Below are 144179 nucleotides of genomic sequence, written 5' to 3'. Positions count from 1 at the left end.
ATATGGTAGCAAAAATGCCAACACAAGGGTCACACTATGATGACTTGGTAGAAGTTTTCAATCAACTCCGAGCATATAACATAAGGCTCAATCCGGACAAATGTGCTTTTGGGGTCCAAGGAGGGAAATTTCTTGGCTTCATGTTAACTCACGAGGTATAGAAGCCAACCCAGAAAAATGTAATGCAGTGCTGACCATGGCAAGCCCAAAAACGATAAAAGAAGTCCAGCAACTAGCATGCAGAATAGCCGCCCTATCACGTTTCCTACCCGCAGTGGCCAACCGAGCTTATCATTTCTTCTAAACATTCTCTAAGGACAAGAAATTCACATAGACAGACGAATGTGAAAATTCCTTCACAAAACTCAAACAGCTCTTAACATCACCTCCAATACTCTAGAGACCCTCGGTCCTAGTGATGGAAACAGGAAAAAAGCAAAACCCTGTATACTTTATCAGCAAGGTATTACAGCCAGCAGAAACAAGGTATCCGAAGATAGAGCAGCTAGCAATGGCACTAGTCACCACGGCAAGAAGGCTACGATATTACTTTCAAAGCCATACAGTCATAGTACGAACAGACCAACCACTAAGGCAGATACTAACCAGACCCGAGCTTGCCGGACAATTAATAAAGTGGTCAATCGAACTATCTGATTTCGACATTCAATACGAGTCGAGAAAGGCTCTGAAGTCACAAATACTCGCTGACTTCGTATCATAGATGACTAATGAGACACAACACACAGTAGCACATTGGAGTATACATGTAGATGGAGCATCAAACAGAGAAGGCAGCGGAGCTGGAGTACTACTAAAAGAGGGTGACAAAGTGATAGCCGAACAATCACTACAATTCCGCTTCAACGCAAGTAACAACCAAGCGGAATATGAAGCTCTGATAGCAGGATTAAAGCTCGCCCAGCAACTCAAAATACCTCAAATAACAGTCTACTGCGACTCATCACTCGTAGTACATCAAATCAAGGGCGAATTTCAGGTAAAAGATCCTTTGTTAGAGAAATATTGGCTCATAACAAAGGATCTCATCTCAAAGCTCAGTAAAGTTGATATTATTCGTGTAAACCGAGAACAAAATACCAAAGCCGATGTGTTATCCAAGTTAGCCACCGCAAGGCAGGCGAAAAACATGCCGGCCCTGTCACAACTAACACTCAACAAGCCGAGCTTTGAGCAGGACAAAATCTTAAGCATCATGCAGGTACCAGATTGGAGAACACCTTTTCTCAATTATATCAACACAGGTGTCGTGCCAAATGAGGAGCCAAACTTGTCGCTCTTCCGAAGGAGAGCTAGCTTCTACACAGTACTCGGAAATACCCTGTACAGATGAGGACACTCCCAACCACTACTCAAATGCATCAGCAAGGAGGAAGCCGAGGATGTCATGGCGGAAACTCACGAAGGGGTTTGTGGTAACCACATAGGCGGCCGAGCATTGGCTGCAAAGATATTGCGAACAGGATACTATTGGCCGACGATAAAAAGAGACTGTATCTCAAAAGTCAAGGCATGTGATAATTGTCAAAAGCACGCCACCCTCTCAGAGATCCCGACCGAAGAACTCCATACAATAGAGGTGAGCTGGTCTTTCGATAGGTGGGGATTGGATATCCTCGGACCTTTTCCGAAAGCGTCAGGCCAGGTAAAATTCCTTTTAGTTTCCATAGACTATTTCTCTAAGTGGATAAAAGCACAACCACTAGCACATATAATGGCAGAAAAAGTGCGATCTTTCTTATGGAAAAACATTATATGTAGATACGATATCCCAAGAGAGATAATCTCAGCTAACGGGAGACAATTTACAGACCATAAGCTCGCTGCCTTTCTAACAAACTTCAACATCAAACATCATTTCAGCTCAGTCGAGCATCCGCAAACCAATGGGCAAGTTGAATCAGCTAACAAAATTATCTTGCAGGGATTAAAGAAAAAGCTCGGCGAGGCTAAAGGAGAGTGGGCCGACCTCATTCCAGAAATCTTATGGAGCTACAATACCAGCATTCAATCTACTACAGGAGAAACTCCTTTCAAGCTGGTATATGGTGCAGAAGCACTCATTCCAGTAGAGGTCAGCGTCCCGACATTAAGGACCGAGTACTACGATCTATCAAACAACTCACAAGCTCGAACAGCCGAGCTGGATCTTGTGGAAGAAGAAAGAGACATCTCGGCCATAAAGCAGCGAGCCAGAAAACAGTACATAGAGCGAAGACACAACAAAAGAGTAGTTCATAGGTCCTTCAACAAAGGAGACCTCGTCCTCAGACGAACAGAAGAAGCTCGGAAACCTCCCGCACATGGCAAGTTAGCAGCAAATTGGGAGGGACCTTTCCGAATCCTCCTCAATCTCGGAAAGGGGGGCTTACAAATTAGAAACCCTTAAAGGAGATCGACTTCCAGGAACATGGAATGTCTCCTCACTAAGGGAATACCAATCATGACACATGCTGTAAATCCGCGAATAATGGTACTCTTTTTTCCCTTCGAATGTTTTTTTTTTCCAAAACACATGGGTTTTAATCGGAGCGGGATTTAATGAGGCCGGACGCCAAAAATCATCATACTAATGTAACTTATATTACAAGTAAAACATTTTTTATCATGGCAGTTAGCAACATTCAAACCTATCCGAGCTTCATACTCGGAACCAAAGATACACACGCCGAGCATAGCTCTCGGAAACATTCAAACTACAAAGGCAAGTCAAAGATTTTTCATAAAGGCTAGAACTGCCATATCACTTATAACAGGGCTCTCGCCCTCATTTTCGATAAACATCATAATTCACAAATCGGCCGTCGACGACCAATATCATTACATAACCATCATTGCTATTGTAAAACCTTACTGCTATCGTAACTTCGTCAAAAAATACTTTATAATCAAAAGGACTAAACAGTCACAATGAAGCCGAGCTTCATACTCGTAATTGTCCAAAAGAACCAAAACCAGTCAAATACAAATCTAGAAAACAAAACATCATATACAAAGCTTACGAAATAGAAACATAAACTAAAGGCCTAATCTGCCTTATCGCCAATGCTGGATCCCTCGCTGTCACTCCCAGCAGCAACCTCGTCGTCCACAAGCTCACCATTCACGACCACCTTCATAACATCAAGCTTCGAAGGATCAGCTTCAGGGAATAACACCTTGACCTGAGAAACAGCCCGGTCGAAACCCTAATCGAAAGCCTCATAGATCCCACCTTCCAATTCTTTGATCCAAGCAGAAAGCTGATCATTCTCGGACCCCATAACCTTCAGTTTCTCAGACAACGTCTTCTGCAGCTCCCTTTCATCAGCCAATTCCAGCTCTTTCTTCTCCATGGAAGCAGAAAGCTCGGCAATCTTTCGGTCCTTCTCCTGGATGATTCTAGACAGCTCCTCTACATGAGAAACCTTTTTCTTTTCCCGCTCCAAGGCATGCTCCTGTGCCCGACCAATGGCCACGATCCGAGCACCAACCACCTACGGAAGAGAAAACAAGTAAATAGGCGACATTAATAAAAAATATTTACAACACTACAGCAAAACATGTACCTGAAGAAATCGGCTAACACCAGCTCGGCCAACTTCATCAATCATTTTCATGTCATCCGGGAAACAGCAAAGTTCATCACCCATGGTGCCAAAAGGGTACAACTTCGCCCACAAAGACCTAGCATGCTCATTCTCACCATAACCATGGAGCCTCTTCTGAGACTCATATGCTGACTCAACCATCTGCAGTATCATGGACGACTCCCATTTACCCTCTAAGACCTCGACAAGGCTGTCCTGAGCTTGCCCCCTTTTCCTCTTATGCTTCTGCCCAGGACCATACTGAACTAAGGCAGCATGACCTTTCCCAACATTCGAAGAGACCTCTTTCTCACCTTTCTTACGTTGATTGAAGTAAGATTTCAAGCCTGCAGTAGTGATTGCAGGAGCTTTCTCGGCTGAAAACCACAAGCAACCAAATCAGAGTCAGTATATCAAAGTAGAAAAGGAAACAAACATAGTAAATTAATTTACCTATGTGATCATACACAGCTTGTCTATCGGTATCCCATTTCAACATTTCAGCAACCGACAATAAACCTTTCGGACCCAAAGACTCAAACAAAAAATCCATTACAATATCATCATCAACAAGCCTATCATCTACATCCAGTGCTTGATACAGCTCGGCACACCAGAACAAGGGGAACTTTTCCACTAAATGTTCGTTCAAATAAAAGAGGAAATCCTCGGGTACACTCCTAACCTTCACAAATATGGATTTGAAGTCCTTAAACGATGACTTATACAGGCGAAATATCACACGACGGGTATAGCTACTAAGGTTTACCCACAAGCCCCTATTTACCCCCTTCGCCTGAAATAAGGAGAAAAACAACTTAAGAGACGGCGGACGATCTAACAACTCCATCAATATTTCAAACGCCCAAACAAAGCCCCAGGAATTAGGGTGAAGCTGAGTTGGGGCACAGTTCAACCAATACAAAACCCCACACTCGAATTCAGTAAAGGAAAGTCTCACACCCAACTCAGTAAATAGACAGCTATACATATAGAAAAAGGACCAATCCTCTAATCGGTCACAGACCCGGTCATTCCTCCCACAAGGCAACAATTCTATCCTAAAATTACTACCATCTCTAAGCCAAATATTCGACCCCAGCAACCTCACCGACTCCTCATCATCAAACTGAGACATGCGCTCCTTTACCCTAGCATCAACCCAGTCATAAGGGTCTACCACATCACAGTTTTCCATCAAGAACAAGAAAAGAAAAAGCATAAGAAAACAAGGAAGAAACGAAGAGAGAATCACAACTGACCTTGCTTACTCATCTTTCAAACAGGGAGAGAAAATAACCTTTATCCCAAAACTCAGCAATTTGAAAAGAAAAAAGAAGTGTAAGCAAAACATAACTTCTATAAAACAAACAGTTACCAAAGCTATGCATTTGCTCAAGATTGACAAAAAATAGGGAAGCATTAAAACCACCACTAAATCCAACGGACAGGGGTACCTAGAGAAGCAGGACAGTTTCACATCAATCATGTCACGATGGTGCACAGAACGAATCCACCATTACAAAAAACGTTTCAATTCTAGACAAGATCAAGCCGAACTTGGGGACTGTAAGGAACATACACGACGACAACTCAGCGACCGAGGATTTCGGTACTCCTGATTCGAAAGCTCGCCTTAGTCCTGTCCAAACCAAGGCAAGCTTAGGGACTATGATACCTCACCCTTATCCTCGGTCGCCCAAAAAGCTCGGCACGTGAGCAGATAAGATCGTCCTCACATCAGCTGGCCGATAAGCTCGGCACGAAAACAGACAGGAACGGCCTTACCCATTTGAAAATTAGACACGTGTTCAGCAAACCTAATCACCAAAACAGAATATCATACCTAACCTACAAACTAGGACCTATCCACAGTAAACGGTCAAACAACTCCTATAAAGCTAAGCTAATATCCTCGGCTAAGTCTCAGGTTCTATTCTCAGTTTTCATATTCATTTAACTACTCTCACTCACTATCACTAACTTGAGCATCGGAGTATCTTTTGCATGTATTTCCGCCGCGGTGTTTGGTCCTAGCCGACGTACAGCTCTTCCACTCTGCTGTTAGCTTGCTCGGAAGTGCTCAAACTCAGCCACCCCAGTAATCGGATGAATCAATACTAATCACTAATTTTAGTGATTATAATTATTATTGAAGTGTCTTTTATAGATATATAAAGGACGACACTTCAATAATTGTAGAGGTATATATACACCTTTATTTATTATCGGTTCGATTTCTACTACAATTATTGAAAGAAACTCTCTAAAACTGCGTTTACTGAGAACAAGACAGGACAAGACACTGAGGCTGTATTTGTTTCTGAGAACACGACAAGACAAAACACTGAGAACAAGATAGGACAAGACACTGATGGACAGAGACACAAAATTTTGTGTTCTTGTATTCTGTTTGGTGATAAACTAGAACAAATTATGAAAATATAATTTATTCTCATTTTTTTATTTAAAAAATTTGAGATGAAAAATATAATAATAAAAAATATAATTATGAAAAATTAACAAAAATAATAAAAAAAGAATGAAAAATAAGTTGTGTCTCTTGTTAGTGTCCCTGTGTCCTTCCTGTTAAGATGGACACAAAATACACTAATTTAGTGTATCTGGACACACTGTCTCTGTCCATGTCTCCTCTGCCAAACATGATTTTGTGTCTCTGTAAACAAACGCAGTCGATAAACAGAGACACAAAATTTTATGTTCTTATATTCTGTTTGGTGATAAACTAGAACAAAATATGAAAATTCAATTTATTCTCATTTTTTAATTAAAAAAATTTGAGATAAAAAATATAACAAAAAAATATAATTATAAAAAATTAACGAGAATAATGAAAGAAAAAATAAAAAATAAGTTGTGTCTTTTGTTAGTGTTTCCGTGTCTTTCCTGTCAGGATGGACACAAAATACACTAATTCAGTATCTCTGAATATATTGTCTCTGTCCATATCTCTTCTACCAAATACGATTTTATATCTCAGTATTTCTATTTTAGTGTCCTGTCTCTATAAACAACCGCAGCCTAAATGTATTATAATTCGAAATCAACACTTTACTTTTACTTACATGCTCAAAATGAATTATATGTCAAAGAAATATTATTGATGCCGGAAAAAAATATTTAGTGTTCATTGAAGTGATTACAACACGGATCAATATCAAATTTTTTGTCAATATTAATCATATTTCTCGAATGAAAAAGGATTTTTATTTTTTTTTCCCACTCCGCGTTGATCTACCTCCCAAATGAAGAGGGGGTTGGAAGTTGGAACTCGTCTAAACATTGGAAACGTGGAAGCACATTCCACCTCACATATTTCACATAATAATATATGAGCTTAATTAATATTGATCATCTCATATTGTAACACGTCTAACACGCATCTTCTATACGTTATTCAAATATATTCTTTTTTATTATTATCATTTCAGTTATTTTTACTCAATTTGCAATACTTGTATACTCATCATGGGAAATTTTTTTATTTTGTATAATTAAATTAATAATTATATTAGGTATATTTTAAAATCAGATATTAATATAAAATACATATTAAAAATAAATTAAATAACATATATATTTATACATAAATATATTGTTACCAATTTTATTATTCAAATAATATTTTTGTTAAACTAAATAGAAAAGGCCTAATATGATTTTAGATGGATTAACGAATTTTGATTGCGTGCATGCATCTCAGTTGGTCATAATTAATAGTGGCGAAGAAGGGAACCGCCAACAAAGTAGGTATAAGAAGATAACACAAACCCAACTGTTTTTCTGTGTGGGATTTATTCCCCATCACCAGTCCACAAAAAGGGGATTTATAATTAGAACCTCCTTATATATATATATAAGAAGCATTAAGAAGATTAATGAAGACCGACGACAGAAGACTGAATAGAAGATAATATTATTATGATGATGATGGGTCCATCTACTGTAAAGATGTAAATCTGTACAGATTTATAGATTTTTGTTTTATTAATTTAAAAGCGTATCACTAAAAAGTGTTGCTTAAAAAAAAAGTGTTATTCTTAATCGTTAACTTGGCTCTGATACCAATTTTTTAACTTCGATTTTTTTTTAATTTCTTTTTCGAAATTTCTATTAACTCTTCATATTTTACTTTGAATAAGTTTATAATTTGTATAGGTGCTTTATTTAAAGGATTTTGATAAAAAGTATTGACCATTTCTACTATTTCTCTTGCATTTATTACTAGTTTTTGATGTATATTTATAATTTTGATTTATAACTTTTCAATCTTGTTTTAGTTTATAATATTCTTTTTTGTATGGATTATTGTATATAAAATCTTTTATCTATTTGTCTTTTTCTTTAATATAATTCTCAAATCCTCAATAACTTCTTTTATTTCTACACTTTCTCCTGTTTCTAAATATCTGTTTAATTTTTCAATTTCATTCTCCATTTTTTCTTTCAACAGCTTAATTCTTTTAAGTCATAATGTGGTTTTCCAGGCATTTAAAAATTTTTTAAGTTTAATTCCAACTTGTTTATATTTATTCTTATTTCTATCCTTTTTATTATAAGATCATCAATTTCAATCTGAAGATTATTTAATTCCCTTTTATACTCCTTTATTTTACCTTTTAATTTTCTCGTCCTATTTCTTTTTATTTTATTTTCTGATTTTTCAATCTTTTTATGCTTTATTATTTATTTTAAAATTTCTGCAAATTCTATCATTGATTCATCACTATTTTTTAGAGATTCTATTAATTTCTCTAACTCTTCAACTTCTCTTTTCAACTTGTCATAGATTATTTTTAGGGCTTCAAATGCTCTTTGATTTATTTCAGAAAACTGTAAATAATTCAAACGATTTTCTCTTTCAAAAAGCTCTTGTTTCTTGTCTTGATAAGTTACATATATTTCTTCTTTATTTATTGTCATAATTTAGTGTTTAGGGTTTCATTTAATTTTTCGACCTTTTTTGTTAGTTCTTTTATTTCAGAATTTTCTTCTTTAATTTTCAACTTAGATAAACTTAAAGGGCTATTAATTTTAGATTCTCTTATTTGAAAATTCGATGAAACTAATTTTCCTGATGGTTCTTTTAATAATAGAACTGAGTTTTCAATAGCTTTATATTTTGGTATTTATGTTTTTACAATTTTCTAAAATAATTCATCAACGTAAATTCTTTTTCTGTTTTTAAATATTATACTATGATGGCTATTTGTTAAAGCATAATTTATTGCATATGTAATTGAAAATGGTTCATCATCTTGTTCCATTAGATTCTTTCTGTGAAATTTATAAGCTAAACTTATAGATCTTCCAAGATTTTCAGTTGATAAAGGTATAGCGTATCCAAGATGGGCATTGAATTTAACATTTACATTTGCCAAATTTCCATGAACAATTCTAATTATTTGATTTATTGGGTCATCAGTAATTCTTTTATCACAGATTGCTAAGCTTATTGGTAAATTAATTCCTTTCATATATGTAGATTTGATTAAGACTTGTATAGTACTAATATGAATCCATCCAATTTTAGATCTTTTTTGTTGATCCTTAATTTTCTCAATCTGTTTACTCAATTCTTCATCATTTATCAAAGCTATTTCAAGTTCTCCATTGGCGGATTTTATCTTTATAGGGGCTTCAAGTTGAATTTTTCCATAGTATATTATATTTGTTCTATTAAAAACTTCTTTTAAAAGATTTTGTTTATTAAAATTTTCATTTGATTTGAGATTTAATTCTGTTTTTAGAACAGCCTGTTTTTCATTATCTAATAAGGCAGATAATCTATAATAATCAGATTCTTCTGTTAATTCTAAGCTTTCTAAATAATTCATAACTAAGAGAGTAGGATAAAGGCGTACCTTTTTGGAGAAAAACTTCCTTTATTTAGTATATTTTACATAAGATGTTTTTATCTCCAGAGGGGAGATGATAGATATTAACTCCAGAGGGGAGTTTAAAACTATTTTTCCTAAGGGAATTCTTTTGTCAGACTACAGAATCGCCTCGGCAGCTTCCTCCTTGCTCTCCTAGCATATGAGTACTCTTAGCCTCCTGCTTTTTGTTTTCTGATGATTCTACAATTGCCTAAGCAATCTATTTATAATGGTTGTGTCTGATGGACAATTCCCATCCTTACCCTTCTTATGACGTCATTGCTTACGTCATTGTTTATTATCTTGCACCAGCTACATTGTTGGTGCTCTATGACCTAAGCGCTTACGTCATTATGCAATAATGTCGAGGGATACTTCAGATGCGCTGTCCTCTTCTTTTATATGGGTGGATGCGCTGTCTTCTTCTTTTATCATGTGGGTGGATCCCATTTCATTATTGCTTTCTTCAGATATTTCTGAGACACACAGCTGACACTTGTGGTCTTCTCTGTTTTTTATCAAATAGCAGATATTCCTTTTTATCCCTTCAGGGAGCTTTTCTAAGAGTCTGGATAGATTGTAGAATGCAGATTCAAACTCTACCAAGAGTCTCATCTCTCTTTCTTCAATTTCATTTCTTTTACTGGACACAAGCAGAGTATTTCTGCTTTTATAATTGATTCTTGTGTGAGATTTCCTTGTTATCTTTTGAGTTCTTTCGAAGACCCTTGCTAGTGTGCTGGCTAGTCTACCTTCATGACTGTAGATTGTTAAATCTTGAACTTGATCAATTGGTTGAAAATTTCCTGGGAAGACGGACATGAATATTACTTGATGTGCTGGAATCAAGCATTCTTCTTCTTCATTAAAAATAGGTTGACTATTCGTAAATTTTAGGGATATATCCCTTGGATTTACATTGTCAATCATATTTTTAAATCTCTTTACTGCATCAACGAATCCTGCAGGAAACTCACTAATAATTTTTAGATCATTAAAAATTAAAATTGTATCAATTAATCCATACTGGAAAAACTGATATGTGTCCGATGGGGAAGCATCTGAAAATATAACCAGCTTTGTTAGCTGTTCTTTGGCAATAGGATAATATCCCAAAATTGCCTTTTTTTCTTCAGTTCAATTTAGGACTATGTTAAGGGTTTCTCTGAGATTTGATCTACAGACCCTTTTCTTTTCCTTGATTTCAGCTCTTGTAGGAATATTTCTCATTATTCCCGTTCTCTGGGCTTGAATCGGAGTTTTATCTGCTCTTTTTAGAGTTTGTTCTGGATGAAGAGCTTCATATTCCCTGAAAGATTCCTTTGCCTCTTCTAGTGTTGAAAATCCTCCTTTATGAACTATTTTTGATTAATGCGTGAATGGTGCTGCTTTTTCCCAGACATCATATACTCCTTTCATGTGGCCATTATAAATTACATAATATTTTTTTTGTCTTGTGTGGATTTTTTAATAATTTCAGCAATTGTTTTATTTTCTGAAATTTTTTCTTCACCTGGTTTGTCCACCATGCTTAGCTGGCTGAACTCTGATGGTTTTGCTTGTTGGGTTGATTTCATTGTTTCAATGGCCTTCTTGAGAGATTGGATATGTGTCCTTATTTGCTGACAATGTTTGCATTCTTCGAGTTCCTGCTGATATTTTTGAATTTCTTGATTTAATGCGTTGTACACGAACTCCATTCTCTTGTCAATGTATCTGCAATAACATTTTTGTCACCCTTAATATATTTAATTTTTATTGGATATTGTAACAAAAATAATTGCCATCTTACCAATCGTCCATGATTATAATCAACTTTTAAATTATATCGTATGAAACCTGTTAGGTAACTTAAATCTGTCCTTAATGTAAATTCTCTGGGTAGTAAATCAATTTTTTATTTCTTAAGAGATTTAATTGCTGCTAGAGTTTTCTTTTCATGAGTGGTATATCTCTGTTCTGTTGGAGTAAAAGTCCTTGAAATATACCTGCAAAGTAATTCCTTTGGGGAATATTTAGAATCTAGTGATTCTTTTTCTTGTTCCAAACTTTTTATAGCTTTCTTAGCTTTTAGACAACCTGACCAGGTTATGTCTAAAGCATCTGTTTCTACTATTAAATAGTCATTTTCTTCTGGAATATAAAGTTCTGGAAGTTTTTCGCATAATTCTTTAATTTTTTGAATTTGCATACTATCTTTTTCATCCCATTTCCATTCTTTTTTAGTACTTATTTTTGGAAATAAGCTTTTAGTGTATTCTGTTATATTCTTTAAAAATCCTTGATCAGAAATATAATTTATACATCCCAAAAATCTTTGTAATTGTTTTCTATCTTCTATTTTATTAGGAAAAAATTTTACCTTTTCTAGAACATTTGGTTGAAGTTTTAGCTTTCCTTGGGTGGATAGAATTAATCCAAGAAACTCTATTTTTTGTTTTGCTATTCTTGCTTTCTTTTTGCTAAGAACTAATCCTTTTTCTTTACATCTTTCTAAAATTATTAATAATTTTTTAAGATGATCTTATTTATCCTGTTTTGTAAAAACTAGTATATTATCAATGTACACTAAAACAAATTCATTTAACTCTTTTAGATTTTCTTCCATAAATCTTTGATAAATACCTGGGGCTTGTTTTAATCCGAATGGTAATACATTCCATTCATAGAGCAACACACTTGTTGATTCTTTTGTTGGGCAAGTAAAAGCAGTTAATTTCTTTGGTTCTTCGTCTAAACGAAGTTGCCAATATCCTGATTTTGCATCAAGAGATGAAAACCAAGTTGCTCTTTTGATTTTTTCTAAAATAGAATCTTTTCTTGGAAGTTTATGAGCATCACCAATAGTTGCTTCATTCATCTTCTTATAGTTAATAACCATTCTTCGTTTTTCCCTTTTAATTTCATTATTGTTTTCGACATAAAAGGCTGGAGCCGCATGAGGACTTTTACTTAATCTTATAATTCCTTTTTCCAAAAGATCTCTACATTCTAATGAGAACTCTTCTCTATCTCTTGTGGAATAAGGAATTTTATTTGGAACATTTATTTCTTTTGTAGGGTCTTTTAATTTAATGCTTACTAATTCGTTATTTGTATTTTTAATATCTAAAGGATTTTCAGCACAAATTTCATCCAGAAGTTCTTCTATCTTTGTTTCAAGATTATTTTTTGGAATTTTTATCTGAAAGTATAAATTTAAATAACATGTCTCTAATATAGAAAATATTTTAAGTTTTAGAATCTTATCTATAGTAATGGTTGGTATTTTTATTCGTTTCGATTTTTGATTTATTGAAGAATCGTGTGGAGCTTTTAAAACTATATATGTTAATTCTTGAATGAATGGATGATATAGCTTTAAAAAGTTATTTCCTATGATAAAATCCATTCCAGAATCTAACATATATATAGATGGAACAATGAACCTATAATTTTGAATAAAAATTTCAACCATCTCTGCTTTTTGGTCAATTTTATGTATTAATTTGTCAGCTATTCTAACTCTTAATGGTTTCTTTAATTTTTTCCAATCAAGTTTTATATTTGAACTAGCAAAGCATTGTGTTGCTCCAGAATCTATGAAAGCATTTATAAACTTTTCTGTTATTTTTATAGTAATAAATGTGGCATTATTACTCAATCTCTGAGTCTGTTTCTGAGACATATTCAAAAATATAGTCTAAGTTATCATCAGATTTCTCTAATGGTTCCATGAAATAAGACTTAGCAATTTCTATTTGTTTAGTAAGATCCTTTTTATCCTTCTTTTTTGGACAGTCATTTGCATAGTGTCCTTTTTCTTGGCAATACCAACACTTACAATTTTCTTTTTTATTTGGGCAATAGTTATTTTTTTATCTTTTGTTTTTATTATTATTTTCCTTCCTAAAATTCCTCTTTTTTCTCCAGTTTGGATAGTATTTTCTTTTTCTAAATTGATATTTTCTTTTTCTTTGAAGGTTTTTATTAAGACCATATTTTTGAGATATCTCTTCATTATCCTGACAGCAAATTCTAATTATATTTGCAAATTTTTTTTGAGTCGCTTCTTACATACAACGTTCTTTTATTTCCTCTCTTATTACAGAGGTTGCTCCACCAAAATTATTTTCAATTGTCCCTCTATTTATTTCTCTTATAAATCTTCCCATTATAAATTCATTAGCAGGATATGGAAGTTTTGTTATATACATACTAAGATAATGATTTTTATCTTTTTCTTTTAATTTGTAATAATGTATTCTATATTAACATATATAAGACTCCACATTACATAAATCATATATCTGAATATTAGCTAAATGATTTTTTGCTTCTTGATATTCTTTATTATAGACTTCTTGTCTATGATCTATAATATTTTTTCCAAAAAATTCTTTATATAGAATCATCATTATATATAATATCTTATCATAAGCTGTTGTTTTTGCTGCTAATTCTTCTATTATTTGGTTTTCTATTGATGTCATATAATCTCTTATAGTTCCTTTAGTATGAAACCCTATGTAATTCCAAATGTCTCTTTCAGATAATTCACTAAGTTTTGGATTGGTAAAGGCTTCTAATAAGAAGGAATTTAACTAGTTTTCGAAAATTTCTTTTCATTCTTTTTACAATCTAGATCGAGCATTCTATCTCCTTCCATTTCCTGGATTTTAGGAACATATTTTGATGGTATTTTTGTATATTTTGAATCTTTATTTATAAACCCTTTTTTAAAAGCATAATTATCAAAACCTGTTTCCCATTTAAATTGAGATTGATTATCCTTAGATGTTTCAGCTTCATTTTTTACTTGTATTGGAATTGCTGGTTCTTCGTCACTAGAATAATCTAGGATGTGTTCTTCATTTTCTATATTTTCAGAATTTACTAATTCTTCTTCTATTTGAAATCCCTGTTCCATAATATTATTTTCTTGAGCCATTTTTAATTGTTTAAAAAGCATTGTAACTTCTTCTAATTTTTCTTCAATATTCATAATTTTAGTGGTGGTTTTACTTTTAAATCTGTTATGTTGATTATATTTTACAATTTTTCTTCTTTGGGATTCTCTTTTTCCTTATTTCTTTGAAATTTTATGGATACTAATATTTCTTCAAGCATGTCTACTATAGAATTTAATTGTGGGTTAAAGGTATGATAAAGATGTGGTGAATCATCTCCATGGTAACATTTTTTAGAAATTTCGTGTGAAAAATAAGTTTTTTCGGGTTTTTGAAGTCCTTCAATAAAACTTATAGTAAAATAAAGATTTTGAGAAAAATCATTTTGTATTGATTTTAAGAATTCGGTGTCATTACAGTTAACATTAGTTAAAATCATTAATTTTTGATCTATTAATTTTGATAACTTAATTATTTCTTCTCTTAAATCTTCTAATTTACTTTTTTCCATTAGGTGACGCTTTTCTTTATGAAGAGTTACAGTTTTGAGTGAAAAGTGTGGCTTTAGAATGTGTGGTTTGAATTTTGCCATGTAAGCACATCTTTAAAATTGGCTCTGTACCCTATATTTCTCTTATTATGATTTGGGGTTTGAAATTGGATTGGTCAAACGTAAATTTCATTCAGTTTGATTATTCTTATATTTCTCAATTATAAGTATTTTTATTTTTTTAAACTTATTAGAAGTCAATGTAGTTTATATCAATTTTTTCATAAACTTAAAATATCTTAATTTTTAACAAAAACAAAAATAAAAAAAAGATACTTAAAGAAAACGAATTTTTTAATTTTTTTTTAAATTAAAAAAATAAAATGTGATCTTTATTTTTTTAAATATTTTTTTATGTTTTTTATTTTATTAAAAAAACTAATAGTCAAAAATCACACACGAACAAAAAAATTAAGAGGATTCAAATATTGAAGTGCAGTTAAATGGTCAGCTTAATTAATTTCTGCAGGTGCCACCTTTGCCACCATTTCTTGACCTTTTAGTCCTTATTCTGAGTTGATTATTATTACTATGTCTGTTGGAGGAAGATGTCAATACTCAACGACACTCAATTGGAAAGTCCAGGTGCTGATGCATTTTGTGTGGTCAGCAACATTGACCCTTGTAATTTGTATGTTCATATCTAGGTACTAATATATGTTATTCATACTCGGTCATTAGCCCACAGATTATACATTAAAAAATAAATAGAGCCCACAGAATTTGTAAGACTTGAAAACTATGTAGTAACTAGGATTATATTTGTTAGTAAATTTTTACAAGAATACATGTTTTTTACCTTTGAAATACATTGTGAGTAGTTAATAAATAATAGTTCAAATGGCATAATCTTTTCATATTTAATTAAGAGGTTGAGGGTTCGAGTCTCTTATTTTTAGTAAAAAAAATATATAATAAGTTGTAAGTATAATGGTTTCATAAAGTTATTTAACAGGAGTATTTTCTCTTGTCCGAAGAAAATATAAAGAAAAACGAGTCTTACCAATTTCTTTCGGGTTGAATAAGCTTTTTCTTTAAGAAAAAGTCAAAATCTATGACAAAACCTACATTAATAATAAAATAAACAATATGACGTAATAATGAAAGAGCTAATACTATTCGATCTTACTGGAAGGCGTCATTGACATTTAACTAACAATAATCACCAAAATACTCTCTTTAATTTGGCTGCGGTCTAGTCTCAAGATTTAATTTTCTTCTTAAGAAATTAATTACTAAAAGAAATTTTCTCATATTCAATATTCTTTTTCCAACCATATCATAAGCTTCTAGTAACTAAGAAGAGGATAGTAAAAGGGACACGTGTCCCTTTAATTTTATTTTATCGTATTTTTGGTTTTTGACTTGGTTTTAACTTTTAACCATATATTCTTTAAAATTATACTACAGATGTAGAATCATATGAAACTCAATTTCTTAATATCACCACACCAATTTTAAGAAGCGGGAAAAAAGAAGAAAAAAAGGTTACATTATATTTTGGACGAGTTAATTTTTTAGGCTGATTAATTTGGTTATGGAAGTGGTGGGTGTGTTTTCTTGGGTTATGGGAGGAGGAGCTATACCATTATATGGGATAGCTTTTTTTGTTGGAGTTGTTGATAAGAAATTGGATCCAACGATTTTTTTTTTGGCTTTCATTGAGCAAATCGAAGGATCTGTTTTACATGGAAAGGAGGGACGAAATTAACATGAAGGAAATCGGTCCCTGCGACTTATACATGTAGAAAGTTTATTTTTATATTCCTTGAAGGTAATCGCAGGATCCTTTTTCTTTGTTAACGAAAACTTGGAGTTGGAGTGAGCAACTCATTGGGTCCGAGTTATGGAGGAAATTTTTTTTTTATTTTCACCTAATGAAATCGGATGGTCCGTTTTTTTTATTATATAGTTTATTTGAATTAGGGTTGAGAAGTCCCTTGGTCCGATATGTGTGTGTATATATACACTTGCGAAGGTTTGCAAATCTTAGTCCGCCGACCAGTTCTCACATTATTCATCTTCTTCGACTTCTCTTCTTCTTTCTCATGGTTTGTCGCTGAGCTGGTTGGGTTGGAGAGAAAAAAAATTGATAGTGAAGTATTTGTGTTTATTTAATTGAGTGAGAAGAATGGATGATAGAGTCCTTTTGAAAGTGTATTATTTTGGTAAGATTTTGTTGCATACGCCTGAAGAAGTAAAATTTGTTTGTGAAGATCCGTTGAATGTTGTTATTCCATTCACAATTTCATTTGAAGAACTTAAAGGTGTGATTTGTGAGAAAATTGATTTGGAGATGTCAAGAAAAATATCATGTATTTTATACAGATATCCTGTACCGGTGTTTGGTGGATTCGTTCAATTTCAGACAAAATATATAACGGACGAAGCGAGCATGCATGAGATGTTTTCAATGTATATTGAAAGTCATGCTCAAATCTCATTCATCGAGTTGTACATTGAATTCGAACAATCTGAGGCTGACCGAAATATTTTACGGGAAGACTACAATAGTGACAGTGAAGAAGAGTTCGAAAGCAATTACGAATTTGTTGGTCCAGACGAAGTTGAAGATTAAGATGACGGCAGTGTGACTCCAAATGTGACAGACGTTGCAAATGCACTCACAAACAAAGTGCCATTTGAGGAGCCATCTTTCATGCGAGTTTTGGATTTGGAAGCCATGAATACTCCGGAGTTTCCGGACTATATGAGTGCAGGTATTCGTTTAGCATGTGTAAAATAGTTTATTTAGTCCAGTTTAAGCTAAAATAGTTAATTAGGGTTTATTTATGAATGAGTAATTATTATAGTATTTATGAGGTTATTTAGGCGATTAGTTATTTCGTGATTTAGCTAATTAGGGTTTATTATTGAGCATTTGTTATAGTATTTACTTTTAGTTGTTTAGGTGATTACTATTTATTTTTAGTTAGTTAGTTAATTTGTATTTATTTGATTATTTAGTTAATTAGTTTTATTATAGTATTTATAAAGTTATTTGGAAGATTAGTAGTTTTTTTAGATATTTAGTTAATTTGTATTAATTAATAGTATCTAGTAATGTGTTTGTATTTTTGTTTAACTGAGACTGAGATAATAACGTAATGTATAGCTTACTTATATCAATGTTGATGTTGTGAGTACTGATTTAATATTTTATTTTGGTCATTAAACAGTCGTGTGTTAAAATACTTATGGTATGGCTACCGTCCTGGCAGAAGTTCTTTTTGTCGCAGATGGTGAATTCGACGTGGGGATGGAATTCAGTTCTAGGGAAGCTGTTATAAATGCGATGAAGGAGTATACCCTCCGAAGATCTGTAGACTATCGTGTGTATGAGTTGGAGCCGTTGACATTTTATGCGAAGTGTACACAGTACGGGTCAGGATGTGATTGGCTTATAAGAGTCAGCATGATCAGCAGAAAGTACTGTTGGGTTATTAGGAGGTACAACGACAGTCACACTTGTACCAGAGCAACCATCTCCCAGGATCATTCAAAGCTGGATTCAAATACAATTGCAGAAGCCATTAAGCCGTTGGTTGAGGCCGACCCATCTTTAAAGGTGAAATCAGTTATTGCAGAAGTGCAGTCGAAGTTTAACTACACTGTCAGTTATCGGAAAGCATGGTTGGCTAAGCAGAAGTCAGTTGAGAAAATATTTGGAGGTTGGGAGGCATCCTATGAAGCATTGCCCATATGGTTCAAGGCCATGTGTCATAAGGAACCATCAGCAGTCGTGCATTTTGAGATTATGCCAGCATATCAAGGGGATGACCTGGTAAGTGATATCCGGGTATTACATCGAGTCTTTTGGAGCTATTACCCCTGCATTAGAGAATTCAGACATTGTAAGCCAGTTGTCCAGGTGGACGGGACTCACTTGTACAGAAAGTATAAGGGTTGCTTGTTAGTGGCCGTTTCGCAGGATGGTAACAACAATATCGTCCCGATTGCATTTGCTATTATCGAGGGAGAGACTTCTAATGCGTGGCACTTTTTTCTTAGTAACCTGCGTCAACATGTTGTGACTCGGGATGGTGTGGGGCTTATATAAGACCGATATGAGTCGATAAATGCAGCTGTCGAGCGCAGTCACGGAGCTTGGTCACCTGCTAGAGCTTTCCACATGTTTTGCATCAGGCACATAGAGTCGAACTTTTTGAGGAAATTCAAGGCACCGTACCTGCAAAAGCTTGTCGTCAATATAGTTAACACTGATTACTTCAACGTTTGTTACTAATGAAACTGTGATTACTCTAAACATTGTGAATCACACTCATTTTGAATGGTATATGATATTGTGCAGGATATTCGAGGACGGTTCAGGAGTATGAATTGCGTTACCAGCATTTACGAGAGCGGGGTGAGGCGTACACAAACTGGTTAAACCGTATTTCCCGTGAACAGTATGCGTTGGCATTCAATGGTGGTTACCGATGGGGTCACATGACGACTAATCTAGTGGAATGCATAAACTCAATCTTGAAGGGTGCACGCAATCTCCCCATCACTGCACTTGTGAAGGCAATATTCTACAGACTTAATGAGTTGTTCACACGTAAAAGAGCCGAGAAGGAGGCTCGGATTAATGCTGGCCTTGTTTTTTCTGAACATGTGACCTCTAAACTTCATGCAAATCAACTTGCATCAGGAAACATTCAGGTTAATTGTTTCGACAGGAAGAATGAGGTCTTTGAAGTGCGTGAGATGTCAAGTGGAGTGGAGTATGCTGTTGACCTCCATAATCAAAGATGTGACTGTGGTGAGTTCCAGGTGGACTGGATTCCTTACCGGCATGTGTTTGCTTGTTGTACAAATCAACGACTAGATTGGCAGGTGTATGTGCATGATGTTTATAAGATGGACTAAGTTAGACGTGTTTATCGGACTAGGTTTAGGCCACTCGGGAATCCAACTACGTGGCCTTCTTACATTGGTCTTCGCTTTGTACCGAACCCGTACATGAGATGCGTTGCCAAAGGTCAGCCCAAGATGACCCGCTTCTTGAATAAGATTGACACACGAATGTTACGGCGTCCAAGGCAATGTAGGCAATGTGGGGCTTAGGAACATAGTCATAGTAGATGCCGTCAGGGCGGAGGTCCTAGTACTGCCCCTAACACACAGTAGATTTATATGATATTTGAAACAATGTAACTTACGTCAATGTACTTTCTCATAATAGACTCATTGTAACCTATTTCAATGCACTTTATGATAATAGAATCATTGTAACCTATGTCAATGCACTTTATGATAATCGAATCAACCGTTACCTACCTCAATGTACTTTATGATAATAAAATCATTGTTAACTATGTCCAAATAAAGCATCACATGGAAAGTCATCATACATATAATAGTCAATGAAATTCAGGAACATCAACTGAAACATACAATACTTAGTTGGTATTTAGGAAACTTCAGTCATACATAAATATTACATTGTGTAACATACAATACTTAGTTGGTATTTAAGATAACTGATACATACATAAATCTAACTACACCACAACTTCTTCCTCGCTTTCCACTTTCCAAAGGTGACTATGTTCTTGCATTTCTTTGCGGCCTTTTTGAACACGGACGGAGTAAATCGACTCGCGCTACGACGCGGTGGATCAATCCTAAGGTTGTAGCCCTTTCCTGTCTCATCTGGAGTACGGGTGCCACTTGCGTTAAAAATAATCAAACCAAGGAAGTATATAGTATGATCAACCGTAACCAACAGGCCATACATAAACATAAAACAATCAAAGAAAGGAAGTATATTGTATGATCAACCGGACCCACCAGGCCATACATGAACATAAAACAATAAAAAACAAGGAAGTATATAGTATGATCAACCGTACCCATCAAGCCATACATGAACATAAAACAATCAAACCAAAGAAGTACATAGTATAATCAACCGTAACCAACATAGTATACAAGAAAGTAAAGCACTGTTGTACCTGCATCATTATGGGATTCTTCATCTTGGTCCATGTCGTCATCTTCTTCCTCATCCTCCTCGTCTTCCTCGTCATCTGGCTCATCCACTAAGTAATCATCAATCTCATGCTCAAAAGTGTTAGCATTTTCATCAATCAGAGTCATCGAAACACGCTCCGAATTTTGACTATTTAAGATTCCTCGACCGCCCTCACTCCTACTAGAATCACCAGATACAAGCCCACTAGAAGCACCCAAGTAGGTATAAAATGGATACCTCTGGTGGACGAAATTGTGATCACTGTTCTTTGATTTGCATTTATTGTAGAATTGTGGAACTTAGGATTTTTTGCACGAGTGGACACAACTCCGTTCAACTAACCAGCAAGTGTACTGGGTCGTCCAAGTAATAAACCTTACGTGAGTAAGGGTCGATCCCACAGAGATTGTTGGTATGAAGCAAGCTATGGTCACCTTGTAAATCTCAGTTAGGAAGATTAAAGGGTAATTGTGATTATTGGAATAAATAATAAATAAAAAGGAATAATAAAAGGGATAGAACACTTATGCAGATTCATTGGTGGGAATTTCAGATAAGCGGATGGAGATGATGTAGAGCTCAAGGACGCCTGCTCTCCAACTGCTTCTACTCAATCCTTCTTACTCCTTTCCATGGCAAGCTGTATGTAGGGCATCACCGTTGTCAGTGGCTACATCCCATCCTCTCAGTGAAAATGGTCCTCTGCGGCTGTCACTCGCATGGCTAATCATCTGTCGGTTCTCAATCAGGTTGGAATAGAATCCATTGATTATTTTGCGCTTGTCATCACGCCCAGCCTTCAGGAGTTTGAAGCTCGTCACAGTCATTCAATCCCAGAATCCTACTCGGAATACCATAGACAAGGTTTAGACTCGGAATACCATAGACAAGGTTTAGACTTTCCGGATCCTCATGAATGCCGCCATCTATCTAACTTATACCACGAAGATTCTGTTGGGAATCTAAGAGATACGCATTCAAGCTCTGTTGCATGTAGAACGGAAGTGGTTGTCAATCACGTGCGTTCATAAGTGAGAATGATAATGAGGGTTATCTAATCATCACATTCATCATGTTCTTGGGTGCGAATGAATATCTTGGAATAAGAATAAAGAGAATTGAATAAAAGAAAATAGAATTGCATTGATACTTGAGGTACAGCAGAGCTCCACACCCTTAATCTATGGTGTGCAGAAACTCCACCGTTGAAAATACATAAGTAAAGGTTCAGGCATGGCCGAATGGCCAGCCCCTAAATGTGATCAATAGCCTCTTAGGATGAAGAATAAACAAAACTGAGACCAAAGATGTCTAATACAATAGTAAGAGGTCCTATACTAACTAGACTAGCTACTAGGGTTTACATGAGTAAGTATTGATGCATAAATCCACTTCCGGGGCCCACTTGGTGTATGCTTGGGCTGAGCTTGATCAATCCACGAGCTGAGGCTTCTCTTGGAGTTGAACTCCGAGTTATGACGTGTTTGGGCGTTCAACTCCGGATCATGACGTTTTTTTGGCGTTTAACTCCAGACAGCAGCATGTACTTGGCGTTCAACGCCAAGTTACGTCGTCAATTTCCGAATAAAGTATGGACTATATATTGCTGGAAAGCTCTGGATGTCTACTTTCCAAAGCCGTTGAGAGCGCGCCATTTGGAGTTCTGTAGCTCCAGAAAATCCATTTTGAGTGCAGAGAGGTCAGATTCCAACAGCATCAGCAGTCCTTTTGTCAGCCTTTTTTCAGAGTTTTGCTCAAGTCCCTCAATTTCACCCAGAAATTACCTGAATCAAGAAAAACACACAACTCATAGTAAAGTTCAGAAATGTGAATTTAACATAAAAACTAATGAAAACATCCCTAAAAGTAGCTTGAACTTACTAAAAACTACCTAAAAATAATGCCAAAAAGCGTATAAATTATCCGCTCATCAACCTCGCATCTAACAAATGCCTACCCGACATGAACCCAGGCTGATGGATATATTGTGCTTGGCCGGCATCTGAGGCCATGAACCCAAGCAACTAGCTAAAAGAACCTCCCTCTCCTGAGTCATACTGTGGCTGATGTATCGGGAATGACATAGAAAACTGTATCTGATGTACATATTGGCTTGTCTCTTAAGGTTGACCTTCTGGCGGTGGAGGTGGAGGTGGAGGCCGGGGCCGGTGACTGTGAGTGTTGCTCTTCATTTTCATCATTCATAACCTGGTCACCCTCAACGTCCTCTTGGACCACAAGATCTGACAAGTTCAAGTGATGGCCATACTTTGAACAATACCAGTACATATAAGTGTCTAATGGCTGCTGCGGAGCCATGGGGTCCTCAGTAAGAACGTGATTGTACCTGTTTGTCCACTGCATAACCCAAAATGAATGAGTCGTAGCTGTGGCCCAGTTCTGATTCTTAGGACCAGTTAACACTTTTATGTCCGGATCAACACGATCAACAGAATGCAACCCACAAAAACTGGTAACAATAAAGCAAAGAAATAATTAAAATCCAAACAATTAAATCACTAGACCTGACCCAAATACAACGGTAGTGTAAACACACCTGGCCTTCCTGAAGATCATCGAAGGCCTTCCTAAAATGAGCAAGCTTAAGATATCTATATACTCGGTCTCCACGCTCCCAGTTACGCCACCTAATATAACGCATCTCATTAACACCATTGAATTCTAAATATGAAAATAAAATGTAAATGTAAGATAGTGTTACCTGTTTGCAAGCGGAAAATTGCGGGGTTCCCTAGGAACTGGCGCTAGATACGGTAGCCGCATCCAAGCCCAACACAGTAGAAGTGTTAGCGGTCCATCTATTTTCTTACAATCAAAACGTGATGCCCTGCATAAACTCCTGTATAAGTGTGCCAGGCATGCTGATCCCCAGCTGTACTGTCCAATACTAGCAAAATCACTGAGCAGAGGTAGAAACTTCCAGTGCACAGATGCCCCAGTCTTGTCTCCAAACAAGATCGTACCGATCAACAGCATGATGTGGCACTTGACGTACACCTGTATACTATTTTCATCACTCAACTGTAACCGTTCTTTTAAATCCCGTAGCCACGTAAGTCTTATGCCGCTTCCTCAACACTGCGACTTTAAGGGTGCAACCCCAAATTGGTTTAGACACTCCATCTCTAAGGCTTCGAAACTACTCAAAGTCATCCCTGTAACTGGAAGACCGTCAGTTGGAAGACCGAATATCATAGCCACGTCTTCTAGTGTCACGGCACATTCACCAACCGGAATGTGAAAAGTATGTGTATCCGGGTGCCACCTTTCCACTAAAGTGTTTACCAGTGCTTTCTGACATTGAACAACCCCAATCTGAGCGACATGGTAAAAACTAATAGATTGTAAATGCTCCTCCACCCTCTTATTGTACCGATCCGACGGGACAGGGTAATCACATGTCAACATCCGTTTACCCTACACACACATAGCAAAATCACGATTGGGGATTACACAATTATCATACATAACGTAAAAATATCTAATTAAAACATATAATTTTATTGATATTACTAAAACCTCCCATAAAATAACATATTTCTATCAACATTATTCCAAAAAATAATTCCACAAAAATTAACGAACGAAATTATTACAGTTAACTAATTAATTTTTATTACTAATATTATTACACACAATTAAAAACAAGTCTTTCTTATTACTAATCTATTATATTGAAAAAAATTCTCCACAACACTCAATTAATTACATTTAAGCACATGTATTCCTAATTGTTATTTAAACATATAATCCTACATTGTTAAAACTAATTATAACAAGTAACTACTTAATTCTAATTTATAATATTATTACAAAAATTTATAAACAAATCATTTTTAACACTGATATATTATATTAGAACAAAATTGTAAACAAGAATTAATTATACTTAAACACACTTATCTAAGTATCATTCAAATTCTTCTTCCTAAATTTTTAAAATTAATTATTATTCTTAACTAGTTAACTATAATTTCTACTATTGTTAAAAAAAATTCTAAAAAATTATTTTTTTATTTCTAATCCAATATATTTACCAACCACTGGCTTATAAGAATAACGCAAATTAAACATATATATATTTCTAACTACATATATTTCTAAATTTCTACAATATAACTACTTAACTATAACTTCTAATATTACTCCAAAAAATTTTTAAAAATGCCTATTTTATTTTTAACCTATTATATTATAAATCATTTTAAACAACAATCAAATGCATATACATTTTTCTTATACATTTATTTCTAAATTTCTATCAATAAAATTATAAACTCAGTCATTCTCACAGTGCAAGTTGTAACAACAATAAATTTAACTAAATTTTACAACTAATAATCAGACCTATGAAATATTAAAAAAAATTAACAAATTAACTTACATAATCAAAATAGTTGAAATATTTTACAATATGAAACTCCGGCCGATCAATCTTTCTTAGTTTTGGTTTATGAGACATCTTCAAATTTTTTCCACTAGCCCACAGATAAGAAGCAGCAAGCTTTCAGGTTTCAGAGAGGAGAAAGATGGCATGCAACTCAGTGGGTGGGGAAAGAAGGAGAAAGTGAGTTCACGAAAAAGACTTGTGGAGTTAAAGTGGGCACCGTCCTGGAGAGTTATGGGCGTATGATGCGTGGAGAACTCTTGCAGAAATCGGGCGATCCGCATGATTTTCGCAAGTCTCTCGGTCCGATTTGCTTATGACAAGTTCCTCAGTTCGATTTGTGTGTGAACTGACACCATACGCATGTAAAGCTTTTCTCCCCTCCATAATGTCGTCCAGCATCTACTTTACCTCCATAACTAAATTAATTTCCGAATTTTCAAGGCTATTCATTTGGTAGCCGTTAATTACACCTTTTGCAAACTTGTATTTGTTTTAGATTCGTTATTAAGAAACGTAAATCAGACGGCATCTTGCATTAAAATAAACAAAGCCAGCCTCTAATTAGAGAGTATTATCGTCTCCAAATGTGTGTATGTTTTATTTTTCTCCTTTTGGACATTTCTCCAAATTGTTTAACTGTTTATCAAAGGGAAAAAATGGGTATGAATACATACAATTTAATAAGCAAATAAATAGGATTCACAAATTACTAGATTTGTTCAACAAAAAAATTTACTAGATTTAGCATATATAAGCACTAGTTGTATGAACTGTTTAAACGTCATATATTTTGTGTATATAAGAAGATTTTGTGGCCAACTTGTTACTTATCAAAAAATAAACTTCAAGAAGACTAAAATTAGTTGTTAATATCAACCATGTAAATATTTAAAAGTTTTGGATTTAAAATTTGACAATTACTCAAATAAAGATGACAAAAATATTTATTTATAAAGTTATTTTGTTAAAAATATGTTTTTTTATTTAGTTATATTTTAAATAAAAACAATATTTTCGTAACATATCAAAATTTAACTTTATAATTTATCATCCCAAAAAAATATTTTTACATAAAAATAATTATAAAATTTCTGTTGAATATTTACGTAAAAACTAGAAAAAAAATGACAGAAATTTTGCTGGCTAAGAAAAGCTTAGGCTGTTTTTCTTAATGGATCCAACAGAAGTCTAAGCCCATAATAAAACACAATTCGCAAAAAGAAAAAGGCTATAGAAATATTGACAAGTTCTAAATATGAACGTCCAAAAATTGAGGACAAAACTGAAAGAGAGGGTCTCTTTGACTCTTTGCTAATAAAGAATACAATTTCAGCTGAGTTGGACTAACTAATTTGATTTAGTCGAATGATTCAGTTCATTCGTAGAAATGGATTTTTACTAGTTTTTTTAATACTTGAGAAAATACAGTGTAATTTTTTACCATTAATTTTATAAATGGAGCCAAAATTAAATATGAAAGAAAATATTGAAGAGTGAAAAATCACAATTAACATCATTCAGTTTTTTTTACTGGAGAGAATCCACTTCCGTTTATTCGTTTGTTTAAGTATGTTGATGGTTCAAATTTCGTTCATTTGTCAGTATTTTATAATAGATAATATGATCTCTACCCATTATTATTCCTTTAGTAATTTGACAACTGAAAACATTATATTGGTTTACTCCATAAATTACTAAGCAATTAACCAACGGTTCTATTTCATATCTAGGTGAGAACTACCAAAGTACCAAGTACCAAACAATCCATTATTACATAACAACTACTTAAGTAGCAGTTGGACCCCCAAGAAAACTTTGGGGCCTAGAAGAAAGAGGTTTCCACTTTGGTGAGTTTTTAATGGCAGGCCCATTACCAGAACTAGAAGGATAGTAGCCTAACGTGTATGTGTACCATAAATTTTTGACAGATAATAATAGCAATAATGCCACTCTTATGACTTATGAGTAAAGCATTCGTCAACCATTTTAACAATTTTAAATCTTAAAGGACGCCATATAATATATAGTAAACGAAAATGAAAATAGTTTCTAGCTAAAGTGCTGAACTAAAGAACCAATTTTAACTAGACTTTAATTACACCCGCTTTTTTCTTTCTCCGTTATTTTCCTTCGCTAAACAAACAAGCCTTAGTGTAACTGAATTAAGGAGAAAAATATGAATGGAATAAATAATTATGAACCTTTTCCTAAGCAAATGGACATGATGCATGGCACCAATAATTTAGCTTGTATTGTTTCTTTGTCCTTATTGTAGATGGCACGTGCCTTAAATGATGATGTCTCCCATATAATTGATAGACACATGGTTCCTTTCCGGGAAGAAAGGGGTGCCATTGGTGAAGAAAATAAAATAAAGAGTGAATACCTATTTGATCTCTGATAATTATTTCGAAAGGACAACGAAATTTTAAAAAGAATATCTAACCCGATTTTTGATATTTTTTTGAGATTGATTAGCTCCTAATGCTAAAAAAACAATATTAATTTTGTTGGCACTCCCATAAAAGTAAATCTTAGTAGCCAAATTAGATATTTATTTTTGTCAAATATATCCCATTATCTTTTGAAATAATTGCCAAGAACTATTTTAAATTTTTCTTTAAAATGAAATGACTCATCATTTTCTTATCATAATAGTAGAATGAAAAACAAGTATTAATTTTCCGAATTCAGTCACTACTCACTTGGCTCAGTTATGCTATCCATTGATGATTATGAATTATGATATGAGAAGTGCACCCTAACCAGAATTGAAGCAATGAAAAACATAATTAAGTATCTTTAGTTTGCATTTGGATTTCATATCCAATCAAAAAAGGGAAAAAAAGTACTACAAAATTCGGTCAATGGCTTTTCATCCAACGAGTCATACACCGCCACGTGGGAAATCTCCAGGTGGACCCCTTTAACTGGAGAGCACAATAAAATCACCGTCACGAGAGTGACGAGACATCATTCATTCACTTCTCCCCACAACAACAGCACCATCCCCCTTTTCCTCTTTCAAATTTTTGCGTAGATATTTCTTTTTTTTTTTCTTTTTCTTTCAAATTTGGCCACCGCTCAATAAACACTACACTTGAGAGTTTAGATCTGAAACCGCTGAAGCCACAGTGAAGAAGAAGAACAACAATGCCACCTACTGAGGCAGATTTTGATCTTAGGGTAAACCCTAACATACTCTTCCTCACTCTGCATTTGTTCCTTTCTTCTAATTGTGTTTTCTTTCTGGTTTGTTTTGCAGCCTTCTTCTCAGGCTTCTGCTTTCACCAGCGGGTGAGTTAGTTAATCCTCGCTGACTCGCTCTTCTTCTTCTGTGCTTTGCTGCTTTTATCTCCAGCCACATTTTCGGTTTTCAATTTTGATTCTTCTTTTTTCGTCGTTTCAGGGAGTACACGTTCGCCGATGTGGACAATTTAGAGCATTGCGCCAAGTATTTGAACCAATCCCTCGTCACTTTTGGCTTCCCTGCTTCCCTCGATCTCTTCGCTAATGACCCCGTGAGATTCAATTTCGTTTTCTCATCTACATTGTTTTCTCTTGCATAATCATTGTTACTAGTATTATTATTATTATTTTGGGGAAAATTTTTCAAAGGAGGTTGTTTTTGGTAGGTTTCAATTGCACGGACTTGCAATTGCATATACTTCTTGCTGCAACAGAGGCAGCGTGACGTGGAGTTCAGAGAGTCTGCTAATGACCAGAGACAGAGGTAAATTCTCATTTCAGAGCTTAATTAAATGTTCTAGCCATTTGAGGATTCAGCATAAGATGCAAAATTCTCTTGCACGATACCTGAATGAATGGTGTTGTAGATTATTATCCGACATATCAAGATTGGAGGCCAAAGTTGAGAGGCTTGAAGGGCAACTACAAGCCAAAGATAGAGAGATAGCTACTATTACTAGAACGGTAAGCATATAAAAAAATATAGTTTTAGCAAACGTAAAGTTTATGATTTTCTTGCTTAAAGGAAAAGATCGAGTGTATCACTTTTGCAAGCATTAAACTGTTTACTTTATTACAAAATAATGCTACTCTGTTTTTCTTTTCATTTTTTTTAATATGGGTATTTAATTTTTCTTGTCTAGGAAGCTAAAAATACAGCAGCTCTCAAGGCCCAAATTGAGAAGCTGCAGCAGGAGCGGGATGAGTTTCAGAGAATGGTTATTGGTAATCAGGTTAGAGAATGGATCTGCTTTACCTATTGCTGTGTGTTGTTTGCCAAACTGTGCTTCAAAATCGATCATTTCTAACTCTTAATTGCTTTGACTATTTGAATGTTCCCAAAGCAAGTAAAAACTCAACAACTGCATGAGATGAAGAAGAAGGAAAAGGAATACATAAAGTTGCAGGTAGGACATATCAGGTTTTTCTCATACAAAGAAGCAATGTGTTTAAGTTATTGGTGCTTGCTTAGTACGAACTTTACTGATGAAATATTGCATGACTCCGTAAGTTGTTAGTTCTCAATTCGAGGGGGTGATAATTTTACTTGCAGGAGAGGCTAAACCAAGTGTTGATGGAAAAGAAGAAGGAGTCAAGGTCAGGCATGGAGATAATGAATCTTCTCCAGGTATCAACCATTCATGTAGTTTTTATCTCTGCACAGAAGATCTTAAATTTCATAATAATTAGGTGTCTATGATATGTGTAAACAGAAGGAAGGCCGGCAACGTGGAACATGGAATGGGAAGAAGGCTGACAATGATTTTTATAAAAAGATTGTATGCAACTTGATAAGCTCTTGCCCTGTAATACCAAACCCATAGCATTGTGAAGACATCATTTACAATTTTTTTATTTATAATGTTGGAAGGTGGATGCATGTGAAGCAAAAAATCAAGAACTAATGGCAGAGAATACCGATTTAAGAGCATTATTGAGATCAATGCAGGTAGGCTCCTGATATTTAATTGTTATTCACTGAAATTCCTACATGAAGACAAGTTTGTGGCTTTATGTATGTTTTCTTCTGCACATGTTTTCTTTCATTCTATTTGATGTTATGTAGGATCTTTCATTTGCCTTTGTTAAATGTTTATTTTTCTACTTGTTTTTCATCCATTTTTTCTTAAAATAATCTGTTTCTCCTTTAAAATCTGTGTTACAAAGGCCGTATTTCTGTTGTATACCATTCCCTTTGAAGCAGGGTCCTTGATTATCAAATTACTGACTGTACTTATCACAGGGGGATATGCGTGATTTCCTAAATGCTCCTAATGGACTAGTGAAGGAATCTATGACCTCCAGCGAAAGATCTGACAGTGATCCGTCGCAATCTCCATTGGTTGGGAGGATGGTGTGGAAACTGTATAATATTTCATATTTTGTTCCCAGTGTGAAACTACCAAGTGAAACTAGTTAGTTTGTTACTTGCAGGATGTATTTGATCTTCCTTTTCACATGGCCAGAGATCAGATAGAAGAAAGTCTTCGAACCAAGATGGCTTCCATAAAGGTATCTATATTTTTCGATCTGTAAGTATTTTTACTTTTTAGATAGAATTGGCTTGTTTTGATTATTAATGCTTGAAAGTTGAAATATGAAGGAGCGCATGCATCAATTGCAAGATGCTCAGAAAGGGGCTGAAGTTACTTCAGAGGCTACTGAAAGGGAACTTGAGCTTGAAGCACAACTTGTTGAAGCAAGGAGCATTATACAGGAGCAGGTAATGTTTCATACTCTTGCAATTGCAATCACAAATCAGGAAAATTGAGGAAGAATAGAATAAATAACCTTGTATCTAGTCAAATGGTTTTTTCATCCAACAAATCCAAAGTCTTTCTCTTAATCACTATTTTCAATGTAACAACATAGTTTCTTGGTACTGGTGTGTGTGTTAATTTGACAATGCGTTGCCTCTCTAGGACTGAGAATTGTGATAATGTGTATTTGCAGGCATCCATAATGTCAAAACATCTTGCCAAGTCTGACAGGCCAAGGTACTCTTAGATTTGTTAAGATCTGTCAAATTATGCATGGATACAGCAAATTAACTTGCTTCAACAACTTTTACAGGGACTCTATCATCCCATCGGCAGCTGAGGTATGTATATTATAGTATGGTTTCATTTTTTTTCCATTTTAAAAATAATTTTTCATGCGAGAATTCGGTTATAGATTCTTTTTAATAACCAACACACTTTCAATTCATCAGTGAGATGCTGAGGGTTTTTTAACTATCAACATGTGGATTTCTTGTGGTTGATTGATAAGTAACCATGGGCAATAATTTGCAATGTGGTATACGTTATTTTGTAAAATGATTAGGCCTCAAACAAACATGATGTTTCATTTTACGCAGATGTCCGGTTGTTGAGTCTGCTATCCTGTTTTCGTACATGATAGATATAGAATATCTTTTGCACACCGAATTACATATGCAAATTGGAGGTTAGGCACTTAGGCATTTGTTAAGTGAGGCTCACTTCTGTTCTAGGCTCATTTAGCCCATTCTTAGAAATCTAGCTCCTAATAGACTTGTTTGTTACCTGAAATCTTGAAGCTAAATTGTTACCACTGGGACTTATAGAGCTGTGACCACACTTGTTCCCCTGCTGCGATGATAGTGGTAGTAGTGTTGATGTACTATTAACCTTCCATGAGGTCTCCATTTCTGATTCCTGTATTTGCTACATATAATTACGATTAACATATGATTGTGGTATTCAATCTCGAAAGTTAAAATCTTTATTACGTGTAACAACCAACCTGCCAATTGGTGGTAGCTTGTAATAACAAATAAGGTGAAACCATTGCTATCATTACTTTCCATTTAGCAGTTGATTTGTTGTCACTTGCTTCTTAATATGTGAAATTGATATGGCCTGCGTTGTGATATTGTCCTTTCTTGATCTACAGGCAGTGTGTAACTAACAAAGTTGAGGGCACTTACATTTGATGCTTCGCATGATAGTTGTTTATGTACACCTCTAGTGTATATGCAGGAACATCAAGGTTCTAGCATGTGTAACTGATCTTGCGGGTCCGTCCTACACTGCCTTGTTTTATGCCAACAAGCTCTGTATGGTGGAATGTTATTGTAATTATTATGAAGTTGTAATTAGTCTTGTACTCTTAGGTTGGAACTATTTCTAGAAAAGATATTGATGTCACAACTAACCAAATTTAGTAGCTTTTAATATTGGCATCTACAAGATTTCTGCTACTATTGGCTCTTGAAGCTGTAAGGTAGGCCGCAGTCTTTAAACTTTTTCTGTACAATTTTTTTAATATAAAATGACAATTTTTTTAAAATGATGTTTATATAACTGTGTACATTTTTTTTTTTGTATATCTTATTCCTTATCAATCATTTTTACTATGAATAGAAGGTATACAAGAGAGATTTATACTTATGTTGTGTACATAACATTTCTTATCAATTATTTTTAATATTAAAAATAAGAAATGTACAAAAAAATTACGAAAAGCATTATTTGTATGAAAAAGTGCATATAACATTAATTATATGAAAAGCAAATACAAATAGATTCATTAGGATGTAGGGTTCTAAAATTGACAATATATATTTTTTTATTCCTATAGTTTGTTAAGCCCAGTTATACTGACTATATTTTTATCAAGGGTAAATATTAAATTGGTTTCTACGTTTGGGCGTAATTATATTTTGGTTCTTAAGGTTTAAAGTGTCTTATTTGAATATAAAAAAGTTTTATTTAGCTTTAGTGTAGTCTCACCATAAAATTAAAGTTAAATAATTAACAAAATATCTTACATGACAACAGAATTTATTATTTTTCTTACAATTTAAATGAAATATTTTCTATAGAACTAAGGAGAATGATAAATAAATGTATTGATACATGCACAGTTGATTTTGTGCCTCTGGAACTTGTACTTATTCTTCATATTATCAACTTTGTTCTTGTACTACTGTCATGTAAGACATTTTGTTAATTATTTAACTCTAACCTCACGGTGGGACTAAATTGGAGTTAAATGAAACTTTTTTGAATTCAAATAAGACCTTAAGTACCAAATTAGAATAGAGGACCAATTTAGTATTTTATCTTTTACCAATGATTTCCACTGTTTTTTACTTTTGTTTTTTCTTTTTTGGTGTTTTATTTGAAGATTTCTACTTTCATTATTCTTTATTCTTTTAGGTTCTGGTTCCTTTTTAAGTTTTTCTCGTCGTCAGTGTGTGTTTTTTTTCATTTTTTTATTAATTTTTTTAGTGGCAATATATGTTATTAGTATTTTTTTTTTTTTTGGTTTTATGTTATTAGTTTTTAACACACAAAGGGGCTGGCCTAGCGTTCTTTCATGGCTTAGACCCAATATACTTTAAAATGGCTTGAATTAGTTGTTGATCACAGACCAAGAGAACAAAAATTCAAAAAAAAAAAAGGTAGTTGATCAACAAAATTAAAAGAGAACGTACGTGACTTAATTTTTAACTTTGAAGAATGAAGGTGAGAAGTTGATGAGTTTCTGATGACAGTATCTACTAGTCAACTACCGTGTTATTTTCTAAAGGAAAATACATATACACTAAATTATATTTTGTATATAAATATATGTATTGTTTAATTTATTTTTAATATATATTTTATATTTTAACATATATTTACACTTACCATGGTTATTCTAAATAATTCCCCTCAACTCAACTTAACAAGCTGGAGGTGTTACTGTTTACATATTGCATATTAATATAAAAGTGATATATGATGCATAATAATATATAATGCATGCTTGTTACTTGTTCATGAAGAGGTCAGGTGTGCACAATTTCATCCATTACATTTCATTTCATATCAAAGTAGTGTGTGTGTTATTATATTCAAAATGTAAACATAAAAGTAAATCAGAACTTATTACGATATAACATTACAAACAACGCTACTCTCGCCTTGCAATTGAAACCATAACACGCACATTAGGGAAGCAACCCAAGTTGAAGGGTCTTCCATAAATCACCCTTTCCCTCGAAGATGAAGACGAAGAACAAGAACAAGAAGAAAAAGAAGAGTAAGACAACACTGAGCCACGTGGTGATGATGATGTCATCATTGTTGATTCTGAATCCGAGCTGTAATCTACATTATTATTCAAGAAACCAACATCCTCGTCATAACAACAACAACCTCCTTCACTGTTATTACAACATTCTTGCTGTGCTTTCTTGCTCCTCATCATTATTCTTCTTCCCCCCTTCTTCCAAAATCGAAGCCTCATGAGCTTGGTGTGTTTATTGGGTTCATAGTGGATGCATGGCTTTGGGAGGCCAAGGCTGACAAGTGCCGGCGGAGGAGTCAGCGGAGGAATCACTTCCTCCGGTGACTTCTCTTTCGCAACCCCGGGTTGTTTTTCCCATTTGAACGGAACCCCTCCTTCTCCGCCGCCACTACGGTAGTATGAGAGACGAGACGAGCACCCCACCGATGATCTTCTTGACAGAATCTTACTCATCACTGCTCTCTCACTTTGGTTCTCAAAATCCATCTTAATTTCCAAATGAACAATGCTTCTTAATATGTGTGTGTGTGAGTTATTTAAGGACATACACAACTCTCTATCTATGTAATATATATATAGAGAGAGATAATTAGATATGGAATTTGATGTTGACTATTTTGAGTTTGTGTTATTGTTAGTTAGATTGATTATTGTTGATGGTGTGTTTGTGTTAATTACTTGTAGTTTGAGTGACTTGAGATGTCTTTTTTGTAATCACAAGGAAACAAATTGAAAAAGGCATAAAGAGTGTGTGTGTGTTGTGTCGTTATTTCTAAGTGACTAATATAATTATCATATTTGTATTGTTGGGCGGTCTCTTCTGCATGTGAGATTTAACCAAACCCTTAAAAATTGCCATTACCCTTCTTAATTAATTTAATTTCTTAATCACACTACTTTTAATTATACATGTAAGGCATATACATATATTTCTCAACGAGTTATAGTTCAAGGAGACCACTTCAAAAAGACATTAAAAATGTCTTTTTTTTTAAGATGTTTATATGTATTATGATATTATTAGACATTTTTATTAAATCGGTTAGTAATTTATTTTTTAATAAATTAGAATAAAATTGATTTAATATACTAACAACAATAAATTCAATTGTTTGCATTATAATTATTAGACCCGATTTGATCCGATCGATTTACACAATTTAAACCGAATCATGTTAAAATTTTTTGATAAAAAAAACAAATATATCCCTGATTTTTTGTTTTAAAAAAAATGATTCAGTAAATTATGTAAATTGGTTTGTTTAACCGAATCTGATAGCAATTAGATTTATTGTTATTGTTATAAAAAAATTGGTTTTATTCTAATTTATTAAAAAATTAAAAAATAACTAGTTTATTAATACATCTAATAATAATGCGATATATAAATATTTTTGCAAAAAGATATTTTATGGGTCTTTATAGAAGCATCCTCCATAGTTCAAATGACATACTATTAGCTTTTTAATATTGAGGAATCATCAAAGTAATAACATTTACATTTAGAAAAATAAATGCTTGTTTAAAAAGTTATTTAAGATTGAAAAGGATATATACTTTTTAACTTAACGAACCTTACATTTTTTTATTCTGAAAGATTAATACAGGATAACTAATTGAACTTCTATTTGTGAACAGCTTTGGTTGGGAAATTGATTCTCTTTTGTTTCTCCATTGCGAAGAAAGCAACCTTCCGTTACTTTGGAAACTACCTAATGTTATTACGTTCATTGAATTTTTATGATTAATTACAAAGCTACTAGCTATCTAGTATATACTATTGTAAGAATGAAGTTGTTTATGAAGTAGATAGTTGACTTTTGACAATCCTTATCTTTAGTTAGACCCGTCGTTTTAATATAATTTCTTTGAGTATGATTTTGGAATAAGCTAACTCGTATATATACACATCTTAGTCTTATTAATATTCTAATTCTATATATGAATAGCCTTGATTAAGGAACACGACCACTTTTGTTCTCATCAGCTTCAAGAAAAAACCCCTTTTAAAACTTAAGAATATTAGTGTTCGTTTCGGAGCTATTATTTTAATAAAAAAAATTTTATTAATAATTTTTTTTTATTTTTAATATGTTTAACAAATTTTTAATAATAAAATAAAAATATTAAAAAAATAACAAATATTTTTTAAAAAAAGTATAATTTATATTTTTTTTAAAAGATCTTTTTTTTTTTAAAGAATTTTTTTTATATATTAAATAAATAAAAAATACTTTTATATTGTTATATTCAAATAGATAAAAAAAATTTTTACATGAAATATTTAAATATAAAATTATTTTTATTTTTTTATAAAATATTTTTTAAAAAAATAACTCAAAAAAAAATATTTTCTTAAAAGTTCACCCAAATAAATCCTTAATGTATTATGCTCAAAACCCAGTAAAAGGTCTTGCTAAAATATAAACCCGAAGTCACAAACGCTAATAACTAGTTTCATTTAATCATCATCTAAGGAACAACGCGTCCTGTTTTAATTTGATTGTGGTTATGTATCATTTTATATATGATGTATAGTTTGAAGGTATTGGGGTAACTGCCCTTATACATGATTGTCAATTAATATAAAGTCATATATAATATCTTGCTATTCACTCACAGTGTAAACGCGTGTGCCTCTCCAATCACACTCTATCATGTGCCTTAGCTTCTATCTCATGGATGCATAGTTGTAACTAGTTCTTACATAATGTGAAAATAGTGTGCTTATTAATAAACATCGTATTAATTTGTCTCAAACTCAAAGTAGTTAGCAGCAATGAATTGAGGTGGGATATACAAAATTCCCTTCAATACCTTTACTTTCAAAGGGTTCGAAGAATAGACTAGAGTTTTCTCATCAGCATTTCTTTTTAATCTTCAAATGGCTAGTGAATATATAATTGTTGTTGTTTATTCGAATATAACAATATCGTATAAAGATGATAGTGCACATTTTAAATATACAGTCATTTTGTTATTATACATATTTGACAGTTGTATTTATTGATAGAGTTTAAAAGTTTGATTTTAGTCAATATGAAAATGTTTGACATTAAACATGTTTAAAAAATTAGGCATCGGTTCATTTCGCTGGATGTTATGAGGAATATTCAGTATAATAAAACTTTGCATTGAGTTGGTGGACATTGACAGTAGTTCTTCTTCTTCCTCACATGTAGTCCCAACAGGTTGTGCAGTGCTAATTTGGTTTCCAAGGAGTTCGATTCAGACGAAGAGTGGGTCCAATCAGATTCTGATCGTGATAGCGATGACGATACATAGTTTATCCCAAAAACTAAACTATTGTCTTTTACTTCCTCACGACATATATTACCACTACCGTACTATTTTCTAGCCGAGCCCAAGTTCCAAGCCGATATTCGACATTTTACCTAAATGCTATGCAAGTGGAGCCAATGCCTTTTAGTTTAGGGAGCACCGACGACTATAACACAGATGTGAGCGTGGAGCTAAAGATTGACCATAGATTCTACAGTAGCGAGTCCGTTTATCTTGCCATAAAAAACTACCACTACAAAAAAAATCGTCAGATATCGATAGTATAAATTTCGCGAGTAATTATTTATCAGCAAATTTTTTCGTCCGCCGCTAATTATCGGTGGATATAAATTTTTATTTGGCAAAATTCTTGAACTTGTTACCATCTGATTAATTCCCCAAAAAATCAAACAGTAACTTAAATTTTAAATTTTTAAAAAAAAAATTTAAATGGTAACACTTCCTTAGATAGTAACAATTTTTTTTACAATCTTAATACACAAATAATATCACTAAATCACACTTGTATTCTAATATAAAAAAAAAAAGAATTTTCATTTTATTTCTCTCCAACCAAACAAAGTTTCATTTCTCTCATTAGCTCATTCTCTATTAAGTAATAGTATGAACTATATGTAGAAGGGTTAAAATAAAGCATCATAAATATATATTTTTTATTTAATTCTTTCTTCTATATCTAATTTACTAACTTTGTGATATTAGGGAGTCACAAATCAAGTAGTGTTACAAGATCCAATGATGACTACATGTAGATGTAGAACAAATTCACAACTAGAAAATAGATAAATACAGACAGATTTATAGACAGATTTAGTCTTTATTACAGACGGATTTTTGGTTACCGACGAAATTACTGACGGATTTTGTCCCTCTGTAAAAGTCCGTTGGAAATTATTTATCGACGGATTTTTTTTCCGTCGAAAAATTACCGACGGATTTTTACTAGTTACCGACCGATTTTTTCTCTGTAAATTCTCCCTCCACTTCCTGAAGGCGAAAAACTTACAGACGGATTTTTCGTCTGTAATTACAGACAATTTTTCAGACGAATTTTCTGTCTGTAATTACAGGCAGATTTTCAGACGGATTTTTCGTCTGTAATTACAGGCGAATTTTCAGACGAATTTTTCGTCTGTAATTATAGACAGATTTTTAGACGGATTTTTCGTCTGTAATTACAGACGGATTTTTCGTCTGTAATTACAGACGGATTTTTTGACTGTAATTACAGACGGATTTTTCGTCTGTAATTACAGACGGATTTTTCGACTGTAATTACAGACGGATTTTTCGACAGATTTTTTGTCTGTAATTTAAACTTTGGAAAATCATTATTACAGACAGAAAATCCGTCTGTAAATCTGTCTGTAAGGTAAAATAGAATTTTTTTTATTTTTTCTAAGTACAAAATAAACTTGTTTTCATACAAAATAAATATAAATTTAATACAAATTTTTATCTAATTTATATTCGAATATTTACAATATTTCAAAAAATAAACAAATTCATCATATTAAAAATAAACAATATTTACAATAAATTATTCAATATGAATTGAAGATACAGCTGAAGTGATTTCATTTGTTCTAGGATCAGCACTTTCTAAAGAAACGCCACAAGGATCTTCTTTAACCAGAAGGGCAAGAACATTGAGTGAGCTCCATGTTTTTGTCACATTGCTGCTTGAATCTCCCAAAGTAACAGCAAAGACAGCATCAAATCCTCCTGCTCCTGGAACTCCAGCCAACAACACTCCTTCCAAGTTTAGTGTAGCATCTAAAAGTTTTGTTTGTGATTCTGGTTCAATTTGCATGAATTGTAAGGAAAGAGTAGTGATATTCTACCAGCAGATATAATTTATAATCAACATCATTCAAACAGAAGAAGCCTAATAATAAGTGCCAAATCAATAAAAGGAACTTACAGGAACACCTGCAGTATCACCCATTAGGCGCATATGATATCTAATCCCAAGCATAGCTTCTTTTTCACCTAGCAATGCTTTAATAACTGCTTCCTTGTTGGGTTCAGAAGCTTGCTCTATCCACTGTGAGAATTGTATTTTCAACATCAACACAAGAAGAAAAGCAAGAACATGAGAGCCTGAAGTGTAGTCTCAAGAACATGAAATCACATATGTGCATTAGAAATTCAGTCACACCACTTGAAACTGAAAACCAGGCAAACAGTAAAGTTGGATATATAATCTCTTTCAAACCCATCAAAAGTCAACTTAATTGTATAAGTCTAATAGTAAAGATGTCCTATCTCATTAAAATAACTAATAAACATGAATGTAGAAATTTAAACTAATGCAAGACATACCATAAGGCCAAAATGTTCTAGTTATTTAACAGTGAGCATTATCAATCAGTTTACTCTACATCCACAGGAGTAAAAATTCTAATTTTGATGTTACTTCTATTAATTAAACAACCACAAATGATTTGAAAGAAATACCTTTTCTGATCTGAGCTTGCTGCAGCTATCAATCATAGATTTATATGCATCCCATTGTTCCTTTGCTAATTTACTCAAAAAGTTCAGTTGAATTTCTAACTGCGAATTCGCCTCTGACAGTCTTCTCCATGTGTTCAGGGATTTTTGAGGGTCAGACTTTTGCCATTTGTTTACAACACCAACCATTGATGGCGTAGATGAACCACCAGTTCCTAGTTCTCCTAGTAACTAAAAAACGATATATAGTCAAAATATTAACCAATAGATTTCATATTCTTCTATATAATTATATAATCATTTAATGTTCTTTAGTAGTACTAATCATTTACAGTGACAATATAATTATACAGTTATGCTCACAATAAATTCAATTATGCACAATAAAAATAAACACTTTTATCTAGACTTGCATTTCAATCACCATTAGTTTTCCTTATCAGACCTCTCTCCTTCACTAATTTTCCTAGGAATTCTGTTAGAACCATCATCATTCTGTTAGAGTTTCAGTTACTCAGTTAGTGACATATTTATTACCACCACTCTAACCTAATAACACCACTCAGATTGCACAAGAGAGCAAAGCACTTTTCTTGGAAGCGAGATGTTCATTTCATTCAATGTGAAAATAAAAAAGGAGCTAAAGTGGATTGTTGAATGTATTACCCTAGAAGAATTCAGACGTTCCTTCCAAGCTTTAAAAACTGACTTAACACTTCCTGGTCTTGCCTCATTCAAAGCAGATACCTGAAAAATGATTTTATGTTTTTAACAGAATCATTGAAAGAATCAGAGGAATTTTTTACGACTCCCAATTAATAATGGCTTTGAAAGACACAGAAACCATGAAACCATATAAGCACACATAAACACACCTAAGCAGGATCAAAATGAACAGCAAAACCCAGCTAGGCATTTTGTCAAGCACTAATTGTGCATTACACTTTCAATGTGATTCACTCAGTAATAAGCATACATATACTCCAAATCCAACACTGGAGAAAAAGGAGCCGTTCACAACACTGGAGAAAAAGAGCATTTACTCACCGGCTGCGAGGAGGAAGGGCAGTGGCAGAAACACAACGGCGACACAGAGAGAGAAGGAGAACACTCGAACAGAGGAGACGACCAACGAGCTTCCAAACGACGGCGAGGGAGCTTCCAATCACGGCAACACAGCTTCCTACGACGGCGACAGATCTTCTACGGTAGAGGTGGAGGCTGTGTCTGTGTAGGGGATGCGGTGGCTGCGAGGCTGTGGGGGTTGTGGGGAGCTGCAAGGGCTGATGCGGGGGCTGCATGGCTGCAGTGGCGGTAGAGACTGCGGTGGCTGTGGGCGGCGGGCTGCAGGGCGAAGAGTTCGAAGGATGAAGGCAAAGAGTTCGAATAGAGTGTGAATGGAGTGTTAATGGGAGGTGATAAAATTAGGGTTTTCAATATTTCTGACGAATTTAATTTAAATTACAGACGGATTTTCCGTCTGTAATAATTTAATAAAACGCAGCGTTTAGTTTATTTAATTATAGACGGAAAATCCGTCTGTAACCAGTTCTCACGAAAAAAATTTAATTTTTTCGACAAAATTATCGACGGATTCTCTTTTCCGTCTGTAATTTATGCTAATCCATTTTTTTGTTTTCCAACAAAAAATTCCTCTGAAATTCTCTCTGTATTTCCGTGGGATCAAATTCGTCGGAAATATCCGTCTGTAATAACTAGTTTTCTAGTAGTGATTGATGCTCAATGTTAATCACTGTAGCAACAACATTAACTTATGTTGTTAAAAAAAAGCAAGCTCACATTTGTCTAAATTATCAACAATTTATTTAACTCCATCAGGAAAATAATATCAATTCAACTTTTCTCATATAAACGACATAATTCAATAACAACAAAAAAAACCATTCATATATCTTTCCATATTCAAAATTTCAATTGTCAATTGAACTAAAATATATTCAATATTATTACATACCATTTACCTGAATATTTTACAACTCGTCAGTACCCTCATCTTTAACATATAGTTCAATATTCAATTTAACAATACATATATGACATTTAGAAACAGACCAAAAGAACTCAACACAAAATTAAATTAGAATAATCTAATAAGTAAATAGTTAACAAAAATGACAAGAAATTAACCTGTCTAAGCAACTTAACAACAACATTAATATTAGGATGATGAGCTACCTAAAAAACCACAGCACATAGACAACTTACTTAGAATAATTTCATGTCAATGAATACGAATACTAAAATAAAACTTATTAGGATAATAATAAAGAAAAAAAACATAAATACACAGTAATAAAACATATCCAACTGAAGAAAATAAAAATGGGATTAGGGTGTTTAAAAAGGAGTTAGAATTTTTTTTATTTAAAATAAAGTAAAAACGAGGATAGAATAGGGAGAAAGATAAGAGCAACCTACCTAGAGAATGGAGGAGAGACGCAACTTTGGTGACAGAAGATGCAGCAGCAAAACCAACAACGGCAAAGACAGAGGGAGAAACTCCGTTTCAGGCAACAAAATAGGATCAAGGCGAGTCCATGAAGTCTTTGGAGAAGAATGCAGATGGACGGCATTAGCAGAAGGTGGCCGGGGGTAGAGAGAGAAGATAGAAAGAGAGAGGAGAAGCTTAGAGAGAGAGATAGAGAGTATGTTTCAAAAATGATGGAGGAAGGTTCGCGTTTTGAATTTAGGGCAAGTTTACTATCGGATAAATCCGACGGTAATGTATTGCGGGTTACCAAAATTCAAAACGCGAACCTTCCTCCCACTAATTGGGTTTACTAGCGAATTTTTCTGTCGATAAGTCCCACGCTAAATTTTCTGCCTATTTTTTCTCCAATTATTACCGGCGAATTTACCGTCAGAAAAGAAATTCCATAGGTAAAGCTGACGCTAGTGTGCATCGCTAAATCCGACGGTATTCAGCTTTTTTCTTGTAGTATACAACATTTGTCAAAGTGTAGAATATTGGATGGTTGAATCTGATTATCTGAGGTATCATTGTCAATGCAAATATTAGGTTGTAGATTGTCGGTGGAGCATTAAGATTGCATATAGACAGCATCTTGGTTATTGCGAGGTTCGTAAATACAAGGCTATGAACATATGCTTGACGTCAACAATGTCTAAAAATCATTCAAATATCAACATCAACTTGATTTGCAGAGTTATTTTTTCATGATAGAAGGCAAATTTTTTAAAGTTTTGCATGTTTTTGGAAAAATGGTTACCTTTTTATCATATTATTGCTGTAAGATTTCTAAAATGGTTGACATTTAAATCAAATTAGGTAATTCTTCCATTTCAATTAGAGTGTTACAGTGGGCAGTGGAGCAGAGCTACATATTTAAGTCATCGTACACAAAGTTTGGATGGCGAAGCAAAAAGTAATTACTGAAATCTATAGGGATTGAGAAGAGTTGTACAACCAGCTTCCAAAGTTGCTAAATGTGATTGAGCAATATTTGTCTGGTACGGTTCATGATATCAAGCTTGTGACATGTTATGAAGACATCCTCTGGAGGGTCAAGGTAAGTAGTCCGTTAATGTTTACCGACGACTCTGGTACATGATACGCACTCCTGAACTATCAAATAACTCGATCTAGGTGATGGAGTTCGACGAAATAAAAAGGACCAAAGAAACCACTACAATATGCGTCAACCTCTATTTATCGCTACACATCCACTGAAGAATGATATTATGCATCATAATGTATCCACCAAAACTACAAAGAACAACACACACACCCACATATATATTATGTCAAATTAGTGATGAACATAAATAAACAGAATTTACTAAATACTTTTTATGTAAACTTAAATACCCTATCATAAGAGGCTAAGTCCAGCTACTGCCTCCAATTCAATAGCTTTTAAATTATGTCATTTTTATGTTGTGGTAGCCTAGCCAACCTGCCGGAGTACATCTAGTGCAGCGTCAACAGACATCTGTCTCAGGCGAGCCTTCAATCACGTCATCTTAATGGGGGAAAGACTCGGCCTGCTGCACACTCTCCCACATATCCTGACGCAATGACAACTCTCTAAGTGCCTCCCCAACAATCTCTCATGTGTCATGATTGTAATAAGTCTAAAAATCACGACTGCAACCACCTACCGACTCCCCATGTATCTACAAGCCAATGTGATAAGCAACATCTTGAAGGGTGGTGGTACACTTACCCCACCACATGGAACGAATGGGTTCTAAACATCATCTCTCAACAAAGACTAACAGGAGCGAGTTGTTGAAGTATAAATTTCTAGCTCAAGGTACATGGACAACAGCAGACTCCTCTAAATAAAGCAACAATGGTTCAGGCAATCCTTCCACTCCTGAATCCTTATTTCTCATCGGAAATAGAATTCACTGACTCTGTGTAATTTTGACATTAAGGTCAATTTAAACCGCCACAAACAATGATATTTATTATGTAAAGCATTTCTAAAAATCTAACATCCATAAATCACTATTCATCTCAATTATAATAAACTACGATAATTTGCTTAAATCCAAATATTTCTACATTAAATTTTAACCAATGCTATCAATAACACCTATTATGTAAGGTATATCTAAAAATCTATCAATCATAAATCAATATTTATCTCATTCATAATAATCTACAACATGTAACCTAAATCTAAAGATTTTTACATTAAATTTAAAAATCTTCTTAATTTATATATTTTTAAAAATCTATTCCCTATTATATTAAAGTTATCCTAAACTCATAACTAATAACTAACCAACTAACAACTATTATATAATAAGCAATAAAAAGTTAATTTAAATTCTAACCTAATCATCAATGTGTCCTGCGATATATTTGTCTACATTCAAACAATTGATATTGTTATTCTAAGTTATTGCGACAACAAACTTTTTTATTTTTTCTTCCTTTTTCTCCTTTTTTCTCTCTATTCTCTCAAATCTCCAACCTTCCAAAACTAAACAAATGATTCAAGTGTAATGTACACTGACTATTTAGGAAATGGATCATCTCTATTTTTTTTGTCATTGGAGAGAATAAAGTGTAATCTCCCACCTTTAATTCTACAAGTGGGACAAAAAATAAATGAAAGAGAAAAAACAATGAATAATGAGATTTTTCACTATATACCATCCATTTTTTTTTTTCATTAGAGAGGATTCACTCTCCGACTATTTGTGTTGTTTTACAGTGGTCTTATCGATTTCACAAAAATACCTGTATTATTGTAGGAAAGCTATTTTATTTTTATTGTGCTGGCATGGGTCGTATAATACCACTCTATTTTTATTGTGCAATCCTAGACTGTAAATAACAAGATAATGCTTAAAACGGTAAAGAAAAAAAAATTAAACCATGAGTAAATATGATTTTTTTTTATTTAAATAAAAAAGCCAAAAAAGAAAAGGGAGAAAAAAAATGGCGGGAAACACATGTTTGGTCCTTAAAAATGAAAAAGAAGAAAAGAGCAGAAAGGATTTGATAATTGATATGAGTAGCAGTTACATTTTCCACACGAATTCGTGAAATATCTTCAGTTTCAAATTCAATCTCTGCATTTCGAAGCATATTATGTATGCCAGCCAGTTTGACGGCAACGCCGCCTTCTCCGGCGGCGGTTTCATGCCCTCTCAGACCACTCAGTCCCATGACTCTTCCTCCACCTTCCCTACTTCCAGAGTAAACCCTCTTTCCACTGTCCTCAATTTCATCATAATCTTAACCTTAATCACCTTACTTGTCACAATAAAACATTAATTAACTTCACTCTCATGTTAGGGTTTAGGGTTTTAGCTTCCTCCGAATACTAAACTTCCGAGTCATTTCAGAAATTGCTTTATTGATTTTCCCTTTTTCTTTTTTATTTACTTGCTCACTTTATTAATTTCTTTTGTTTTGGTTTTCAGAATCGGGATGCTCAGTCGTTGCTACCTTTGACGGTGAAGCAGATAAACGATGCGTATAACTCGAGCGATAATAAATCCAATTTGATTGTCGATGGTGTTGATGTCAACACTGTGTGTTCTTCAAATCCTTTAGCGCTTTTTTTTTTTTTTGGGGTTTCTGGTTCTCTCTTGTTCTGAAGGTTAACACAAACCATTGTTGTAGGTTACACTCGTAGGAAGGGTATGCAACAAAAATGGGATGATTACTGAAGTTCATTTTGTCCTTGATGATGGCACTGGAAGGATTGAGTGTAATAAATGGTGAATGTTCTAAAAATTCTCTTAGTTTATTGCCAAAAGTTGCACTATCATTTATTTTTTTTTCAGTTCCTTTTTGTCAAGGATGAGTTTCTTATTTCCGTGCAGGCTTCAAGAAGCAGCGGAATCAAATGAAGTGGACGGTATCATGTATGGTTTTACACTGCATTTCCTAGTTTGAGTTTTCCATTTACCATCTAGCATATGTATGGTTTGATCTGTGATTCCTCTCTGTTTTTCTTTGGAGGAAGAGACAAAAAAAAAAAGGGGGGGTTGAAAAAAATGGTTCCAAATTTTATTAGTGAGTTCCATGTGCAATTTTACTTGTATATCTTCTTCAACAAAAATTTTGCCTCATATTTACACTAAGATTACTTGGGGGATTTATTTCAATATGTAGAGAAGAACACTAAGGAACATTACTATCAATTTAGAAACGGAAATCTGTGATTTGGGAAGCTCCCCTTTTTTCTTTCTATTATTTATCTATCATTCTGCAGCAGAAGCTGGATATTTTGCACTATAGTTGTGTGTAAAGTTGTTGTTAACACAAATCCCCCCCCCCCGTTCTTTTAGGGAATAAAAGATGCTTTTAGTATAGTGTCATGCTAAAATTCTTGATTCATAATTCATTATAGGGATGGAGTATATGTGCGTCTTCATGGACAATTAAAAGGCCTTAATGGGAAGGATTTTGAATGTTTTCTCGTTTAGGTATGATTCGAAGTTTACCTTTCACTTTTTTATTTTAGCGGTTCAATATTTGGATTTATATCGTATATGTAAGGTTATGACTTATCAAAAATATTATTCTATCACCAATGAATGGCTTCCTTTCAGTAAAATTCAATATGTAAGGATGCCCCATGCTACTTATCATGTTGTCCAAGTAAATGATAAGGCAGATATGTTGTTTTCTTGACAGTTAAATACTTTACTTTGTGTCACTTTCAGGCCTGTGACTGACTTTAATGAGATTGCCAGCCATTTCATTGAATGTATATATGTCCATCTCTACAATTCCAAGCTAAAGGTAGATTTATTGTTGAGTTGGACAAATTGAATTTATATTAACTGTACCATACACTTATATTTCTTTTTGTAACGTTACATGGTAACATTTTCAGGCTGCTGTGCCTAACCAGCAACATGTTACAAATTCAACACCAATAACACCCACAAAAGGTTACCAGGTTCTCCCACCAAATCAAGTAAGATAATGGACCATAGATTTTCAGTTTGCACTTCATTTTTATATGGTCTCCTCAGTGGTTTGCTGGATTTTAATTGTAGTTCTCTGGTCAGCATAACAATGGTCAGCCGAGGTTCGAAGAAATGGTCCTGGATTTTTTGCATCTTCCCCCACACAGGTGATCTTTTGAAAGTTATTTTGATATATTATTTGATCAGGTCTTGTTGACCATATGCCTATCTCCCTGGTGCCTTTGTTTTGTTTGAATATCTGTTGTTTGTGCATGTGATGCATGCATATAATCCTATAATTAGCAAAATCTAAGCCATTGTCTGATGCGTAAATGGAAATATGGAATGGCAAATTATCCAATTTTAGATTTGATGAACGATTGTAAGGGGATTTCTTGTTCAACTTTAAGTGAAAAACATTTAATTGGTTAACAAAGAGTTGAAGGGCATCAACCTATTGGTTTACATGATGGGTGTGGAACTGTCTGCGTGGTAAAGGAATGGTCTGCTAGTGTAAATTATACAAAATGTAAATTGGTAAACTACTAACCTGTCACGTGACTGGGTCGAAAAGTTAAGTCTCTGGCTTGACTTTTGCTGGTATCCGTTCTGGTATGAATTGGATAACCTTCCATATATTCTCCTGCAGTAACGAGATTAGGGGGCAAAATGCAAGAATTTGGGCTTTTGTTAATTTTGGAACTGACTAGAGTTTTCCACAATCCGAATATAAGAAAATTTGCAGTATGATATATTAGAATTAAACATTGAAGGTAACTTATATTCTGGATCAGCTGATTTAATTAGATATTGCAAGGTTAATCATACAAAAGCATCATTCATTCAAGCATTCTTATAATTAAAGTTTGCACTTACTTTCTATAATATATGCAGTATTGCATTTACTATGCTTGATTTGTTTACCCTTGTCCATTAATCAGAATATTATATGTTCATATTCCTTGGTGGAATTCTTACTTGATACATGGAGACTTGTCTGGCATAATGGCATTCACATCTCAACTTTCTGGTACTGATGTTTCAGTGCATCGGAAGGGGGAGTCTCTATTAAACTTATTGAAGAGCAACTTCGACTTCCTAAGGACAAGCTGATGTCTCTCTCTCTCTCTCTCTCTCTCTCTTTCATACACACACACACACACACTTTTGCTGACTCTATTTCTGGTTTTGCAGGTTGGCTATCAAAAATCTTATTGACGAAGGCCAGATTTATGAAGCTATAAGTGATCACTATAAGTCAACCATCAATGGTTGACATTTTAATATACGAAGATATAGTTTGTGCGGAGTTCCAATCATCCTTTCTATGCCTGTTAGTAAGGTTTAACGTGTGAATATGAGCAATTAAGCGTACTAGTTATGCTAAGATCTATGGATTTAAGCAAAGTAGGGAGTTTGCTGGTTCTTGAATCTTGATCTACTTGTTTTGTTTTGTATTTTCTGTCGATGTTTTTCTTTTATATCATGATAAGAAATGGTCTTACAAGCTTTTTTTTTTGTCTTGACAAGGTGCTAGTTTTTTCACTCTGATAAAGAATTGTTTTTAGGGCTTATTGGATCCATTTATGAGTACGGACAAAAAAACAAGGAACCATTAATGGGCTACACTTTGGGCTCTACGTGATACGATTTCGTTTCAAACATTGGGCCTCTCGGTCTCATGCTCTTTTATAAGAGTAGAAACCTTAAAACAATTCGAGCTTTGTTCCTTTGGGCTATTAATTTGAACTGCATGGCCAACAAAATTTGAAGTGTTAACTCAAATGTTCCAAGAACATATAACTTTCTATTTGATACTGTCTAGTAAGTACAAGAGTAAACTCGTATGATGCATGAGATTGTAAAGCGTTGTTTAATTACCATCTTTTTTGATTGTGCTTTATGTTGATACTTGATAGAAAGGTAGCCTTAATGCTAAGAGCTCACTCAAACTATAGAACCTTGAAGAGTTGAAGTGTCTTGAAACTCCTAAACTCTATTAGAAGGTGCAAGTGGAAGCATGACTTGGATGCTTCCAATTCCACCGCCTCTTCCTCTTGTGGCTGAAATGGCACGTGTAAACACAAGGTCTTGTATCCATGTCACGTGCTGCGGCGATAGACGTTAATACCAATTACTAATACCACTCAAGTAGCCACGTGCATTCCCATTCTCAAGGTTTGACAATTGACCCTCATGTGGAGGCACCGTTTTCACTCTACCTCCATAATTAAACTCACTAACATTTCAATTATTTATTTATAGATTTAGATATAGCAGTGTCCAAGTTCTCTTCCCGAATCCGTATAATACACAGTTCGGTTGTTAGCGTATACTGATTTATTTAATGTTTAATTGGAATTATACACCAAAGTTAGGAAAACGACAAAAGGAAAATATCTTTTTTTGGCTTAAAAAACGTGGAAGGCCTATTCTTTTGCAATAGAATCATAATCAAACCCACACGTACAGTGAATCCTAAGTGGGTCCCACATTGGTATATGTCTTAAATCATGTAATGATCAGACACAATGCCAACACCTTTCTTTCTCACTCTCTCCAAACTTAGAATGTAAGAACAATATTTAAATCAAACACAACTAAATACATAAAAACAATAGAGAATTGGAGTAGCTAGAATACAAAGAGGTGAGTGCAAGAAAGGATCAAATGAAAATAATAAAATAGTAAGAAATTAAGATAGATATGGGCAATGAACGTGAGAAATGATTCGTTTCTCTGACCACAAACAAGACTGAGCAATAGAAATGGCACTTTTTTTAATCAAACTTTGACCGTTCCGGCAAAGTATTTGGCCACGAATTAAAGAATATGTCTTTTTGTATAGCCAGCTGCCTCAATTAGCTTACTTTATGTTACAACATTTGTATGCTAGTGGGGTTTTTTTATGCCCCTCAATTATTATAGTTTTTGAGTAAATTTCAACTTCGTCCCTTTTATTTTATTTTATTTTATCTTTTTTACCGCAGTTTTGAAGGGAATCAAACCACAAATGCCAACACACTCCCGCCGAACTCTCTACCAATCCAAAACATTCCCCTCCTTTTTTTCTCTCTAGTCTTTACACTATAACTTCATCAGCCTGCAACCTTTTGCATTTGTATTTTTTAGGCATTTTTTCCTCTCTCTTTGCACTGTGGTTGCTTAGTGTAAAAGTTCAAAAATTATTTTTTAAAATCCTATCCGGGTCTTGAGGCCTTTCTTGTCTCCTCCAGCCCACACTATAGTGTATTAAATTGTTTTGCCCCACCGCCGAATCTATATTTCATTGTCCCTTTTTAAAATTCAATTATAAACATCTTTTAGTTTTATTATTAAAGCCTAATTAACTCAATTTGATTCAATTAAATTGAGAATATATTTTTATTCAGATTAAACTCAAAGATTTATGATTATTGATCATGTTATGTGTACAAAAAAATTAATCACTAATTAATTATTACATATAAAAAAATATATTTGACATTTTATATATAATCTTAAATAAATTTAATTATTCGTTTATTGTAAATTTGATTTGATCTAATCAAACTCAAGATTTATAATTTTTTTTTGTCTTTTACGGTATCTTTTAGTTTAGCTGGTTAAAAATTAATTCATTGTGGATCAAAACTTTATTTAAAAATTTATTATTGGCCAATAAATTACTGCATGCATAAGATAAGATACGAACTTTCGACATTTATTTGACCAAGCTAGTAAACTAATCACTAGACTAACCCAACTTAATTCAAGATTTATAGTTATAATGCTAAGATATATACCATCTTAATTAATCAATTATCCTTCTTTCCATATGAGTGTCTCTCACTCACATGTGCAATGTGAATAACGCTGTTGTGGCTTTGGCTTTGATCGGTGATTGGTGGTGTGGGCTGTGGGGTGAGTCACAATAGGACACATTTTGAGACAAGTGTCCTTGTGGTCCGGGGTCAAAAACTGGTAACCGGGGAGCGAGCCACCATATTTCTTGCCAAACATTAATATAATCCCTCCTTCACTTACTAAATTAATTATCTTCTTTGTGATCCATCCATATCACTATTATTTTAATCCTATGATTAATTAAGCTTGGGGTTATGATAATTGACACTTCTATCGCCTATCTTCAAATCTTCACTATCTCCCCTTGACCATATCCAAGTGACATCTATGTCCTCATTTAATATTGCGTTACATCTCTAGCTAAATTCATGTTCAACAAATAATTCACCATAAGAATCACATTTTTATATCAAATAATATTGCATGCATGTTCACATTTCTGAATTCTTGTTTCTCTATCCAAGTTCATATTTATATATACATTACAATATAATAAGCTAAGGACTCTTTTTCTGTTTAAGCGTGACTGAATAGTATAAATAATTAATTAATTAAATAAACGCAAAACATTTAGCTAACTAACAACCCTAGTTGCCTTCTCTCAAAAAGAAAAATCAACCATGCTAGTGTATAAAATATATAAAAAATATATATAGTTAGTTTTTTTTTAACATATAGTATCTTTAAAAAAATATTAGATTTTAGTCTTTTAAATTGACCATTATCCTACAATATTATTATATGACTAAAATATTAAATGTTGATGAATGAAAACTCTTAATAAAAATATTAAATATGATCCGTTCTTGTATGTTTGAACGGATATTAATGGATCTGAAGTTAAGGGTATGAAATTATTTTCAATTCTTTTTAAGATTAGATAAATGTTGATGTTTAATTTGGATATGAATCTCATGTTTAACTCTATCTCATTCTTGTCTGCTAAAATCTTATAAGATGTGTGGTTGATATATATATATATGTATATATATATATGTGTGTAAAAACATTCTAGAGGTTATTATTTTCAATATGGCAAATGTGTACGTATGACAAGAGAATGATTATAGTGGTGTGAAATATACTTTTATGATGTGCAGAAATCGATGGCATCAATTTTGAATTGTGTATTATGGTGTGCAAAAATCGTATCAAGAGTTTTTATTTAATTTATTAAAAAAAATAAAAATTATGTCCCCTGTTTTCTATCAACTATTTAACAAAAAAATCAGAAATCACGCCGTCGATTCTTTATTAAATTTTAAGGGGAAAAAAATTCAGAAAACCCACTTAACAATTTTTTTAAATTGTCCCCCAACAATTTTTTTTTTCTTTTTGCTCCCATGTTCTAGTAAGAATCTAAAAAAAAAAAAGCTAATTTTTGAATTTTACAAAAGACGCTCCATATATGAATTTGTTTTGCCACATTCTAGTGTACAAAATAAAGGTAAAAAAACAGTTTAATTAGGAAACTAACTTTTCTCAATTAATATCAACTAATTTTTTTATTTTAAATTCTAAATTTTAAATTTAAATTCCAATTCTAAATTATAAAACTTCTAAAAATTAATTTTATAATAAAAAATTAATTAATATTAACTAATTAATATTAAATTTTTTATACTTATTTTATTTTATTATATAGAATCGCAAAAAGTCGTGAAAGAAGAGCGAAAGACTTAGATCAGATTAAGTGCATAAAGGATAAAGATGGAGAAGTTTTAGCTCAAGATGAGAAGATCAATGAAAGGTCGAAGAGCTGCTTCTACGAGTTATTTAATGAAGGACAGAGGACTCTTACGAACCTTTGGCGATTATGCACGAGAGAAGAAGATCAAAACTTCGACTACTATTAAATGATTCTAGACTTCGAGGAAAAGAGGCTCTTAAGCGGATGAAAAATAGCAAGGTAGTAGGACCCGATAATATTCCGATTGAAGTTTGGAAAAGCCTTGGAGAGAAGAGCATCAGTTGGTTAATCAAGCTTTTTAACGAGATTTTAAGGTTAAAGAAGATGTCAGATAAGTAGAGAAAGAGCACATTGGTACCTATCTACAAGAATAAGGGAGATATATAGAGTTTCAGAAATTATAGAGGGATCAAGCTCATGAGCCATACCATAAAATTATGAAAAATTGTGATAGAAGGGAGATTGAGACAAAAGACACAAGTAACAGAGAACCAATTTAGTTTTATGTCAGACAGATCTATCACTGAAGCTACATACGTGTTAAGAAGGAAGATGGAAAGGTATCATAATAATAAAAGGGATCCATATATAGTGTTTATTGATATGGAAAAAGTGTACGATAGGGTACCAAGGGAGGTCTTATAGAAGGTTTTGGAAAGGAAGAGAGTACTAATTGCATATATTTGTACAATTAAAGACATGCATGATGAGGTTACAAGTAGTGTGAATACTCAATGTGGTGTGACAAAAGAATTTTTTATTGGTGTAGGATTACACAAGGGAACATCTTTAAGTCCATACATTTTCGCATTAGTCTTAAAAGTACTCACAGAGTATATCCAAGAACCTATGTGCTATGGTGCATGCTTTTTTGTCGATAATATCGTCCTTTTGGGAGGTCAAGAAAAGACCTAAATAAGAAGTTGAATTTATAGAGGAAAGCTCTAGAAGTGTACGGTCTATGCATTAGCCATAGTAAGACGGAATATATGGAATGTAAGTTCAGTCGCAAAAAAAAAAATCCTAATACAGAGGTGAATATTGGAAAAAATATCTTACGAAAAATTAAAAGTTTTAAGTATTTGGGGTGCATCATACAGGATAATTGAGAGATTGAATATGATATAAATCATAGGATTCAAGCAGGTTGGTCAAAATGGCAGAGTGCGTCTGGTTTTATATATGACAAAAAAGTACCTTTAAAACTTAAAGATAAATTTTATCGCACTACTATCAAAATGGCAGAGATGGATGAGTGGTCTTACGCAATTGGATAGAATAAGGAACAAATATATAAGAGAGAGTTGGAATAGCAGCTATTGTTAAAAAGATGATAAAATCGCATTTCAGGTGATTTAGACATATGAAAAAAAGATCGATAGAGTATTCAATCAGAAACATAGATGTGATGAAAGATAGATAAGGAGTGAAAGAAAGACTTAGAAAGACTATCGATAAAATGATCAAACAAAATCTATATATAAACAATCTATCTATATATATATAATATACATGATAAAATTTAATAATATTTATTATTTGATCCATATAACATATAACTGATTTTATTTAGTAGAACAAAATTTTGTTGTTGTTGTTGTTATACTACCGTTGGTTAAGAAGCAAGCGAGAATATATATATAAGCACGATCCTGTCGGATGGCATCGGAGTTTTGTGTTGTCTTGTTGTGTTTGATCACTTGTTTGATTGCATTATTGTTATGTTGTTTACACAAATGAGGAATATATATCTTTACGTAGAGAGTTTTTCCACGTAATTTCGATTTGACAATAATGGCATCAACTATGAGAACTTCCGCTTCCAATAATGGAAAACATCCTTCAAATTATAGGATAATGATAATGATGGAATCGACCCTTTTTACACATGCACTCTTTTTATGCCAACTATATTGACTAATAATTCATGCATGTATCCAACATTATCTCATTATCTTTGCCTGTTAAGATGGATCGGAGATAAAACTTTGGGAAATTTATCTATCATAATTATTGTTTATTTAGATGGAATAATTGATACATATATAGTATCATGAACTCGTTATTTATATATCTTGTGAAAATCGAAACAGGGAGACATACAAATTACTACCATTCATTGCGGTGGGTAAGAGATACAGCAGCACAAAGTTATAGATAATTAAATATTTCAATTATATATATATATATATAACTAGATATTTATTATATTTAATATTATTATAAAATTACTTATTTTAAAAATTTAAGTTAATAGAAAGAGATTTATAAATAATTATATTTTTAACATATTTATTCAAATAACAGTCTTTTTTTAATTTATTTATATTTGTTGTGTGTAGGTTTTTTTTGGTTTTATGTTAAAATTTTTTGTTTAGTTTATCAAGGATTGAATTCTAGATATTACGATCATAAAAGTTAGGAGGCACATAAATAATTATATCTCAGCTGATAAATATTAATTAATTATTTTAATAATAACTAAAAATATAAAATAAGGTAAATAATAATTAGAATATAGATATTATCATACCTATTTTAATTATATCAATTTATTTTTTATCAATTTATACAAATGTGTATGTAATGTAAAAAAATCATATATAAAGTGACATTATAACAACTGAAGTAATAACATATTTTCCTAATTAAAAGGTATGATATAAAATAATTTTAGATCATTTTAGACTAATTTTTTTTGTTATCTCTTGAATATTTTGTGTTTTATATCTTCTTTATTTAGTGTCTTTAAATGGTTCAATGCAAGATATATGCATGCCACTTATTACTCTCATACATTATTTAACGCTTCCATGAAGTTAAGAGTTAAGACCATGAGACAAGCTGAAGATAAGATTTTATTAAGTAGTAGCGACTAGCAATATATACTGATAAAAGAATCAATTAATAGTATATTTCCCAAATTTTAATGATTCGAGAGTAATTTTGCATAAGAAATTAAATGAATAAAGATTAAAGGTGGATACATTTTTGAAAATAATACTTCTATTATAAAAAATTAAGCGACACGAGAATTAAATATAAGAGATAGGTGATGATAAAAAATAAGTGTTAAAAATTTTATTAATATCATAAGAGGATAAATGAACATTTTTAAAAGAGAGGTAAAATTTATTGTCGGATGCATGTTTTTATAAAACACTCAAAGGCTAATTTTTTAAGCTCTCTTGTTTCAAGTTGATAAACAAAATAAAAAACAATAAAAAAAATTACAGAAGAACAAAAAGTCTAAGAAAGTTTTGGTAAAAAAAGTGGGATAAACTCATAAAAGTCATATATTCTCAATTTGATAACAAATTATTTTGAAGAGAGAGCACATTATTTCATGTTGACATTGACATGTTTAGTGTACTTTTTTTTTTCGAAACTAATCGATAAATGAGGCAAGTGACAAAATGAGCATCTGATTTTTTTCTTAATATTTTAGCTTTTTTAAGTAAAAAAGATAAAGAAAGGAAGTTAATCTCTACAAATTAAAATAGTAGCTCTCATATTATTTTAAATGTTTGTATCGAAGAATTATTCAAATAAAAAATACTCATAATATATGACATTAATAAAAAGATATTTAATTTAATTTATTTCTAAGTAGATAATATTTTTTATAATTAAAATTTAACCAATATATTTCTACCATCTTAATTTTTATTTAAAAGAAGTTCAACTTCTTAAAATATCTTTTTAAATTTTATTCTTTTATCCTAATATTAAAAAAAACTTTTTGGCCATATTTTAAATCTTCATATAATTGTTCACACGCAATAAATAATTTACACTTGAGTTTTGATATACAATTATTGTTTAAAAGATATCAAATGTTGTTAAAATTATTTAATTTATGTCATTACATTTAATTAATTATTAGCAAAGGATTCGATTCTTTTAAAGTTGTATTGTCAGTTTAATAAAAAAATATATATCATTAATCATCATTAAATTAAAATAGTAAAATTCATAAATAATAAATATTATAAATTTAAAAATAATTAAAACATCACTTTATTATTTTATTAACATTATGATTTTAGAGATTTTTTTTTCATTAGAAAAACTATACAGTTACTGGGATGTTTCTAGAATGAAGAAAAGTTCCAAAATTTATGTTAGCATACATTTATTTTGATACATAACCTTTAATAAATGGGAGCAATAAAGGGGGAATTTATTGTCCTAGGTCCATGGCTGTAGCAGCAATGATACATGAATGCCACTGGTGGCCATACCTTCCCAATAGAGCAGGCCAGCCATATCATCTCCCTTTCACTCTATATATTTTCAACTAATAAAAAATATTATACAACAATTAAATAAAAAAAATTGGTCGTGCAAATAAATTATCATCACAGGTTTAGTATCAATCAAGCTATATCATTTGAATGATTTATTTTTTCTTTTGCTTGTTTTTATTCGGATATAATGTGCTTTTATTACATGTGCACACAAATAATGGATCAGATTCGGATTACATGCAAAATGGCATGCCAAGAAGCGACACGTGTCCGAAAGATTTGATAATGATGTGTACGTGTCCTAAGAGTGACATGCGATACTAATAATAATGCTCCCTCTAAATCCATCTAATGTGCCACTATTTTCATTCACTTATAAATTATTATAATAATAAAATAAAACAGGTATAGGTTTAGTTTTCATTATTTTATTAGGCACACCATCTATCTTTTTAGACTATTTATTTTCAACTATTTACATGTCTTAAGTTCATATTTTAGTTATTAATTTGGTTAATGTGTCTAAGTAGTATATATTACAAAAATGTTTGTATTTTTTAACCTTGTGCATCAAATTATCTTTATCTAACTTTGTCAAAAGGTAAAAGGAAACTGTGGGTCTGATCTGAAGTAAAGGGATAACAAATCAAATGAAATAGTAAGGAATAATAATATGGTGGTTTATGGCGCCAAGAGGCTCTCTTTTAGGAGTCAAAGAAAAGAAAAAGGATCAAAAGATTGGAAGCAAAGAGTAATAAAGAAAAGTAAAGTAAAGAAAAGAAAAAAAAGAATCACTCGCGGCAACTAGATAGAGAGGAAATGATGAGAATATTTATGTGTATTATACAGATAAAAAGTAATTCGTGGCGAATCAAAATTTTATTTAAGTGTTTATTTTTATTCAATAAATTGTTATATATATATACAAAACAAAATTTAAATTTTCGATATTTATTTAATTAAATTAATAAATTAATTACTAAACTAATACAGATTAATTCCATGCATGTGTATTATTGTTCATATATATAGATTGCAAACTTTTTAACCAAATTTGTTTTTAATGTGTCAATTTGTTTCATTATTTCATAATGTGAATTGATGATTTTTAAAGTAAATATTGTAAATATCTGAAACCTAAATTAATTGATGAGGCAAGAAAGTCATTGACCCATACTTGTGTTGCGTATTAGTTAGCCATTGAAACTTCTCTCTCTCTCTCTCTCTCTCGTTATCCAAAAGCAATGACTTTCTAATCTTAGCAAACCGCCTCTTCTCCCTATAAAGACCTTCCACCTTGCATTGCCTTCTTGTTCTCCAAGCCTTTATATCTTACTCTTTCTCTACTTTAAACATAAATCAACTCAATTAGTTACTACTATAATTAAGTAAATAATAATGTACGTTACATGTAGATTTTGAGAGAGACCAGAGTTGCATTAAATAATTAAAGTCGCTTTGACATTATAACTTAATTGATACGTATTATTAAACCATGTTAATTAATTGAGACATTTTGTGCAACGTCACATTATTAGCCAAAAGGAGATTGATGAAGAAATTTCTTTAAAAATAAAAAGATCAGAATTCTTGTTATGCAACATGAACTTCTACTCATCCTTTCTAACTTTCATATATGATGACATTGGTTGGAAAGATGTAAATAATATATGTCATTAACCCAAATTTTTAGAAAAAACAAACTCAAAATAATAACTTATATATTTTTTATACATTTAATATTTTAAAAGTATACTAAGAATGTACAGTCAAAAATATTATTTATATATTAAAATTAATTACTAAAATTAACTATTAATATATATAATTTAATTTATTTTTAATATATTTTAATATATATTTTATATTAATAATTATTTTAGTAATTAATTAAGTAATTTATTCTTAATATATTTTAATATATATTTTATATTAATAATTATTTTAGTAATTAATTTTAACATACATATACCCTTAACCAAACCCTTTAGCCTTGTAAATATTATTTATAGGGCTATTTATAGGGCTGTGGAAACAAAAATGGAATTTTGGTAAAAAGGGTTGGAGACAGCCTTGATTATACGTTAAAGGATGACATAAGGGAAGAAAAAGAGTAGACATGCATTGGCAATTGGCGTTGGCATTCTGCATTCATATCTCATCTTAGCTTTTATATCTCTTTAAAAAAACAGGTTCAATTTACATCAAAATTAATAACAAAAATCAGACATAAAATATATTAAAAATAAATTAAATTATATATATTTATATATAAATATATAAAATAACAATTTTGATATTAGTTATAACGTGTTTGTAATAATTTTGTTTCTAAAAAAAAAATTAACAAATAATAAAATTTATTAATACTTTTTTTGTTAGTCAATAAATTACATGCAGAAGACTGGATTCGAATCCCAACCCTTACTTAAAAAGAAAAAGTATAGGGTACCAACATATTATCTGCCAATTTATTATTAACAATAATTAATTATTATATTTTAAAAATATATATAAAAAGACACATTCAAAAAATATATTTATAAAAACACTTTTATTAAACACAGCTATAAAAAAGATATTTTTATTAAACACATCCACAAACACATATAACATAACAAAATTAACTTAAAAATAAGACGAATGAACTGACTACTTCAACACTCTAAATTAGTTTTTGCTTATTCTATAGTATTTCTTATATGAGACCTCGTTTTTCGTGTAACCCTAACCGAGTCTCACTCTGAGAGTCTCTCTCTCTTTCTCAAATACTTGCCTCTATATCTGTGTCATAATCTCACACTTCTTCTTCAACCTTTCGTTCCTTTCTCTCTCTCTATAGATTCTAGTAAGTAATATAAGGGATCATCGCAGTTTCCAAAGACAGCAACATCTCACCAACTTGGGGAACCGGAACATAATATTATGGACTCTTCCTCTTCTTCATCCCTTCCTTTCTCTCTCTCCAACCACTCTTCTTCCTCTCCTCTCTCCCTCTTCCACCCTTCCTTCACCGACGCCGCCGATGCCCGATCAACTAACCTCTCCATATTCACCGGGGTCCCCAAGTTCGAGGACTTCCTCGGTGCCTCCGCCGCAACTGCACCCGCCGCCACAACACCATGTGCACCACCGCCCCCGCCGCCGCCCCCGCTGCAGCAGCAGCAGCTTGCTCAGTTCTCCACCGACAACAAAAACGGCGTGATATATGACTCTGAGCTGAAGACAACGATAACCGCCTGCTTCCCTGGCGGTTTCGGCGGCGGAGCTTCAAATGGCGCTGAACTGAGTCAGAAGCCATCTCCAAAGAAAACTGTGGACACCTTCGGCCAACGCACCTCCATCTACCGCGGAGTCACAAGGTTTACATATGAATCATATTTGCGTTTGCGTTATTCAGAGAAATAATAGAAAAAAAAAAGAAATATTTATTTTTATTTGGTTATTGTCAGACATAGATGGACAGGGAGATATGAAGCTCATCTATGGGATAACAGCTGCAGAAGGGAAGGGCAAAGTAGGAAAGGAAGACAAGGTAATAATATTATAAATATTATTATTATAACATTAACATTATTAAGCTTAGTTCATCATTAAATTCATCATCGTACTATTATCGCTATATATGACCAGGTTTCAAGTTTTATTTATTATTAATAACGAAAAATAGAGGGGAGGGGGACTGTGTCTAACATGCGCGGGGGTTCACGGTGTCACCGGAATGTGGCGTTACGCTTCAAATCCCGACGCAAAAAAAAATAAAAAAATGTGAGAATTAACTAATGTTAAATAATTTAACATATTTAACAAGAATAATATAATGGAAAAGTCTAGAAAACAGCAATTTTATTAAATTATTGTCAGTATGTAACCAGCAAAAAAAATGAGTTATGAGAAAAAATCTCACATCAATCTCACACTATTAAAATCATCATTAGTGACTAAAATTGTTGGTCTTTAACACTCCTCTAATATAATTTGACTAGTGTGATGATGATCATTATTGTTGCGACATAGTACATGCTAGACTTGTGGCGAAGATTCTGACCGTGTTTTGGTTTTGTTTGTTTCTTTTGCGTGGCGAATGATTACTGACCGTGGATTCCTGTTCCTCATTATGCGTTCATTTCTCAGTTTATTTGGGTGAGTTCCCTTTTTTTCTTTTTTATACTTTGACCACATGATGCATTTTGATTTACTTTACTGTGCTCAAGTGTGAAGTATATTCCCCCACCCTCCCGTGTATTGAGATTCAGATTCTTGTCTAAGTTGAATGATTTTTCTCTAATAATGTAGGTGGCTATGACAAGGAAGAGAAAGCGGCCAGAGCTTATGATCTCGCTGCTCTCAAGTACTGGGGTCCAACCACTACCACCAACTTTCCGGTAACTACTTTACTATAATTAAGGATCCCCTTTCATTACACAACACCCCACTCTTTTTTAATCATTTTTCTTTTTACATGCAGGTTTCCAACTATGAGAAGGAGCTAGAGGAAATGAAGAACATGACAAGACAAGAGTTTGTTGCTTCTCTAAGAAGGTATTTAATAATTTATACTAATAATATATTTCACATTATTTCTATTTATGAGATATAATTTATTTTGTTAATAGGAAGAGCAGTGGATTCTCTAGGGGGGCATCTATATACAGAGGAGTGACTAGGTATAATATATCCTATCATATCTATCTATGAATATTGTACTTTATGCGGCCACATTTAATTTGAGAGTGTGAAAATGATGAAATTGCATGCGTTGTTTAAGGCACCACCAGCATGGGCGATGGCAGGCAAGAATAGGCAGAGTAGCCGGAAACAAAGACCTGTACCTTGGCACTTTCAGTGAGCATCATTGATAGTTAAAAACGGTTAAATGATAATTTAATTAAATTTATTAAATTATTTAATAATTTTTAATTATTAACTTTACATGAAGTTACGACAGTTTTCACCTTATTTAAATACGAAAATATTTCATAACTAAAAAAAATCAACAAAAAAACAATCATAACTTATTTTATTTAGTATTTATTTAGTATTCATTAACTGTGGATGAACAGGTACCCAAGAAGAAGCTGCAGAGGCTTATGACATTGCAGCAATAAAATTCAGAGGACTCAACGCAGTCACCAACTTCGACATGAGTCGCTACGACGTCAAGAGCATTGCTAACAGCACCCTTCCCATCGGCGGACTATCAAACAAGAACAAGAACTCCGCCGATGACCCCGTCGACACTCAACCACCACCACCACCTTCAAGCTCCACCCTCAGCTTCGCCATTCCCATCAAACAAGACCCTTCCGCAGATTACTGGTCCATCATAGGCTACTCCAATAACACACAGCTGGAGAGTGCCAGGGGTACAACTGTAACTGCAGCAGCAGCAACCTCTTTTCCACCTCCCAACAACAATGGCAATGGCATGATGGACTTCTCTGCTGCCCCTTCAGCCGACGGATTCTTGAACGGAGGAGGGACCTTTGTTAGCCACAATCATCATCATCATCATCATCAACAAGAGAGTGGTGGTTGTTCCTCACCATCTTCGGGTGGTTCTTCAATCCCATTGGCAACGCCAATATTTTCCTTAAATAGCAACAATAATTATGAGAACTGGATTGGTCCAACACTGCACACATTCCAAGCTCATGCAAAACCCAGTCTCTTTCAAACGCCAATATTTGGAATGGAATGAGAGAATGAGAATCTGTGCATAATATAATGATGAAATCCTTGGAAGAAAGAAAGAAGGACAAGAAGTCTTCAGAGTTGGACTTGATTCAGTACTGACGAATCATAATTCGCTATAACTCTCTGCTGACACTACTACTAACACACAGTTTCTTTCTTTTATGTCTTGCATTTTCTTTTAATCGTTTTCGCCTTTAGCTTTTCTTAGTTCCTTGTTAATATACTGACATGATTTATGAGTATAATGGGAAAAAAATATATGCTTTTGTAATCCCCCTTATCCCCCCTTCGTGAAACCACTCATCAACATTCAACACTGTCTACCAATATTCTTGGAGTAGTTGTTACACTGCCATAATTAAATGGTGAACACAGAGGAGGGTCACGTTCACGTGTTCATGCTGGAAATTTGCAGTTTTGATTGATTTCAAAGCCATCCTCTTTCGGCACCGCTTCTTTCAAATGCAACCACATCAGAATCGTTTTGTCACTCAAAAATAAAACAAAACCTTCTCAACAAAATTCTTTTAAGAGAGTGATTTTATGATAAAAATAAATTAAAATAGGGAAAGTACGAGGAGACAATGAAATATTTATACAATGTGTACAATGGAGGTTTATGGAGTATTAGAGATATAATTATTAGTGTTATATTTTCCTATCAGCTGAAGTTTTTGGGATAAGTGGTATCATGACATGGTATTAAAGTATTAGATCCAAAAGGTTAAAAGTTCGATCTTTGGTGAGTCCCAAATTAGTTTAATTTTTTGAAAAAATGTTTAATTTTACAAATAGTTCATTATCTCTCTAACGAGATCCATTAAAATAATACTAAAAAGTTAGCATAATTTATTGTTTTTGATTAGCAATTAATCAATAATATTTAAAAGTGTAATTTTAAAATATAAAATTGACCTACTAGATTTTAGCTGTTGGATTGTCTACTCAATATAAACTAAAATTGCTAGTTTTCAAACTTTTCTTAATGAATAATACAATATACCATTGTTATTCCATTTGAGCATAAAGTTATGTTCAATTTTATAGTGTTTATTACTTAATATTTAATTTTTCTCTAATTTATTTTTATATTTTTAAATTAAATATTTTTTTCATAAGTCAGACATCATCTTTATTTAAAGTATCATAGCAACTGCCTAATGTTATAAAGAATTAACTAACAACATCGAAAAGTAAATAGTGCAATGCTACTTATTAAACCTGATTAAAAAGAACAAGGATCCCGCATGGCCTATTGAGTTACAAAACTCATCCAAAAAGCTTTGGTCGATGGAAAAATGTAACACTAATAATTATTATATCTCTAATATTTTATAAACTTCTATTATACGCATTGTATAAATATTTTATTGACTCTTCATACTTTTTCTAAGAACAATCCTACTACAGATGAGTCTAGTCAATAACAAAATAAATGATTATTAATTACAGTTGTTTAAAGTTGGAGGGGGATGTATACGTAATAATTAGTATTTAGTACCATATATATGCTTACATGAGAAAGGTGAACTCACACGGGCCACTAATTATTAGGGAGCTAAGATTTTGACCAAAAGTTGGATAATCGAAATTCAAAAGCCATAGAAAAAAACAGTGTAAGTAGCTAGTAGTAGAAATCATCATACACATAGGACAGAAAACAAAAACCATAGAATATATATATCATATCATATGCTATGCTAAGTGTTCTCAACTTTTTCTAGATGGTCCCTCTCTTGCATTCTAGCTATAGTTTACAACTGGACATACATATTATTAGTTTTAGAGACTCGGTTCAAAATTTTAAAGAGAAAAAAAAAGGAGGGAATTGAAACTAGAATTTAGAATGAAGGAAAGGATACGAAAAAAATAAAAAGGAAATGTCTTTTCTTGTCTGATATTAAACCACATGTAGCTTTCGGCGCTTATTAGATGGTTCCCCACCATCTTTGACCATTGAAGACATTGAAGTACCAAAGTACTGAAAATGGAATGAAGGTGCATGGACACATATAACTTGTTGTTTCCTCCGACAAAGTCCAACATTAATTCCAGCCCCTTCATCTATCTGACCATGCATATGTATCTGCCTTCCATCTTTCGTTTTACCCCCAAACCATAACCAAAAAAGAGAGAGAATATTTCCTTTCGGAGTTCACAGAAACTGCCAAGCATATATGATTTTGGCCTATTATATTATATGATAGGAGAATTTTCAAATGTACTTCGAATATTGATATTTCAGTAATTTTAATAGTTGATTTCAATTAATATATATTATATATATTTTTTACATATGATATAGAGTTTAGTTAATATATATCTCAAAAATACAATTTTAAAAAAATATATAAAAAATATAAAATAAAATCACAAATTAAACATGAACTTAATTTTTCAATGCATTTATCAAAATAAAAACTTAAAAACTTTCAGTAACTTGAACAAAATATCTATCTTGATATAAAATTGGTTTCATTCTTTATCAATAATCCGAAGGTAAGTCATATTGAAATGGAGACAATTAATTTTCTACTTTACTTGCATGTAATTTTTTCTAAAAAAATTATCCATATTTTTCTTAAAACATTTATTGAATATGGAAGAATAATATAGAATCGTTGGTCGCTCTCCAAATACATAGTTGAAGGAGTAGCTTTATATGAATTTCCATCACACGTATTTTCTTAACTATCAGATCATGTACTCAGAAATTAACCTTCATCGTATCATTCACATGCTTGGCAATATAATGTGGCATCTAATCAATGTGGTTAATTTTGTCACATCATTTCATTTGTCATTATTTTGCAGAAAGTATAGTTAATCAACCCTATATACAGTTAAGTGGTTAATCTAGTAGCAAAATTTTTAAAAAACCTAATTTTAAAATTTCAAAAATTAGGTTTGTGCTAAAAAGAACACGCATGTTACTACTCCAATCTATTGCGCCCTCCCTGTCCAAGTGGTGTTCCCGCTCCCTCCGGGTTCGTCTCCTGTCGATGTACCACCAAGTCTCCTCTTCTCGTTACAATGTCGCATTCTCTCTTCTAATCCTTCTCGCACTGCCCGCCTCTTCTCGAACCCTTCTTGTCGCGATGCCAGTCATCTGCCGGTGCTATGCAACCACGGTCCACGACACACGAGAGAGTGACTACTACTGTTAATGCCACATACAATGTTCTTCTTCTTGCAGGTTTTGGACGATTTTTTTCACTAGTTGTGAATGTGTCTTTTTTATTAATATGTTTTAGATATCTATTTTTACTTGGTTTTAGATTTTTTTTTTCAAAATTTAGATGTTTCTTTTTATTTGGTTAAAATTCAAAAAAAGTACTCAACCAACATTAGTGGACCGCGGACAATTCTGAGCAACGGACTATGGTGAGACGACTTCTGAACGAAGGAGGTGGTGAGCAATGCGATTCACTGAATCGCGACGTAGGGATTTAGATTTTTTTTTCTTTTTGAGCTTCTTTTGCCATCTATATATTAGTTGATTGGAGTTGACTAATAATTTGGTTGGTTATTTAGTAAAGTTAAACATTATTATTCCTTTCTTTAAAATAATTACTCTAATTTATCTCTGACTGCATTATTTGAGTTTAGGAAACAGTAGAATCTAAGTCAGAGTTATAATAGTATGAAAATTGTGTGCATGTGTTGCCTTGAATAATTAATTAAGATCTTGCTTGTTCACCTAATGCAGCCTTGGTCTACTAATTAAGAACGAAGCATAATTTTTTACGGGTACCATACAATAAAAATCACTATTATACTTTCATATGAAAGGTACTCATTATAATTTTTTTATGTAATATAAATTCTATATAAGAGTCTAAAAATACTTAATGTAAAAGCTAAGGCCTAATAAACTTATAATAATGTATGCGCCTAATAATCCAGGATAGTAGGTGTGAAACTTAGCTCAATGGACATCCATAACAATAAATTTCCACCTAACTACTATTTGATATGTTAATCCGTAATTAGTAATTATTTCTGACAACCTAACTTATTATAATTTTGCATTCAAACCAAGTTGACAGGCACATGCTAAATCTCGAAAAGGCTAAAGTTCCAAGTGGAACAAAATGATAGTCAAATGTAAAACTGCAAAAAGCTCCTCCCTTTCTTTTTCTTTGCCTTTTGTTTGTTAAATTTGTGTGTAGGGGACCTCATTTTTTGTTTTCTTTATTTGTGATAGCTTTTTATTTTATTTTACTTTTTCTTTTGGTTGAGTTGAGTCACAATCTACGTACCCCATATGTCTTGCCAACAAGCAAGTTATGTTGGCCATAGGATGATACAAAAACCCACCTTAACCTTTTCTTTAATATTGCCATAAAATGTTTCAGTAGATTTAACTATAAATGTTAATGTACTACTAAAGAAAGTAAAAATTACAATACTATTTCAAAAATGAACTTATTGTTGAAAGTCAAAAATAAAATACTGTAAATTTTAAATTTTAAATTTAAATTATTGATAAATAATATAATAAATAAAGAACTGAAATTTGTCTTTTACTTGGTAAAAAATATTTGAAGATAAGTCAAGATTTAACACTAATTAATTTTCTGTTTAATGGAAAAAGGAAGCCATATATATATGAGTACATTTGAATCTGAAATTAAAAGGCAGTATCTTACTAGGAACCAAACCTACTATATATTTGATAAATTTGTTTTCTTTTTTGTGTTAATATATTGATGAAAGGTCTACTAGTACTACTATAATAATAATAATAATGTGAAAAAAAATAAGTTCTTGACTTTTAAATTTATAACATATAAATTTTTTATTAATTAAAAATATATAAATATTTTTTATTTTTAAAATGTAAGATATTTAAATTTTTTTGTTTAAAATATATAAAAATAAATAAATTTTTCAAAAAAAAAATAAATGCCTTATTTTTTTAAAAATAAAAAATATTTTTATATTTTTAATTAGTTAATAATTTATTTATTTTTAAAATAAAAAAACAAAATTTATTTGTTGATAATTTTACCCCGTGCCTTAGGGGATATGAAGTATGAACAAGCAAGTTAGGGATGTCAATGGGGCGGGGCGGGGCGGGGGCGGGGGATGCTTCCCTACTCCCCGTCCCCGCCCCCAGAATTAATCCCCGTCATGGGGGGATAATTGTCCCCATCCCCGTTCCCCGCATTTCCCGCGTTCCCCGCGGGGCCCCATTCCCCATCTCCCTATATTTAACATTCATATGGAAATTATAGTAAAAAATATCAAAAAAAACAAAAAAACAAACTAAAAAATATTATTACAAACACACAAACATATCTTATCTAAGATTATAAGTCCAGAAATACAACATAGCAAATCATAGTCCATAAAATAAAATCTTAAAATGCAACTTCCATTATAAAGAAAGCAATAAAACAAAGTCTTTAACATCAAATATTCTTTCATTGTCGGCATAAAACTTCCAACAAACATCTCCATGTTCTCTGTTAAAACAATAGAGACAAATATGTTAACATACAGTGACGAGAATGGAAGCAAACACGCAGACGCAGAAGTGGAGAGGAGAAGGACGCCGTGCCTGAGGAGAGAGAACGACGCGGTGAAGCTGCTAGGGTGACGGCGCAAGAGTGGCCGGTGGCTAGCTGTGAGGGTTTTGAAGTTTGAACAAAGTGGAGAGTGAGTGAGTGACTGGAGTCTAGAGAGTTGAGGTTTGGATGGGAATAGAGAGTTAGAGAGGGCGCAGCAACAAAGGTGAGAAGGGAATATAGGGTTAAGGTTTTTTAATGGGTGAAATTACTAAAATACCCCCTATGTTAGAAATAAAGTAAGAGTATTTAAGTAAATTTAACAATTCGGAGAATTATCGGGGATGGGGCGGGGATCCCCGCTCGGATCCCCGCGCTTGTCTCGGGGAAATTTTGCTCCCCATCCCCATCCCCACGGAAAAAATTCTCCACCATCGGGGCCCCATTTGGGGCGGTCCCCGCGGGGATCCCCACCTGCTGGGGATTTTTGACACCCCTAAAGCAAGTCCTGTTATAAAAGGACAACGCAACTTGTGCATATCAATCAATCTAAGTTTCTCTTTTAAATTACTTAATGTATTTAACTTGTAGTCTGAATTATTATTTATAATGACGATTTATTATTAACACTGTGATAATCATACTTATGAAGCCTCACCTGTTTTCTAACAACACTTCTCCGGCGAAGCGTGCGGTTTAAATGTCAGAATTAGATTGCCTGTATCATGCTCCCCTCTTGTTTATTAATATATATATATATATATATAGGCACATATCATAAAAAAAATTGTAACGTGGCACTGACTTATTGATATATATTTGAACAATGACGTTAGTTCCACTTAAATAAGTTAAATTTTATGCGAAAATTAAGAATAATATTTTTTCTTCTTTTTTAAGGAGCTGAATTTTTTTTTTTTTTGAGCAAAAGTAAATCATATTATTGATTATTGAAAAGGATTATACATTGGTCCATGGAATAACTAGGGACGAGATACTAATTAAAGAACTGAATTATTTATCACTTCAATAAGTAAATAAAAGTTAATTGCAAAGCCCTTACAAACCCAACATGGCCCAATTAATGTAAAGGTAAAGCCCATATTTATTTCCATATAAGATGAGAGCCCATTCCACTACATGGATAATGTAGAAAATGGCCCAATTTGTAATAAGAATATCATTTCATAATTTAGAAAAAAAATTTCTGCAATATCGACAAGAACTGTCTAATGGGCTTTATTGGACCCTAAGCCCAACATTAGCTCTTTTAAAAAGGAATTGAACGTCTCGAAAGCTGCAATAATACAAGACCAAAAAGAAAAAAAAAAGAAAGCTGGAATAATATAAGAATCAATTCCTAACCAACTTGGGTCGGTCGAGTGATCAGCTCACTCGTTCGCTTAAGCAAGTGTCGGGGTTTGAATCCCTCGTGCATACAGCAATCCATTGCCAAGTGACAAACCCTTAATTGAAGCTAAGATCCGCGACGGATTAGTCTTTCACCTGTCGAGTTGGAGGATATCGTGAGCAACCAAAAAAAAAAAAAAATCAATTCCTTCATGATTGGAATTGAAGAACGAAACTTCTATCCTAAACTTTATTGAATTAAGCACTTCTATTTATAGTCCGAAAATCTTGTTTTAGATAATGTTTACAGTGAGAGACATAAGTTAATAAAGAAGAGAAAATAAGACTGTTTAAGATGAGATAAGGATGATAATGACTATACTGTGCATGCAGTGAGGACTATATATATGTCTCATCATAATTCACGTGACTGCGTTATTGTGTTGTTGGCATCAATAATGTCTTCATCTTATTACACTTTTTGACCTTATTCTCTATTTCTAGTAGCAATATATACTATATACTTTGTGATGGTATCTATCTCAAAGCCGCACTCACTTCAATAATATGCATCTTGCTTTATACAATTTTTTTTTTGAATTTATGTATGTATGAATCTGATCCTAAACCGCTAATTTATTTGCCAATTGTGGGGAATCAAACCCCAGTCTTATTGTATATATGGATGGAAAATGTTGTGGACTAATTGAAAGGAATTAAAATATCTTCTTATATCAATCAATAGCCACGAAATTGATTAGGGAGTGGAAAGAAAAATTGAGTAATTGGAAGCAGATATGAGTCAATTTATAAGATATTCATAGATATTTGACAGTACTATTGATACGTCGAATTATTCTATGGTATATATGATTTTTTCAATTTGCAACGTGCAAGTGGCTTTGGGGATGGACCAATAACGTGGTATCTAAGCTTAATGAATAAATACAATATTAGAAAGCCAATATTATACGGTAAGCGGAAAAAAATTAAAACTCTTAAAATATAAATATTTAAAATTTAAACTCAACAAAAACTCATCTTTAATTAGTAAATTTTATATTAAATTTGTTTGATAATCTACTATAATATTATTTGAAATTGACGATTATGGTGTTGATTTTCTAATATTATTCGAATATGTGCATGCTTGTGCTTGTCTGTGTCGGAACGAGCAATTAGAAAGAAAAATAAAAGAAAGAACAACAGCGTGGTGGTGTTCACTGAAAACCAAAAAAGCAGTCCTCACTTTCTCTTATCAATATTAAATTAAAAGATAATAGGGTGCTAATTATGTTACTAATTTATTTAGTAATAGTATAAATGCAAATGATGGAGTGATCTTGTAGTCATAGGGCATACCCCACATTAATTTTCGGTGCTCCTAAATATTGGCCGTTTCTTAATTAGTCTCTTGAGGAATGAATGAAGATAATAAGCTGAGTTTTTTTTTTTTAATTGAAGATAAAAATATTCGAACTCATAAGTGAGTATAAAGAGATTATACCATTTGAGTTATAATTTTTTGATAATAAGCTGAATTTATTTAATTTTCTTTAATTTATGCCATTGCATTATTATTGTGAAATCACCATATTGTACTATTTACTTTAATTATTATCATAATTTGGATAAGATTTGGAAGCGATTAATAAATAAATGTTTGATGATGACAAAACCTTGATGTTGATTTTGTACAAACAAAAAACCCGCCATCAATTCTTTGATTATTAGTTAGTATTATCATTAATGAAATCATAGAATAATTAGACTGCATTATATTACTTTGTATAAGAACAAAATCTACCTATGATATGTCTTCTTTCGCATATTTTTTTAATGATGTCCTATCATCAAGTTAATTATCCAACAAAATTCGTATAATTTAATTCACATTTACGCGTTATTATTTGTAATTGTCATTTGACTAAATACATCACTATATGTAATTGCTTTTTGATATTTTTTTTTTTTAAATTTGTCTGTATTCTTCTCCTTTCCATTTTCGATGCTGCTGTTTTTTTTTTCTTCTTTTCTTTTTTTTTTTATTTTTCTCTTGTATTATCGTCATTGTTATCATTACTATATCTATTTTTATCTCTTTTTCCTCCTCATCTTCTTTCTTTTTTTATTTGAATTTTTTTGATTTCCTTCTTCTTTTTTCTTTATCCTCTTCCATCATCATTATTATCATCATTATCGTTATCATTATGGTATCATCATCGTCGTTCTATATGTATAACAATTTAAGTCATAATGCACCGAACTTTCTTAATGATGATGACACACAAACAAACTCAATCCAAAACAAATTTAGACCAGAATGCACCAAAATTAAATCTAGAATACATCAAAATTACTTAATGATAACTCAAAACAACTCCTCCTTCTCCTTCTTCTTCATTATTATAATCGTCTTCTTCTCCTTCTTCTCTTCTTTCTCTTCTTTTTTTTTTCTCATCTTTCTCCTACGTTATCGTCGTCACCACCACCACTTCCATCTCCTCTTCCTCCTTCTTTTCTTATTTGAATTTTTTTTATTTCCTCCTTCCTTTTCCTCTTCCTCCATTATCATTATTATCATTGTTATCGTTATTCTCATCATCGTTATATTCTTTTATATGTATAATAGTTCAAATTCATAATACACCAAAATTTTGTAACGATGACAACACACAAACACACTCAGTTTAAAACAAGTTAAGACTTAAGACCATACTGCACCACAATTAAATAAAAAATGCAGTGAAATTCAAATCTATAATACATCGAACTCAAAACTCCTCCTCCGCCTTCTACTTCTTCATCATTATTATCATCTTCTGTTTTTTTTTTTTTTTGTTAATCTTGTTTTACCTTCTCATTATTCTTCTGGTTTTACTCTTTTAACAAGAATAAAAACAAAAAAATTAAATAAATAAAAAAGCATGATGCCTCAAAATTACTAGGAAGAGAAGGAGGAAAAGAAAAAAACACAGCAATAGCAATAAAAAAACGACAATGAGAAAGAAACATACGAAGAAGAAGAATAAAAAACGCAAAAAAAGAAGAAAAAGAAGAGAAGAAGAAAAAGGAAGAGAAGGAGTAAGAGAGAAACGCGTGAACGTTCATTTAATTGGAGCATGTATTCATGCTCTCACTAATAAAATTAATTTTGATTGAATTTGAACCAACTTAATTAAATTTAATTGTCAAAATGACTTGAATGTATAACATCATTTATATTTTTTTCGTGAAAAAGAAGAATTTAAGGATGTATTTAGTTTATTGTTTTCTATTTTTTGGAGCTTTATAGAGGAAATAAGAAAAACAAATTATTATCATAGAGTTGAAAAAAAAAAGTATATACATGATACTGTCGGCTGTGTTGTAAACACTATGATTCTTCAACCATCAGAAGGATTGCCAAGGAATGAAAAATTTATGTGGAGACAAAAGATGTTAGCTGGAATTTTACCTAATTTAATTTTTGTTTACCCCAACAGAACTAAATCATCACCTACCAAAAAATATAGCAAGTACCATATATGGACTTGGTTTAAATGCCATGGTAAATTTGTGTTAGGTACACTTATTACTGTTAGATATATTTATTTTTGAAACACTGTAAATCTAAAACAGTTTGATACATATATTTTATCATGTAATATTATATCAATAAAAATAATTAATTTTTATATTAACTGTATAAATTATTATTAAAAAAATAAATAAAATTAAATGACTATATAAAATATTTTATATTGTTAGTATATTAAAATTAAATTCTTTTAAATATAAAGAATATAATTATTTAATATCTTATTTTATTATCGGTTTAAATTTTTACAATAAAACTGAAACTTCTAAAATTTAATTCCTGTTATCCAAAAAAATAGTATAAGTAAAATAAAAATATATTTACTTATCTTTTTATTAATTTAAATTTTTTAAAGAAATAATTTCATAATATTAAACTTTTTTTAAAAAAATAGTTACTGCTAGCTAAAGATTCTGCTTTATTAAATGCTGAATAATCCTCTAATAGTGTATTCATGTGCAATTAAATATAGTTGCCATAAAACTAATTTGGCTTAATCGAGTGGTCAACTCACTTGTCCGGTTAAATAAATGTTGGGATTCGAATTCTATTTTGTATATACAGTAATTTATTCATTTTATTGATCAGTAATAGACTCTTAAATAAAATTTAAATCTACGATAAATTAGTTTTTAACTTATCGAATCATAAAATACCCTAAAACAAAAAAAATATAGTTGCTGTTCCGGGGCTTACCTAGAACCGGACGGTGGTTGGACTTGTTTGAGGCCCAAGCGCTGGAGGAGTGTGGTCTCCGACTTGGTTTACGTCTGGGAGCCGCCTCCGAGTTGTGTGTTCCAAGAGATGGGGGGTGGTACCTGCAAAGACACTCCGATGCCTAAGTCAGCATGGGGTAAAGCAGGTTTAGAATGTATTGGAACTTAGAGATACCTGGGTGTCAGGGTATTTATAGTGGTGATCCAATAACCACCGTTGGAGTAGTGCCACCTTTTTAGGTGGATAACCGTCCCTTTTATCTAGGGATTGTTGGGATATGGCTTCTAGAAGCGGTTAGAGAGATTTTAGGGGCAGTTACTTATTTGAATAAGTGTTATCTGCCAGCTATCTCTTGAGTCCGACTTCTTTGGAAAGAAGTCTGTGTTGAATCCGACCTCTTTTGAAGAGGTCGGTGAATAACGAAGGCCAATCTTTGGATTGGGCCTTTTGGTGTATTTGGACCTGGGCCTTAGTGTTGGGCCAGTGTATGAACAGTGCCCCTACTCGAGTTCAATCTCTTTTTCTTAAGAGTTGGATTCGAGTATTGAACTTGGTCTGTAGCTGACGTGACTTTTAAAATTGACGTGATTTTAAATTTCTTAACCGCCAAGTCTAATCAAACGTCGCGTCTGTTAGGGTTTTCGCATTTACACGTGAGAGCAGTTACATTGGTAACAGCGCGTTTCTTTAATGATCGCGTCAATTTACCCTTATGCCCCTGGCGTGCTATAAATACTTTTCCCTCTTTAAACGACTTGTTTTGGGCCAAGTCTTTTTTCTAAGACTGATTGGTACAACTCGTTCTTTCTGAGTTATTTAAGGCTTGTAGGTTTTGTATGACTGGTTTTAGCACATCGTGCTTAACCAGAAAATATTTCTTATCCTAATTTTTGTACAACTCGTTCAGTTCAAGCTGTTTTGAGGATGCATGATTTGTTTTAATACAAATCACCTTTCTGAAACTTATTCTGATTTCTTACGACTTGTTTTGATACAAATCGTTTATTTCAAAACTCGTAATTATTTTTTTAGTATAACCTCATCTAGCTCGTTCGATGCGAGTAGTTTTAAGGTCTTACGATTTGTTTCATTTCAAATCGTTTAATTAAAACGTGGCTATTTCTTGATCTAATTTCATACAACTCATTTAAATTCGAGCTGTTTTTTAGGACTTCACAACTTGTTTCAAGTACAAATTGCTTATTTTGAGTCCTTTTAAACTATCAGATCATCTTTATAACCATCAGACTTCGTTGCTTTATCCATTATGCCCCTGCTCGAGGTCGAGCTTTATGAAGTCGGACTCGAGCAATCAAGCAGAAAGGATTTTCGAATGAAGCATTTTTTTGTTGAACTCATTCATTCTGAGTTTTCTAGATGACTTGTTTTTTATACAAGTCACTTTTTTGAAGCACAACTTGTTATATATCAAGTTGTTTTGCGCAATTTAAATTACTTAGATCATATGGTTATTTTTTACTCGATTTTGTTCAACTCATGGGCTTGAGTTGTTTTAAATCATCAAGCCATATTATAACCATTGGACACCAATTTATACCTCGTCGCTTTATCCGAGCGACCATTGAAAAGGCCAGCTCGTGATTTTTGCGCTTTGTCGAGCATAAATTGGCGCCTTAGGTGAAGGGATTATATGCTTATTCCCTCCCCTTTCTAGTTTTTACAAGGTTGTCGTCCTTGTGTGTGATACAACTTGTTTTATCCAAGTTGTTTTCGAGGATAGTTTTTACGTTTCGATTTTGTTCAAAAACGTTTACAATCCTTCCTTTTTAACTCGTTTCTATACGAGTCGTTTGAAGTGATTCATTTTGATACAAATCACTTTTAAAGCTTTGCTTTTAGATAGACACGACTTGTGCTTAACACAATTTCGTTGAAAATATGGTTGACTGGCATAACTTGTTTAATCCAAGTTATCCTTATGTTGTTGTGAATGCTAGAACGAGTTTTCTTGGAACAACTTGTTTTTGTGAAAGTGTTCCATTTTATACGACTAGGTCGTTTATTTTTAGAACTTGTAGAGATGAGATTGTGGGCTTTGAGATTTTGTACGATCCATTTGTTATCCGTGTGGATCGAGTTGTTAGATCGTATTTATGCCTCAAGGGACATATTAAGTTACTTTTGCGACTTGTTCTAAACACAACTTTTTCAACCCGTTTGGCCCGAGCTGTTTCGAGGTGTTTTCTTTCCAATTCGCATATGTAACTTCTTTCCACCAATTGGTTCCTCGTCGCTTCATCCAGGCGATTTCTATATGATCGGCCCGTGATTTTCGCGGTTTATCGATTTTCAATTGGTGTGCGTTAATTGTAGAAAATCAATTTTCATAAGGAATTGTTTTATCTCCTTATGTTGGAGGTGTGTTGCGACCTGGGTAGTTTTTCACCCTCGAATTTAGACACTTTGTAGTAGCCATTTTCTAAGATTTCAGTAATCTTAGAAAAAACCTTTTTGATCTTTGTTTTGAAAAACCTTTTTCTTGGCTGACTGTCCCTTTCTTTAAGTTAAGTTTTCCTTAACAACTCGGGACAGCCTTTTGCCTTAGTGCTTTCAATAGGTTTCCTGATCTCTTTTTGGTATTCCTTATACTCAATTTTTGATTTATTGAGCTCTTATGATTTAGGTTATTTTTGCGATGCGTTTCCTTTTTTCTCGGTTTTTCCGACTTGCAAGTCAGATAATTTCCGAGTTTATTACGATCGACTTTTATAACCTCTTTACACCGACTTGTACCTCGTCGTTTTATCCTGACGACCATCTAGGTCGGTTCATGGGATTTTCACGCTTTGTCGAGCTTAAGTCGGCGCGTTTCGTAGAAAGAAAGAAAAACGAGAAGGAATTTATAAGAGATAAAAGATCTTTATTTATTTGCGAAGGTACTTTCACTGCTACTAAGGGTTTTTCACTATCTATGATCCCTTAGTCTCTACTATGATGCCTCGTTAAAAACTCTTCTTCAGAAAAAATCCTTTAATTTTTGGGAAAAAATCATGAAGTTGGAAAAAGAGTATATCAGGGAGTAGAGTTCGCTTTTAGCTATAGTACCTTTTCATGTTTCAAGCATGCCACGACCTTGGTAGCTCAGTGCTGTTTAAGTCGGTCACCTTGTAATAACCTTTTCCTAAGATCTCAGTAATCTTGTAGGGTCCTATCCTTTTTGTTGTCAGTTTTCATTCGCCCGAACTCAGTAGCCTGATATTTTTTCTTATCAAGATGAGGTCTTTTGCGGCGAATCTCGTAGCCGTCCTTTGTCTCAAGAGCTCTTTCCTTATCTGAGTTTGCTCTCAGGTTTCTAGAAGGGGGTCACGTTCTTCTTTCGTGCTCTAGCATCATTGTAGAATGTTGTCTTTAGTTTTTAATAATTTTGGACTTAGCTTTCATGATAAGCCAGTGCCCCTACTCGAGGTTGAGCTTCATAAAGTCGGACTCGAGTATTCAGTCATGCCATTCTTGAATCTTACTATTTGTTGCTATGTGACTTTTACAAGTTATTTTGGACTCTCTTTTTGGGAGGTCGGATAACTTGTTTTATACTTGTTGTGTCAACTTAGTAAGGTTGGATACTTATCTCTTGGCTTGAGGAGGCATCCTTATAAATCGCCATCCTTTCTCAATTTGTTTTAAACAAATTGTTGTGACGTCGGGTTTACATCCTCTTCGTGTTGATGTTTGATTATGATCATGTTGCCCTTAAGTTATTTGTGCAATTCGTTTTAGGCTTTGCCCCTTGCCAGTTTGATTTAGTACAAGTGGCTTAATGAGGTCGGACCACGATTTGCATTTATAACTTCTTACGCCACTTTGGATTTCATCACTTCAAGTCAGAAAAAGTGTGCTTTAAGAAGTAAGGTGCACTTTCTAGCTGTAGTATCCCTTTTGTTGTAAACATGGCACAATCTAGGTAGATTGTTTTCGAGCAAGTTGAGTATGTTGTAGTAGTTCTTTTTCAAGTCTTAAGTGACTTTGTTGGATCTTTTTATTTTGGCGTCGGCTTTTCTTCGTCCGCTTTTGGTCCGATGTTATTTTGGATCAAGACGAGATTGTCCGTTGAGAAATTTCTTCGTATGACCTTCTCATGGCCATTTATGCTTGGGATCTGGTTCTCAAAGTTGTACCTCAAGAAAGAAGTCGGACTTTTCTTTGTAAGCTCTTAAAGGAAGTCGGATTTTTGTTTGTAGACTTGAATCCTCAGAGGAGGTCAAATTATCTTCATAAGCTTGGATCTTTAGAAGAGGTCGGATTTTTCTTTCTAAGCTTGGAAAGAGGTCGGACTTTCTTTCTAAGCTTGGAGGTTTTCGACCTCATTGTAGACTCTGATCTTTAAAAGAAGTCGGAACCTCTTTCTGATATTCTTCGAGGTTTTTGACCTCATTGTAGAGTTGATCGTAAAAGAGGTCGGATTTTTTACAGACTCCAAAATGAGGTCGGATTTTTTCTTTGTCGGATCTAAAGAGGTCGGATTCTTCTGAGCAATGAGGTTTTAGACCTCATTGTAGAGTCTAACCTTTAAAAGAGGTCGGACTTTCTTCATGGGATCTAAAAGAGGTCGGATTTTCTTTGTGAGCTCCCAACTCATCCGACCTTGTTGTAAAGTCTAACCTTAAAAAGAGGTCGGACTTTTATTCATGAGTTCTCTAAAAGAGGTCGGATTTTCTTTGGTGAGCTCCCAACTCATCCGACCTTATTGTAAAGTCTGACCTTTAAAAAGAGGTCGGACTTTTATTCGTGAGCTCTCTAAAAGAGGTCGGATTTTCTTTGGTAAGCTCCCAACTCATCCGACCTTATTGTAAAGTCTGACCTTTAAAAAGAGGTCGGACTTTTATTCGTGAGCTCTCTAAAAGAGGTCGGATTTTCTTTGGTGAGCTCCCAACTCATCCGACCTTATTGTAAAGTCTGACCTTTAAAAAGAGGTCGGACTTTTATTCGTGAGCTCTCTAATGAAGACTGGGCCTTTGTCACCCCGACTTTCTTTTTTCTTTGGATCGGATTCCAGTTTTCTTCCTAGAAGACATTCATCTTTATTGGTGTGCAAACGACATCAAATTCTACCATAGGATTATTTCCTTCCATATTCATTGGCAATGATGTAATTTGTGAGCAACCAATGAAAGATGTGCCATGTGAATTTTTCGTGTTATTCACTGCTCTGTTGTAATTGATATGTGAATCCAATGAAGAAAAAACTGGATTCATCACTTCATTGTCGGATTGGGTTGTATTCAAATGGACTGATGCTGCACTTTTTGGCATAAGTTGAAAAGAAAGGTTTCATTGTTTTTATCAACAATGCTTTCCCTTCTCTTCTTTCTTCAATTACTGATGTATTTGGAACATGCAACTGCTCCATTCCATGAGTGGGTATCATGGATTTTTTCGAGATTGTAAGTCGGCACAGATGTCATTGTCCATCCAATTTCACGAAGAGGTTGGGATTAGTCACGTTCCCTTTTCTCCCCCTCTTTTTTTTATACGTAACTTCTTTTGCCAATTGAATTTTCTGAATTGAAAATTCTTTTATTCAATTGACTTTCGAGTTCGTTTTTTTTTTCACGTAACTTCTTTTGCCAATTGAATTTTCTGAATTGAAAATTCTTTTATTCAATTGGCTTTTGAGTTCGTCCTTTTTTTTTTCACGTAACTTCTTTTGCCAATTGAATTTTCTGAATTGAAAATTCTTTTATTCAATTGGCTTTTGAGTTTGTCCTTTTTTTTCACGTAACTTCTTTTGCCAATTGAATTTTCTGAATTGAAAATTCTTTTATTCAATTGGCTTTCGAGTTCGTTTTGGTTTGCTTTCTACAATGGCCTTGGGACGGTGCTTTCTTCTCTTTTAATCCAATTTAACTGTAGAAGTAGAATCATCATCCCTATTTGATATCCTTTGCCCATTGGGAGAAGTTTTTGCGGGATTTCTGGTATCCATAGAAACTGTATTCCAACTTCTTTTTAACATGCTTGCATCTTATTCATGTCGAGTGGTTGTCTGACTATGTTATTGATCATCCGCCATTATCAAGAGTTGAGCTCCAGGTCCCCGGCAACGGCGCCAATGTTCCGGGGCTTACCTAGAACCGGACGGTGGTTGGACTTGTTTGAGGCCCAAGCGCTGGAGGAGTGTGGTCTCCGACTTGGTTTACGTCTGGGAGCCGCCTCCGAGTTGTGTGTTCCAAGAGATGGGGGGTGGTACCTGCAAAGACACTCCGATGCCTAAGTCAGTATGGGGTAAAGCAGGTTTAGAATGTATTGGAATTTAGAGATACCTGGGTGTCAGGGTATTTATAGTGGTGATCCAATAACCACCGTTGGAGTAGTGCCACCTTTTTAGGTGGATAACCGTCCCTTTTATCTAGGGATTATTGGGATATGGCTTCTAGAAGCGGTTAGAGAGATTTTAGGGGCAGTTACTTATTTGAATAAGTGTTATCTGCCAGCTATCTCTTGAGTCCGACTTCTTTGGAAAGAAGTCTGTGTTGAGTCCGACCTCTTTTGAAGAAGTCGGTGAATAACGAAGGCCAATCTTTAGATTGGGCCTTTTGGTGTATTTGGACCTGGGTCTTAGTGTTGGACCAGTGTATGAACAGTTGCCATGTCCACTATAGACTCACGATCATTATCATTGGAGGTTGGATCTTTTAAAAGCCAGATGTGAGGATTACGATTTACGAGTACTATGGGGACTTTTGATTGGAGGAGTTTGTAAATATTTCTGATACGATATTTTAATTTTCTTATTTTACATAAGTTACTAATTAATTTTATTTTTTAATGAGATAACACAATTACACTAATACATACATGACATTAGAGTTATGATTACAATCCTTTCTGATAAGACAATTCCCTGTTTAGCCACTTAATTTTATTTGATCCATGATTATTACAGAATGGAAAGAGGGGTAGTGTGGGGGAAGGCAGATTGTTCCAAACTCATGATTGACAATCAAAAAATATGATAAGAGAGAGATAACTTGTATAACCATCAGCGGGTCCAAACATTAATGGGCCCTTTATCTTTTATAAATAAATATTTTAGTCCTTTTATAGTGAAAGTTTAGTTTTTCTTTTAAATTCTTTCTTAATTTATTAGTTAACAGAGTCTAGAATAAAATATTAAATTAGTTTTATATGTTTGAATATAATTTTGTCTTGATTTTTAAGATTTAAAATATCTTATTTAAATCTAAAAAAAATTTATTTAGTTTTAATGCAGTTCCACCACGAAGTCAAAATTAAATAATTAATGAAATGTCCTACATGACAACAGTACAAGAACAAGGTTGATAATCTAGAGAATAAATACAAGTTCCGAAGACAAAAAATTAACTATGAATGCATCAATACATTTATTTATCATTCTCCTTAGTTCTATAGAAAATATTTTATTTAAATTATAAGAAAAATAGTAAATAAATGTATTGATGCATTTACGGTTGATTTTGTGCCTCTGGAACTTGTACTTGTTTTCTAGATTATCGACATGTTATTGTACTACTGTTATGTAGGACAATCTGTTAATTATTTAACTTTGATCTCACGATGGGACTACATTGAAGCTAATAAAATTTTTTTGGATTTAAATAGGATACTTTAAACCTTGAAGACCAAAAAAAGATTACACCTAAATATAGGGAACTAATTTAGTACTTTACCCTAAAATCTATTATATTTAAAAAATTTTATTAGTTAATTGCATTTACAGAAAATAATTGCATTTACAAAGTCTCAATATGAGATTCGTAAAAAAAATCTCATTTTTTTACTGAAGATAAAGAAACTCAAACTCAAGACCTCTTAAGTGAATATAGAAAATTAATGTCATTTTAACTATAACTCGTTAACATATTAAACATAACATTTATTTTTTATAGAATAAAACATTTTTTTAATTTCTTACTGTAAAGTAAAGGTATGGATTTGCAGTAAAATGAGCACACATATTAGGAAAAAGAAAAGGAAAAAAGTGCGAAAGTTTGAATAGACAAGCGATTGGGCTTTTACTCAGATCTAGATCTGTCTAACCCTTGATTTTGCTATCAACTTTGCTGCTTCCACACACAAACATATACAAATTTGCTTTTCTTATTACACTTTCACTACTCATTATATTCTTCATCACTTGCATTGCATCAATTCCATGCACCATTGGAACTAGGTTCTAGCTACTTGGTTCACATTTTCAACAGGTTTGGAACGAATCATTGATTGAACTCAACTGTCATAAATATTATTTGGTTAAACCACAAAAAAAATGTATTTGACTTATTTTGCGCAAAAATGTTCCTAAATTTTGTTATAAAATTATCATATTTTAATGATAAAAAATATTATTTTTTAATAATATTTGTAAAATATTACATCAAAATATTATTTTTAAAGTCTTTTTTAAAATATGTATTTAATATTTAGTTTTTTTATCACACTTTTAAATTTTTTAGAATTTTATTTGTCGTTACTCATTAGCATCTTTTAGAGGCATTTTTGTTAACGATATAAACTTTTAGAAATTATTTTAATAATTTATTTTTTTAAATACAAATTTAAACTTATAAAATCAACGGAAAACAAATTCAGCAAATTAAAATGGAGGCATAACATAACTGATACATATATGGAAATTTCCTTTCTCAGCTGTTTTCTGTTACTATTATGGCCCATATTGTAAGATTGCATGCAAAATAAAAAATTAAACATATTGTAAAGTAAAACTATATAAATTATTCTATATAAAATATTAAATGTTATAATTTTTTCATACTTACTTAAAAAGTTGCGAATTTAAATCTCTTTATCTTCAATAAAAAAATTGTATTGATTATATATTAAAATCAAATATAAAATATATATTAAAATATAAAATATATATTATATTAAATTATATATATATATATATATATATATATATAAATATATGGTAACTAATTTGATATCTAATTTAAATGTACAACAAAGTATTTTTGTTAAAATATATATAAGTCAAATACTAATCCTTTCTATCTATATTTATATTTTTCCTCTTTTCCGGATTATTATTATTTTATTATTTTTATATTAATAAATACATACTAATTTAGTAAACTAGAGGAAAAAAAGAACGCAATGATTTTCATGACATCATTATTAGAAGGACCGCCCAAAAAATAAGAAAGAAACAAGGAAGGACCACATGAACGATGGTCAGTATATAATAGAAAATTCTTTATGAGCAGGCACACCAATAATACTCATTTGTGATTACCAAGCACTAATAAATAATAATGATTCCCAATTGTATACAATAATGTATAATTTATGTATCCAGTGTTCACGCCTACAAAATATTTTTAATACCGAATTTATATAATTTTCTCTTTTATTTTTGGACTCCTTCTCTAATAACCGAATATATATCATTTTCTTATATGTTATTTTAGTTAAATATATAATTATTAACAAATACGTGAAATTAAGTATAATTTAAAAATAATTTTACAACACTACTTGAAAATATATATATATATATATATATATAGTCCTTCTAGTATAATTATATTATATATGATGACTATGATAATTATGTATTATTATATCATCAAAGATAATTAATTTTTAAAGTTATTTTTTAATACGTAATGTAAATAAATAAATTTTATTAAATAATTATATAAAATATTTTATATTATGAATATTTAAATTTATTATAAAAAACATGTTAAATGTATAAAAATATTGAATAAATACAAAGAAACAATAACATAAGCAATACAAATTCTAGAATGCGTAATTTTTTATTTTAAAATATATAATTTTAAATTAACAAATATATAAATTTGTTATTAATTGATTATTGCTTAATTTTTGCAATATTCTAGTAAAACGTAATAAATTCATATAGATATAGAGGCTAGGTTAGATAACCACCCAACAAAGAAATTAAAACCCGGATCTGAAACAAAACATCCCCGCAATGAAACTGTTTAATACTTTAAAAAAATGTTCACGTATATCGATATATTGATATTTTAATAATAATTTTTAATTATTAATCTTAATTATAAAAATATATAATATATAATTAAATTCAACAATTAAAAATTATTAAAATACAAGTGTAGCATATATTTAAAAACTTTTCAATACTTTAATATATGAACGAATCACATCCGTTATATGTCAACTCTTTTAGGTGTTTGATTTGACATGCAAATAATATATGTTCTTGTGTAAGTAATCATGCTTATTAATTATTCAAAACTTTTTTTTTCTTCCTGTAATCAAGTCCATATCTCAATTCCAATATTTGAAACTTCCAACTTGATATAATACAAGTTGTATTACTATTTACGTATAAAGTCTAGGAATATTATTATATTTGTATGTCAACATGTGTGAATAATTGTATTCTTTAACCATTTTGCGAAGTTTAAAATTATATAATTAATAATTTGGGCACGTATCACTAGGACCATCAAAATGGTCAAATCTATCGGACTAGTTTATTTATCCATTTAAATGAGTGAGATTTGTCTTTAAAATTAAACTTGTTTAAATTTTAAATTAAATAGGTTGAACCCGATTAATCCGAAAAAAATAACGGATTAAACTAGTTAGCTTGCGAATTAAACAGGTGGTCCATTTATTTTTTTGTATTTTTTCAAAAAAAAATTTTAGTCGATATTTTTTTTGATTTAACACAAAAATCCAATTCATCGATTAAAAAATATAATTTTTTATAAATTTTTGATCTAAAAATAATATTTTTTGTCAAAATATTATTCAAAAAATAAAATAAAAAAATAAATAGATTGATCTGTTTAATTTATTACACTGATTATAAACCGTTCGAATTAAAAAATTATAACTCACAAATAAAATAAACTTAAACGATCCAACCCGTTTAATTTATAAACTTAACGGGCCGGATTAAACAATATTTTCTGTAATAATTTCGTAAACAATATTTTAGAGTCATTGTATGGCATGATTTGAACTTTTATAGGCTTTGATTTTCACAAGTTTGTTGGTTTCATACTTTGATTTCATTTCGTCGGCGCCATCCTAGTGCACCACCTTATCCCTAAGATCGTTAATTATTTAGACAAATGTCATTTTCATTTCAACTATATCCTAACTTTATAAGATCGTTAATTATTTAGACAAATGTCATTTTCATTTCAACTATATCCTAACTTTATCTTTTCTTTCTCTATCATTTCCTTTGGACCATTCATAACGCTCCACGCTTGTGTTATTTTTATCATTCAATGTTTTACAAATTTTCAATTCTCTTTAACCTTGACACGTAGCCATAACCCTCAATCCTTAAGTTATTTTATTTTCATATATACTCTTATTGGTTGTAAAATCATGTTCATATTTATACATGTGTCCTTTGTTATTATTATTGCATTCTACATTTTAGTCTTCTTCCATAAAATAAACCTTTTATATTGTAGCGTCCTACATGATGATGACCCTGGCCTCTTTATAATTACTATATATATATATATATATTATAAAACTAATTCTATGGTGTTTATGAATTTTTGTTTAAATTTTATTTAATTTATTTTTTATAATAAATTTTAATTTTTAAAATTATTTATTTATATATTTTTTAAATTAAATAATAATTTTTAATTTTTTTAATAAATAAACACCATCTTTTAAATATTATAGCATTTATTATATTATAAACTGTTACATACTACTTTTAAAAATAGTTATTAATTAAAAATAAGTTGGCCGATTAGAGTGACTTTTTTTTTAATTTATGAAATAAAAAATTTAAACACCAAATAGAAGAATTCCTTTTATAATAATAATAATAATAATAATAATAATAATAATAATAATAATAATAATAATTTGCGGCTTATTTAAATAGGTGCATTAATAAGTGCCGATATACATTTCCGTTCTACTGTAAGTCTATAACTATTAGAAAAACTTTTAAATATACTGGCATATTAAATTTTCAATAAATTTTAATTATTAATTTTAATTATGTATATTATATATATTTTTTATAATTAAAATCAATAATTAAATTAAAAATTATTGAAATATTAATATATTGATATTATATAATATATAATATACAAAAAGTTAATATTATAAAAAATATATATAAAAAATTAATTTAAAAAATTACGTGATAAATGCGAAATAAATATTACACAAGACGAATTAATATGCAAATTTTTATTATTTACAGAACGAAATTTATATAAAATAAGATAAGATAGAATACACTAAGATTGAATAATGCGAAAATTTATTTCTATCGACTTTATTGCTATCTTTAGTCATAAAAAAAAATGATATAAAAAAATAGTAAAACTTTAGCATAACTTCAAATTTCATAAAATTAAATAATTTATTGTTTGGAGAAAAAATAATGAAAGAAAAATAAAAGATTTTTGATATATACTATTACAAGTATCATATTTTTCAAAAATATAAATTTTACATAATTTATATATTTTTTGAGCTAATTTTTTATTTTGAATAGATCTATTTAATTATATATATATATATGATTCAAATTATTCAACACCTATTTATAAATATTTACACTCCAAATAACTATTTTTAAATATAAAAATATGCATCAGAAATTTCATATATAATTTATAAATGTGATACATCCATTTATCTTGAATTAAGGTTAAGTGAGAGTGGCTTAATTCATGCATAAGGTGGTACACACTTTATTTATTGCCTCGTCTCCTGCAGTAACATGTGGGACGCCTACTGTCTAAAATGACGATCTTGTCCCTCTGCTGATTCTGATCTCACATGTGTGTTTCTCTGCCCCACCAACAAATTTTTTAACTCTCCTTATCCAATCACTACCTCCCATCACTTGGACAGTTTTGCCCCTTCAATCACTTTTTGCTATTTACAAAAGTAGTATAGAATATAAACAGAATAGTTTCTCGTTTTATTTATTACATATTTACATATATTAACAAAAATGAAATAATTCTCGAGGTCATCGAATTTGAATTTATATAATGAATAATTTTCGAGTCATTTGGTATTATATAATAGTTTTGTTTTGAGTTAATTTTCGGTTCATTTGAGACACAAGTGTTTTTGAATTTGAATTTATATAATTGACAATTTTCAATTTATTTGGTATTATATAATGGTTTTGTTTTGATAATATTTTCGATTCATTCGAAACGCAAGTGTTTCTGAATTCGAAGAATTTATATAATGGACAATTTTCAGTTCATTTGGTATTATACAATGATTTTGTTTTGATAATTATTTTGATTCATTCGATCACCACAAAAAATTAGAATCAATAAAGATATTAGCAAAATGTTAGTGTTGTTAGTGATAACGATAATGATGATGAGAGAGGAAGAAGAAAAAGAAGGAGAAGATAAAAAAAATATAAATAAAAAAAATCAAAGGAGAAAGAAAAAAAATTAAAGATAGATGTAGTGGTACGATAGTGATGACTATAATGATAATAAAAAAATATGAAAAAAATGAGAAAAAAAAGAAAAAAAATAACACAAAAAAAAGTAAAAAAAACAAAATCTCATCGCGTAAACTAAATAATTTAGGTAAATACTAAGATGTGTAGCGGAATTTTATCCAGCTTATTAACACAAGCAGATTCTTTTATTGGCTAGTTAAATATACTTATATACATGTCACCAATATAAAAAGGAAAAACCATGACACTACAGAGCACATACGATTATTCCCCTTGATTTGTATACGATTATCATCGTAGGGTTGTTATCTTTTGCATGCATGACAATAGAGGTAGTGGGGATGCTTCTAGTTGTTAACCCCTTTTTTATGTGAAATAATCTTGGACCTTTAGTGTTTTATCTAATTACGTGAATGATAATATGGTTTCTAAAAAGATTCCGAAGATCAAATTAAAAAGAATTTGAGAAATATGATTAATGAGTATGTGTGTAACATACTTGAAAAAGTGAATGGCTCTTCTTCATATGTGCTAGATATCTTATTTTATTTTTGGTTAGAAAATTTTAAAATTTTAAAATTCGATAAAATTATGTTGAATGCAATTAGGTTATCAAACACGTAAATTAGGTCACAACAACAAACTTATTAAAATCAATTCAAATCAAATTTACACCATAGAACTCGGAATACATACCCACCTTTAAAAATTGATCCATTATTATGAAGCTATTTCAAAGTAAATCCCAATTCCAAGTTTGACTTTTCTCACCATTGGACCGATTCATCTTCAAACACAGTTCTTTATACGTCGTCGTGGCAGCAAATAATTGTGACCTTTTCTTTTATTATTCAATAATATTTAATTTAATAAATCTAATATATCCTTAATTTTAACATAAGCTAAAATGACAAAGAAAAGTTAGTCAAATATTATCAAAACTGAAAAATGTGTCTTCCCTGGAAGACTAAAAAATCTGTTACGGTTCTTGTGAAAGATTTGATTGAATAAGCGTCAAAGTTCCTGACCAAAAAAATAAGTAGTGTCAAAGTTGTCAAAGCTCCATGTTATTTTGTCACTAATACATGCACAAAAAACCTAATTATCTAGGACTTTTTCTAAATATCTTTCTAAACGAAACTCTTGTGTCGTTCGAAATCCATAAAATTCAATGAATGAACTCGAATTGATTCGTTTTATCAAATAATTATCCTCTTTCTCAGATATTATATATGATATAATTTTCTAGTTGATCCTATTCCTATAGATAAAAGTGAATTTACAATAAGATATTTCAAAAAACAAGGTGAGATATACCAAAAATTGATGGTTTATGATGCAGAGAGAGGTGATTGAACATTGATGAGATATGGTGTTTGTGGTTGAAACAGGGAGGCACAACACTCCAAAAAATAAATGCCCTGTCCCTAAACAAACACGAGGTTAGACGATTTCAGGTGAAGTCGATTTTACATAAAGTTGATATTTAAGATCACGTGAAGTTGATATTTAAGAGTAGTTAGATAAAAATTTAGTCAAATTATTTAATTTTCATCTAATAATTCTCAAATATCAACTTCACGTGAAAAGTCGACTGCACTTAAATTTTCATCCTATTTCAATTACCAAACAGAAAATAATATTCCTGACTAAGTCGTTGCGAATTGAATTTTTTTTTTAATTTATTACATATCAATAAATTTTTTTTATTTTATTACAAATAAAAAGACTCAAATTTAAGATCTTTTAAATAAAATTAAAAAATTATATCATTTAAATTATATTTTATTAGTTCACATATTAATAAATTATTATATATATAAAATAAAATTTAAATCTTTACTATTTATTTAAGCGAATTATTAGACCAACCCAAATCGATTTAAACGCCGCTGAATTGTAGAATGGAGAGTGGGCATCGCAATAGCAACACCAACAGCATCGCATGCAGCCGCTTTTTTTATTTATTCATATAAATATAAATATAAATACATTTTTTCCTCTATCCAACAACTAAAACGCTTTTTTCTCTCTCACTCTTTTTTCTTTCTCTCTCTAGAAGTAAGGTCCTCTCCACCACCACCACCACTACCACCGCCACCTCCTCGAATCCCTTCTGCTTATGTAGAGAGAGAAAGAAAGTTTTCGCTTAATGGATTCGTTTTCTCTTCCACAATTCAAAGCATCTCTCCTATTGGTATTTCTTATTCCATTTCCCTTTCAATCTCTCTCATCTTTTTTTTTTCTTAAATAAAAAAATATTTTGGGCATCTTCTTATTTTCCAGTAAATTTGTAATCTTTTCTTCTTGTTGTTTGTTTTTTTTATTTACATATGGCGACTCATGAGTCATGATGCAGATTTTGTGGAATTTGTGTTGCGCAGATTCGGTAATATTTTTGCGGTAATGCAGTGGTATGAGTGATTCTTTCTTGGTGCATAGCTATGGCTGCTGATTCGTCTATTGAGGGTAACTCCTTTGCTGAATTTGCTTGTTTTGGCTCTAAATTCATCTGTTTCAGCTAATTTTCACGGTTGCCACTGTTTTTTTGTTCCGTTGGAAAATGGTGTGGCTGAATTAGTGAATTCTATGGAGGATTTGTTTGGCCTGGTGATTAATCTTCTAAGATAACTTAACGATCCCACCTCTTGATTAATCTGTTTGGCGTTTTGCATTGTGACGTTTTTTTTTTCTTTTAATATATATTTTATTTTTCTGGTTGTTGAATTATGTTGTTGTGATCTCTTCATGCCTGGTCTCTCTGAATTTAGTTATCAACTTTGAATTTTTTATACATACTAAATTTAAAATTTATTTAAATTTTCACAAGAGAGGCGTTTCTTTTCTTTTTTCTTTTTTTTTTCTATCTCTCTTATTTTATTATTTTTTTATTATTAGAAAGTAGTAATCAGCTCTTGAATTTCTTTTCTTCTATTTTCGCAAAATTTTGTTTTCATAAGGATTGTTTCTCTGTTTAGTTATTTATTTTTTTAATGATGATTTTGGCTTTTGGGTTAAAAGACTTTACTGTAGCATTTGATTGCTGAGCTGTTACCCTGCATTTTGGGCCATACAGTTCATAGACAGAGCGGTGCAAAATATTATATTGATGCATTATGAGGGGACATAGGGAAATATACTTTTGTTTTTGTGAAATCGAGTTACTTATATGTTATATCAGGTGCGATGTGCCAGCTACTACTAAATTAACCGATCTATGTGTTCTCTTTAAGTGATCATGGAGTCACCTATAAAAGTCAAAGCAAGTTAAGTCCAATTGCCCAATTGGCTGACCTAATCACTCTATTATTAGGGTTCTCTTTCCCAATATTTAAGTAATTGGAACGTCCTTGTGATGATTACTCTAGTTTTATTTCGGTTCCTTGCTTTTGGGTATAATTTTAAGTAGGCGATATTTTATACTATTAACAGAATTTGGCCCTTAACATGTTCAGAAAAGGTACTAACTTCATTATAGTTGCATGAAAAAGGATCAACTATTCTGGTTGCTGTCCCCTAAAATTTTAATTTTCTCGATGACAATGTGTTGCATGAATACAAGTTACTGCCTTATCTTTCTTACATGTTGAGTTTTAAAGTGAAAAAATATCGCATCGTTTTGTAACTTAGTGACTTGTTCTCACTTTCCTTGATTCTAGGCCTGGTGCTTGATCCTTCTAAATGCAGTAAGTTGACTATGGAGGAAAAAAGAGAACTTGTATATGAATTGTCCAAGTGGTCTCATGGTGCATCCGAGATGCTACAGTCATGGAGCCGTCAAGAAATTTTGCAAATCTTGTGTGCAGAGATGGGGAAAGAAAGGAAGTATACTGGGTTGACAAAGTTGAAAATTATAGAGAACCTTCTAAAAATTGTTTCTGAAAAGAAATCTGCGGGGCATGAAACTGCTACAGACTCTGAACCACAGCAATCTTCTCCTGCAAATGGTCAGAAACCTGCCAAAAGGCAGAGAAAAACTGAGAATCCGTCTCGATTGCAGGTGCCTGCAAGCAATGTTCCAGTTAATAATGGTGGTGATGTGGGTAGTGTCACATGCTGCAAAAACTCAGCTTGCAAAGCTGCGCTGAATCTAGCAGATAAATTTTGCAAACGGTGTTCATGCTGCATTTGTCATCAATATGATGATAACAAGGATCCTAGCCTATGGTTAATATGCAGCTCTGAATCACCTTTTCCTGCCGTTTCTTGTGGCTTGTCATGCCACCTTGAGTGTGCTTTAAAACACGTTGCTTCTGGAATTGGCAAAGATAGTGAACGTCCCAAGCTTGATGGAAGCTTCTATTGTGTCTCTTGTGGGAAAATAAATGATTTACTCGGGTAATTATACTGATTTATATACTAAAATCTTCTTAAGTATCTTAGATAACAAACTGTTTCAATTTTGTGCATCATCACTCCTCTTGTTCATACTGTGTCTCGGGCGGAAATGAGTCTCCTTGATTGAAATATCTTGTTGACCATGTTGTGGGTTGATTTTTTTTAACCATTGATTTGCAATTGTGGGACCCTTGCTAAATGAATCATAGTGTAAGTAGAAGTACTCAACCCCCCCCCCCCCCCCCCTTTTTCTCAGGTTCCCCTTTTATCTTGCTGATTTTAAAAGGATTTTAGAATATGAATATAGGAGCTAGAACCCTGGCATTTTGTTTGTAATATTCTTTAACTTGAATTGAATGCCATTCGTTGATGAATCCTGGTATGATCTGTTTGAGTGTGAAAGAGAAAAAATTGAGAAATTGTTAAATGTTCTCTTCTGACCAGTGAATTATATTCAACATTATGAAGTAGTTATTATAAATTCAATGCAACAGATGGTAATTATATGTAGTATATGCTGTGTTCCTTGAAGAATTAAATTTTGAAAATCTGTAGGGTAAGGTCAATCTCATCTGGTGTTGTTTCTTAAATTTAGGTGCATGAGAAAACAACTGACAGTGGCAAAGGATACCAGACGTGTGGACATACTTTGTTACCGTGTCTCGTTATGCCAAAGACTTCTTCAAGGGACTGAAATGTATCAAAAGCTTTATGAAATTGTTGATGAAGCAGTGAAGAAACTTGAACCTGACGTGGGTCCATTGACCAGCTCACCAGCAAAGATTGGTAGGGGGATTGTGAATAGGCTTTCATCTGGACCAGGGGTTCAGAAACTCTGTGGATCTGCTCTGGAATCACTTGATTCACTGCTTTCGAAAAGGATCTCGCCTATATCACCTAATCTAACTACTCAAGTTGATCAATCAACACCTAACGGTAAATAACATGTCTAATTTTACCCTTCAGTAATTCTGTTACCTCCACCAATTTGCCAAAATTATGTTTAGATGAACATTACTATGGTATTTTTATGCATAGTAAAGGTGTCCGCAGATTGTTATTGAATTTTACTTGACACTTCCAGATGCAAAAATGCTTGCCCCAAGCATGGTGAGGTTTGAAGACATCACTGCAACATCCCTTGCTATTATTTTGGGATATGAAAATCATGGAGAAAATATTTCTGGTTTCACCTTGTGGCATCGCAAAGCTGATGATGAGGACTACGCAGTGGACCCTACTTGCACTTTGCTTCTTCCAAATAGAAGGTTCAGTGTCAGAGATCTTATTCCTGCTACAGAATACACTTTCAAAGTTGTTTCTAATGACTCGAGGGAGTCGGGCATGTGTGAAGTTCATATCTCAACAGAGCACGGTGATGATGAAGCCCCTAATTGCTCAGCAACGGAAAGAAGCCAGAGCCCAGTAACCAACTGCAGCAGCCTTTCCAATCCATCTTCAGTGGAAGATGAAACTAATAACAGCAATCCATATAGTGACCAGACTGATAATCGGTCAGAAAATTATCATAATTATTGCAAGGATTCTGATCAAGTTGCTACTGGAAATTTATCAAATGGTACTATTATCTGTTCCAATATAGGTGGAGCAGGACTTCCCACAGATGCAGATTCCTTGTTGGACAAGCAGCATTCTGCAGGAATGGCCGGCCCCATTCCAGGTTCTGATGTACTAAAGCTTGAAAACAATCATTCACCAGAGGAACAAGTCACTGAGGACATGAGCATTGATGACGGGTTGAATTCGCCGGTGTTAACTGGCAGAGAATGTGTGCCATTAGTAGCTAGCTCAGAAGGAGGCTTACCTAATACCCCATGCAAGTTGGAAATACTCAAGGATGGGCCAGGAAGAAATGGGAGATCTAAATCTGGTGGAAAAGATCAAGAAAATGGATCCGGGAAGAGGGAAGGGGCTCGGGACGGGAGCACGTCAAAGAAGAGAAGCGGGGAAAGGCCAGATGAAGGATGCACAGCAAACGGGTTTTCAGATCACAATTTTGAGTATTACGTGAAGGTGATTAGATGGTTAGAGTGTGAAGGGCACATAGAGAAGAATTTCAGGCAGAAGTTTCTGACTTGGTATAGCTTAAGAGCAAGCCCACAAGAAATGAGGATTGTGAAAATATACATAGACACATTTCTTGAAGATCCAGCATCTCTTGCTGAGCAACTTGTGGACACTTTCACAGAATGCATATCTAGCAAGAGAACTTCAGTGGTGCCGGCAGGATTCTGCATGAAGCTTTGGCATTGATCAGCCCTTTCCAGGGTTGTGATTGATGCTGTAATTCTTTAGAAGATTTCTGATATTCATCCATTTAGACAGTAATCGAATATATTTATTCAGCAGCATTGTCATTCACATGATGATGTGCGAATTTTAGATTTACTTTAATTATACAGTTTCAAATTGATAATTTTTTTCAATTTGGGAACTCGATCAATCAATATAATTGCCTCTGGGAAATGGAATGACAATAGACTTCTGCTTGTTACAAGGATCAGTATTTTTTGGCTCTTCATTAGATCAATTCATTGTACAAAAAGATTTTTCTTTTTTAAATATATTGAAAGCATGTTTGGTGTTAAATATTCTTTTAGTAATTTCTTGTGCAACCTTTGCAAGAATGCTTTGATGGTTTTCCAAGATATTCATTCATGATAAGAGGTTTTTAAAGCATGTAGGTATTTATTTCTGAAGTCTGAAGGCATCTCATATAGTAAAATTGATGAAAGACAATGTCACAGTTCTTTCATTTAACATAAGCAAACGGTGCATTATTTTCAATGCCAATAAGTTCCAAAATGCCAGAGATTTCAGATGTAACTGCATGAACACCTAGCACTTTGCAGTACTTGTAAATAAGGTTTCCGACACATCCACAATAATGTCACATCCATCCAAACTTGTTTGTTAGCGCACCAACAAAAAGCCAACAGTAAAAAAAGCTGGACGAATCATTCCTTCTAATTTATTTATTAATTAATATTAAAATAAAACTATACTGTCTTACAACTTGCATTGCTAGAATAGCATAGCAGAAACTGTAATAAATAATTATAATTACTTTAAAAACATGATGCTAACAATAATGTAGTTTTACATTTTTACTATTGAGTGTCGATGAGATCAAGGCTTTGTAGCTTTATATGCACCTCTCCACTTTCAAGTGCCCACAGTTTACTAAATACTATCATCTTTCAGGATCTCCCTTCATTCCATTATATTATTCTTTTCTTCACAACTTCATCAGTGCCTCCTTCAAGATCAGATCAACCTTCAGCTTGAGAAACATGTATGCTGGAAGTTTTGCAGCTCCGGTTTCTGGGGCTGGCTATGTTGGTTTAAAGTCCAACTCTTCAAATCTTTATACTACTACTACTAACATTGAATGGTGCAAGACAAAGAACATAGTCTCCAATGGTTCCAAAACTCACTGCATGAAGGTGAGAAGAATTCATATATATATTTATATGTATGATTTGTATATATATTATATATAATTCGCTCCTTCTTCTTGTTTTTTAATTAAGAACAGACATGGAATCCAATCAATAATAGGAAGTTTGAGACACTGTCATACCTGCCTCCACTTTCAGATGAGTCCATCGGAAAGGAGATTGACTACATGCTGAAGAAAGGATGGACTCCTTGCCTTGAATTTGATGAGGTAATTAGTGTTTGTAACACAAGTTGTTAAGAATAATAATGCATTTGCATATATGCATGTAATAATTTGTAGGGAACGTGGATCAGGTAGGGTGTATTAGAAGAGAGAACAGCAGAATGCCAGGGTACTATGATGGAAGATATTGGACACTGTGGAAGCTACCATTTTTTGGTTGCACTGATTCATCACAAGTAATGAATGAGATCAAAGAGTGCAAAGAGCAATACCCAAATGCTTATATAAGATGTTTGGCTTTTGATGATCATCGTCACATGCAAGCCATGGCTTTTCTCATCCACAAACCTCCTTCCACTTAATTAAGACCCTTCAATCTTCTGCAGCACTTACTGTTCATGTTTCCTCGTTTTCATCTTTTTTTTTTTTATTTGCTTTTATTTTCTGTCATCTTTTATTTACTGTTTGGTCATGTGACTATTGCATAAATAAGATTGATGATCAAGAGTTTTAGCGGTTTTGTTTAGCATAGGTGCAAATATGATTGAGCTTTTGCTTTTATTATAAAAAAGAACAAACACTTAAAACTTTTGGTGAGTTTTATGGTGTCTTTGTTATGGTGCCTAAATTGCCTAATTTCTTTTTTAAAATAAAAAATAAAATATTTAAAATAAAAAATAAATCATATAAAATTTATTAAATATAATTTATTTACCTGTTTTAATAATTTAGATACAAAGTGATAGGCACCTAGCATTCACCAAAACTTTTATGCATAACCGATCTGGCCTATGAATTGATGCTACGCGGAATCCAGGTACAAGTACTATAGGATTTGAATAAAGAAATATAAAAATGTTTGTGGCAAAAACCAAACCAGCCCATGGATTATGACATGCATCCCTTGTTTTCAAGGCTATGTAGATGCACATGATTGGAGCACACATTCAATTTTCATTATTTTGTATTAGCAATTGGAGTAAGTGGGTTTGGACTTAGGAGTTTGGAGTGATAATTGATTTTTGCTTGGGGCCCCTGGTTACCCTACGAAGTGAAACGTGGATCAATGTGGTCAATAATGAATGCAAGTTGGCAATAGTTATGTGTAAAAGTAGTACCATTGAACAACTAATTTAACCTGCCAAAATACAAAAGCGGGTTTAGTGCACGTTACAACTGGATAACTTCATATATTTTGGTGTAAAGTGCAATGAGTAATGACCGAAATGAGTATGACAATATCATTATGACTTAAGAATTTTCCATTGGAATATAAAATTGTGAAGATTCATATATACCTGTTTTCATGTAAAGTTGATAGTTAAAAATCGAAAATCGTTAAATAATTTATCATATTTTATTAAATGACTGTCTAACAATTTTTGATTATCAACTTCACATAAAAATAATTGCATATAAATTTTCACTATATAAAATACTCGACGTGTGCGTTCTATAATGGATCGTTGTTAATTATATGTGACTGAAAGATTTTGCTCCTTTATTTATTTATTTTTAATAATATTAATGTTAATTTTTTTTATATTTCTTATATAGAGGATCAAGCGAAGAGTGATTAATTGTGAAAGAAAAGAACTTTACTATTGAATCGTGTACGAATTATAAAGATTAAAGTATGACTTACTTAAAACGATCGTATAAACTTTTGGTAGACAGAACTAGATATCAACATTTTCATCCATTGAAAAATTTCAGGTTGACTTTAATGTTTGATGATAAGTGAGAATAAGGATAACTAAGGGTGCATTTGATTTGCATTTTCATTTTCTGTTTGTATTTTTAGTGTTTTTTAGATTTTGTAAAGAAATCAGTAAAAATAGTGAAAACAATAAAATCTCGTTTTTTATTTTCACTCCCTGTTTTTACTTTTTCCTTAATAAAATCCAAAAAACTAAAAACACTGGAAATAAAAACAGAAAATAAAAATACAAACAAAAAGCGCACCCTAAATTTCCAAGATTTTGATTTTTGAGAGTAAGACCAACTAAACTTTGGAAATAAAGGAGGCACATATTGTCATATAGCATGTATTTCTTTATCCCTATTTCCTCTTCTTTCTCACAGGCGTAAACTTGTTTGTTTTCGGCCTAAAACTACCGCACTTTGGGATAATAATAGTTTAGGTCAGAAAGAATATGAACTTCCATGGCCATGATGTCCAATCCAGAATCACTCGACTTCACAATCAAAGCACCTGCATTGCATGCGGTTAAATCCACAAGAAATTGGTTGAGTGCTACTACTTCACAATTAGGTACTACAACTAAAACATACCCAACAGCAATTAAATTGCACATCGAGCTAGCACAAATAAATGAACACCGTCACAGCGCGGATTAGTGAACCTTCACCAAAACCATAAACCATCTGCAAAAAATAAATAAAATAAAAATCCCAATGATACCATCTGCTTAAGCAAAAGCAGCAGCAACCAACATCGGTCTAACAGAGAAATATCACCTTTCAAACTTAGGAACATGAATCATACAAAGAAGAAATGTAATGAAAAATTTTGCCTAACACATACTCAATGAATTGATGTGGATAGTCTTTCCAAACAGGGATCACTAATTAACTATTATTCATATTGCCAATCATATTTCTTAGTTACATTCACAATCTCCAATATCAATCTTTAATTCTTTATAAACGAAGAATCTCTAAAAATAAAGTTATTCTAAACAGTCTTGAATAACGAATACTTCACATACCCAAAGTTCTACACTCCCCGAATCCTACCAACATTATTCTAGATCAATATCCCCCCACACATTGGTACACAAGGATACTACCCCCGCCTAAGCATGGTTGGTGCTTGCTTCAACACTGACTTACTAACCAGGCATAGTCGCACAGAAACAGAACCTGGTTTCAGCTACAATATAAAAGGAATTATCATGAAATTGAAACTGCCCTTTGGGGAATGACAGTTACCCTTAGCCACCATTATTCTAGCGGAGGAAAAACATAGTAGTTCAATTATCCCTTAGTCACAACACTAGCATCAAAAGAGAGCCAACCACAACCAACTTGAACCAATCGCATGGTATAAATCAATGCTCACTAACTCAAATTGCTTTTCAAGTGCCATGTTTCACCATCTGATTTTGATTTTGGCTTCAAACTATATTTTGTTTCAGTTCAACATAAAACCAAATGGAACGGAAGAAAGCTCATTCCTTGAGCAAAAACAGCACTCACAATGATAAGAAAACATACAACGAATCCAATCAACTACTGACCTGAGTTAAATACTCCAAACCTAATCCGAAGCATCAAATTCGACATGAACAGTAATCCATTCCAATTCGCGAGAAATTGAATAGAGTAAAGTAACATGTACAAACCTCAAAGAAACCCTAGGGGCAATCTATCGATTCCTCTCAGCAGGCAATGGGCGATTGAAGCCACCACGGCGGTTCATGTACTGCCTCGGCTGGCGCTTGGTGACGGCTCTGACGCCGCTGACGTCAGCACCGGGCACAGGCTTGCCCTTGGTGGAATCGAATCCTGTGGGAATCCCAAGCATCTTCATCATTTCCATCTCGTCCTCGTTGGTCTCAGCTGCTTCTCCTTCAACTCCAGCACCATTCTCCTTCTGTTTCTGCTGCTGCTCCTTCACGATCCCGTCCACGAAGTCAGAAACCGCCTTCTTCGCGTCCTCGGGGGATTCTCTCCGGTGCCGCTTTCTTGGAGGGTCCGGGGAAGGGGTCCGGTGGTGGCGACGTCGCCTGTGAGAGCGGTCCGCTGGAGAGCGGGAACGGGACGGAGAGCGGTACCGGTCAGGGGAGCGAGTGCGAGAGCGAGTGTGGCGGGAGCGGGCAGCACGGTCAGGTGACCGCGAACGGGATCTCTTGCTCCGAACTCGATCCCGTTCTCGGTCACGTTCACGGTCACGGTCACGGTCATCCTTGTCTCGCCTTCGTTCCCTTTCCCGGTCTCGATTACGGTCTCGGTCAGCCATGATACTCGGGAAGCAGTGGCTGGCTGGCTGCTACTACTACCATAGCTGGATTTTTTCAAAAGGCAAGTTTGGGCCAAAAGTTGGGCTGACTAGCAATACGGCCCATATTGTTATTGGGCTGATTGATTTATTAGCCCAGCCCAATAGTTGAAAAGTTAGAATGTCCCTACCCTACTAGAGTGAGCAGTAGATAGAAAGTTGGTTGAATATAAATAGAGGTAACAGTATGACATGCACCATTGTCGTTGTCATAATTCATTAATAACTACGCACATGCAAACGCACTGTAAATAGGGTTGCATGAGCCATGCAAGTCAATGAATTAAAGTTCGTTATGTAATGATGATCATCATGATGCTGCACTCATCAAGTGCTTCCAACACCATTTACTTTATCTTGAATCAATTTATCCGAATAATAATTTTAATTTCTAGAGAGGATCAGATTGTATGTACTACATCTAAAATTGACTAGGAAGTACAAGCGTGAAGCGACACTATTTTTACTTTTTACAAAAATATTTATATTTTTGAGGGACCATACTACTGGAAAGTACAAGCAAAACAGACCTTCAATTAATATGGTTTCTATATATATAATCATGTTTATTGAATTTTTAGAAAACTATATGATTGGAGACATATATAAGAGTAGCGAATTCAAAGTGGATTAGTCCAATTTAAATAGAGTAAAATAAAACATTGAATTAAAGGCCACAGAGTTAGGCTGAACGGTGCCTAAGTTGATGTGTTAGGTAGTAATTGGGTTGAGCCCTCAACTCATTACTCACCTATAAACATTGAATTGACCATTATTATATTGCCTCAAAAAATATTCTCTTGTGTCAAATGTGCAATACATACTCATACATAAAATCATTGGTAAGAAATTAAAAACCGTATTGATATAAAAATGAATAATCACATACATTTATATTTATCTGGATGGTAGTAGCTAGGTATAGTGCAGCTCGCATTAATTCCATGTCCATTTATTCGTATTGTTTCCCCAAAAATCGAAGTAAGGAGAGCGTGATTGATTAGTTGTTGTCCAAATTTGGGTACTCGTGAACATGAAGCAATTAATTAATAAGCAAGATGGTATTAGCTCAGCTTTCTCTTTTGCTCTTTCAAATTTCATTCGCATAAATAACTGGTGTTTGCGTTTTACACGTAATTCCATGTAAAGTTGATAGTTGAGAATCGTTAAATAATTTAATAAGTTTGATTAAATTATCATTTAACAACTCTCGACTATCAATTTCACGTGAAGTTAACTCCATATGAGTTTTAATGGCTAAGGTGACAACACAACAATGTTTACTCCTAAGTTGGCTAGAAAGTGACCTTGTCCCACCCCAACACTTACATATTTATATATAAATTATAAAACACTACTACTCAGTGGTCCTCTTATATATATACATACATATATAGTAATTCTATCACTTATTCGTATATTTTCTTTTTATGATGAGACTATATTTTTTTAATGCTAAAGGATGAGGTTGCATGCATACTCAAAAAACGTACAAATATAATTTCGTGTATAAGCTATGGAAAACTCTTTCATGTATATGATCCAGAAGTGCCCTTGCTTTAGCTCGTGACTCTATTTATTTCAAATTAATAAATATGACTGATACTGATATTATTTGAGATATGTAATTTATATTTATTATTCAAATAAAAAAGTGCATGAAATAATAAGTGACTCACAGCGTAGACTGAATTGTCAAAGCATGAATGGGTTCATCGATCCATCATGTGAAATTGTGAATTGAAAAAAATAGGAATAATTAAAACAACATACACCAGATACATAAATAATAATAATTCAATTAAATAAATGAGTAGTTCAATTATTTTATTATAATTTTATAAGTAATAGAAAAAACCCTAGATGATTTCCGAATTGTCAAAGCACGCATGAAGGGTTCATCTATTATTATTATTTCTGTTATTTTCGTCCTATATATATTGATGAGGTTCATATACAGAATGATAGTTATATATGTAGATATAGAAAACAGAGAGTACGTTATGGTGACATATATAAAGAATATAATTATTAATTAGGAATTCAATTATTTTTTTGACGCAAGATTGACCAACTAACGTAGGATCCAAGACAAATAGGAAGGATAAATGCATGAAGACAAGTAATGTATCCTGAGAACTTTAGGCATTATAAGATCTTATAATGCCCTCAACTACACTTCTTTTGTGGTTCATGATAAACCCTTTTTTTCCTTTTTTTTTAATAATGTTGTTTAACCAAATCTTGTTCAATCATTTTAAGTTTGTTCTATGAAATATGAAATACGGACATTTTGCTGAGTTGTTGTGTCTGTGTGTCAGATATATTTTGAACGGATTTGGATCTTCTAAAGTTTGAATTTCACTTTAGAGAGTAAAGTGTGATCTTTTACCCTTGAATAATTTCTCTTTCATATTTATTATTGGTCCCACCTATGAAATCAATTGTGAGATATCACACTTTACTCTCTAAAGTGAAATTCAAACTTTAGAGGATTCAAATCCATTTTGGACACATACTCATTGATATGTGTGTCTGTTGTGTCCAACCGTATCTTAATAAAAAATAAATTTTTTTTTCTAAACACGTCTCAACACACCTAAATATCATCACGTGTCAGCGTGTCCAGTTTTATTCTTAACATATATTTTTAAAATAAATTTATATATAGTATATATTATTATTTATTAAAATAAAAAATATTTTAAATACTTAATATAATTAAAATAAGACATTAAAAATAATTAAAAGTTTTAATTTATATTTTAATATTAATAAAATATCGAAATATCATTACGATTTATCTACAACAACAACAACAACAACAACAAAGCCTTGTCCCACTAAGTGGGGTCGGCTACATGAATCAAACGACGCCATTGTGCTCTGTCATGTATCATGTCTACAGAGAGACCGTTTACATGTAGATCTCGTTTGACCACCTCATGGATGGTCTTCTTAGGTCTTCCTCTTCCTTTCGCCTTTTGTCCATCTTCCATCTCATCCACCCTCCTGACTGGATGTTCTATTGGTCTTCTTCTCACATGTCCAAACCACCTGAGACGCGATTCAACCATCTTTTCCACAATGGGTGCTACTCCAACTCTCTCCCTTATATCTTCATTCCTTATTTTATCCAATCGCGTATGACCACTCATCCATCTCAACATCTTCATCTCTGCCACACTCAACTTATGTTCGTGCTCCCCTTTAGTCGCCCAACACTCCGTACCATACAGCATAGCCGGTCTTATAGCGGTGCGATAGAATTTACCTTTAAGTTTTAAATGCACTTTTTTGTCGCGTATAAAACCAGATGCACTCCGCCATTTTGACCAACATGCTTGGATCCTATGATTTACATCCTGTTCAATCTCTCCATTATCCTGTATGATGCACCCAAGATACTTAAAACTTTTAACTTCTTTTAGGATGTTTTCTCCAATCTTCACCTCTATATTGGGGTTTTCCCTTCTCAGACTGAACTGACATTCCATATATTCCGTCTTGCTACGGCTTATGCGCAGACCATACACTTCTAAAGCTTATCTCCATAACTCCAACTTTTTATTTAGGTCTTCCCTTGACTCTCCCATAAGGACGATATCATCGGCAAAAAGCATGTACCATGGTACAGGCTCTTGGATGTGCTCTGTGAGTACTTCCAAGACTAATGTGAAAAGGTATGGACTTAAGGATGATCCCTGGTGTAATCCTATACCAATAGGGAATTCCTCCGTCACACCACCTTGAGTCTTCACACTAGTTGTGCCCCCATCATACATGTCTTTAATTGCCCGAATATATGCGATCCTTACTCTCCTCTTTTCTAAAACCTTCCATAAGACCTCTATTGATACCCTATCATACGTTTTTTCCAAATCAATAAACACCATATGTAGATCCCTTTTATTACTATGATACCTCTCCATCATCCTTCTTAATAGGTATATCGCTTCAGTGGTAGATCTTCCTGGCATAAATCCAATTTGGTTCTCTGTTACTTGTGCCTCTTTTCTCAACCTCCATTCTATCACCCTTTCCCATAACTTCATAGTATGACTCATAAGCTTAATCCCTCTATAGTTTCCGCAACTTTGTATATCCCCCTTATTCTTGTAGATAGGTGCCAAGGTGCTCTTTCTCCACTCATCAGGCATCTTCTTTGACCTTAAAATCTCATTAAAAAGCTTGGTTAACCAGTTGATGCCTTTTTCTCCAAAACCCTTCCAAACCTCAATCGGGATATTATCAGGTCTTACTGCCCTGCCATTTTTCATCTGCTTTAGAGCCTTTTTTACCTCGAAGTCTCGAATCCTTCGATAGTAGTCAAAGTTTTGATCTTCTTCCCTTGTGCATAATCGACCAAGGCTAGGAAGAGTCTTCTGTCCCTCATTAAATAACTCGTAGAAGTAGCTCTTCCACCTTTCATTAATCTTCTCCTCTTGAGCCAACACCTCTCCATCCTTATCCTTTATGCACTTAACCTGATCCAAATCTCTCGTTCTTCTTTCTTGGCTCTTTGCGATTCTATATATACCTTTTTCTCCTTCTTTCGTGCCCAAAGACTGGTAGAGACCCTCATATGCTCTTGTTTTTGCTTCACTTACAGCCACTTTTGTCTCTTTCTTAGCCGCCCTATATTTTTTTCAGTTATCTGAATTGCGGCATAAAGACCACTCTTTAAAGCATTCTCTTTTTATCTTTATTTTTATCATTACGATTTATCTAAAAAATACTTTATATTATATATATATATACATACGTATTTTGTGTCATATAAGATTTTAAAATTCGCATGTCGGCATGTTCTGTGTCGTGTGTTGTATTTTGTGTTTGTGTCAGTATTCGTGCATGATAGCTTCTGTTTACCACTATTTTGTTTTTAATTAATACCGAAAATGATGATAATAAAAAATTGAAATATATAAATAAGTTATATATATATTATATATATATATATATATATATATATATATATATATATATATATATATATATATATATATATATATATATATATATATATATATATATATAGGGATAAAAAACTGGACCAGTTATAACTAAGGAACAATAATCAATAATTACATTTGAAATGAAAGTGAGCTTATCCGGTGCTGTCTTTAGCTAGTGACACTTGTTGCATAATTCTTTAGCTAATTATTGGTGACGTGAGACTAATTTTTATTACTATATAGGTAACACAAAACAATAATGTATGTGCATTTTTAGGAAAACTGTTTATTTATTTTTGGTTATAATTAACTGCTTCATATATATTTCAAAGGGTTAGGTTTTTAATTATTCCTCCACTGTTCATATGCAGATGAATGATGAACCGATTTTTATTTCTTTCTTCTTGTTTATTTGGGGTACTTTTTCCAATTGAATAAAATTTTATCTTTCACTTTTATAAAGAGGGTTTGATAAATACCCAAATAAAAGAGGTGGATTGAGCTACTTCAACATTTGATTTGGTTTTGTGATTATTTGACTTGTTATGTATAAGCGCACTAAGTCCCACCTAATTCTGGACTCTGGCATATGGAATAGAATTTTCATAATCAATTTCAAGTTATCAAGTGCTAATCTTTTTTGTTAGTCTAACTAATTTATACAAATATTTTTACATTTTTTTCTCTCTCTTATTGGACCATAAATTTAAACTTTAGAGGCGTATGGAGTCCAATAATTATTTATGCTCTTTATAAAAGTAAACGTTTTTGTTATACCAAAAGACCTAAAAGAAGTTTAACTTAAAAAAAAAAAAGAAGTTTAAAAAATATGAATCGAACTAAATAGTAAAAATGTTATGTGCATGCTGAAATTAACCAATATATATTAGTATATAAACATATACATTATTTAATTATTTAATTTATTTTCAATGTATATTTTATATTTTAACATATACTTTATACTAATAGCTAAGGATAGAGACGAAATTAAAGGGGCAAGTATAGGTCTTGATCTTCCAACTTTTTTTAATAAAATTAACAATTTTAAGTATATAAAGTTATTATATATTATATAATTTTATTTGAAAAATAGAATAAATAATTATCTTAGATAAATAATTAAATTATTAAACTAAAAACAAGTAACAATCTTTGAATTGAGAAAAATATTATTGTCAATTACTTTTGGATTAAATAAAATTTCAAATCTTTAAATTTTTTGTTTTTAAATATTTTTCTCTTAATTTTCACACCTATTATCGTATAAAAATATTTTAATATTTATAATAACTAAATTTTTTTTTATATATTATAATACATATATAAAAGTAAATTATTTTAAAATTTATTTTTTTTCATGATATTAAATTAATAACATATTAAGTAAATTGATTAAAACAATTATATTTTATATATTTTAAATGCATATAACAAAATTATTAGAACAACTTATTTATATTATTTTATAGTATATTATTTTATGATATGAAGCATAAAAATATAATTTATTATCACAATAATACTCAACAAAATAAATTAATAAAAAATAGATCATTTTTATATTTTATCGAATCTAAAATAAAAAAATTATAAGAACTAAGATAAATATTTTATATAACAAGTACTTATTAGTATTTTTTAATAAAAAATATTAATTATAATTATATATATTAATGAATATATAATATTACATTTAATTATATAATATTTTAATTTTTAATTTTTTTTTCTATCAAATTCTTAGATTTGTTTTTGCTAGTAACTGATTTAGTAACTAATTTTTAATATATATATAAAATTATTAAAAATAATATATGAAATAAATAATTATTTTTAAACTTATTATTTAAAAGATCAATTAAACACACGAATTCAATCTTATAATAATATAAAAATTATTATATCGATAGTATATCAAAATTGAACTCGTATTAAATAATGAAAACAACACAAATTTCTTAATTGTGACCTCCATTGTTTTATTTTTAAGTGTAATGTATTCATATAACTTGGACTCTTGGAGACTTGAACCCTTCTATAGCCATCCAAAGCTTACTTTCTAATTTATTATCATAAAATATGTAATTAAATAATATGGTCTCCAGTCTCCACACACAAAATAATAAGCCCATACTCAATGAAATGATACAAGCCGAATTGATTTTAATATTATTAAATCAGTTTAATGTAGACCAAACTTTATAATATACATATATACTAATATATACACACAAAAGTCCAAAAATTCAAAGCACTAGTCTTCAACCGGAAAAACAAAAAGAAAAAGAGAAAGAAATTTAAAGTAATTGGCAACGCTTTCATTACACAATTTGAAAGTAATAGACGGTGCATTTTCATTGCATTTCGTTTTCCAATCATAAATACAAAGTAGTTTACCTGAACCATTACCTTAATTGGATATGGCTAATAATAATAATAATAATAATAATAATAATAATAATATAAGGTAGTGTTTGGTGGAGAGAGATAGAGACTAAAAGACATATATTAGAATAAATTTTAGTATTTTGTTTGGTGTAAAATAGGAGACAGAAATTGAAACAAGAATGAAATTTTAATTTAATTTACACAAAAAATAAAATTAAAATTAATTAATTAAAATAAGAGTATTTTAGGTTTAAAATGTTATTAAAATTTCAGTCTCTATTTTTAAAAATTTTAATCTCTTGTATCTTCACTTTTTTAGAAGTATTAAAATATTAAAAATTTAAAAAAAAATTAAAAACTTTAGTATTAATCTTTGAACCAACAAACATAATATTAAATTTCAATTTTTCAAGTCTCTGTCTCAGTATGTCAGAACAAACAGTGCCAACACCAGAGACTATAGAGACTTGGAATCTGACATACGGAGGTGAAGTTTGCCTTCCCTCTCTTTTCTTTTCACTTCTTTTTGAAACACAGGGCTTGTAACATCGAAGCTATTAATTAGTGTATAATTAATAGCAATGAAGTTAACATTAAGTTATTCAATATGATATATGATACATGGTCAAACGAATATAAACAGAGTGACAAAGAAATAAAGAATCTAAAAATGTTAGCACAAATATTTTATTCTTGTCAAATACAAAATTGAGGAAGTAGTCACGGAGCACGCATCTTCTAAATTGTTCTAGATGGGTGAGACTCATATCATTATTATTATTATTATTATTATTATTATTACAACAAAGCTAACATAATAACATGGCATAATTAGCACCTTGTACGGCTATTACATTGCAAATGTGACTCACAATAGCAGATACCTAAATAATTAACCAAATGAAAAGCCACATAAATAGAAGAGCCAAAGAGTTGAATAGGCTCATATGCCTAGTTTTCTAAACCTTCTTTATTCTTTTTTCCTAAGACCAAGATCAAATAAGCATAAGCTCCTTCAAGTTTTCTTTCTATTTTTTCAAATTTTTTTTATGGACCTTGAAATTTGAAAAAGCAGTGTCATATAGGAGGAGTAGTATTTCATAGATAAACGTGAGAAAGCATTTAAACCCTTTTAACTGTCCCTAGTACACAGTACACAAAACAGTTTTATCATCATCTTTTTTCCTCTTCTTTGCATGAAACAGAGTCCTCTGTTATCTCCTCTGCATGAAAAACAGAGTACTCTGTTTTCATTGTTGCAATGAAATACATTCGGACCAGCAGCTTGAAGAGGCTCTTCTCTCTGAAAAGGCGTAGTTTTGGAGACCAATCTCTGAGCCGGAGCGGTTCAACCGGTGGTGAAAACTTATATAAGGGCTCAGATACTGTTCTTCTTCCACATGAACAACATTGTTCACCAAGACCCTCTTGGAAGTGCTTCTCCTATGAAGAACTTTTTGATGCCACCAATGGTTTCAGCTCAGGTATTTTAACTCTCACTTGAAATGAACATTACAAATATTTTGAATTGAAAGCTAATTTTTTTTTTTTTTTTTTGGGTTCAGAGAATTTGGTTGGAAAAGGAGGGTATGCAGAGGTATACAAGGGAACACTGAAGGATGGAGAGGAGATTGCAGTGAAGAGGCTCACAAGAACTTGCAGAGATGAGAGGAAAGAGAAAGAGTTTCTAACAGAGATTGGTACAATCGGCCATGTCCACCATAACAATGTTTTGCCTCTTCTTGGTTGCTGTATTGACAATGGCCTTTACCTTGTTTTCATGCTATCTACCAGAGGCTCTGTTGCATCCCTTCTTCATGGTAAATGAATAAAAAAAATTACTTTTTTTTAATGAAGTTTGAAATTTTGGCAGCAAAACTTGTTTTTTTTTTTTTTTTTATCTGGGTTTGTGAAAAAAGAAGGAAAGGTGCTAATGATATTATTGTTACTTTTTGGGTAGATGAAAAGTTGGATACTTTGGATTGGAAAACAAGGCATAAGATAGCTGTTGGAACTGCACGTGGCCTCCATTACTTGCACAAAGGTTGCAAGAGAAGGATAATCCACCGAGACATTAAGGCATCAAATATTCTTTTGACAGAAGATTTTGAACCTCAGGTCTTGTTTTCTGTTGCAGTGGTTTTGAATTTTGATGGGTTAGTTTACTCTCATGAGAAAAGAGAGTTTAACTGTTTAAGTGGTTTTGACTTATGAATTTGATTGAGGCAGATATCTGATTTTGGATTAGCAAAATGGCTTCCATCTCAATGGAGTCATCATTCAATTGGCCCAATAGAAGGGACATTTGGGTGAGTTAAAGTTACTTTTTTTATTTTATTCCTTGAGAGCAATAGCTATGTGGTGTATGAAAATGAATGAGATTGTTTTGCAGTCATTTGGCACCAGAATACTATCTGCATGGAGTTGTGGATGAGAAGACAGATGTATTTGCTTTTGGTGTGTTCTTGCTTGAACTCATTTCTGGAAGAAAACCGGTTGATGGCTCTCACCAAAGCTTGCATACTTGGGTGAGTAATTCAATGTTACTTTCTTGTACATTATTGATGGGAAATGTGTTAAGTTAATTGTTGTTGAGTAGGCAAAACCAATATTGAAGAAAGGGGAGGAAGAGAAGCTTGTGGATCCAAGGCTTGAAGGGGAGTATGATGGAGGAGAGTTAAAGAGACTTGCCTTTGCAGCATCCTTGTGCATTCGGGCTTCTTCAATTTGGCGACCAACCATGACTCAGGTAACATAAAACTTCCCTACATAATATAATATGCTTCTTTATTAGTAAAAACTCGGGTGTAGGTAACTTCATATTGAGTTGATAGCCTAAATTGTTAAATGATTAAATAGATTTGACTAAATTATCATTTAATAGCTATCAACTTGACACGAAGTTAACTGTGCATATGAGAATTCTTTCAATTTTGCCTTCTTAAACTCTATTTTTTTATTAGTTTAAAATTTTGAGATAAATAATTTTATGACATAGTATCAGAATTTTTATGATCTATTTATTTTAAATTTAATTTGATACTAAAAAAAAGTAATAATATTAAATATTTTTTGTGCTTCTTCTATCAATTTAAATTTTTTGAAAAAGGTAATTCAATTACATATATTATAATTTAGAATTTAATTTAACTTAAAAAAATTCCAGCATAAATTAAATAAAAAAATAAAAAATTTCCAGAGTTCGCATATCACTAAGGAATATTGCACCAAGTAGCACCATTTGATGTAAGTGAAATTATATTAATATTTTCTGATACCATAAATGTCATATATCTCATATCTTTTCTTACGTAGAGCAGAATACGACTGACCTAGTTGCCATTTTTAAAAATCCCATTGCTTAGGGAAAATATTAGTAATCCCTTAAAGCATTAAAATTTCTAAGTGGAAGATAAGTTATTATACATAGATATTTTAATACAGGTACTATGACTATGTGATATGGTGATGGGAATAATTTTCTTTTTAATTACTATAGCACATTAATCACATTTAAAAAAAAAGAAAATTGACTATAAATCGTTTAGTATTTATTATGTATACACAATTATTTCTCAAATATCTAAAGAAGTGTCCAAAACATAGGTTAAAAAAAAAAAAGCATTTCCACTTTGTCGTGTTATCTATAAGCATGTATGGCGTGTTCACTAATCCAACCATTCCCTTTTAGTAGATTGCCAAGTGACAAATAAACTATAAATCTAAAAAATAATATTCATTCTCAGCTATCATTTTATTTAATTACGTATCAAAGGCTTTACTTTGAAGTTATAACTCATCATTTTCAATAGGCAGAAATATGATGCATCAATTAGATGCATTCAAATTTCTTGACTACATTTTTTTTTTCCATGCAAAATTCTTTAGTCACTCGATGTTATGTGCTACCTAACCTATGATAGTTGACAACAGATAATATATGTAGTAGCCTATTCATATACAACACTGCAACAGTGAGGAATTCAGAAAATACTATAGTACTGTGAAAAATATGTAATAATGTTTTCTTCAATTGAAAATAGTCCATAAAAAAATTAACAAACAATTGAATAAAAGATGATGCTTCTATAAAAACGTATAAAATATCTTTTTGTAAAGATATTTATGTATCGTATTATTATTGTATATATTAATAAACCAGTTATTTTTAAATTTTTTAACAAATTAGAATAAAATCGATTTTTTTATAACAATAATAACAATAAATCCAATTATTATCAGATCCGATTAAATCGACCAATTTATATAACCCACTGGATCATGGATTTTTTTTAAAAAACAAAAATTAGGGATATATTTGTCATTTTATAAAAAAATTTAAACATGATTCGGTTTAGATTGTGTAAATCGGTCGGATCAAATCGGATCTAATAATGATAGTATGTACAATTGGATTTATTATTATTGCTATAATAAACTAATTTTGTTTTGATTTATTAAAAAATAAATTATTAACCGACTTAATAAAATATCCAATAATATTATAACACATATAATTGTGTTTAAAAAAAAATATATTTTTAATATTTTTATGAAAGTGGTCTCTTTAAATAAAAACAATTAATAATTATTTAATTATTATAAAAAAGACAAATCAATATGCATCCGAAAAAAGATCGCATCCAAAATATATATTGCAAGCAATTTAATTTGATAATTATATTAATGGTTGTTTCTACGACTTGAACATGTGATCTTAAAATTATTCGAAGACAACTTAACTATTGCTCTAACACTCTCTTTCAATAATTATTTAATTATTATAATTAAATTAAAATATTATAAAAAAAACTAGTTATTGTTTACCGATTGAAATATATATATCAACCAATCGTATATTGTGGCATTAGTAAAAGTGACTAATTTTAAAACTTCATACTTAAACCCTTTAATTGCGTAAATTTAATTGGATAATTGTGTAAAATTATGTATTTACAATGCATCAAATTAAAATATTATTATAAATAACTTTTTTTACAAAAAAAAAAGGACAAATATATATTAAGAAATAAAAGTAGTAGTTATTCATATGAAGTGTATATTTTTCTTGAGAAACAGCTCATAAAGTAAGTTTAATGGTTGTGGTAGTGATTTGATTTATGCCTTTAACTAACAAAGAGGTGAAAGACATGCAATTCATTGGGACTGTGGGCCTCGTACCTTGTTATTGTTGTAACTTACACAACCGTAGCAATTAATATTTGCTATGCAAGCATGAACACATATATACTAGTACTTCTAACAACTAATTAATCAGAACACAACATTCTTTTAACATATATGAAAACTCAGATGTAGTTGATTTCACGTGAAGTTAATAGTTGAGAACTGTTAGATAAAAATTTAGTCAAATCAGTCAAATTATCTAACAACTATCAATTATCAACTTTACGTAAAATCGACTGCATCTGAATTTTTACTTTTGTCCTAGTTGGTAGATGGGTATTTAACTTGGTTTGTCACAGGTATTAGAGGTAATGGAAGAGGGTGAAATTGACAAAGAGAAATGGAAAATGCCAGAGGAAGAAGAAGAGGAAGATGAAGAGGAAGAGTTTTGGGGTTTTGATGATCTTGAATATGAATATGACACTTCATTATCAATGTCACTACCTGATTCCACTGCAAGTACATATATTTAGAGGTTAAATTTTAAAGAGTTAGGTGCCACTTTCAATTATTACCCTAATAGTGACACTAGCTAGTAGTGTATGTATATATGGATGATGATATGTTAAAACTTAAAAAGAGTATTATTCTTTATTTTTATTTTTATTTTTAAGTTTTGGGGGGTGTGAAATATTTATTGATAATTGAACTTCATTATGTCGGCAACGTGAGAGGAAAATGACAGAGTAAAGTTGTTTTCCGCCACTAATCATTATTCAATGGTGAAGTCTTTATGTGAAACAAGACACTAATAATTGGTTTTAATAGGTCCACTTGTTTCTAAGTTTTCTATGTGATGTAACCAACAATAATGTGATCTTTAAAATAGGTTTCCGATGGTGACATACATATATTGGATAATAATAACTGGTTTTCTTTTTCTTTTCTTTTATTTCCCCCTAAATTTTCAACCAATTTTGGCTAATTTTAGGAGCAAGCTACATGCCAAAAAGTGCAAAACCCATTAGAAGAAAAATTCTAAATATTTATCGATAATTATCTCAAAAAATAATAAAATTATTAATTTAAAAAAAAAATAAAAATAAATAATATAAATATTAAATAATATGAACAACAATTTAAAAAAAAAGTTAAATTAATTATTAAAATTAGACCTTTAATTTATTAGAATAATCAATTTTTAAATTTAAATTATTAAAATTAAGTAATGGAACATTCTCTTAATATACTGTCACATTACGTTCTTATTCTATCTTAACCTTCCTCCTCCGATCCTCCTCTACCCACACCATACGGTCCTTTCCTTCACGTCCAAAACTCGCCATCATCGATCTCTGGTCCACACCCAAAACTTGTCGTCGGTGCCAGAAACAGTCGTTCCAACACATCATAACGCCGCCATTCCTCCTAACGCCATTCAAATGTAGTCGAAACACCGCTGCCCGTGCACGCCGTCGTAGTCTCACCCCGTGCCACTGTCCTCCCACAGCCCATACCGATGTCGGAGACAGTCGTGTCGTTCTGCCTATTTTTAAAGAAGAAAAGCACAGCACTGTTTTTAAAGAATGAAATGAATAAAATAAAAAATTGGACTTGCCTGGAGCTCAATGGTGAAAGGGTACTCATCCATGTCAATGTGGTTCTTGTTAATGGTAGCCATTATGAGCTTGTCGCACTTGGACTCCATCGACGTCGTCACAAACGACGCCAGGTTCAACCTGGGTTTCCGTCCAGCATGAGTTCATCATTTATTATCTGGTATGCTGCCTCCTTGAGTTATTATTTTAATTCTTATATGCCGGATGATCATTTAGTAGATATGTGGATGGTTATTTTAATTCTTATGTGGATGGTTATTTGATTGGAATGGGTTTAGTTAGATACAATTAAAATATGTTGGATGTTCAATTTACTAGGTATGCAGATGATTATTTTTGTCCTTAAGTGGATGATTATTCTTAAGTGCCGACGAGAGTCCTTGTTGACGAACCAGCGGTGGTGAGGAGGATCCGGTGGTGACGATGGGCGGGCTGGTTGGCAACCAAGCGACGACGTGAAGAACCCAGGAGGCGACGATGATGTCTGATGAGAGAGAGAGTGACGCCGGCGAAAGGGGCTTGTTGCTTTGTTGGTGAGGCGGAGACGGCAGAGGGTTTGGGGAAGAAGCTGGTGCTTTAATAAATTAGGGTATAATGGATAGTTAAAATTTTTGAATTACTGAATGAGATTTTTCGGTTGGGTAATTTGGGTGGAGTGTTTTTTTAATTTAATTGAGCTAAATTTTCAACCCGTTGTTTATGTTATTCAGATTTTCCATTGTTTATCTACTGGAGGTGATAAAAAATATTCTTTTCGACCTTTGATCTTTATTTCTATGAGACTGATTAGCTCTTTTATTTTAAAAAGAGATCCTTAACAAAAAAATTAATCAGTCTTACAAAATTAAATATTAAAAACTGATATGAATATTTTTTTCGAAAGTCTCATAATTCTTCGAAAAAATTATTAGTAGTCGGAATAGATATTCTCTCATTATATGCATAAGTAAAAGAAAATGATCATATGGCAAATACTATTGAACTTTTGCAACTCTCAAAAGTTAAAAGTCTAATACAATGAGAATTGAGTGTAACAATAAGTGAGTTCCTTGCATTAATTTAACAATGTTGATTTTTACCCTTATTATTTTATGGCAATGGATAAACACTGAAGTTATTTATTTGAGGCAAGATTTGTTGTATTGTTATGATGAATGAACATAACATAGAAGAAGAAATAGGTACGAATCAAGAATTTTCATGGATGTATTCGGCTGTCATGCAAGTTGACATATGCTTTTATCCCCCATTTTTGGAATTGCAAGGCCCACTATAGAGCTGTCATGTACACTTCCCTCACTAACTTTTATCACATTAATTATTAATTACTTAATATCAACTGGGGGTTCACATGTCCACATTTTCATGAAACTAATAATATTATACATTAACTACTATTTCTCTTGCATATTGTTTAATTTCTGTGTCACGGCGTAAAACTATTTAGTGTATACTTATAGTTAATCAAAGTGTGTTGTGTAATATCACCTCACTCTAAATATTTTTGTGTAATTTACCATTTTAATAACTGTTGTGTTTTACATAATCATCCAATTACATTTGTTTCTCAGTGAATGTTACATAATTCGATACACGTGTAAAACTACTAAAGACTGACAGTATATCAAAATTAAATTCTTAATATATTTTGATGTGCATGTGCTTAAGTTCAGGTTAGGTGCTGCCATGGGCAAATCATGTAGTAATAGAAAATAGCCATAAGCAGATTATAGACATGGATCAAATTAAATAAATTAAGGTGGTCCAGTGACAGATAATGCGACCTTAGGAACAGAGATTCTGTTTTAAATATAGCAATTTTGCATTATGTAATACAACAACAATCAGCATATAATGCCAAAGCTGAATTTACATAAAAAAAAAAGAAGTTGATTCTATTAATACAAAGGTTGCATTATGGTATTTGTTAGTTGAACGCTGCCATAACAATGTTGTAGGCAAGTAGGAGAATCTAAAAAAATAGTTACTTAACAATGTGATAAAATAGTTATTTAATAAAAAAAATCATCGGTATAACTTGCACCTAACGATAATTAACAATAAGAGATCAATAAAGCCAGCTAGATCCTCCAAGGAAATTAATAAATAGAATAATTATTATTATTATCCATAGTAGATTCCCAACCTATGTTGTGGAAAATTCTTCTCTCTAAGAAGTTGGTGACTTAACACATTGGTATGATTGTGACCTGTTTTGCTGGGAAATTCTTCCCTATAGAAGTGTTATACCTGTAAGATGGGTTCGACTACATGGATCAAATATCACAATGGTGTTGATTTCTTGTTGATTTCCTTTTATCACTACCCTTATGAAGGCATCAAATTGGAATTTTAAAATGGAAAATAAAGGCATTAGTTAAGACATACATGACCAACTAAAGCAAAATAGACATAGATATTAGGTTAAAATGAATTAGTTGTAACTAAAGCACAAAACAATTCATTACTATGTATATAAGATCATAATTCATAAAATTGTTACATATAAAAGTGTACCTTCCCTAACATTGCCAGCTATACTACCTAGACACATTAGTTTCTAATAAACTACTTCAAAATTGATACATTGAAAGCCTATCTCCCACCACATCATCACATTCATTCTTGTAAAAGTAATTCTTTTCATTCAACTGATAACTAAATAATACAAACCCAAAATAGAGTGAAAGTAAATCTATAAGGGTTAATAAGCAGACTAACCAACCACTTAAAGGTGAATCTTCTTGTCCAAGCTCTTGTTTTGTATCAGCAAAGTAGAAAACAAATCATGTGAAAAATTCAAAATTGCGAATGCCGACCATGGTGACCAACTTGCAGCTGTAAGCAGGTAATAATTAGGACAATCATATGGAACACACGGCAGCCTCAACTTTACACTCAATCCTTAAAAAGTTAATACCCTTGAGCTCTGCTGATAGGAACTAGCATCAAAATAAAAATATATATCATTCCTTGAACATGATTCCACGTAAGCATGCAGCGTGTCATTCTGCAAGAGCTGTTCTTTTCTCCAGCAGAGACTCCAAAAACACTGAACACAGTTTTGTGAGGGGTGGCAACATGTGTGTTGAACCAGTAAATATGGTTTCCCAAGGCCGCTCTGATGCCGTAGACATAACTGACGCGGCCTTGTCCTTTTGCAAATCAAACTTGGGTAACTCTCCATAAATGGAAGAATATCCAAATTGTCCTGAAATCACAGAGAAAAAGGAAAATGAGAAACTAAATCTAAACAAGAATATCATTCCAAATAAAAGAAAAAGGTGCAATTATTTATTTCAGCTAGATCATTTTTCACTTTCTTCAGTCAATGAGGGATTGAATCTATGCAACCTCTTCCATACATGTGGACCAAATAGTACAAAACCTGGACATATACCTGTTTCTTCTAGTGCAACATCCTGCCTAATTATGCTGAGTTTGTGACCTTCTTTGTCGTACGGATCGAAGATGACATATTCACGATCTCCGTTTATATATACAAGCAGTGTCTGCGACGTTTTTCCATCAATAACTGCTCGTTCAGACAGATCGCCTTTCAAAAATGCAAGTCCTCCTCCCTTAGCCTGAATACAAAGGTAAGGCAGAGAAGAAACAGGCACTGTAAACCATCAACTATAGTAAAGAATTCACTGATGCACTAGACATGTGTCTATGATTTTAAGCATTTAATATATTCAAGAATGCAATAAAAAAAAAAGTCAAATACAATTGAACAGCCTTCTAGTTAGTTAATCGCTCAAGTGGTTGGGTATAGTTGGAATTTTATCAAGGGATCAAAGGTTCAGGAAACAAGCATACCTTCGTTACAGACATGGAAGCCACGGGAATGGGATCTGTTGCATTGAACAATAAGATTATTCCATTGCCTTTAAATGCACGCTCATTTGATTCGGGAAGGAGAGCAAGGATAGCAAAATACGATGAATCTATTGCCGAGGAAACAGCTGAAAAAATATGCACAAAAAATTGTCAGATTGACACTATTTCCATCCTAAGTTGTAAACTCAGAAACAAGATTAGACATCTTCTAGTGTTTCCAGGAAGATACAGAAGAAACAGTGATGAAAAAATATTTATGACACACTGCAGAAAATGAAGTTACAAGAGACATAATAAAATCATTAGGATGCACATTAAAATTATTGGAGGTAAAAATAATAAGTCTTAAAGAAAACCTTCTATTTGAAGCCGGTATGACCAAGCCATAGCTAACTTTGACATACTCCAAACAGACAGTTGTGGTTTTAAACCATGCGAAACAGACAAGAGATACTCAGACTTTCCAGCAAAGGCGAGGCTGACAATTGGCTGAAAAAGAGAAGCATGAGCAGTTAAGACAAGATGCAGACGATGTACATGGATGAATCAATGAACCCTAATAGTATTTTCTTAGTTTAGTTCCCTTTTTTGGAGAAAAAATGTATTTTTAATCCTAATACATGATATTTAATATGAAGCTAGGCCCTAATAAGTTTTTCATCTGAAACTTAGTTCGCATGCATGAAACTGTTCTGAATTTCATCTCATCCATCTATTGCCATCACAATCCCACAAGCACAGCACAAAGTTACAATTCCATATAAAATTATCATATAAAACAAGTGCAACATTAAGGGCAAAAGATATGCAGCATTTTCCCCCTTCTTTAGTTTGCTGGTGATTTGATGCATGTTGCAAGATAATTCTAGGGTATGAACAAACTACGAGGAATAACAAGGTTCCAAGAAAATCACCGTTGGGGTCTCCCCTACAACAGCCATAAGCACATTCTTATCAGGGTCCCACAAAGTAATAACAGTGTCTGCTGCAACAGCCAGAACAGAACCATCGGCTGAAAAGGTAGCAGCCCTCATTGCTTTATTCCTGTAGAGGGAAATAAGTCATACCAATAATTCAGCATAGTCTCATATATAAGCAAACAGCAGTTAAGTCATTTTCTAATTGTGCTGCTGAAATTAACAGTAAATTCTTCATTTATGCAAATTGGTACAACTTTGAAATCCATAGCCTACGAAATAAAATATCATTTCTAGCAATTAAAGCAGGATTATATACTTGTATGATCCAACAGCATGGCACATCCAACCAGAATTCTGAAGTGCCTGGCCTTTCTGCTGAATATCTCCTTCCTTGCAGACCCATATCTGAATCATACCAAGAAACAAATATTAGTAAAAAAGATCATGAGCATCATCATCAACAATGATTTCTCTAAACTCTAAACGTACCTTGAAATCTCCACCATAAGATGAACTCACAGCCATACGACGGGTTGGATGAAAAGCAATAGCAGAAATATGAGCATCCCTATCAATAAGGAAAAAGAAAATGTAAACCCCTCTTTCTAATGCATCTGAAGGAACTACACATGTAATATTCGTTCTAAATAAAGTTACAAAAAAAGAGTAAATAATGAAGTGAAAGATGGCTATACCGTACCACTATGGCTAGGCACATCGGACAAAAAATATAACCATGATAAGGCTTTGTAAGGTTTTATAAACTTCTTGCAAAATTAATCCTTGGACTCACCTGTGAGGTTCATAAATAACGGTGGATACTGAAAATCTTTTGGTATCTGAATCCAAATCCCAAAATTTCAAAGATACAAGGCCTCCTACTCCTTCTTCAGGAAGCTTAATTTCAACAGTACCCATAATAGAACCATCACCTGACAGCTCCACCAAAGTCACTGCCACCTGCAACCACATTCCAATTCATCAATTGACTAATCTCCTAGTTTTCAAAAGAGGATGGAATATTCATAAGCAACTAGATAAGTTTGTGTATTCACATACCGTGACCTCATCAACGGGTTGGTGGTTTCTTTCACAAACTTGAACCTACAAAAGTAACAAGTCACATCTTATCTTTTGGATTGAAGGTGAATATCAGATCTTAAAAGCAATCACAAATTGTGAGAATCTATATACTGTTAGCAGGTGGAAGGGGAAATCATGATAAAGAGAAACAACCAGGGTTGCAAACATCAAATGACCTAACCAGGGCCTAATCTTCCCTCCTTATTTGGTTTACTACAAACATCCCAACAAATAAGGTGGTCATTTCTACATTCCCCTACCCCTGACCAAAATCCAGCATGGATTTCTCTATTTTATGAGCCCCTGCTATGGAATTTGAAAAGGGAGATAAAGTACAAGAGAATGATCTACAAACACAACAAAATATGAGAAATTGAAAGCTCTAGAGATATTAATTTGTGGGGCTCAAGCTACTTTAGGAAATTCAATCGACAGATCTAAACAAAATCTATTACCTCATAAACTCCACGATTAGCAAACAAGCTGTAGAATTGTATGCCGTAGTTCTCTGTCTGTACAGCCACTAAACCAGAAGTGCAGTCAAAAGCAGCTTTGCCAGAAAAACTCTCGCATATTTCTTGATAAGATAAAGGGGGCTGAATACAAAACATAAGTGCAATGTGAAGTTAAATCAAGCTGCAGCACAAGTTTTTATGAAAAACTATGTATGCATGCACTACATTTTTCAATACAAAGGCACTCTTTCATCATTCGTACAGGACCTTTGTTTAAAAAAAATGGTAAACCTCCAATATAAAAGTTATCATATTTTTTGTAATGGTTTGACTTAAAAAAAGAACTCAAACATCGAACTTCCATTAAAAAAAATATATATCTAAAAAAAAACTGAGTTTGAAATGTAAAGAGAAAGGCGCAAAAATACACTTTCCAAATAACTAATTGTGGTTATATATGATCAATGTGGCTTTACAAATTATTCAATAACGAAAAATTTTAGTACACACTTTGCTATAAAGTACATGAAGGCCTAAAAGAGGAATAACCTTGATGCCTGAGATGGATTTGATTATTTCCATTGAAGGGGTCTTCAGCATATGAATTTGGTTATCAGCACAAGATATCTGTGTACATTAATTAGTTAAACTGAAACAGTTTGGCATCAAGAAGCATATACTTATAATTAATTGTTCACCTATACAAATGTGATTCTTACCAGGGAAAGCGAAGGATCTGGAGATTCAATGAAGTACAAAAGTGGGGATCCAATTCTCGGTAAAAATTTCTTCTTTCCAGAGTCCAACTGCCAAAGTACCAGAACTCCTTCCTTCCCCCCTATTATAAGAAGCCATACAGCCAGAGTATTATATTTGGAAAAGGCAGTAACATCCTGCTTGGCAAAAGACGAGATATTGATATTGACCGTATGACACATTTTGTGTTTTCTAAAAGATTCAGGTGCCACCACATGTATAAGATGCAAGTATCACTCTCACTCAAAAAGGGTAACTTGAAGTCATAAAGACGTTTACTAAGTAAATCAAATCACAGTCTAGTTCCAGCATCTTTCAAACATATGAACAATAAAATGACAACATTACACAGATTATTCAAAAAGTTTTCCAACTAGAAAGAATACAGAACTACCAAATACTGGCTTCTCAAACACTCTACACTCCAATTACCAAGTTCAATTCTTTTGTAATATATTTCGGGAAAATATTTTGATTTCTGCTCAATTTTGAGATATATCTTCACCTGAATACAAATAGGCTCCATCAGGAGAGAAAGATAGAAGACAAACTCCAGCAGAGTGCCAATGCCACGCTGAGCATGATTCAGCATCGTCATTCTGCCTTACCCCATTCTTATCTTCCCCATCATTCATTGATATTCTGTTATTTGATCCACTGTGATTCAGAAACTTTTGAGTACCGAATCCTCTCCAAATCAAGATTCTTCCAGTTACATCACCAGCAGCCACAGTTCTCTCTGTTGGATGGAATGCAAGAACTGTAATGGTTTTTGTATGGTGGAGGGTAATCTTCTTTGCCACAGCAAGATCAGACTCCACTCTAGGAAGTTTCCAAATATGAAGCTTGCGCTTGTCTTTTATACCCAAAAATTTTCCTGAGGGACTAATGATCAACGGTTCTAGTCGTTCTGTCTGCAAAAACGTGAGAAAACATTCATGCACATGATCAACAACAGTAGTCATAATTAAATTGCATTATCATGCAGGTTGACTGCAAATAGGATGAACAGAAATCAAATTACTTTTGGTCTGGGATAATATTAATTAATGTGCTTCATATATTCTCTACAATCATAGCAAAACCAAACTAACATGTAACAGTGTAGTTTCCATCAAATTTTACCTCTTTCAAGACAAGTTTGCCAACCTTCTGATAGTTTGTTAAACTGCACTTCCTGATCTGCCAAGCTTTTCCGTCATGAACAGACACATACGCAAAAACATTGGCTGTCTTTGCATTGTTTTCTTCTGAAGAGCCCAAAAATGAAGGTATCACCTAAAAGATACAGAATTGATCAAACAAAAGTTAGCAATAACTTCCTTATAATGCAAAATGCAAACAAACAAACATTCATAGGAAGGTATCCACTAGTTCCTAATCCTCTAGCAAAACACAAGGATTTAAATATCAAAACCATTTTCACCAAGATGATATGAAAACATCTAACTGAAACTACCTACCTTGTTTCAATACCCAAAATTTTTCAGCTTGTAATGTTCATTACTAGAAAAACATTCAAATTTACCAACACTTAGTTTACTCAAGAGTTTGGCAATGTCTCTTGTTCAAGTATTGTGAACCCAAAAGAACAAGCATTGTTTCCTTCAGCTTAAGTCTAAAGTCTCAACACCGAATAAGAGCAGCTAACAAAACCTGAAGTTTTCTCATAAAAAAAGGTTGAAACTTTACTGAAAACGTTACCATGGAAAAAATGGGCATGCCCAAATCGAGTTTCTTAACCATCTCGGGAACAGAGAAGTCCCAATAGCGAACGGTTCCATCAAAAGAAGAGGTCCAACAGTAGCACAAGATGTCAGTGGCGGGCACCACGACCACGGAGGTAACAGGAGCAGTGTGACCTTCCAAGGAAGAAACCTGCAAGCCGGTGGAGCTGCTGAAGATGGAGACGGTGTTGCCGGTGCAAACGAGGACACGATTTCCGTCGTTCGAGAACACCGGTGGCGACGACACGTAGTTTTGGCCTCCCCTAATCATGCTGATGCTGTAGCTGAAGCTGAACGAAACGCTGAGTGGGATGAGTGGTGGCGGCACAGCTTAACGCGCCGTAGTTGAACTCAGTTGAAGAGAAGAGAAGAGAAGAGAATAACAAGAAGCGAAGAGTGTCACTATGGGCCACTTACATTATGTCCATGAGTTCAGCCCAATACAGTCCATCCCAATATGGTTTGGGCCCAATTTTACCATAGGTGGCTGTAAGTGTTATGTAAAGTGCTTTGTTTTATGTAGACACTAGACACCGACTTTGAGAAAGAAAAGAGAAAAGAGAAAGGAAAAAAAAAAGGGTAAGAGAAAAGAAAAGAATGGAATAAAGGCAAGGAAAATCAATTTTTGTACCAAAAAGAGGTAGAATCGTGATGGCGTTTACATAAGCAACTAGACTGCTTGTTTCAAACTCTCTTTTAAAGAAAAAAAAATATCATTTTACAACTTATATTTTCTTTCGAAAAATTATTTGTGTAATTTACAGAAAAGGTTGGGGATTTTCCCCCCGGGGCGGGGGGAGATCCAATTATCTTTTAATTTGGACCCCATTCTCTTGATTAAAAAAATTCTTTTTTAATAAAAAAAGGATTTTTTTATCTTTTAGCGTATTTGACAATTTTCTAGTAGTAAAAATAAAAGTACTAAAAAAATAAAATAAAAAACATCTTTTTTAAAAGCTATAATTTACATTTTTTTTTAAAAAATCTTTTTTCTTAAAAAAAATATGTTTTTCATATAATAAATAAATAAAAAATATTTTTATATTGTTATACTCAAACATATTGATAGATAAAAAGATATTTTTACATGAGATACCTAAACATAAAACTACTTTTACTTTTTCATAAAATCTTTTAAAAAAAGAATACTCGAAAAAAGATCTTTTCTTAAAAACCCACCCAAACAAACCCTAAAGTTTTCCAATAATTCAAAAGTTGATTTTTTTTTGGGGGGGGAGGGGGGGGGGGGTACATCAAAGCAATTTTCTAGTGAAATAGGTTGAAGCAAGCTCAGTCTAACTAGTTCCTCATTTTTCTCTAGCCATTTTGATAATTTGATGTTTCTATCCTACAAAATGCATCTAAAGAAAGAAATCAAGACAATGCTTGTTGAGCCATGTGATCATGCTCTATTGAATATTGATACATCTATGGGCCGACAAAAAAGCGACTTCGATGCCATCGTGGATACACCTCAGGGATTTAACATTTTTCATGAGTATGTCGCGTATAATTGAATTGAATATATTTTAGAAATTAACCACCACCATGGATAGAGTGGGTTGAATGTAGCTGCAAAGTAGTTATACTCTAAAAGAACAAAGCTATATTCAAGTCCTGATATAGGCAATAGTTGTATAAACCTCTTATTGTCTTAATACATAACAAAAATAAAACCAATAGAGGATTAATTTCTAAATTATACTTATAATATAAGGAATTGCATTGGAATTAATTAGCCCTGAGATTGATGACAAGGCCACTATCCTTGAAAAAGAACAGCTCCGAGGTTTTGCAAATCCAAAGACATTACACGACAGACACTAGAATACAAGTAGATCAAAACCATCGCCCCACACGATGATAGCTTGATGATGATACTATCAAAATAATGAGACTCAACTTCTGGAGTTGGAAAACAACCACTGAATCAGATCAAAGAAATATTTGACATTTCAGACTCATTTGTTCTAACCCCACATGTAAGTACAAAAGGTATATAAATATACTCTACTCCAAGAGTCTTCTGATTAATCCTGCATAATATTAATAATAACCATTAATTGGTCTTCCCTAATACATTTTGAGGATAACAAATATTGCAAAGCAAAAGGTAGTATTTAACTATTTACCCCCACAGCCCTTGGCAAGTTATACATTCTGCACTTTGCTTGAGATCTCTTTTACTTTTTCTCCTTTTTCCTGCCATCAATAAGCCTCAAATTCTCAGAACTCAAAAACAAACAGATGTATTTGCTATGACACTTTTGAAAAGCAAAGAGTATATATATACCATTACATGACTGTTTATTAGAATTTTTATCATGTAATACTATTGAAAGTGATGGAGAAAGATAGAGAGAATCGACCATAGCAAGTAGTTAACACATTTTGTATAAAAAAAAAAAAAAAACGCGAAAGGAAAAGAAGTATCCAATTTATTAGAAATTGTTGTCACAATTATAGAAGATTCCGAAATCGTCATCACAATTATGTAATACCATATTGCTACAAATTGCCTGGGTCATGATAACTTGGGAATGAATAAGGCAAATAAGAAGTTCACAAAGGGATCCACCATAAGTTGGTACCAGAAAAGGTCCCTAATGTTGACAAGTAACAAGATCTCATTAGCTCCCTCAACTTCTCATCCTCTAGGATATTTCACCAGACCAAAAATCGTACTTCACTATAACAGAAACAAAACAAATCTACAGTAACTTGCACACAAAGCTTGTGTCCCAAAGACAAACTTAACTTAAAAGGCTTATCCTTAACAAACTCAAACCAAAGTTTCTGTCAATAATTCCTCAATCAAATAGCACACAGGAAAGGACCTTTATAATAAGACTATAGTGAATTAGTTGCATATCAGAATATCTGTTCGAGTTAAAAGGGAATCACATAAAACAAGGAAACGAGAGCACAATATCCAATTCTGAAAGCATAATAACTAATCTTATAATATGTTTCTTTTTTGGGGTTTGGGGGGTTGGTTGGTATTGTATTAAACTATTAATCTTAGATATACATGATAATACTTGCTCACCATTCCCTTGCTCTCGTAATAATCATCAAGGGCCCATTGATACTTTGACTGATTCAACCCAAACCAACGCGCCAGATGATCATCTAGACTTGAGTGGGCTGTATAAGAAAGGTAAATGGTTATGAACTTTGCAAAAAATTAATTTAAAAAATGGAGAAAAAAAATAGACAATTTAGAACCAATTGGAAATCTTTTCTATCGAATGTAAGAACATAACATGTAGTGTTATCATGAAATGCCCAGAAACAGCTTACATGCCATTCACTCAACCAAAGGCAATGTTCACTTTCCCTTCCTTAAGAAAACCAAGGAAACAGATAAGACGAGCAAATCCAGACCTTCATTATTTCATTTACTTAACAAAGACGTATCAGTTTTCCAACCCCAAAATTAGATTAGACATATGCAAAATGTTTTGTAATTAGCAGCTAAAAATCGCATTTTATAAACAATAATGAATCTCACCGGAACATAAGGAAGAAAACAGAAACCACTAGATTTAGTCATTATTATTATAATAATAATAACAATAATAATCTAGCTATATAAAATGGAGTAGAATAATTTGTTACCAAATCAAATCAAGATATTTCTAAAAATAGATAGCATCACCCTGATCATCATCCACCAACATCTCCATCACATGACTTTTCAACAACTCATTTCAAAAAAATTCAACTCTTTTTTTTTCCTCTCAGTAAAAAATTCGCTCCTTTTTTTTTCATTAAATTTCGTTACCTAAACAGCAGAGAAAAGCGAGTAGAGCGCAATGCAAAGCAAAGTGAGCTAAGACGCAAAGCTGAGAGAGTAAAGTGCTCACCAGTTTGAACCTTAGCGACAGCATTCCTGAAGAAGCCAGAAACGGAACCGTCGGAGAGTGATTTCTCGGAGGAGAGAACGGGCTTCTGAATCTGCGGCGGAGGAGGCTGAACGGGAGGCGGGGAGATCTTGTTGGGGGAAGGTGGGAGGACGACGGGAGGTTCGGCGGGCTTGGGAGTAGAAGGCGGTGTCATGAAGACGGTGTAAGGCCCGATTTTGCCGATGACTGGTGGCGGCGTAGATTCTGCGTTGATAGGAGGCATTGCGGCGACGGAGAGATTGAATCGCAGCGGGCTTTTGAGAAAGAGAAAAAGAAAAGGAAAAAAAGAGACAAAGCTAAAGACGAAGATGAAGAAAGAGGGAGTGAGGAGTGGAGAGTGTAGTGAGAGAGAGAGAGAGAGAGTTGTGTGTTCACACTTTTCACACAAACCAAGTTGGGGGAATGGGGATGGGGGTTTCGTTGGATGTTTGATCTTTTTCTTCTCTTTCTATGTACTTTCCCACTCCATTCTTTTCTTCCCAATAACTCTTCCTTTTTCACTGCTAATTATTTAATTATTTTGTTAATTAAACCATCAATTCACTTCTCCATTCCTAATTTCCAATGATTTTCATTCTCATTAACACATTAACCTTACTACCGTTTTAATAGCCATCCCGCCTGTTAGGCACTTAAGCTACCTTTGTCTTTTACAAAGGCAAAAAATGAGATACACAATAGACAATAGTAACTATAAAATATATTTTACACATTGTATAAATACTTAAATAGTGAACAAAATTAAGGGTCAAGATTATATATATCTAACACCAAATTCCACCCGTCTCCAAGTAAAAAGTAAATGCATATACTTGCTTCTGAGAATTAGTGCTTGAGGGAGAAAAAAACAGTAACAGGCCACACAAATGCTCCAATAATGTTACAGGATTCTGAGAACTGAGAAGCCTGTGAGCTGTGACAACGCCAATAATACAAATTCAAATCAATCCACTCAAATAGGCTACATGGGCTCAAGTGTACGGTATAGATGTATAGTAATGGTATACACAGATGTGATTTGCAACAACCATCAACAGTTATGTATGTGGCGACGGAAATATAGCTACGTTGCTCAACATTCATTTTCCTTTTTTACTTCTTTTGTTCCTTTGTCGTGGTTCAGATTACAGTTTGAACAAAACAACAAACACATGATTTGAGATACTACCCTAAGATATTACCACTAGTAATCTATTCAGGAAGAATAATTCATTGCGCGTAGAGAACTGAAGGGCAAAGTCTCATGCATCCTCACAAAAAAAAACATGGTCGCATGTCACTCAGAAAACCAGTTCTCGAGTCAGAACCAAACCTACATGTTCTGACTTCTGACCCGAGCAGAGCTTGTCAAGTCATCGGTGGCTAATGCAATCATTCCCGCCGATTTCTGCTTAAAATGACTTCACGACTTTAAGCCAAGCCATGTAGCAATCAACCCTTCACCACACTAGTGTTTATTTGCAGGATCTATAGGACGGAACTCGCAAGCGAAAGTTCATGGAGCTCACTTAGCATCCATTCCTCCCCGGTTTGACCACCCAATACAATAGCTCTTGTCCCTCCAACAACGCATGTACTGTGTCCCCAAGCAAATCTCGGAGGGCGACCAGGTACGTTTAGAATCCTCCATGTGGGCTTCTCATCGGTTGGGTCAAGAATATAAAGCTGGGAGGCAGAATGAAGACCTGCAACAGACCCACCAAATATCAGAATTCTCCCACCTGGAAGACTGACAGCCACATGATCAAGTCTAGGAGGAGGAGCTATGCCCCCGGGATTTCCGGCACCAGGCATTCCACTCCCTGTTACACATCTCCAACAAGGCTCCTCCTCACTTAGATCCATAGTGAATACATCACTGGAACGAAAACGTAAGGGTCCGCTCTTAGCCAGACCTCCAAACATTAGTATTTTCCTACCACCATAAACAGACAATGTGTGGCCCAGTCGAGAAGGTGGAGTCCATGCCACTGGTATCTCTCTCCAGACAGGCTTCTCCATGGACAAATCAAGGAGGAAAGTATCACTCAATAACACTCCAGAGTCTGCACAGCCTCCAGAAACAATCAACTTAGTACCATCAAGAGTACAGGAGCTATGCCACGACCTTGGAAGGGGCGGTGCCAATCCAGAAATTTCACGCCAAGTTGGAGGCTTTGCGTCCAGGTCCAGAACAAACACATCGTTGAGCAGGCCCTGCCTTCCACATCCTCCAAATACAACCAAATTAGAACCATTGACACAAGAAATGGTGTGGCCCCATCGACCAGGAGGAGGAGAGCTTACCTGGACGTGTTGCCACTCGGGATTATTAGAATTGAGATCCAATACAAAGGTGTCATTCATAGGCTGCATGTTAACTCCTTCACCACCAAACAGGACTACTCTATTGCCCACAGCACAAGCACTGAAATTACAGCGTGAGGGTTCAACAGCACCTCCAACAGTCAACTTCCTCCATGCTGCTGCTTCAAGGGTGGTCAATTCCCTTGCCAACCGACCCCATCCAAGCCTCCTCGCACCAGGCACAGTCTCTAAAACACGTGTAGTCTCACTGCCCCATGCATTTTGGCACACCATTCTCCAAAGGTCTTCATTTTTTGTCAGCTCATACAATCTCCTACAGACAGAGCTAACTGATGCAATATCTCTTGGAGTTAAACAAGCAAGTATCTTCAGAGACAGTACCTCATCACTCAACTGGAATATCCCACACACTCCACGCGATACATTTCGCTCTCCTGGTGGAAGAGGATGAAAAGAGGAAGGCACAGAATGAAATCGATCAGATGACTTAGTAGATTCTTTAAGTGAAGAACCATGAAGAGGACCTAGATCAATGTTTGCCTCTGTGAAGAACTGGATTCCAATTACATGTGTTATAGTCTCATCATCTCCATATATAGGCGTCAGCCGCAATCTGTTCATCAGTGGAGATCCATCTTTCCTAAAGTTCAGCAACTCACCTTGGAATTCGATCCCCTCCTCAAGGCATCTTCTAATTTCTGAAATTACTGTTGATTCCACCAATGGATGCCTTCTCTTGGCAAATGGACCTCGACATTGCAAGAAGCGGCTGCAAAATATTTGAGATGATTAAAAAAAACTCATGGAACTAGAAATACTAAGCAATACATGCTACAAAGCCAGCATACATAGTTTGTTAACTATATAGAACACACTCCAGCTTTCTTTTCTTTCCTTTACTTCCCCAAAGCAGTAAAAGAATACTCACTCTGATCAAAAGATCAATGAGAATACATCAACATGCAGAGTCACTATGAAGTCCTTATTTGAACAAAGCTATCAAGAATTACCACATTTCCAGTAACAAATATCTCATCTTAAATAGAACTCAAAATTATTCATGGTTTATAGACAGAGAAGTTTCAGGATTTTGTATTAATCAAGATGCCTCTAAATCTAAAGACATATACCAAGAAAGAGAGGTAGTTTGTTTTGTTATCATGTTCACGATTACTTTAAATTTAAAGAATCCGTATCATCATGGTAATGCAATTGGTCATCTTTTACACCATCAGCCATAGTAGACTTTATGAATCCATAAGAAGAGTTTTCGACAAGCTTCTCTTAATCTCTCCCATGTATTAATACTTTTACCTGAGTGTTTCCTAATACTCTGAGCTCACCATATAGTTGTAATTGACCTAATACTGACCAAACCAGAAAATAACGGATCCTAACAATTCATTAAACTATGGACCCTCAAAATGAAATGGCCCTACCCTAAACCCTAAATATAAAAAATATTACAAGCTCCCAAACACAATTGAAGCAGCGACTATTTCTAATAAAATCTTCATGGAAGGAATCAGAATACACACTAATAAGCTCTTCTATTACTGGACAACAAACAGGAATGCAGGACACAACACATGTACCGAACCTTGGCTAATAATCAATAACATGTGTTTGCCTGATAGAATGATACATGTAGCAAATAAACCACCAAGACACCTTCAATATCGAAAGCATCATAGTGTCTTTCTACAGATGTCCAACCGTTTACCGAACCTTTGCCATGCCTTTGAATGATAGAATGATACATATAGCAAATAAGCCATCTGGACACCTTCAATATCAAAAGCATCCAGATTTCCAACCATTTACAGCCAGCACATAGCAGTAACGAGATATCCACAATATATTGAGTCAACAAAATTCCCCATAGCAACATTCATGCATGGCCAGAGTCAGTATCACTCATAAGCTACCAGTCAGAAGTCAAAAATCAAAACCTTCCACTCCTAGTTCATATATACACTAAAGTTCCAAGACTATTTACCCATCAAAACCTGCCTAAACTCTTAAATATTGGCAGCATGTCATGTTAATTTCCTTCTAAAGGACACCAATAAGCCCAACAGCTGCAACCAAGGTCAGACTCGGAGGCAGAGCCTTATATACTCATCAATTTTTGCAGTTACTTACAAATATTATGGATATCCTTAATCCCCCCTCATATTTTTTTCTCAAATATTATTAACCCCAAATGTAATGGGAAAACAGAGTACTTCCCTCTCTAAACCCTCCTTTTATGTTTGATTCCTTCTCCTTCCCTCTAAAAACCTAAAGCTACCACCAAAAATCCGTTCCACGTGGAAAGAGCATAACCAAACTGAGGTAAAAAGCTAAAAAGGAAAGTGCAATTGAAGGTGAAACTGACCAATTGCGACCGAGAACCTCCTCGGCGCGGTAACCGGTGACGATCTCAAAGACGGTGTTGACGTAGATAATAGGGTGGTCAGGCTCGAGTGCGTCGGTGACGACGACTCCGCATGGCGCCGTCTGCAGAAGAAGGTTCTCGACGGGAAACGGGAGAGGGCAATCATCGGCGTCGGCGTGGGTGAAGTCGAACGCTCCCTCCTCTTCCTCCTCCCCGCTCAGATCCGAGTTGCTGTCCCACTCCATTCCCCCAATCTCCCCCTTAGGCGGCCGTTGCAGTACCCATACACCATCAATGACTCAACCACCGTAGCGATAACTAATTTTCCAATCGGAGTATCAAGAGTAAGAACCACAGTTATGTATCTTCCTTTTCTTTTTCTCCTTTTTCAGTTGATGAGTCGGTGAGGCATAAAACGAGTGGCGTAGCAGCGTTTTCAGTAGCTTCCGATAACTGTTAACAACACACACACACTCTTTCTTTCTCTTCTCTCAGCAATATCGCTTACCACCGCCTTTTGTTTCTTATATACTGCCACAATATTGTTATGCACACGAAAAGAGTGCATATGCTAAAATGACTAATTAATTACAATTGAACTCATATCTATTACTAATAAAAAATAATTTAAATAACACTGAAATATACATAATCTCATTCGATGTGAGGAAAAGGTCGGAAGCAAATTCAATAAAAATTATGGATAGATGAAAAATAATTAAAAATATTCTATAGTATAAAGTGATCAATCTAGATTTTTGTGTAGTACGCAATGACCTTTATTGTTGTATGTATACATCTCATCCAATAATAGGACTTATGAATCCACATTGTTCTCAATGTTCCATGTGCGCAAAATTTATTTAACTTTGAAGAGATTAAATTAGAATAAAATGTGTAGAAACAAAGTTACTATAGTTCCATGGGTTTGGTTAACTGTGCCACACTTTCACTTGTTCTCCTTATTTGTCATGGTGCTAGGAATTGGCAAAAGAAAGTTGGCAACTCCTTTTGTGGACAGGTAGATAATTTACCATGTATGGAGGCCTAACTAACAATGATGGTAGATGACATTAATAATTAGTGTGTGAATACCCCCATGTAGTGGCGGATCTTGGAAAAAAAATTGAGGTCAAATGTATAATTAAGTTTATAAATTATATAAAAATTAATTATATTCAAAACTAAGTGTATCAACTTTTTAATTTTATAATAGATTTTTTTAAAATAAAGTTAAGAAATTATAATTGATATAATAACATCTAAAATTACAATAGATAAATATCTTTGTTTGTCCAAACCATTTTTTTTAAGTATTAAAGATGAATAAGAAAATATAAAATAATAAACTTAAATCTAATAAGATTTTTTTTGGATGTTATGATAGCATTTACTCTATTATGCAATATATTTGGACTGTATTTTTAGAAAATTAAAAACTTATTACTTATTTTGATAAACACTTATATATTGCTTCTTATATAATAAATTGTGTGAAATTAATTTATTTATTTTATAGTTTAGTTGAAAAATGATTTTGTATTATAAAATATTAAATTACTAAAATAATATAACATTTATAATATTTTATAGTTGGATTTCATTTAGTAAAAATATAAAATCATTATAACTTAAAATAGTTAGCTTATCCTTTTAACTATTGTTCATACCCTGGCCCAATGTTAAGGGCCCAGGTCCAATCGAAAGGCCTGATCCAATAGATTAAGCCTAGCAAAGCACCCACCTCCATTCAAGAGGTCGGTGTCAACCCCGACTTGGTACGAAGAAGTCGGTTGTGAGATTAGCTGGCAGATAAATACTCATTCAAATGGGTAACCGCCCCTGAAATCTCTCTAACCACTTCATAAAGCCATATCTTAACCTCCCTAAGATAATGGGACGGTTATTATCCTAAAGATACGGCACTACTCCAACGGTGGTTATTGGCTCACCACTATAAGTACAATGACACACCTCAGGTATTCCTAAGTCCAATACTCTCTAAGACCTGCTTACACCCTTGCTAACTTAGGCATCGGAGTGTCTTTGCAGGTACCACCCCCCATTCACACGCGAGCACAAGTCGGACGGAGCCTCCCGAGTTGCGGACCTACCTGGAGTCCTCCTCCATCACTCACTTGGGCCGCCAAACGCCATCCCTTGGACTAATCTCCGGTTACCCACCGTAACATTGGCGCCGTTGCCGGGGACCCGAGAGATCATCCCTCGATGGCAGAAAGATCCCATGAAGAAGGCCATGTCGAAACAGATTCTGAGCAAGAGAATCTAGGCATGGGCAATGACAATGAAGACACAGCCCAACATCAAGATAACGACCAACACAGAGAGGGTACCTCTGGAATGAAGAATCCAAAGGTAAACTCCTCAGATGGTCGTGAATCAGAAAAGGGTGGACCATCCCACGTAACTGAATTGATGGGACTAGTCCATAGCCGCCTGGAGCAATTGGAACAAGAGTGGGAGAGGCAAAAGGAAACCGAAAGGTACCTTAAGGAAGAGATGGAACGACGAAAAGAGTTAGAAAGAAAACTCTTGCAGCTAGAATCCTCTCTCAAGAACTCCCGCGACGAAGGAGAAGATCAACTCCCAGGCGGAGAAGATCCTTTCAGCGAGGACATAATGAGGGCAAAAGTTCCAACGAACTTCAAAAGCCCTGATATGGACCTCTATGATGGAACTACGGATCCAAAGCATCATCTTAGCAACTTCAAAAGCCGGATGTATCTGGCTGATGCCTCCGACGCTACGAGATGCAAGGCCTTCCCGACCACTTTATCGAAAGCAGCAATGAAGTGGTTCGATAGCCTCCCCCCGAGATCCATTACTAGTTTTGAAGACCTCTCAAGGAAATTCTTGATGAGGTTCTCAATTCAGAAGGATAAAGTAAAACATGCACCGAGCCTCCTGGGAGTAAAACAGGAGGTCGGAGAGTCTTTACGAGCCTATATGGAAAGGTTCAATAAGGCATGTTTAGAAATCCAAGACCTGCCCACAGAGGCAGTAATAATGGGTTTAGTCAATGGACTTAGAGAAGGCCCCTTCTCACAGTCCATATCCAAAAGACACCCCGTTTCTCTGAGTGATGTACAAGAAAGGGCTGAAAAGTACATCAACATGGAAGAGAATGCAAAGTTAAGAGACCCGAGTTCACGACCTGGACCTGCTTCTTCCTCTAGAGAGAGGGAAAGGGAAGTCAGGAAGAAGGAAGAACCCGGTCTCGAAAGGCCCAGAAAGTATCACTCTTATACTCCTCTAAAGACTTCTATAGTGGATGTATACAGAGAGATCTGCAACACTGAAAGGCTGCCAACCCCAAGACCTATTAAAAACAAAAAAGGGGGAAGTCGCAGCGAATATTGCGAGTACCATAAGATATATGGTCACTCCACCAACGACTGTTACGACCTCAAAAATGTGATAGAAAAGCTGGCTAGAGAAGGTCGGCTTGATAGATATCTCATGGAGAGGTAGGACACCCATGGAAAGAGAAAGCGAGATGACATGAACAGAAGAGATCCGCCACCACAGACCCCTGAGAGGCACATCCACATGATCTCAGGAGGATTTGCGGGAGGTGGAGTCACCAAATCTTCTCGCAAAAGACATCTCAAAAGAGTCTACCAAGTCGAGGAAGAAACTCCCGACTTCCCCACTATCTCATTTACAAAAGAAGATGGGCAAGGAATAATCCCCGGGCATGATGACCCCGTGGTGATAACTATGATCCTAGCCAACGCCCATCTCCACAGAACCCTAGTAGACCAAGGGAGCTCGGCGGACATCCTTTTCAAGCCCGCCTTCGACAAGCTAGGGTTAGATGAAAAAGAATTGAGAGCTTACCCCGACACTCTATATGGGTTAGGGGATACGCCAATAAAGCCACTGGGATTTTTACCCCTTCACACCACCATCGGAAAAGGGGAAAAATCAAGGACTCTGAGTATAGACTTTATAGTCATCGATGAAGGGTCAGCCTACAATGCCTTAATTGGCAGAACTACCCTTAATCGACTTGGAGCAGTAGTGTCAACCCCTCACCTCTGCATGAAATTCCCGACTCCAGGAGGAATAGCAACGGTGAGGGGAGACCAAAAATTGGCAAGGAAGTGCTACAACGAAAGCCTGAATCTGAGAGGAAAGGGCAAAGAAGTCCACACCATAGAGTTAGGTGGGACAAGGACAAGAGAAGAGCTACGACCCCAGCCGGGTGAAAAAATCGAGGAGATACAAATCGGTAAAGAGGAAGGCAAAACGACTTACATAGGAGCCAACCTAGGGGAAACCCTGAAACAAAGGTTGGGTGAACTCCTAAGAGCTAATTCCGACCTCTTCGCCTGGAAGGCTTCCGACATGCCCGGGATTGATCCCGAGCTCATGTCTCATAGGCTCTCGGTTTACCCAGGGTCCCGACCTGTACAGCAAAGAAGACGCAAGCTCGGCCCAGAGAGGGCCTCCATAGTAGAAGAGCAAGTACAGGCGCTCCTGGAAGCCGGCTTTATCAGAGAGGTCAAATACCCAACATGGCTAGCCAATGTAGTGCTAGTCAAAAAACAAAATGGTAAATGGAGGATGTGCGTCGACTATACCGACCTGAATAAGGCCTGTCCTAAGGACCCTTATCCCTTACCAAGTATTGATACCCTGGTGGACTCCAGCTCAGGGTACCAATACCTATCATTCATGGACGCCTACTCGGGATATAACCAAATCCCGATGCATGAACCCGACCAAGAGAAAACATCGTTCATCACACCAAAAGCCAACTATTGCTACGTGGTCATGCCATTCGGACTAAAGAATGCAGGAGCCACGTACCAAAGGCTGATGAACAAAATGTTTTCCTCCCATTTAGGGAGCCTAATGGAGGTATACATCGACGACATGTTAGTAAAAACCAAGCAAGAAGTCGACCCCTTAACCGACCTCTCACAAGTCTTCGACACTATAAGGTTGCATGGGATGAGATTAAATCCCGCAAAATGCGCCTTCGCAGTAGAAGCAGGGAAATTTCTAGGCTTCATGCTAACACAAAGAGGGATTGAGGCCAATCCCGATAAGTGCAGAGCCATCCTAGAAATGAAGAGCCCGACTTGTTTAAGAGAGGTCCAACAGCTCAATGGCCGACTTGCAGCCCTCTCCAGATTTATGGCAGGATCGGCACTAAAATCCCTTCCACTATTCTCCCTGTTAAGGAAGGGATGCCAGTTTGAATGGACTCCGGAATGTGAGGAGGCGTTCCAAGAGTTCAAAAATTTCTTAAGCCAACCTCCTATCTTGACCCGACCAATACCGGGAAAAGACCTCGTCCTATACTTATCCGTCGCAAACAGGGCTGTCTCATCAGCCCTGATCAGAGAAGACGAGGTCGGGCAACACCCGGTCTATTTTACCAGCAAGGTTCTACAAGGTCCTGAACTAAGGTACCACAAACTAGAGAAGTTTGCTTACTCCTTAGTAATAGCCTCAAGAAGGCTAAGACCTTACTTCCAGGCTCACACGATAAGAGTCCGTACGAACCAGCCCATGAAGCAAATCCTTCAAAAGACGGATGTTGCAGGGAGAATGGTTCAATGGGCGATAGAGCTCTCCGAGTTCGATTTGAGATATGAAGCTCGGACTGCAATTAAAGCCCAGTGCCTCGCCGACTTCATCGCAGAATACGCAGGTGAACAAGAGGAAAAACCAACTACATGGGAACTCTATGTAGATGGGTCCTCCAACAAAACAGGGAGCGGCGCAGGCATAATATTGGTAGATGGAAAAGGAACCCAGTTAGAGGTCTCCTTAAAATTTGAATTTCCAGCTTCAAACAATCAGGCAGAATATGAAGCCTTGATTGCAGGATTAAAGCTAGCAGAAGAAGTTGGCGCCACAAAGGTGACAATCTATAGCGACTCACAAGTGGTGACTTCCCAAATAAGTGGGGAATATCAGGCAAAGGACCCCAATATGAAGAAATACTTGGAAAAAACCTTGGAACACCTTGGGCACTTTGCGGAAACCGAGATCAAACACATAACTCGGGATCTAAATAGCAGAGCTGACGCCCTCTCCAAGTTAGCAAGTACCAAACCCGGAGGGAACAACAGAAGCCTGATTCAAGAGACCCTACAAGAGCCCTCGGTATCAAAAGCAGAAGATGAACGAGAGGTTCTTGAGGTAGTCGGCCTAAACCTCGGATGGATGAATCCCTTAGTCGAATACCTAAAATTCGACATCCTCCCCAAAGAGGAGAAAGAGGCTAAAAAGATCCGAAGGGAAGCACAACATTATACTTTGGTGAGAAATGTCCTTTACAGAAGAGGGATATCAACGCCATTACTAAAGTGCGTACCGACCTCAAGAACCACCGAGGTGTTGGAGGAAGTACATAGTGGGATCTGCGGAAACCATCTCGGAGCGAGGTCATTGGCCAGAAAAGTGATCCGAGCAGGATTCTATTGGCCGACCTTGCAGAAAGATGCAACAGACTTTGTGAAAAAATGCCAGCCATGTCAGATGCATGCAAATTTCCACGTGGCTCCACCAGAAGAGCTCATCAGTATAACTTCCCCCTGGCCTTTTGCAAAATGGGGAATGGATCTGTTAGGTCCTTTTCCCAAGCACCAGGGCAAGTCAAATACCTGATCGTGGGAATAGATTACTTCACAAAGTGGATAGAAGCAGAACCACTAGCTACTATCACCGCTCAAAGAAGTCGCAGGTTCCTCTACAAAACATTATCACAAGGTATGGAATACCTTATTCCATCACCACAGATAATGGGACTCAGTTCACCGACGCCTCCTTCAGAAGTTTGGTAGCCAGTATGAAAATCAAACACCAGTTCACCTCGGTAGAACACCCACAAGCTAATGGGCAAGCCGAGGCAGCTAACAAAGTCATACTGGCAGGACTGAAGAAGAGATTACAGGAAGCAAAGGGAGCTTGGGCTGACGAGCTCCCCCAAGTGCTATGGGCTTATAGGACGACTCCCCAATCCGCCACAGGAGAAACACCTTTTCGACTAGTGTACGGCGTAGAAGCCATGATTCCTATAGAAATCAGTGAGCAAAGCCCAAGGGTAATTCTCCATGATGAGGTCGGAAATGTACAGGGGCACAAAGAGGAGCTCGACTTGCTCCCCGAAGTCCGAGAGAACGCCCAGATAAGAGAAGCAGCATTAAAGCAAAGAATGGCTACCAGATACAACAAAAAAGTCATTCGAAGAACATTTGCTGTAGACGACTTGGTCCTAATCAGAAACGACATTGGAGTCAACAAGTCGGGGGAAGGAAAGCTCGCCGCCAATTGGAAAGGGCCATACAAAATCAAAGAAGTGTTAGGGAAAGGTTATTATAAAATAACCGACCTGGATGGCACTGAGTTACCAAGGTCGTGGCATGCTTGTAATATGAAAAGGTACTACAGCTAGAAGCGAACTCTACTCCCTGATGTACTCTTTTCCCAGCTTCATGATTTTTTCCCAAAAAAGGGTTTTTTCTGGAGAGGGGTTTTTAACGAGGCATCATAGTAGAGGCTAAGGGAAAATATACTGTCAAGACCCTTAGTAGCAAAAAGGTACCTTCACGATTAATAAAGATCTTTTTTCATTCATAATATCTCTCAATATCCTCCTTTATTTTTCTAAGTCTTTCTACGAAACGCGCCGACTTAAGCTCGACAAAGCGTGAAAATCCCATGAACCGACCTAGATGGTCGTCAGGATAAAACGACGAGGTACAAGTCGGTGTAAAGAGGTTATACAAGTCGATCGTAAAAACTCGTGAACTAACCCGACTCATAAGTCGGAAAGTGATCCCGAGTAGAGAAACTCGGAAAGCTTCGATCCACAGATCGGAACATAACACCGAGTAGAAGAAAAACGCATCGCAAAAATAACCTAAGTCATAAAAACTCACTAAAGCAAAGTCGAGTATAAAGGATAACAAAAGAGATATGGCAACCTGAAAAGTTTAAAGCTTGCATACAAGCCTTTCCACGAAAAAGGCTCGAGAAAATAATGCAGGCTAGCAGAAGGTTTTTCGAAAAAGATCAAACATATTTCAAAATAGAAAAGCATGTGCACGCGCAAAGTAACTTAAACCCTTATCAAAAAAAGGGCACCTACTTCGATTAGAAAACCCTTATCCAAAAAAGGCATTTATTTTGTTTAAAACCCTTATCCAAAAAAGGGCAACAAACAGAATATTTTGTTTACGGCCTTGAAAGGCCAGAAGCAAATTGTTCACAACCACCAGCAAATAAATAGAAGTTTAAAAAAGGGGAGACCCACAGGCCGGGCCCCCATATAGCCACAAAAATAAAAAAGTCATTTCTTGGACGGAGTAGAGGAATCACCAGGAGGAACACCACCAGGACCGGGAGGAGGAGCTAAAGAGGAAGTCGGAGTGAGGATTGAAGAACTCGGAGCATCTTGAGGACGAGGAGGAGACTCAATAATCCTCTGTCCCCGAGTCTTCAGGTCTGATTCGGAAACGACCTCGGGAACAGGAGGATCAACAATGGCGCCATCAATAACTACTTTGTCAGGATGTAGTGGAGAAAGGTCCAAGTCGGGAGCAATAACTCTGACTTGTTCCAAGAAAATTCTCCAAGACTCCTCGGCACCATCGGCGACAGAGTCCTCCAACTCGGCGTAGGCGTTCCGAGAATTCAGCAAATCCTTCCTCACGGCCACAATATCTTGAAATAAGCTGTGGTAGCTTTCTTGCGCCGTTTTCCTTAGATTCGCCTCCAAAGTGCATTGGGCCCGCAGCTTACCCTCCTCCTCCTTCAGGTGATCCCTCTCCTTCCTCAATTTATCCCTCTCCTCCTTCAACTCCTTCTCATGCTTTTCATAAATAAGAATCCTCCCCTCTAACTCCTCAACCCTCGAGGATGCCCCCAAAGAGCTGAGGGGAGCTTTCTCAAAAATATCCAAAAGTTTCCCGCAAACACCCGCCGCCCTAAAACTCTCCTCAGCCATGGTGGTGAGGTGGTTTCGAACAGAAACATCATCCATACTGATAAAAGGATAGATGTTCTTTCGGACGAATGCCATAGCATCCGCCTTAACCCCACCATCGAAGGAAGAAGAACCAGACTCTAAGGTCTTACGCTTCTTCTTCTCGGGCTCGGAGAGAATTTGGGCTGAAGGGGGTGGTCGGGGCAAACTCGAGGAAGAAATTACAATGGGTTGAGAAGGAGTGCCAGTGTTCTTAGGAGGAGGAGGTGGAGGAGGAGGAGAGGTGATCGCCCCGGACCTAGCCCGGGACTTCGCCTTGGCCTCTCGGACCCTTTGGTAGGCCTCCTGAGCATTTTTCTTTGCCATATCTACAAAAGAAACAACCAAAATACAAGTCGGTAAAATACAAGTCGGTGAAATACAACTCGGAAATAGGAAATGCATGCGCTACCTATGCAAGATTGAACAAATACCGATGTTCCCTGAAGAATTTTTCTGGTATCCAAATATGGGGACCTCCCCCATGCTTCTCGGAAAAACCCCACAATGGCCGCCTCCACCTCGTCTAGGTCATCTAGACCAATCTTTTCACAAGGGGTGGCCGGCAGCCAATAAAGGGGAAAGCGAGGGGAGGAATGCTCGTCCAGAAAAAAGGGGTGGTGACCCTCTACGGCTTGAACCTTGAAGAAGAAATTTTTGAAGTCGTGGAAAGATTCGTCAAAAAGGGTGAAAATCCTCCGACCTTGAATGGCTCGGAAGGATACCCATTGTTGTTTATTGTTTAGCCCACTAAAGGGCTTAGTCATATGGAAAAGATAAAAGAAGATTCTCAAGGAAGTCGGGAAGTCCAGAGCGTGGCTTATAAACTGGTAAATCTTCAAAAACCCCAGGAATTGGGATGGAGTTGAGTAGGGCAACCTTACAGTGGTGCAGAACGGATATCTCAAAATCCGAGAAAGGAAGAAAAACACCCAAACGGGTGATCATGCATTCATACATAAAGAAAAAGTGAGGGGTCGCCTCATCAACTCTCCCAAAGCAGACCCGGTCTTCAGGACCCGGGATTATCAATTCATATTCGGGCTCGTCCTCGTCCGAAGTACAGAGCCTATGGTGAGTACGAAGGTGGGTGACGAACTCAGCGTCGACCAACGGTTCCTCCCCAAGGACCATATCGTCAACCCACTGAGAAAGAAGGTCTACAGAAGCCATTTTTTATGTAAAGAAAAGTGGCAGAAAACCTACAAAAGGGAAAAAGGAAAAAAGAAAATCAAAAAACAAGGCCACTAAAGAAGAAAGATTCGAAACTAGAATCTACGGATCAACCTATCTACTCGCCAAACAAAACATGCAAACAAAAATGACACGGGAAAAACAGAACTAACCTTTAGCCGAAAATGAAGGTTGGGGAGAACTGAAGTCTTCAAACACAAGAATGCAACACAAACAGGATAAGGAGAAGTTTGAAAGATTGCAGAAACGGAAAATGGAAAGAGAGGGAAAGTATTTATAAATAGGCTAAGGGGCATAATGGTAAAAACGAGGCAGTCATTAATGCGACTGCACCGTTACCAAAGCCCTCAATCCCTAAATGATCCCTCAACGGACACGACGCTTAAATTGACGTAACTGTCAGAAACCAAAAGTCGCGAAAATCACGTCGGTTCTCACCATCCGTATTCTTTCAAACAAGTCGACTACGAACCCGAGTTGAATACTTGAACCCAAACTTTAAAGAAAATTTGGGCTCAAGTAGGGGCACTGTTCATACCCTGGCCCAATGTTAAGGGCCCAGGTCCAATCGAAAGGCCTGATCCAATAGATTAAGCCTAGCAAAGCACCCACCTCCATTCAAGAGGTCGGTGTCAACCCCGACTTGGTACGAAGAAGTCGGTTGTGAGATTAGCTGGCAGATAAATACTCATTCAAATGGGTAACCGCCCCTGAAATCTCTCTAACCACTTCATAAAGCCATATCTTAACCTCCCTAAGATAATGGGACGGTTATTATCCTAAAGATACGGCACTACTCCAACGGTGGTTATTGGCTCACCACTATAAGTACACTGACACACCTCAGGTATTCCTAAGTCCAATACTCTCTAAGACCTGCTTACACCCTTGCTAACTTAGGCATCGGAGTGTCTTTGCAGGTACCACCCCCCATTCACACGCGAGCACAAGTCGGACGGAGCCTCCCGAGTTGCGGACCTACCTGGAGTCCTCCTCCATCACTCACTTGGGCCGCCAAACGCCATCCCTTGGACTAATCTCCGGTTACCCACCGTAACAACTATAAATTTAAGACATATTGTTTATGATTACAATATAAAATTAATATATAAATAAATAAAAATAGAAAAATAGCGGTTTGATGGTATTAGAAATAAAAAAATCGAGATATGTATATCAAAAGGTAGAAACTTAAGTGCAGTTGACTTCACGTAAAATTGATATTTAAGAATTATTAAATGAAAATTTAGTCAAATCAATTAAATCATCTAACGGCTCTCATCAGATGTTAATTTCACGTGAAGTCGATTTCACCTGAATTTTCACCGTATTAGAAAAAGAAGAAAATGTGACTATAGTAAGAGTGAAACTCAAAAACATGGTATTGTGAAAGACTTACAAGAAGAAGCAAAACCGATTCAATAACTTCATATGGTGTCATCATTTAATATACATACAGGTGATATAATAATAATAATAATAAGTTGGTTTATTGAAGAACAAATAAAGGTAATTGCCGTCTGATTTTTACATAGCTTCATGGGTCGGACTTAGATTCATCCATATCCATTATTTGTTTCCCATTCTCTCTACCATGCAATATAATGTTGGAACAAACTACTCTTTATTCAAATATATATTATATTATATATAATATACTATAACCAAGTTAAGTCAAATTATATTATACATCGTAAGTTGGTTCCATCCCCCATATTAGCCTCGTGGCTTATTTCATTGTTTTGATGTTTGCTAATATGTTTTGAGTAAGGTGCATGTTTTTACACAAAAAGGGTACATCTCCCTTTTCGTTTTATTGCTAACTCTTTATTTGCCTCATCTTACTCCATACACCAACGTCGTAGGATACAAGCAAATCCATTCAAAGTTAATAAAAAAACATAAAAAAAATAAAAGCTCAAGATTCTGCCAAAAGAGAGAGACAAATTAAAGGTGATTTTGCTATACTAGGTTATCGTTATTAGCTGTACGAACTTTATAGATAGGGAGTATATATATGGGAATAATGAACATGAAATGTTTGGTCTTTTTTTTTTTTTTTCTTACAATATATAGCATATTTTCGACAATATTAAGCATTGTTAAGTATTATTGGAAGATATTTTATCATATTTATATTATAAAATTCTTCATATAAATATAGTCACAAAATATAACTAGTTCTGAGTAACCATGCATTTTCAACGAAAGATTTACGCTTAGGCACAAGCCACAATTTCAAATTGATGAATTTGATAGTATGATATATTTTAAATAAGGAAATCATTCAGATAAAGACGCATAAAACATCTTTTTTAAAAAATATTTTTTAGTAATTAAAATTTAACATATATAATCGATTAAATCATGTTATTTTTGTCAAAATTAGACTAAATAAATTGATTTAAGCAAAAAAATAATGAATTAAATCTTGAATTGGTCTAAATTAATATTATTTTTTTATAAAAAATGACTACAATACCTTTCTTAAAGAGAATGATTAAAATACTCTTATTATATATATATATATATATATATATATATATATATATATATATATATTTTAAAAATTCTAAATCATAACCCTACGATAGAAAAATAAAGAACTAAAATTTAGAATTCTCAAAATTAATATATATAATAGAAGTATTTTAGTTATTTTTTATAATAAGATATTGTAGTCATTTTCTATAAAAAATAATATTAATTTAGATCAGTTCAAGATTTGATTCACCATTTTCCGTCAAATCAATTTGTCTAGCTTAAATTTGATAAAAATAATACAATTTAATCAATTATATATGTTAAATTTTAATTATTAAAAAATATCTTTATAAAAAGACGTTTTTAGCATCTTTATCTGAGAGGTCCCTTTAAATAATT

General features: G+C 33.5%; 12 protein-coding genes and 1 long non-coding RNA gene across 17 annotated transcripts; 6 read left to right on the top strand and 7 right to left on the bottom strand.

The window, feature by feature from the left end:
- Nucleotides 1-28307: 28307 nt before the first annotated feature.
- On the top strand, nucleotides 28308-32598 carry LOC130970813 (uncharacterized). Its single transcript, XM_057897043.1, has 16 exons — nucleotides 28308-28509; nucleotides 28589-28620; nucleotides 28733-28844; nucleotides 28959-29056; nucleotides 29160-29256; nucleotides 29436-29525; nucleotides 29637-29699; nucleotides 29846-29920; nucleotides 30006-30071; nucleotides 30164-30241; nucleotides 30536-30646; nucleotides 30727-30804; nucleotides 30896-31015; nucleotides 31246-31289; nucleotides 31366-31393; nucleotides 32209-32598. Exons 1-16 carry the CDS (start codon nucleotides 28477-28479, stop codon nucleotides 32221-32223), a joined length of 1140 nt encoding a protein of 379 aa, XP_057753026.1. The 5' UTR covers nucleotides 28308-28476; the 3' UTR covers nucleotides 32224-32598.
- A 1519-nt stretch (nucleotides 32599-34117) lies between these two features.
- Nucleotides 34118-34831, bottom strand: LOC130946795 (uncharacterized). The gene has a single exon (XM_057875645.1). It carries the CDS (start codon nucleotides 34816-34818, stop codon nucleotides 34216-34218), a length of 603 nt encoding a protein of 200 aa, XP_057731628.1. The 5' UTR covers nucleotides 34819-34831; the 3' UTR covers nucleotides 34118-34215.
- A 4344-nt stretch (nucleotides 34832-39175) lies between these two features.
- Nucleotides 39176-41393, bottom strand: LOC130984794 (phosphomevalonate kinase, peroxisomal-like). The gene is made up of 6 exons (XM_057907607.1): nucleotides 41140-41393; nucleotides 40937-40967; nucleotides 40759-40839; nucleotides 40096-40323; nucleotides 39561-39682; nucleotides 39176-39443 (listed from the first exon to the last, which is right to left on the bottom strand). Exons 1-6 carry the CDS (start codon nucleotides 41391-41393, stop codon nucleotides 39176-39178), a joined length of 984 nt encoding a protein of 327 aa, XP_057763590.1.
- Nucleotides 41394-45595: 4202 nt separating this feature from the next.
- LOC130941642 (replication protein A 32 kDa subunit B-like) lies at nucleotides 45596-49251 on the top strand. The gene is given in 11 exon segments (XM_057870205.1): nucleotides 45596-45790; nucleotides 46018-46128; nucleotides 46220-46317; nucleotides 46423-46464; nucleotides 46953-47000; nucleotides 47002-47028; nucleotides 47269-47347; nucleotides 47442-47525; nucleotides 47608-47684; nucleotides 48563-48631; nucleotides 48712-49251. Coding segments are annotated over 11 exon segments (825 nt in total). The 5' UTR covers nucleotides 45596-45682; the 3' UTR covers nucleotides 48794-49251.
- On the bottom strand, nucleotides 47441-48718 carry LOC130941653 (uncharacterized). The gene is made up of 3 exons (XR_009070689.1): nucleotides 48496-48718; nucleotides 48068-48160; nucleotides 47441-47810 (listed from the first exon to the last, which is right to left on the bottom strand). It is a non-coding gene; the product is annotated as an uncharacterized LOC130941653 (long non-coding RNA).
- Nucleotides 49252-60171: 10920 nt separating the features above from the next.
- Nucleotides 60172-63378, top strand: LOC130939136 (AP2-like ethylene-responsive transcription factor AIL5). Its single transcript, XM_057867236.1, has 8 exons — nucleotides 60172-60665; nucleotides 60756-60838; nucleotides 61438-61446; nucleotides 61600-61688; nucleotides 61772-61845; nucleotides 61920-61970; nucleotides 62072-62148; nucleotides 62367-63378. Exons 1-8 carry the CDS (start codon nucleotides 60229-60231, stop codon nucleotides 63002-63004), a joined length of 1458 nt encoding a protein of 485 aa, XP_057723219.1. The 5' UTR covers nucleotides 60172-60228; the 3' UTR covers nucleotides 63005-63378.
- Nucleotides 63379-89573: 26195 nt separating this feature from the next.
- On the top strand, nucleotides 89574-94561 carry LOC130967779 (VIN3-like protein 2). 2 transcript variants are annotated; one of them, XM_057892789.1, is made up of 5 exons: nucleotides 89574-89810; nucleotides 89998-90082; nucleotides 91273-91951; nucleotides 92547-92887; nucleotides 93036-94561. In XM_057892789.1, the coding sequence occupies exons 2-5, from the start codon at nucleotides 90058-90060 to the stop codon at nucleotides 94223-94225; spliced, it is 2235 nt and encodes a 744-aa protein (XP_057748772.1). In that variant the 5' UTR covers nucleotides 89574-89810; nucleotides 89998-90057; the 3' UTR covers nucleotides 94226-94561. The 2 variants fall into 2 exon arrangements, with proteins under 2 accessions (XP_057748772.1, XP_057748781.1); XM_057892798.1 differs by having other exon boundaries at nucleotides 89605-89810; nucleotides 89973-90082.
- A 525-nt stretch (nucleotides 94562-95086) lies between these two features.
- Nucleotides 95087-96123, top strand: LOC130967793 (ribulose bisphosphate carboxylase small subunit, chloroplastic-like). The gene is made up of 3 exons (XM_057892808.1): nucleotides 95087-95418; nucleotides 95511-95642; nucleotides 95729-96123. Exons 1-3 carry the CDS (start codon nucleotides 95122-95124, stop codon nucleotides 95957-95959), a joined length of 660 nt encoding a protein of 219 aa, XP_057748791.1. The 5' UTR covers nucleotides 95087-95121; the 3' UTR covers nucleotides 95960-96123.
- Nucleotides 96124-97304: 1181 nt separating this feature from the next.
- On the bottom strand, nucleotides 97305-99600 carry LOC130960756 (uncharacterized). 2 transcript variants are annotated; one of them, XR_009079536.1, is made up of 3 exons: nucleotides 98966-99600; nucleotides 97893-97985; nucleotides 97306-97812 (listed from the first exon to the last, which is right to left on the bottom strand). XR_009079536.1 is itself a non-coding variant. In XM_057886576.1 (2 exons), exon 1 carries the CDS (start codon nucleotides 99580-99582, stop codon nucleotides 98989-98991), a length of 594 nt encoding a protein of 197 aa, XP_057742559.1. In that variant the 5' UTR covers nucleotides 99583-99600; the 3' UTR covers nucleotides 97305-97985; nucleotides 98966-98988. The 2 variants fall into 2 exon arrangements, 1 of the variants encoding a protein (XP_057742559.1); XM_057886576.1 differs by having other exon boundaries at nucleotides 97305-97985.
- An 8223-nt stretch (nucleotides 99601-107823) lies between these two features.
- Nucleotides 107824-112921, top strand: LOC130983799 (probable receptor-like serine/threonine-protein kinase At5g57670). Its single transcript, XM_057907559.1, has 7 exons — nucleotides 107824-108454; nucleotides 108536-108790; nucleotides 108931-109088; nucleotides 109200-109279; nucleotides 109363-109498; nucleotides 109570-109719; nucleotides 112457-112921. Exons 1-7 carry the CDS (start codon nucleotides 108232-108234, stop codon nucleotides 112628-112630), a joined length of 1176 nt encoding a protein of 391 aa, XP_057763542.1. The 5' UTR covers nucleotides 107824-108231; the 3' UTR covers nucleotides 112631-112921.
- A 3240-nt stretch (nucleotides 112922-116161) lies between these two features.
- On the bottom strand, nucleotides 116162-122867 carry LOC130942019 (uncharacterized). Of its 2 annotated transcripts, XR_009070757.1 has the most exons (16): nucleotides 122478-122867; nucleotides 121899-122051; nucleotides 121279-121687; nucleotides 120737-120855; nucleotides 120567-120644; nucleotides 120018-120158; nucleotides 119539-119583; nucleotides 119273-119439; nucleotides 118969-119047; nucleotides 118796-118884; nucleotides 118474-118603; nucleotides 117916-118048; nucleotides 117539-117684; nucleotides 117117-117303; nucleotides 116637-116927; nucleotides 116162-116554 (listed from the first exon to the last, which is right to left on the bottom strand). XR_009070757.1 is itself a non-coding variant. In XM_057870690.1 (15 exons), the coding sequence occupies exons 1-15, from the start codon at nucleotides 122769-122771 to the stop codon at nucleotides 116722-116724; spliced, it is 2376 nt and encodes a 791-aa protein (XP_057726673.1). In that variant the 5' UTR covers nucleotides 122772-122867; the 3' UTR covers nucleotides 116162-116721. The 2 variants fall into 2 exon arrangements, 1 of the variants encoding a protein (XP_057726673.1); XM_057870690.1 differs by having other exon boundaries at nucleotides 116162-116927.
- Nucleotides 122868-124107: 1240 nt separating this feature from the next.
- Nucleotides 124108-126883, bottom strand: LOC130967743 (uncharacterized). The gene is made up of 4 exons (XM_057892737.1): nucleotides 126370-126883; nucleotides 125550-125647; nucleotides 124633-124702; nucleotides 124108-124536 (listed from the first exon to the last, which is right to left on the bottom strand). Exons 1-3 carry the CDS (start codon nucleotides 126629-126631, stop codon nucleotides 124652-124654), a joined length of 411 nt encoding a protein of 136 aa, XP_057748720.1. The 5' UTR covers nucleotides 126632-126883; the 3' UTR covers nucleotides 124108-124536; nucleotides 124633-124651.
- A 337-nt stretch (nucleotides 126884-127220) lies between these two features.
- Nucleotides 127221-131617, bottom strand: LOC130967727 (adagio protein 1). 2 transcript variants are annotated; one of them, XM_057892726.1, is made up of 3 exons: nucleotides 131096-131617; nucleotides 128695-129484; nucleotides 127221-128604 (listed from the first exon to the last, which is right to left on the bottom strand). In XM_057892726.1, exons 1-3 carry the CDS (start codon nucleotides 131338-131340, stop codon nucleotides 127876-127878), a joined length of 1764 nt encoding a protein of 587 aa, XP_057748709.1. In that variant the 5' UTR covers nucleotides 131341-131617; the 3' UTR covers nucleotides 127221-127875. The 2 variants fall into 2 exon arrangements, with proteins under 2 accessions (XP_057748709.1, XP_057748703.1); XM_057892720.1 differs by having other exon boundaries at nucleotides 127221-129484.
- Between the last annotated feature and the right edge of the window lie 12562 nt (nucleotides 131618-144179).

Source organism: Arachis stenosperma, chromosome 1 (genome assembly GCF_014773155.1).
Source record: "Arachis stenosperma cultivar V10309 chromosome 1, arast.V10309.gnm1.PFL2, whole genome shotgun sequence".
Classification (NCBI taxonomy): Eukaryota; Viridiplantae; Streptophyta; class Magnoliopsida; order Fabales; family Fabaceae; genus Arachis; species Arachis stenosperma.
Note: the sequence above shows the minus strand (reverse complement) of the source record. Positions and strands in the feature narration are given on the sequence as shown.

Coding starts and splice junctions, on each gene's coding strand:
- LOC130942019 (XM_057870690.1), bottom strand. CDS start 122,771: ATGATTAGGGGAGGCCAAAACTACGTGTCGTCGCCACCGGTGTTCTCG. Junction 117,304..117,538: donor CTTCCATGTCTGTAACGAAG/GTATGCTTGTTT, acceptor CTTTGTATTCAG/GCTAAGGGAGGAGGACTTGC. Junction 116,928..117,116: donor TGTTGCACTAGAAGAAACAG/GTATATGTCCAG, acceptor CTGTGATTTCAG/GACAATTTGGATATTCTTCC.
- LOC130967793 (XM_057892808.1), top strand. CDS start 95,122: ATGCACCTCTCCACTTTCAAGTGCCCACAGTTTACTAAATACTATCAT. Junction 95,419..95,510: donor CCAAAACTCACTGCATGAAG/GTGAGAAGAATT, acceptor AATTAAGAACAG/ACATGGAATCCAATCAATAA. Junction 95,643..95,728: donor CTTGCCTTGAATTTGATGAG/GTAATTAGTGTT, acceptor AACGTGGATCAG/GTAGGGTGTATTAGAAGAGA.
- LOC130939136 (XM_057867236.1), top strand. CDS start 60,229: ATGGACTCTTCCTCTTCTTCATCCCTTCCTTTCTCTCTCTCCAACCAC. Junction 60,666..60,755: donor ATCTACCGCGGAGTCACAAG/GTTTACATATGA, acceptor GGTTATTGTCAG/ACATAGATGGACAGGGAGAT. Junction 61,846..61,919: donor TTTGTTGCTTCTCTAAGAAG/GTATTTAATAAT, acceptor TTTTGTTAATAG/GAAGAGCAGTGGATTCTCTA.
- LOC130960756 (XM_057886576.1), bottom strand. CDS start 99,582: ATGGCTGACCGAGACCGTAATCGAGACCGGGAAAGGGAACGAAGGCGA.
- LOC130946795 (XM_057875645.1), bottom strand. CDS start 34,818: ATGGATTTTGAGAACCAAAGTGAGAGAGCAGTGATGAGTAAGATTCTG.
- LOC130970813 (XM_057897043.1), top strand. CDS start 28,477: ATGCCACCTACTGAGGCAGATTTTGATCTTAGG. Junction 28,621..28,732: donor GCTTCTGCTTTCACCAGCGG/GTGAGTTAGTTA, acceptor TCGTCGTTTCAG/GGAGTACACGTTCGCCGATG. Junction 28,845..28,958: donor ATCTCTTCGCTAATGACCCC/GTGAGATTCAAT, acceptor TGTTTTTGGTAG/GTTTCAATTGCACGGACTTG.
- LOC130983799 (XM_057907559.1), top strand. CDS start 108,232: ATGAAATACATTCGGACCAGCAGCTTGAAGAGGCTCTTCTCTCTGAAA. Junction 108,791..108,930: donor TGTTGCATCCCTTCTTCATG/GTAAATGAATAA, acceptor CTTTTTGGGTAG/ATGAAAAGTTGGATACTTTG. Junction 109,280..109,362: donor CCAATAGAAGGGACATTTGG/GTGAGTTAAAGT, acceptor ATTGTTTTGCAG/TCATTTGGCACCAGAATACT.
- LOC130984794 (XM_057907607.1), bottom strand. CDS start 41,393: ATGCAGCCCCCGCATCAGCCCTTGCAGCTCCCCACAACCCCCACAGCC. Junction 40,840..40,936: donor TGTGCTTATATGGTTTCATG/GTTTCTGTGTCT, acceptor ATCATTTTTCAG/GTATCTGCTTTGAATGAGGC. Junction 39,444..39,560: donor GGTGATACTGCAGGTGTTCC/TGTAAGTTCCTT, acceptor ACAATTCATGCA/AATTGAACCAGAATCACAAA.
- LOC130967727 (XM_057892720.1), bottom strand. CDS start 131,340: ATGGAGTGGGACAGCAACTCGGATCTGAGCGGGGAGGAGGAAGAGGAG. Junction 129,485..131,095: donor GAGGTTCTCGGTCGCAATTG/GTCAGTTTCACC, acceptor AATATTTTGCAG/CCGCTTCTTGCAATGTCGAG.
- LOC130967743 (XM_057892737.1), bottom strand. CDS start 126,631: ATGCCTCCTATCAACGCAGAATCTACGCCGCCACCAGTCATCGGCAAA. Junction 125,648..126,369: donor TGTCGCTAAGGTTCAAACTG/GTGAGCACTTTA, acceptor TTTCTTATACAG/CCCACTCAAGTCTAGATGAT. Junction 124,703..125,549: donor ATTACGAGAGCAAGGGAATG/GTGAGCAAGTAT, acceptor TATTGATGGCAG/GAAAAAGGAGAAAAAGTAAA.
- LOC130967779 (XM_057892789.1), top strand. CDS start 90,058: ATGGCTGCTGATTCGTCTATTGAGG. Junction 90,083..91,272: donor TGCTGATTCGTCTATTGAGG/GTAACTCCTTTG, acceptor CCTTGATTCTAG/GCCTGGTGCTTGATCCTTCT. Junction 92,888..93,035: donor TGATCAATCAACACCTAACG/GTAAATAACATG, acceptor TGACACTTCCAG/ATGCAAAAATGCTTGCCCCA.